The 117,930-nt window shown below is 46.2% G+C and overlaps 3 protein-coding genes and 3 long non-coding RNA genes across 10 annotated transcripts; 2 read left to right on the forward strand and 4 right to left on the reverse strand.

Moving 5' to 3' along the window:
• Window positions 1-5,174: 5,174 nt before the first annotated feature.
• Window positions 5,175-23,014, forward strand: VAMP5 (vesicle associated membrane protein 5). Of its 3 annotated transcripts, XM_083629775.1 has the most exons (4): window positions 14,206-14,310; window positions 14,385-14,431; window positions 18,234-18,371; window positions 21,325-23,014. In XM_083629775.1, the coding sequence occupies exons 2-4, from the start codon at window positions 14,420-14,422 to the stop codon at window positions 21,511-21,513; spliced, it is 339 nt and encodes a 112-aa protein (XP_083485901.1). In that variant the 5' UTR covers window positions 14,206-14,310; window positions 14,385-14,419; the 3' UTR covers window positions 21,514-23,014. The 3 variants fall into 3 exon arrangements, with proteins under 3 accessions (XP_083485902.1, XP_083485901.1, XP_083485903.1); XM_083629776.1 differs by lacking the exons at window positions 14,206-14,310; window positions 14,385-14,431 and adding an exon at window positions 5,175-5,520; XM_083629777.1 differs by lacking the exons at window positions 14,206-14,310; window positions 14,385-14,431 and adding an exon at window positions 16,459-17,355 and having other exon boundaries at window positions 18,198-18,371.
• A 653-nt stretch (window positions 23,015-23,667) lies between these two features.
• On the reverse strand, window positions 23,668-32,666 carry LOC310769945. 2 transcript variants are annotated; one of them, XR_014551877.1, is made up of 4 exons: window positions 32,425-32,666; window positions 31,720-32,026; window positions 30,894-31,393; window positions 23,668-25,267 (listed from the first exon to the last, which is right to left on the reverse strand). It is a non-coding gene; the product is annotated as an uncharacterized lncRNA (long non-coding RNA). The 2 variants fall into 2 exon arrangements; XR_014551878.1 differs by lacking the exons at window positions 31,720-32,026; window positions 32,425-32,666 and having other exon boundaries at window positions 30,894-31,709.
• A 129-nt stretch (window positions 32,667-32,795) lies between these two features.
• On the forward strand, window positions 32,796-41,815 carry RNF181 (ring finger protein 181). The gene is made up of 5 exons (XM_083629750.1): window positions 32,796-32,931; window positions 39,688-39,821; window positions 41,134-41,249; window positions 41,359-41,433; window positions 41,583-41,815. Exons 1-5 carry the CDS (start codon window positions 32,840-32,842, stop codon window positions 41,640-41,642), a joined length of 477 nt encoding a protein of 158 aa, XP_083485876.1. The 5' UTR covers window positions 32,796-32,839; the 3' UTR covers window positions 41,643-41,815.
• On the reverse strand, window positions 35,936-39,126 carry LOC310769948. Its single transcript, XR_014551882.1, has 2 exons — window positions 36,611-39,126; window positions 35,936-36,534 (listed from the first exon to the last, which is right to left on the reverse strand). It is a non-coding gene; the product is annotated as an uncharacterized lncRNA (long non-coding RNA).
• Window positions 41,816-44,569: 2,754 nt separating the features above from the next.
• On the reverse strand, window positions 44,570-62,706 carry TMEM150A (transmembrane protein 150A). Of its 2 annotated transcripts, none has more exons than XM_083629670.1 (7): window positions 62,591-62,706; window positions 50,920-50,967; window positions 50,500-50,586; window positions 49,763-49,830; window positions 48,583-48,710; window positions 47,782-47,959; window positions 44,570-45,931 (listed from the first exon to the last, which is right to left on the reverse strand). In XM_083629670.1, exons 1-7 carry the CDS (start codon window positions 62,689-62,691, stop codon window positions 45,690-45,692), a joined length of 852 nt encoding a protein of 283 aa, XP_083485796.1. In that variant the 5' UTR covers window positions 62,692-62,706; the 3' UTR covers window positions 44,570-45,689. The 2 variants fall into 2 exon arrangements, with proteins under 2 accessions (XP_083485796.1, XP_083485795.1); XM_083629669.1 differs by lacking the exon at window positions 62,591-62,706 and adding an exon at window positions 55,919-56,134.
• Window positions 62,707-63,824: 1,118 nt separating this feature from the next.
• LOC310769964 lies at window positions 63,825-65,518 on the reverse strand. Its single transcript, XR_014551896.1, has 2 exons — window positions 65,332-65,518; window positions 63,825-64,082 (listed from the first exon to the last, which is right to left on the reverse strand). It is a non-coding gene; the product is annotated as an uncharacterized lncRNA (long non-coding RNA).
• Window positions 65,519-117,930: the final 52,412 nt, after the last annotated feature.

Consider the following 117,930-nt stretch of genomic DNA (forward strand, 5'->3'; position numbering starts at 1 on the left):
AGCAGTCTGATTGGTCCTAGAACAATAGGATTCAGAATGCAGCAGTCTGATTGGTCCTAGAACAATGCAGCAGTATGATTGGTTGGCAGGAACCACCCAATCATGCTCCAGATAGAAGTGAATCCATAACCTGATTGGCTTACAGTAGAATTCTGGAATTAGCCAATCATGTGCAGCCCATTGTGTAAATAATGTATATAAAGCAGATGCTTTGAGGGGACATTCATTCATTCCTCCTCACCACTATGAGCTGAATAAAGAGCATGAAATCACTTTGCGACTCTGAGTATATTTCACCCTTAGTCTTCAAAGTGTTGCAAAGTTCCTGGTTGTTTTTGGTGGGAAACACAAAGGCTTTTTCCACACCAGAACAAACTGTGCCTATCCCAATGTTGGCTAGGACATTTCCCACTTTTTCCAACAAGGAGAGGAGTGGGGAAGCCATGATGTGGAGGAGAACATCATATGGACAACAGAGAATTAATGGAAACACAGGAAGCTTATTATTTACATTAAACAACAGATGAGCCCTTTAAATGCAGGGTTTTTCTGATTCAGACTTTCCAAGAATCCATGCCTCCAGAAGCCCCATAGTTTTCCCAGGGAAAGGTCTGGGACAACACTGGGATGGACCTAGCGTGACAAAATGTACATTAAAGGGAAGACAGGCCAGGATGAATCCACTTTTAGCTCCAGGGCTGGCAAGCCCTTACACGAAAGGGGAAAACAATGGAAACTGAATTGACCAATTGACTGTGTGTGTGGAATTTTCCAGCTACCAAGGAAGTTGTGTGTTTCACCAAAAAGTGAAGACAGACCCTAGCAACAGCCTGATTTCGTATTTCAAAGGTCAACAATTCAGGTTTCTTAGCAGCGCCAGATGCAATCTGAAACCTGCATAGCACCTAGCAGAGCCTAATCAAAATAAGTCTGCTCCTTTCTCCTGCATTCCATCTTAAGACTGCGACTCCATCCATGGCTTCACCATCAGTCAACTTCCGCCGTCTCTGCTTTGTTTAACATCCAGCCTGATGAAGTGTCCTAGGGAACTTGAGAGCTTGGCTTGCTACTCTGAGGCATTTTGGTTAGCCTAATGAAAATACTGTGCCCCCAACATGCTGTGCCACTATATAGCTGCCTGCACTGTGGGAGGCTCTGCATGGGGGGGGGGGGTTGAAAGTGAGACTGGGGGTGTGATAGAAGGCTGGCAGGGGAAACAACCCTGGAAGCCTTATCCACAAGGACTGTGGCAGTGATACCTTCTTCATCTTCTTCTTCTTTGGCGATCACTCGTAGCCGAGTAAGATTGTCTTCCATAAACACGGTTTTAACAATGAGCCTGTAAGCGACTGCGGAGGCCAGTTCTGGATTCACACATCCTTCCACAGTGGGGACATTGGTTTCCGGGCAGAAGTTGATCACAGTGCCTTCCTCTTAGCACATTTCTCCCTTGCGTTCTGAGTTTGAGTGTCTTCAAAGTCCATGACACCTTTGCTAAAGGCTGTTCTCCAATTGGAGCGCTTGCAGGCAAGTGTTTCCCAATTGTTGGTGTTTATTCTACTTTTTTTTTAAGATTTGCCTTGAGACAGTCTTTAAACCTCTTTTGTTGACCACCAGCATTACGCTTTCCATTTTTAAATGTTTCGTTGCTTTTCAGTCCATGACAAGTACTGCAGTGGCTTCTATTGTTGATTTGAATAAGCAATAAAATTTCATTGAAACTAGCTTATATTTAAAGCACATTCCCCACCCAAAAAAGAATCCCAAGGACTGTAGTTTTACCCTCACAGAGCTACAGGCCCCAGCATGCTTAACAAACTGGGATTCTTTTTTTATGGGGGTGGAGGGAAATGTGCTTTAAATGTATGGTGTATATGCAGCTCAAAGCATGTCAGGCAAGCTTCTGTTGGGAGAGGGTTCTTTCCCCCCACAGAGAGAAAACTCTCTCCATAGCTGTCAACCTAATTTCCACTGGCTGTGCCACTTGGGAGTACAATGTCGTAAGTCAAGATGACCGCAAAGCTTCCTCGGGAAAGGGTGTGCTTTGAGTTGCCTGGCTGGCCTCATGCCATTTAGGGAAGTCGGGGGGGGGGGGGAGACAAACGATGCTGAATACCACAACTGAAACAGACCACAGATTAGCTTGCTCCCATGCAGAATCAGTCCCTTGCAGGTGACCAGAGAAGGTCCTCTGGGTGTCTGCCATCTCAGGAGACTGGGCAACTTTAAAGAGTAAACAATGGGAGAACAAAGGCAAGATAAGGCTGTACTCTATGTAAAATCAAAGAAATCCCTAAAAGCAGGATCACCTGCTTGCTCTCACATAACCACAGGGATGGGTGGGACGCTGGAGGTCATCTACCCCAACCCTTTGCTCAGTACAAGATCTACAATGCAGGATACAACCACAGCATCTCTAACAGATAGCTCTCTTACCCAGGGATAGGCAACCTAAGGCCCATGGGCCACAAGCGGCCCACAGGGGCCATTTAACCGGCCCACAAGCTGCCCCCGAACCGAGCCGCCCGCTTGGCAAGCCCCTGCGGTGTGGGGACTCACTTCCTCGGTGCTGGAAATCGCGTCTGCGCATGCGCAGATGCTGAAAATCACGTCTGCGCAAAAGCCAGAAACTGCATCTGCGCAGATGCTGGAAATCGCAGGTGTGAGTGCTCGTGTGCATGCGCAATCTGGCCCACAGAGGTAAACCTTGCTGACCCCTGTCAGATCGCCTCTGCTTGAGTATCTCCAGCAAAGGAAAGCTCACCACCTGCCAAGGAAATCTGTCCCATCATCCTGCTATCCAGGAGCGTCTCCAAAATACCATGGCTTGGCAATAATTGCTTGTGCTTAAACAACGTAGACAGGAGGCGAGGCAGCATTTATTAGTGTCTGTCCATGTGCGAGTGTGCGCACATGTATATGTCTGCACATTTACTCCTAGTTATCAATGACAGTGGGACTCTTACCCAAAGACCTTCTACCCAAAGGCACCCTCTAAAACAGCAACTGACTTTCTGAGTCTGGGTGCCAATCTAAGTGTTTGTTGCCTCAGTATTTGCATGGAGCCACCAAGCTGCACCACTGTTCCCTTCCATGTCCCCAGGTCTTTTCTTGGTGACAGTACTCACTGGATGCCTTCATCTGCCCCAGCTGCAATAAAACATGTGTCTGCAATATTGGTCTCCACAGCAGGCGCTGCAATCCTCCAGAGTTCACCCCCAAGGGCGCACTCCTCCGTTGTCTCTCAAGACAGACGGATGCCAACAACAGCAACTCATGCTGGAGCAGAGTACTAACACCTCTTTCTTTTGCTGCTCGCAGCAGCCATTTTGTGCTGGCACCTTCTATGCTTGCATCAAGTAAGAGTACTGGTACTTCAATTTTCACCTTAAAAAAGTAATGTCTGTTTCACACACACCCCAACTCCACCAGGCTTTCCGATCTCAATGTGTCATAAAAGAGAGGGGAGACAGAGCCCCTTTTTCAAGCCAATACAAGCTACTTACATTTTCAAAAATGGGGTTCTCCAATGAGTTGTATTGGGGCTGGTGATTTTTTACTGGTTCCTAAGTGGCTTGAAGGGACACGGGTGGCACTGTGGGTTAAACCACAGAGCCTAGGGCTTGCCGATCAGAAGGTCGGTGGTTCGAATCCCCGCGAAGGGGTGAGCTCCCGTTGCTCGGTCCCTGCTCCTGCCAACCTAGCAGTTCGAAAGCACGCCAAAGTGCAAGTAGATAAATAGGTACCGCTCTGGTGGGAAGTTAAATGGCGTTTCCATGCGCTGCTCTGGTTCGCCAGGAGCGGCTTAGTCATGCTGGCCACATGACCTGGAAGCTGTATGCCGGCTCCCTCGGCCAGTAAAGCGAGATGAGCGACGCAACCCCAGAGTCATCCGCGACTGGACCTAACGGTCAGGGGTCCCTTTACCTTTTTAGTGACTTTGAGTTAGGGGTGATATGGGCATAGCCAGGATTTATGTTGGGGGGGGTAGGCTTTATGTTAGTGAGGGCAGAACCGAGCAATCTGCAATGTGATTGGTCAGTTACTGGTCAGCAGCTGCCCCCCCCCGCTATGCCCACGAGGAATGAGCAGTGAAGTAGCCACGTTTGGTGTTGCTACCAAATTGTTTAGGGTGGTCAAAGCAAAACAGGTTTGCAAGTTGCTCCAAAAGGATCTCTCCAGACCAGATTATTGGATACTACCATAGCAAATGTGATTCAATGTAAGCAAGCAATAAAGCGACTCTTAACTTCCCATACACACTTGATGGGATCTGATACTGGTATTGTGGTTGAAGGCTGCATTAAAATGTTGACTCAGAGGGTGACAGCTGTGAAAAGTAAACTCCATGCTAGGGATCTTTATGATTAAAGTAACACTGGCATGATCAGAATGCTTTTATACAAATCTATGATGCAACCACACTTGGAATACTGTGTCCACTTCTGGTCATTGCAGAGCTGGAAAATGGTTCAGAAAAAGGCAACCCAAATGATCAAGGGGATGGAGCAACTCCCTCATTTGAAAGGCTTGTGGCATTTGGGGCTTCAGAGACAAGGCAAGGGAGAGGGGACATGACAGAGGTACAGTGGTACCTCGGTTTAAGAACAGCCCTGTTTTAGAACTATTCAGTTTACGAACTCCGCAAAACTGGAAGCAGTGTCCTGGTTTGCGAACTTTACCTCGGTCTATGAACGGGATCTGAACAGTGGAAGGGCAGCGGCGGTGGGAGGCCTCATTAGGGAAAGTGCACCTTGGTTTAAGAACGGCTTTGGTTTAAGAACGGACTTCCAGAATGGATTAAGTTCGTAAACTGAGGTACCACTGTATATACAATTATGCACGGTGTACAGAAAACAGACAAATGACTTTTTCTTCCTCTCTCATAACACTGGGAACCCAATGTAGTTAGTTGAATGTTGGAAAACACAGGACAGCGAGAGGAAATCCAGGTGGCCTATCCTTAAATGATGGAACAAGGAGCAGGTTGTAGCCATGGCCACTAGCTTTAAAAATCCATGGAGGAGGAGAAGGGCTACTAGCCAGTGGCTACTGGCCGGGTTGGTTATATTCTGCCTCCGGCATACCTGGGGAGCACAGGTGATGCTGTCGCGCTCAGGTCCAGCTTCCCCGGGGCACCTGACTGGCCACTCCGGGCGGCGGGGCGATGGAGGCGGGCAGTGACCTTGGGCTGCTCCCTCGCCTCCCTCCGAGGACTCAGGCGCCTCTTTGGGCCAGGGGACGCCCACCAAGGGGCCGGCCCGGCGCGGAACTGGCTCGGGCTGCGAAGCGACGCCCCTCCGGGGGCCGTTTTCCCCGCTCCCCGGGGGCCGCCCAGGAAAGCGAAAGCGGCGCGCCGAGTAAGCGAGCTCCTTCCACGTGCCGCGACCCGAAGCGCCGCCCCGTCGCCGGCCGAGGGGGCAGGAAGGCGGCGCGGGCGGCCGCCAGTCCGACGAGAAGCGGGCGCCCGTCCTGCCGCCGCAGCTCAGCCGAGTTCTCCGACGCGCGGGGCCAGCCATGGTAGGAAGCGAGGGGGCGGGCGGGCGGCACAGCCGTCGGGTCAGTCTCGGCTGCGGCTCCGAGGGGGAAAGGCGGCGGAGGGCAGCGCGGCGGCGAGCCCTCCCTCCCGGCTTCTGGGCGGCCCACGCGGGGGGCACCGAGGGAGCCACGGCTGCCGTGGGGCGCTTCGGGGCGGAGGCTCCAGTCCGAAGAGACCCGTGGGAAGGGGCCGGGCAGCGTCTCTTTCGGGAGCTGCTTTCGTAATCTGCGCGCAGCCGGGAGTTTGCGCGGCTCTCCGCGGCCCCGGAATGGGCTTTCGCCGGACCCAAGACCGCCTGTTGCTGCCTCCAGAAGAATCTGTTTGCCCCCTCTAGACAGAGTCGTTTGGAGGTACAGTGGTACCTCGGTCAAAACAAAATTTTTTTTTCCTTCCAGTAGCACCTTAAAGACCAACTAAGTTAGTTCTTGGTATGAGCTTTCGTGTGCATGCACACTTCTTCAGATACACACAGATAAATTTCTTCAGATACACACAGATAAATTCAGATAATTTTTTTTATTATTATTATTTTTTACTATGGCAGACCAACACGGCTACCTCGGGTTACAGACTCTTCAGGTCACAGACTCCGCTAACCCAGAAATAGCACCTCGGGTTAAGAACTTTGCTTCAGGATGAGAACAGAAATCGCGTGGCAGCAGCAGCGGGAGCCCCCATTAGCTAAAGTGGTGCTTCAGGTTAAGAACAGTTTCAGGTTAAGAACGGACCTCCGGAACGAATTAAGTACTTAACCCGAGGTACCGCTGTAGTTGCGCCCTGGCGCCAGTAGGGGGCAGAGGTTGCGGGTTGGACGTCTGCCTTACAGCGCAATTCTAACCATCTCTACTCAGAAGGAAGCCCTGTTGAATTCAAGGGGGCTTACTCCGAAGTAAGGGCGGTGGTTAAGATTGCAGCTCGCTTGCCTCACCTCAGGAAGGATATTTCAAGGTTGGAAAAGGCTCAGAAAAGGACAGCCGAAGTTATGGGGTTTGGGGGTTGTGGAGCGACACCCCTGTGAGAAAAAATTGAAGCGTTTGAGACGTTTTAGTCTGGAGGGAAGGCGAGTAAGAGGCGAGATGGTAGAAGTTTGTAAAATTATGCAGGACGTGGAGAAAGTGGGAAAAGAAAAGTTTTTCTCTTCCCAAGAACGCCAGAACTCGTAAACATCCAAGGAAGCTAAATGTTGGAAGATTCAGGACAGATAAAAGGAGGCAGTGGGGCCACCAGCCTAGATGGCTTTAAAATTAGACATATTCGTGGAGAAGAAGGTGATGGCCGCTGGCCACATTTGGAGGCGGAGATGCTTCTGAATCCCAGTTGCTGGAAACCACAGGAGGGGAGAGCATTCTTGGGCTCAAATCCTTTTTTTTTTTTTTTTTTTTTTAAAATATTTTTATTTTTCCATATAAACACAATACAACAAACATAAACATACAAAAACAAAAACAAAACAAAAAACATGTATCATTTCATATCCTAATTTCATATCCTATCTTCCCCGACTTCCTCATGCTTCCCCTTTCTGTATTCCAAATTCTTATCGATTGTTCAGCAAATCTTCCCTTATTTTAATTTAAATTTAGACTATTCTTCCTTATTTTCCTTGTCTTAACCATTGCTAATAGTAACCATTTACTTTCCAGTCCAACATCATTCTAACTTTCATTAACTTTATGATATTTCTTTAAATAGTCCTTGAATTTTTTCCATTCTTCTTGCGCTGTTTCTCTTCCCTGGTTTCGGATTCTGCTCGTCATTTCTGCCAAGCCCATATAGTCTATCACCTTCATCTGCCATTCTTCCAGTGTGGGTAGTTCTTGCGTCTTCCAGTACTTCGCAATGAGTATTCTAGCTGCTGTTGTAGCATACATAAAGAAAGTTATATCCGTCTTTAACACCCCTTGGCCGACAATACCCAAGAGAAAGGCCTCTGGTTTCTTGGGGAAAGTATATTTAAATACCTTTTTAAGTTCATTATAGATCATTTCCCAGAATGCCTTAATCTTTGGGCAGGTCCACCAAAGATGAAAAAATGTACCTTCAGTTTCTTTACATTTCCAACATTTGTTGTCAGGCACATGGTAAATCTTTGCAAGCTTGACTGGGGTTATGTACCACCTATATATCATTTTCATAATGTTTTCTCTTAAGGCATTACATGCCGTAAATTTTATCCCGGTGGTCCACAACTTTTCCCAATCAGCAAACAAAATATTATGACCAATGTCCTGAGCCCATTTAATCATGACCGATTTAACCGTTTCATCTTGTGTATTCCATTTCAGCAGCAAATTGTACATTTTGGACAAATTCTTAGTACTGGGTTCTAACAGTTCTGTCTCCAATTTTGATTTTTCCACCTGGAAGCCAATTTTACTGTCCAGTTTAAACGCTTCATTAATTTGATGGTAGTGGAACCAATCTCTCACCTTCCCTTTTAATTTCTCAAAACTCTGCAATCTCAATTTGTCCCCTTCCTTTTCCAAAATTTCCCAGTATCTTGGCCACTTGGGCTCCATATTTAACTTTTTAACTGCCTTAGCTTCCATTGGCGACAGCCACCTTGGAGTTTTATTTTCCAGCAAGTCTTTATATCTGTCCCAGACATTTAGTAGTGCTTTTCTGACAATATGATTTTTAAAACTTTTATGTGCTTTAACCTTGTCGTACCACAAATATGCATGCCACCCAAAAATGTTATTAAAACCTTCCAAATCCAAAATGTCTGTGTTTTCAAGAAGTAGCCATTCTTTCAGCCAGCAGAAAGCTGCCGCTTCATAGTAAAGTTTAAAGTCTGGCAGGGCAAACCCCCCTCTTTCCTTTGAATCCGTTAGTATCTTAAATTTAATTCTGGGCTTTTTGCCCTGCCAGACAAATTTAGATATGTCTTTTTGCCACCTCTTGAAACAATCCATTTTATCAATTATTTGCAATGCTTGGAACAAAAACAACATTCTTGGCAATACATTCATCTTTATAGCTGCAATACGGCCTAACAAGGAAAGCTTCAAGTTGGACCAAATCTCCAAATCTTTTTTCACTTCTCTCCAAGTTTTTTCATAATTATCTTTAAACAAATTCACATTTTTAGCTGTCATATTTATACCCAAATATTTCACTTTTTTAACCACAGTCAACCCTGTCTCATTCTGGAACCTTTCCTTTTCTATCTGTGTCAAATTTTTCTCCAAAACCTTTGTCTTAGACTTATTCAATTTGAATCCTGCCATTTGACCAAACTCTTGGATTATTTCCAAAACTCTTTTCGTGCTAGCTTCTGGCTCTTGCAATGTAAGTACTAAGTCATCTGCAAATGCTCTCAGTTTATATTGTTTGGCTCCGACCTGAATCCCTTTAACCAACTGGTCCCTCCTAATCATATTAAGCAAAACCTCCAGGACCGATATAAAAAGTAATGGGGAGATAGGGCACCCCTGACGTGTCCCTTTTTCAATCTTGAACTCTTCTGTAACCACATTATTTACAATTAGTTTGGCTTTCTGTTCAGAGTATATTGCACCTATACCATTTTCAAACCCTTGGCCTACCCCCAGCCCCCGGAGGTTCTTCAACATAAAACTCCAAGAAATGTTGTCAAAGGCTTTCTCGGCATCCACAAATATCAAAACAGCTTTAGTGTTTATGTTCACTTCCAGCTTTTCCAAAATGTCAATTATATTCCTTACATTGTTCGACAAGTGCCTTTTTGGGAGAAAGCCCGCTTGGTCCCCGTGAATCTCCTCCATCAAAACTCTCTTCAGTCTTTTTGCCAAAATATCAGCAAAGATTTTGTAATCCACATTCAATAACGAGATGGGTCGGTAGTTTTTAAGTTGGGTCTTTTCAGTCTCTGTCTTTGGTATAAGTGTAATGTAGGCCTCTCTCCACGTATCGGGTGCCCTTTTCCCTTCCATAATCTCATTGCAGACTTCCTTCAAAGGTTGTATCAACCCTTCCTTCAAAACTTTGTAGTATTTGGAAGTCAGTCCATCCGGTCCAGGGGATTTGCCCAGCGTCATGCCTTGAATGGCATCTTCTATTTCTTGTGCTGATATCTCCTGGTTCAATATTATCTTACTTTCATGCGAAACCTTTTTCAGCCCATTTTCCTCGAGGAACTGTTGTATGTCCATTTCTTTTTGCGGCCCTTGTGTGTAAAGTTGTCTAAAGTAGTTCTGAAAACAACTTGGGCTCAAATCCTCTGGTGGGTTTTCCATGATGGGGGTCATTCCATATCAAGTGATCCAACTTTTTTACCTCATGTCATCCAGTTTTCTTAATATTCTGTACACTTGTTGAATGATCAAAACTAAGTTTAAATCTCAAATTTTAATTTTTTTATCTCATCCCGTTTTTTAGCTATGAGGGTTTGAAATTTTTTAAAAACGACAATTTGGCCTCGCCAAAACCTAAAAAAACCTTAAATGCTCAGCCCAGAATGTCAAAACTAAAAACACCAATCTATTCAAAACTTCATGGGCTTTAATATGATATGTCACATGATGGCCTTACTTTAAATTTTAAATTTCAGTTACAAGATTTAAAATTTTAAAAATTAATATGATTTATAATTTCCAAAAAATATTGATTATTTAATATTTCTAAGAGCTACCTGCAGAATTTTATCATGGGATCACATTTTAAAAATATTTTGTGCATTATTGGGTTCTATTTAGGATAAATTGGTCTTCTTGGAGTAAAATATAACAGAATAAACAAGACTTCACACTATAATATCAATAACTTCAGGCATTCCTTTAGAAAGTTATTCAGTTAAAAGGTATCTGAACAGCTAGGATTTTCTTTTTAAAATGTGTTCCAAATCTGAATGATAGCTTGCTATTGCATTATAGAATTAACACTTTGACAGAATTCTTCTTAGTAATTCACTTCATGAACATTACAACAAAATGCATATCAAACAAAATTATGAAAAAAACCTTACACATGAGAAATGAGTCTGAAAACATTGATCCTTCCATTATTTATACTTTACACCAAACACTTTTCAGGAGCATTTGTTGCATATGTTTCATTTTTTGTCAAAGTGTGCTCATTAAGTACTACCTTAAGTACATGGGAAAGTAGATGGGAAAGCAAATGATGATACTGGGCCTGGCAGGTGTAAGACAGTCGCGGTTGCTTCTTCACTTTCATAGTCCACCAACAGCACGTAGGTCAACCGCAATTCTTTAATATATTCACAGGTCATATAGCCAGTTATCTCAGCCATATTCAGAGATTTTGTACCTCCTTCAGTGTCAAAATTCTCTCTCATTGCTAAAGCAGTACACCTTAGTCGCAATTTCTGTTGGACTGGGTGTAGATGGAACAAAGCAATGAAATCCTCGTGTTCCCTTCATCACTTTCACTCTTTCAAAGTGTCATTTTAGGAATATTCTTCTTTTTTGTACTCCTCATTTGTTAGCCATACGCCCAGAATTTCCCAGACGTACCCATAATACTGCAGTCGGAAGCAGTGCGGTCAAAAATGTCCAGACATATGGCAATCCATGTCAGCAGTGTCGTTTTCCTTAAAAATAGTTCCAAAATGTGGGGTGGGGCATTTTTTGGTGTGGGGTTTTTGAGCTGGATTTTTACTTCTTGAAATATGGCAGCCCTTCATTTGTTGAAAGAAAGAACTGGATAGAACACTGGTGGAGGAAAGGGGGGATGGGAGGAGCAGCCCACCCCAGGTGCCCTGGGGCTGCACAGTGAGATGGGCGCAGCCGTGCCGCACTGCTCTTCCTTTCCCCTCTCCCTCGCCTTCTCCCTCCCTCGTGCCTGTGCCTGCCCCCTGAACCCATTCAGGCTCAGGCCCTTACAGCCACACTGGGAGGCAAAGGCATCCTTTGCCACACTGGAGGCAGAAGGCCACATTAAGACTTCAGGACAGACAGAGTGATGTATATAGCTGCGCCTGCTCCCCCACCCCAGGCACCTGCCACCTGGCAGTTGTCTCCCTCTGCCTCTCCCTCTGCGCCAGGAGGGCCTGCTGCACAACAGACTGTTCTGCAGACTTCAGAGGACAGGCAGCTGATGTTATTTTCCCAGGGTGGCCAGTGAGCCACATCCTTATCTTCTCTACCCCTCACAGGCTAGATTTGAAAGGCGAGTGGAGCTGCCCACCCGCCAGTCTCCTGACATCAGGTGATGGAGCACTTTGAAGTCCTGCTGATTATTGGGACTTTACAGCACCAAGCTGGGGTTGCAGAGAGCCCTGCACTTTGAGGCACCACCGATCAGCTGAGCAGGGCTTTTTGCAAAGGGCTCTTTGCCAGTCTCTTCAAGGCCTGCCTGGTTTGAAGTGAGTGCCTGTCGGCTGGTGGGCACTGACTGCCTGCTTCAGGTGGCCTTGCTGGGCAAGAAACATTAAATCACTTTGAGAGCCTCACTGGGTGGATATTGAAAACATGCTGCAGATGTTTGCCTTCCTCTAATGCTTCATGAAGGTTTTCAGTTTTCACATACAAGATTTACCCACTTGACAGGAAGGATGTGGGTTTTAGTTCCCTCTTCTACCGAGAGGTGCAAACGTAGTATTTTTCTGTCTAAAATTGACTCCACCTTGGAGTGGGTTAGACTTCCCCCAGCTAAGTGCCATCCAGTTGCTTTCGACCACAGATCTGATCAGTCTCAGCTGATGGGAGCATGGCCATAGGGTGCTATGGTTAACAGGAAAGGTAGTCCAGCACATCTGGAGGGCACCAGCCTTGAGCTGTTGCTATTGCAGTTCAGACAGGGAGGTGAGAGAGAGGGGCTTCTCCAAAGCTGCCAGGGCTGTGGGCTCACATGACTGCGTTGGCCTGCTTTTCCTCTGTTGACTTCAAGAGATCAGAACTTTTTTCAGCTGCCTTCCTCCCCAGGAAAGACTGCTTGAGGTTGCTTGAGTATTCTCAGTCTTGGTCTGCTGTGACTCTGCTGTTAAGAGATGAGATATGTGCTCTGTCAGCTGGTCATTCCTTCACAGAGTTCTGACACTGTGGCCTTCCTCAATCAATTAGTCTCACAGTAAACAATAGGAGCTTGGCAGGAGGGAATAAACATCCCCGGCTGCTCACAGGAAGCCCAACACTTGGAAGGAGGAGGTAGCTTCCTTTCCCAGCATGTAGGGTGGCTCTTCTTGATGGCTTTCCTCTCCTGCCAGCAAAGTGCCTGGTTTGTGGAATCACAATGGGAGAGCCACCTTCAGAGCAAGGGCTCTGGGTGCCTTTTTTGCCGCCAGCAGAAAGAAAGATTCCTGCAGCAATTATTGTGCATATTTTAATGTGTGTGCTTATTTCTAAGTATGAGATGCACACCTAAGAATCTGTAGCATTAAACAAATAAAAACCAGATGAGGCCTAAAACCACTGGGTTAACATGCAGCATTGATAAGGCCACCCCAAAACATGATGAGCAGAAGAGCTGCTGCAAGTGTTGGCAGTACTGAGGTAGACGAAGTTGGTATAATGCAGCACCATGTGTTCCCCAACCTTGTGCCCTCCAGATGTTTTGGACTACAACTCTCATCGGGCCCAACGCGTGGCTGGAGGGCACTAGGCCTGGAGGACGTTGCTGCTAGATTTCTCTCCTCATTAGGCCTGGGCATAGAAGTGCCAGGTGTGAGAGGAGAGGCAACAGTGAGGAAGGGGAGCAGCTGGCAGCCAGTCTGAAAGAATAATGCTCAGATGGAGGAGTGTGTGTGTGTGCACGCATGCGGTGCATCGGTGTATTTCCACACAGCCTCTCAGCAGATGGTCCCAGTAAGCAAAGTGTGGGGCGGAGCTGTGGGGAGGCAAGGTTCAATAACTTTTTGGAACACGTTCCTAGTAAGAGAGCCAGCAAACCTCTCCTTCCGTGAGATGGTGGAGCTCCTCAGGGTTTGCTCCAGTTTGCTCTCATGCTTGTAGTGGAACAGCTAATCCTGCCCTTCTGCTTTGGGATCTCAGCTGTCAAAAGGCCACAACCTTCTGTGATGAAGGCACAGGAGGCACTTGATAGTGGACCAAGCCTCTGAGAAAGCATCCCCTCCTCAAATGCAAAGGATCTTGGGGAAAAGGCTCTCTTTCCTGAGCTCTCCTCCCAGTGACCTTCAATTTCCTTGGGAGTTCTCCCCAGCGTGACACAAGTCTGGTGTAGCAGAGGCTGGTTTGGGCCAGGATCATTGCCTCAGGCTCCTTGTCTGCCAGCTCCAGCTTTCCAAAGGAAACAGCATTTGAAAAAGACCTTTATGTTTCCTGTGGCTTTTGGCTTGGTTCCCTGAGTGGGTTCAGCCTTCCTCCACCCATTGCAGCAGCAGGAAACAAGCTATTTCAGGCAATGGGTTGGTGTTTGCTTCTCATTTCCTGTGGGGAATTCTAATTCCAACACGAGATAGGGAGACACACTCCAGGAATGACCAAGGCCAGGTCAACTGCCACTTCTTCTGAACCTTTATACTTTCGTATTGCTGTCTTCAGCCTCCAGCCGTAGTTTGTGGGCCCAAGAGACTTCAGAATGTATTGCCTTCAGGGTGAACTCAGCTGCCAGGGAGCTCCAGTGCTGGCCAAAGTACTGCGGCCATTTTTTAGAGCACCCCACTTGGTTTATATGGAGCCCTTGTGAGCCTGAGAATCTTGTTGGTGCACATCTCACGCAAACCCTTATCTGACCTATTTCAGCTGCACACGCATTTCAGCTGGTATCTGTGAATACAAGATTGGCTGTATTAATCAAAAGTGAAAGGCAGATCTGAGTGTAAAGACACCACAGAGGTTTATTCCCAGTCTGCCTTTTTCTGCCTGAACATAGAATTAGAATCATAGAATGATAGAGTTGGAAGAGACCACAAGGGCCATCGAGTCCAACCCCCTGCCAAGCACCTGAATTCAACACCTGAGGCCCTTTTCTGAGACCCAGATGGCTACTCAGGTGAGTTGGGGGGTGAGGACCAGAGGTGGGGAGCAGGCAGAGAGGCCCCTCTCTGCTGTGGTCCCTGCAGGCAGACTGGTTTTTCCAAGGAGGCTCATCTGGTACTAAATCTGATGACCTTATGCCGCCAGGCAGAGCAGACTTTCCGGCTCATCAACCAGCTGGTTTTAAAATGCTGTTTTCATTTTATGATTTTTTAAATATTTGCTTTTCATGTGTTTGTACAGCTCTGCTGCAATTATTTATTTAATACCATAATTGTATTTTTATTATGCTTATTTTGTTTTATCATTTGGTCAGGTGTTGAAGAGCACATACATTTCAAAATAAACAAAGCAAAAATATGCACTAATGGGTTTATTTCACTGGGTTTTGACCTCACATGGGAGACAAGTCAGGGATGCCATTTATTAGCACATTTGTTTGTTCCTTTGTAAAGGGGGGGGGGAAAGGTAAAAGAGGTGAAACTGAAGGAAAGGGAGGGGAAATAAAATAATGTGTGGGTGATGTAGCTCTTTTGCTAACAATCCAGTGGAACCTGTAGCTGAAGTAGAATTGTTAATAAAGAAATGGGGCTTACTCACTGGTTAGAAAGTTAATGGGTGATAACCAGAGTTAGTCATACTCAGAACAAACTGAAATTAATGGGCTTAAATTGACTCATTAATTTATATGGGTTTACTGTGAGTAAGACTTTGTAGGATATCACCCAATAATATTGGACTAGATGATCCATTGGGTCCCTTCCAGCTCTACATTTCTATGATTCTTAGGGGAAGTCAGAAATTTTAGGAATTAATAGGACAACAACAACAATTTTTTATTTATGCCCCAGGCATTCTGGGTGGCTTCCAACACATATAAAAACAGAATAAAACATCAAACATTAATAGTAACAATCTGATCCAATATAAAAAGTCACAATAACTTTAAAATAAACAACTTATATCAAATAAAGCAATATTCAATAATCCATTAAAATTTAATAGTAAACAGTAAAATTAAACATCAGCAAATAATAATTAAACAGTTTACACTTATCAGTTACAATAAAGCATTACTAATCTATAATCACTAAAAATAAGTGCAAATCACAGTGCATAAAATACCACAAAACCTACAAAACCATATAAAAGGGTTAAACTGAGAAACAAGGACACACAACTTATAAAATTATTTCTATGAAATGCTCCCAGGGCCGGAGGATGAGGCGAGGCAGGTGGAAAAGCCATTGCCTGATGACCAGCAGAAAGTCTCTCTCTCCCCTCGCAGTTCTGGGCTGGTTGGCATCATTTGCATTTGCATTGCCAATCATTCTTAGTGGCCCAGTATTCCGCTCTCTTTCTTCCTTGCTAATAATGACCCATCTTCTTCTGAGCATGGGAAACTGGGCGGCCTGCCTGCTGCTGCTGCTGCTACTGGATTCAGCGTCTGGTAGCTTCCATTAATACGCCAAACAATCATTTTTTCCTAACATTTACTAAATCTAAGAATTTAGGGGGATCTGGCCCCCCACAAACTCATAACACATTTAGGGGGGATCTAGCCGCCCCCGCTCCGCAAACTCAACACATCATATAACAAAGAGAGCACAGAAATTTCCAGCTCCTGGCAGACAGTTTCACACACCTGAGCTGAGCTGCTTAAATAGAGTCGCCATATTTTAAGAGGAAGAATCCAGACACAAAAAGTTGTTGAGGTTTTTTAGGGCAGTTGTCTGATAGCCCCGCCCCTGCCATAGAGCCCAAGCAGCCCATGCCAGAGGACAGGAGAACCTTTACCAAAAAAATAATAAAATAAAATAATAATAATTGAAGTACAATTGTACATTTCATCATAAATGCAAACATAAATGCAAACAAAAACAACCATCACATTGCCTTCTCTCACTCCAAGAGGAGCCCATCTTCCTCCTGGCTTCGAAATGCAATTACCGGTAATCTGCCAGCATTTAGGAGGCTGAATCCATTGTCCACCTTACCATTCCTTTATGTTGATGAAAGCAAGTCTTTTGAAAAAGTGGGGAAACAGGTTTGGGGATGGCTCTGGCTGTAGGCATCCAGGTTTACAAATATGTGGAACTAGAGTTTGATCTTGGACAGAAGATGGTATTGTATCCCAGAACAACCCCCTCCCACCCATCTCCATGGCTTAAAGCAGCCTCTGCCAACCTAGTGCCCTCCAGATGCTGTTGGACTACATCTCTCATCCGTCCCAGCCAGCATGTTGTTGTTGTTGTTTAGTCCTGTCCGACGCTTCGTGACCCCATGGATCAGAGCACACCAGGCACTCCTGTCTTCCACTGCTTCCCGCAGTTTGGTCAAACTCATGCTGGTAGCTTCGAGAACACTGTCCAACCATCTCGTCCTCTGTCGTCCCCTTCTCCTTGGGCCCTCCATCTTTCCCAACATCAGGGTCTTTTCCAGGGAGTCTTCTCTTCTCATGAGGTGGCCAAAGTATTGGAGTCTCAGCTTCAGGATCTGTCCTTCCAGTGAGCACTCAGGGCTGATTTCCTTCAGAATGGATAGGTTTGATCTTCTTGCAGTCCATGGGACTCTCAAGAGTCTCCTCCAGCACCATAATTCAAAAGCATCAATTCTTCGGCGATCAGCCTTCTTTATGGTCCAGCTCTCACTTCCATACATCACTACTGGAAAAACCATAGCTTTAACTATACGGACCTGTGTTGGCAAGGTGACACCTCCAGAGGCCTTTGTCTGCACCTGGAGCCTCCCTGGCAAGTTCCTAGTTTCATGGGAGCAAAAGGTCCCCGACTTCCCTGTGACCTGAAAGGGCAACCAGGTATTCTGACCTAGTCCTCTCCTCCTGCCCTGGTTTCTCCAAGACCTTGTTATCTCTGTACGCACATACACTCCTCTCACTCAGCTGCTGTGTTTCAGCCTCAAGCCGCGTGAGGGACCAGAGTTCATAGAATCATAGAGTTGGAAGAGACCACAAGGGCCATCGAGTCCAACCCCCTGCCAAGCAGGAAACACCATCAGAGCACTCCTGACATATGGTTGTCAAGCCTCTGCTTAAAGACCTCCAAAGAAGCAGACTCCACCACACTCCTTGGCAGCAAATTCCACTGTCGAACAGCTCTTACTGTCAGGAAGTTCTTCCTAATGTTTAGGTGGAATAATCTTTCTTGTAGTTTGGATCCATTGCTCCGTGTCCGCTTCTCTGGAGCAGCAGAAAACAACCTTTCTCCCTCCTCTATGTGACATCCTTTTATATATTTGAACATGGCTATCATATCACCCCTTAACCTCCTCTTCTCCAGGCTAAACATTCCCAGCTCCCTTAGCCGTTCCTCATAAGGCATCGTTTCCAGGCCTTTGACCATTTTGGTTGCCCTCCTCTGGACACGTTCCAGTTTGTCAGTGTCCTTCTTGAACTGTGGTGCCCAGAACTGGACACAGTACTCCAGGTGAGGTCTGACCAGAGCAGAATACAGTGGCACTATTACTTCCCTTGATCTAGATGCTATACTCCTATTGATGCAGCCCAGAATTGCATTGGCTTTTTTAGCTGCCGCGTCACACTGTTGGCTCATGTCAAGTTTGTGGTCAACCAAGACTCCTAGATCCTTTTCACATGTACTGCTCTCAAGCCAGGTGTCACCCATCTTGTATTTGTGCCTCTCATTTTTTTGCCCAAGTGCAATACTTTACATTTCTCCCTGTTAAAATTCATCTTGTTTGTTTTGGCCCAGTTCTCTAATCTGTCAAGGTCGTTTTGAAGTGTGATCCTGTCCTATGGGCAGTTCCTTCTGCTATGATCCTCCTTTCTCTTTCTGCAGGGGGAAAACAATTTGAAGCGGTGTCAGGGGGAGGCTGAGCAGGTGACAGAGATCATGCTGGAGAACTACAGCAAAGTGCTGGACCGTGAGGGCAAGCTCAGCGAGCTGGATAAAAGGGCAGATGAACTTCGCAACCAGGTACAGCAAGGGGGAGGGAGGGAGGGAGGGAGCAGCCCCTCTGCAAAAGGCACTTCTGGGGGTGGTAGGCTTTTGCATACCCCACAAGTGATGGGTGGACCCTTGTTTGCAGTAGATTGCCGTCAGCATTTCATCCAGAGTCCTTGAGACAGCAGGAGAAACATGTGGTCTTCCCCTCCAAAATGGTTCCCTTCTTCCAGTTTTCTTTTTTATTAAATATCCCAGCCTAACCCAGAAGCTGGTGTTGAGGTAATACATGCAAAATATCAGCCAAATAAGCTAATGAGTTCTAATCCCAGACTACTACTTGTAAAGAAGCCATGTTAACAAAAAGGTGAGGGGAGTCCTCTGTTTTTGTTTTTAGCTGCGTACGTAATAAAAATGTGTCTTTCAATTACATAGGAGTCCTTGTGCATCAGGCTTTGTGCCAATTTTATTTCATTATTTACTTATTCTGCAAGAGCTATTTGCCATACTTTGTTGTACCAACTTGTCAGAGACTCACCCTCAAAATCCTTCCAGGATCTTGTTATTATGAGCTTTGCTGCTAGTAGAAGAGCACCTATTAAACTAAAGTTCAAGCTGTAAGTTAATATTATCTCCCATGAAAAGGAGGAGGAGCACCAGCTCCAGCATTTTACAGACATTTTGTCTAGTAATTGCTGTTATTAGGACAAAATAGTTCATTTCTGCTGCCCCTCGGAGTCACAGTCCAAGAGGCCCAGGTTGATTTGGGCTTCCCCCTCCCTGGCAGAGCTTAAAGCAGGGGTCAGCAAACTTTTTCAGCAGGGGGCCGGTCCACTGTGCCTCAGGGCCAGACTATATTTTTTGGGGGGGGCGGGGAATGAACGAATTCCTATGCCCCACAAATAACCCAGAGATGCATTTTAAATAAAAGGGCACATTCTACTCATGTAAAAACACACTGATTCCTCGACCGTCCGCAGGCTGGCTTTAGAAGGCGATTGGGCTGGATCCAGCCCCCGGGTCTTAGTTTGCCTACCCATGGCTTAAAGTAAGATGTGGGGCGCTAGCAGGATCCTGTGGATTGCTGTGATGTCCGGGGCTGTTTTCTTAAAGTAAAGAATGGGAAAGGAATGACGGGACAGCAGTACTGGACAGGGCTGGTAGGAGTTGTAATCCAAAACACTGTTGGGTACCTGGCTCGCGAAGGCTAAGAATGTCAGAAGAACAGGCTGGATTGGTCCAGCTGCCTATCCAGTCTAGCATCCTGTTCTCATAGTGGCCAAACAGACACCTGTTCTGGGAAACAAGCAAACAGGACCTGCGCACAAGAGCGCTTTCCCCTCCTGCTGTTTCCAGCAATTGGGATTCAGAAGCATCTCGGCCAGGTATTCGCCTTCTCCTCCAAGAATTGGTTTAATCCTCTTTTAAAGTCAGTCAAGTTGGTGACCATCAGTTCAGTGGTTTACCTGTGCACTTCAGGAAGAAGTGCTTTATTTTATCTGTCCTGAATCTCCCAACCTTCAGGATGTCTGTGAGTTCTAGCATTATGAAAGAGGAAGCAAAACTTTTCTCTGCTCACTTTCTCCAGGCCGCGCATAATTTTATACACTTCTATCATGTCACCTTTTCCTCACCTTTTCTCTAAACCAGGGGTGGTCAACCTGGTCCCTACCACCCCCTGGTGGGCGTTTCAGGATTCTAGGTGGGCGGTAGCGGGTTCTATTGCTCCTTCCCTCGAGCACTGGTGGGCGGTAAGGAAATTTTACTGTCAAGAAAGATGCATTAGTGGGCAGTAGGTATAAAAAGGTTGACCACTCCTGCTCTAAACTATAAAGTCCCAAATGTTGCAACCTTTCCTCAGGATCGTAGAGAACATGGACATTCTGCCCACTGAGCTGCTGATAGCAAATCCAGATCAATCTTTTCTTCTGGTTTATGACATTTCAACAGAAACAGCAGGGAGCATGTGGATTCCATGCTTTAAAAAAATAAAATATTGTACCAGGCAATCTAAACTCTGCCTAGTAATTGTACATTGTGTAAATTTAGTCCATTTCCATCTTACTGCCTGCCTTCCTTCCTACCTGCCTACCTAGCTACCTACCTACTTAACACTTGCATCCTGCTTCTCCAAATCTCGGCAGCTTCCCCCAAAATTACTTATAAAATACAATTTAATAAGACAGTGTCAATAAGGCAGTATAATCAGAGCACTGGGCTTTTGTACGATGAAGGTTTTGCATCCTTTCAAAAAAGCTGTTCCAAGAGATGTGCTCTGAAATTAAATAGTTTTCCCTCCCCTTCTTTTAAACAACTTTTTCATGACTTATTCTGGGACATTGGTGGAGACTTTAATTCTTCCTTGTGGCAAATGTCTCTTGTCTCTTACAAATGCCTCATTTTATATTTTCCCAGCCAGGATTTGCAAATGAAAGTGATTCCAGGAGGAGTTGGGTGTTGGGTTGGGGAGCCAGTGGGAGAAAGCATCTACAGGGGAAAGGTGGGGGGATGCTTCTCCCAAAACTGCCTCCTGCCCTTCCTGTGACCTCAGCACATGTGAAGGCAGGGCCATTTGTTTGCTGAGATGACATCTTGTTACGCCCTCTAGAAGCTAAACTCTATGCCCTATCCCTCTCTGTCCTGCACCTTTACTGTCTTCAGTTCCTTTAGTTCCTCTCAACCAAAGCTGAAATGCTCCAAGCCCTGCACCCCTCGCCCAGTGCCAGATCCAAATCCCGTGTCTGCAGCAGTTTCAGAACTACATAACCTTTCCTTGGCCTCAGCTTTCCCTGGACAGTGTCACTCCCTACAGTGGGAACCATCTGTGAGCACCAGATACTGCAGCATGGCTAAGCCTAAACTGATTGTGGGGTGTGTGGCTCTAATTAATAGTTTGGGTTGGAGAGCCTCCAAAAAGGGTGGGATATTAACAATCCTGTATGCCTATGAATAAGAGAGGCTGCATCCCTTCTCTGTTTCCTCCTAGAGTGTTGCCTTCTCCAAGACAACAGGCACAGTGGCTCGGCAGATGCGCTGGAAGAACATGAAATGGAAGGTCATCCTTGTGGGCGTGGTCACAGGAGTCCTCATCATCATCCTGGCTATAGTTCTTTACTTCACCCTCCCCAGTTCTGCAAACATGGACACCCCAGCAAAGGCTGATGGTGGACCCTGAGTGGCTTAGTGGGGCAACTCCCAGATCATCTGCAGCAGGCCAGGTTGTCTCTTCCTGCCCCTTGCATTGGTGTGCTCTGGATGGACTTGAGCAGGACTTGGTCACAGATTGTTGCAGCAGAAACAGTGTGCAAGAGAAAAATCTGCTGCCACCATTCTCTAGCGCCCAGCAACAGTGCTCAGATAATATTTGTGCTCGTTCCTAAATGGCAAAGCATTGTATGTTTGCAACCCCATTCAACTGTGAGCTGTGTCACATGCTATTCAGAGCTTCTTTGCATATTGCATATCTAGAAGAGAATCTATGAGAAGTTAAATGATGTGGTCCTATGCTGCTACTGTGCCTATATCCAGGCAAAATCTGGAGGTGTGTCTCTGTGCTGGCAGAGCAGGTCCTATCATTTTCTGCATCCTGCAAATTCCACTCCTGAAATTAGCCATTGTATACAGAATCTAGGTTTTGTGTTTTTATCATGGTGCAGACAAAGGCAGTTGCCTCAGGCAGCTAAGTTTGGATGCCCTGAAATGTGGCAGAGAAGGTGATGAGATGATTTTGAGACCTGGGGCACAGCAGTGTTTGGATGATGGTCCTGTTCATTTAAGAGCATAAGACGAGCCTGCTGGATCAGGCCAATGGCCACCTAGTCCAGCATCCTGATCTTGTAGTGGCCAACCAGATACCTGTGGGAAATCCACATGAAGCACCTAAGCACAACAGCCCACCCCTCTCCTGTTTTTGGAGGCCTGGGGATATTTTAAATGTGTGTGTGGCAGGACGCTGGAAGGTTCGCAGCAAGAGCGAGGTCTGCAAGGGCCAAATTCATGCAGGTTCTCTTCCTCCCAGGTGCCACAAGCCTTTGCATGCTTCTCATATTGAATACATGCTCTGTTGCAATTTGTGCCTTACTTCAGGATCTTTTTACTGTGAAATCTGGTACAGAGGTACCAGCTTTACTGCTATGCCCATAGAACGCTAGCCCTTCTTTGCTAGCTGTTTCCCTCTCTGAAATGAGCATGGCCTGATGTTTGTCCATTTTCGCTAATACATTATTGCTTTTCATTATTTTATTTTATTTTTGCACATGGCTGCTTATTTAGTGATCTAGTTAGCCCCACCTTTCCTCCTCGTTTTGATCTTGTGTTTAGCAGCATATGAAGGGGGTCTCTATATATCCCTATGTACAAACCAATTCAAGAACTGCCCCATATTATGAGATGGCCCAAAGTGAAGAGGGAGAAGCCTAGATAACATGTGCGGCACAGGATAATAAGGAAGATAATTTTAAGGATTACTGGCGTGGAAGAAGCCAAAACCACTCCTAGCCTCCACCTAGCACTGGTCTCCTCCAATTTCAGCTTAGCAAGTGACTATAGGTTGATTTCTTCAATGCTAGCTTGTAAAAACATGTTTCCTATTTTAAACAGGGATGTGGGGGGGGGGGACGACTCTTGTTTCTGCTGTGTTCGGTGGCAAGAACAGTAAAAGGTGGATTGTTTTATAATAATGAGTTGCTGTGCATGAATTGCTACATCTTCTGACAAAGCAATAGAGGAAGGGCAAAGAAAATAAGAAGGAAGGGTTGTGATGATGACCTAGAGATGGTTCTCAGGTCCCAAGGCTGAGAGGAGCCAGAAGCCTGTCTCTGAATTCAGAATTGTGATTTCCCAAAGGGTGTGGGGGCAATGCCTGCCAGTAGGCCATAGATGCCATGCAGGTGGCTCTTCACACTGCCAGCTGGCTGGCTAACTTGGTTCGTTTAAATATTAATAGGCTGCAATTCACGGATTAATTGGCATGCCAGCTTGTAGGCTTTGCAACCATTGGGTTTCCCATTTGTTGTGATGGATATGCTGCTCTCACAAAACTAAAGCACTGGCAAATCTTCAAAACTGGGATCTAGGACAAAAGCAAAGCAATAATGGAGCGATTGTCTTCCCCCTCACTTCATGTGGAGGACAGTGTCCTGGGACAGACTTCACCAGCCAGCTGCCTCCCAGAGGTTTTGGGCTACAGCCTGAAGATGATGGGAGTTGTTGTCCAAAACCCCTGGAAGACAGCTGGCTGGTGAAGGCTCTCCTAGAAAGTGGTGGCAGGCATCCTAGGACAGTTTCTGAGGGAAACCAAGAGACTTATTCTGAGTTTTCTTTTTTTAACAAAAAATGTGTCCCTAATTTTGGAACAGCCTGGGGTAAATGTTAGGGGAACAGGATTCAGAGTCAGCAGGTACCTAGGTGGTGCATGCCTGACAAAACAAACACCTGTGACTGCCCACCTGAAATACACCTGCAGTGTTTCAGGTGCGGATGGAATTGGGGATCAAGAGCAGGAGTTGCTGGGAGTTTAGCTGGGAGTCTGGTCATGTCCTGCAGGGCAGTGCCTCTCAGGCTATCTGATGTAGTGGACCAGCATTCTGTTTTCCTCGGTGTGCCAGGAACCAGAGCCATATTTGGTTTCTGAAGCATTCACACCTTGGGTCACTTTCAATAGCACTGCTATGGGGACAGTGTTCTCATTTTGGAGCCTCTGGGTCAGAGAATTGCAGAGTTGGGAGAATTGCAGAGATGAGGGCCAAGGGCCGTCCAGCCCAACCCCTTGCAATGCAGGAACCACAGTTAGAGAATCCCTGACACATGGCCATCCACCGTGTTTAAAAATCTCCAGTGAAGGAGAGTCCACCATCTGCCGAGGGAGTCCATTCCACTGTCAAAGAGCTCTTACCATCAGAAAGTTCTTCCTCATGTTTGACTGGAATCTCCTTTCTTGAGATTTGAATCCATTGGTTCTGGCCTCACCCTCTCAAGCAGCAGGAAACAACCTTGCTTGTTCCATGAGGATGGAAGCTCTTCAGATATTTCAAGGTGGCTTTCATGTTTCCTCTCAAAGTCTTCTCTTCCCCAGGTTAAACATACCCAGTTCCTTCAAGCTTTCATCCAGCTGATTCAGCAGTTGATCAGATCAAGATCAGAGCCAGGCCAGCCACCAGGCCCAGGGAAGTAGCCAAGTGACAACGCTTTGAGAAGCACCCTGATTCTCACTGAGTTTGGTGAGAGCTGGGGTGCAATGGTAGTGGAAGTGGTGATGGAACACGGCAGGGGGTGGGGGTGGGGAGGCGGCAATTCCTATTTTGCCTCAGGTGGTGAAACAGGATGGGTCACCCCTGGATCAGATGCAGCTTCTGCTGATGTGTCAGAGCATTCCCCCTCTTTGTCAGCTCTCCAGGGACCTCCAGCCCAGAGTCAGAATCTCAGGAGCATTCAGGTATCAGTTGTGCAACTTAAGGTTTCTGGAGTCACAGAAGGCTCCACAGACAAAATAGCAGCTCTGGTGGGGGGGTGGAGACACCTGGAATGGACAGCCTTTAGCAGCTTTAGAGATGGGTTAACCATCCTGCTGATAGTGGTGCAGCAAGGATGGCACCTCAGACCTGAATATCAAGTCCCTGCCACCTGGCGGACCATCTGGAGAAGAGCAGATGATGGCAAACAGGTCTGACATCTGTACCTGAACCCACCAGGGCTTTGTATTTATTTCTTTTTTAAAAAGCTTTTTATAGATGGGAGGCGGGTGATCTGTACACGTTTACAGATGTTCATTTTCAGCTTTTTACTTCAAAGGTGTGTTACCCTGCAAAGTGGTGCTTGTTATTCCCCAGTAAATGTATTTAGTATCAGACTGCCCATTTTATACCTGTAGTTGTAATGGTGCTGTGTTTTTTTTAAAAAAATGTATCATATTGGTTTTTAATATCCTCTCACTCAAGTTTTTATTGCGGCAAAAGCCAGTGACACTAAACACCACAAGATCAAACAAAAAGAAATCAACAACAACATCAAAAAAGAAAAGAAAAGAAAAGAAAAAAAGATTACACAAGGGAACTTCGCAGTGTGCCATTCAACAGAGGAGATTTACGCTTCCTGATTACTAAAGTGCAAAATTTGGCCACCTCATATGATATTGAGCTTGAGGAATCTTCCAGAAGGTATTTTCGTAGAATTTCGGGGGAGGATTCCAAATAATGTTGTAGGGGTATAAATTTTGATAAAAGTGGCAAAATAAGTTGAACTCGTTCTTCACTATAAAATTCGCAAAATAGAAGGATGTGTGTGACGGATTCTACCTTACAGGGGCAGAGACGCGCATGCATTGGTACCCGCGTGAATTTGCCGTACAGCACTGCTGAGGGCATTGTCTCAAAGCAGGCTCTAGAGAAAGCCCATCTATAAGCTTCGTTAGTGATGTTAGTTAAGTAAGGGGCAGCTGCAAAATTAGGCCAAGCTTTTAAGCATCTATACGTCTCCGGGAGTAGGGCGTCTTCTTGTTGTAATTCGACATCGTAAAGTCTCTGAGTGATAATTGCTTTTGCCTTGTTCGGAGTTTCAATAAAAAGATTTTCAGGGTTTAGGCCAATTTGTTTGATCTTATTAGTTATTTGCATAAGCCAAGGAGGATAGGGAGCTGCGGCCAGGAAGCAAGGTAACAGTCCCTTAGGATTGTAATGGATTTTCAGCCAGAGGGATATTGCTTGCTCCCAGACTTTTAATTCCACTCTGGGCAGTCCTGCCCCTTGCCTTAAGACTGCATTAGGTGTACACTTTGGGGTAGCAAATAATGATCTTAAGAATTTTGATTGTACTGTTTCAGGGGTCTTAAGGTTGGCAGAGGGGCTAATTTGAGAGCCATACAGGAGTTGGGCTAGGACTTCCGGTCAGCGCCAGCAACTGTAATGGCGGATTTCCTCCGATCTCCGGAGGAAATCTGCTTCGTGGAGTTAGGGTTCTACCGCTACGGCGAAGCGGGGACCCGAAAAAAATCACAGGCGGGGAAGCCTGTGAACTGAAGGCTCGGCGGGCTCCATTTGCGCCCCCCCCCCGCTGCAAAGGAGCCTTTTTAAAGGCTCCGGAACAGACCGGGGGTGAGCGGCGCGGAGCTGAGAGCTGTCTACCCGTCTCCGCGAAGCGAAGCCGCATGCCATGGTTGGAGAGCGCTGACTTCTTCCTTTGAAAATTTGGACTAAAAGTAACAACCCGTGAGTAATACGGAAATTGGATATTAAAAATCTCCTTTGTGATTCGGCACGAGCGGGGAAGGCGCAAAGAGGAAGTCCGTCTCCCCCTTTTGTAAACATTTTAAAGCAAGGACTAGATAACTAAGGTTGAAAAGAACATCTTCTTTGTGAGAAGTTAAAAGTAATTAATTTCACGTTTTGGCAGTATAAGTGAATGTGCTGGAGGATAAGAGTTAATTTTGAGAGTGGAATTGCCACCCCCCCCCCAGGACCCGGGAGCGATCCGTGAGGGAACCTGTTGAAGAGATATAGAAGACTTTGACAGCTGTCAAACTAGCTGTCAAAGCTGGGAGGAAAAAAAAAAGAGAGAACTTTGTTACTAATGCCTCGGCTGGTTATATTTGTTACATTTAGGTAACAAATTGTCGAAAACAAAGGAAAATAAAGGACTTTTGGATTAGAACTGGAAGGAATACTAAGTAACCAGTACTCCCCTAGAGGGGGCTCTGGGACATTACAGAATGGCTGTAAGTGGAAAAATACAGATTGAACTGGAGAAGATCTTTCTTCGTCTGGGAAAATTTCAAGAACAAAGCATTGTTTTGGCTAGAAATGTTGCAACATTGAATGAAAAAGCAAATAAACTTGCGGAAATTGGAAGGGACTTGACTCAAGCCTCTGTACCAGAACAAAAAGACTTTGCATCTGAGCTAAAAACTCTTGCAGCTGAACAAGAAAAGAAACTTGAGAAAGTGGGAGAAGATACACATGACAATTTAGAGGGAAAGGAAGGAGGAGCTATAATGCTGCAGAGGATTAAAGAGAGCCAAAGGCCTGTAAAGATGGATATAAAGGAAAAGACAAACCTGATTAAAGTGGAAGTTGGAGTTTCTGGGACACTTGGACTTAAAAGAAGTAAAAAACAAGATTTGGATTACAATTTTAAATATGGAGGCCTGGCAGGAAGAAATATGGACCTTATTGGGACAGAGCTTCTCCGAGATTTGGTGTTTATTATAAAGGACTATCAAAAAAACCGGCAGAGAGGAAAGGAGAGAGATTTAAGGGCCTCGGATGTGAGGTCACCAGGCTGACACCAGATAGATTGATGGACATCGGTTGGAGATTGAAACCGGGAAAGGCGGGGAGTGGGGTTTTGGGTATCCAAAGGCGGTACAAATATACTTTGTTTTTTCTTGTAAATATTTTGTTTTGCTACTTAGACTAAAATGGGGAATTCGTGAAATGGAATTGGGGTCGACTTTAGAAAAAGGTATTAAGAATAAGTTTTGATGCATAAAGATTGAGGTTTATGTTAAAATTGGTTAATTAAAAGGATTTAAATATAATAAGGTAAAATTTGGGGATAGGAACTTGTTGAATTAAAAACTGAATTGGAATACAAGAAGGGGAGATGTGGGGAAGTCAAGGAAATATGATACTGAAAGAAAGGATTGCAACTATATGTGTGTTTTTTGTTGTTTTTTTCTTCTTGTTTTTTGTTTTTCTTTTAATTTTTTGAAAATTTCAATAAACATTCTATACAGGAGTTGGGCTAAAGATTTTGCCTGAAAAACTTTTAGGGCCATCGGGAGGAAGCCAGCTCCTTTCCTTCTGAATAATCTAAGGATGGCATTTGCACTTCTTCCTGCTGATATAGCTGATGTGGTCAGGTGTGTTGACAATTTGGCATTATAAGAGAAAGTAATGCCTAAGTATTGGAAGGTCTTAGTCTGTTCAATGGCGTTTCCCTTTACGCTCCAATTATCTTTCCTGAAGGGGCGGTTAAAATGTACAATTTTTGTTTTGGCAAAGTTAATTGTTAACAGTTCAGTGTTACATTGGTCACTAAACTTTCCTAAGGCACGTTTCAGGCCCACTTTGGTTTGAGAGAGAAGAACAGCATCATCCGCATACATTAAAACTGGTACTTTTCTGCCGTTAGAGAACACGGGGGGGGGGGTTCGATTTCACGACAACATGTGACCAGGGAGTTAACATAGATGTTAAATAAAAATGGGGCTAATAGGCATCCTTGTCTAACTCCCCTTTGGACTGGGATTTCTCTAGAGAGTCTGCCGTCCTGTGCGAGTCTTATCTGGAGGGTATTGTTCTCATGAAGCTTAATCATCAGAAGTAATAACCTTCTGTTATTGGCCAATTTGGCCCAATTTGGCCCAGAGCCTACCCCTGGATACAGAATCAAATGCTGCCTTTAGGTCCACAAAGGCCGCATACAATGACTTTTTCCAATGTTTCACAAACTTATAGACAAAATAATCTAACACTAAGCAGTGATCTATGGTAGAACGTCCAGATGTAAACCCTGCTTGTTCAATTTCTAGCAAGTCATTATGATCTAACCATTCACATAATTTTAGACATAGATGTTTTGTATAAAGTTTGCAGATCACATTCAGAAGACTAATTGGTCTATAATTAGATGGGTCAGAGGGGTGATATGTAGTTTAGAACTGTGATATGTAGTTTAGAACGTCTTTGTCCATTGTTTTCGATTGCCATCCAGCAACGTTCCAGGATAGTAGAAGAGGCGAGAGTCATTTTGTCTCTTCAATAGCATCTAGGGCTTTCCCGGGGTCGTGGAAGATGCATCCATTGGATGGTGAAGTCTCCGGTAATGTGATTAGGGGCGCCACAGAGATTTCGGCGTGGATTTCAGTTGGGCAGAGTAGGGGTGTGTATTCTGACGTGACTTGAGGAGATTCATATCCCATTTTTCGCTCCAAGTTAGGTGGAGTATTTGCCCCTTTTGTGGGCGCTAGGTCTTCAGAGTTGCGGAGATAGAGTAATAACTCATCTAGTCTGTCCGTTATCTCTGTTTGTTCGGCTTTTGGCAGATGGGAGAAGGAAACAAGTAACTCCTGCTCCATCGAATTCTCTAGATGAGTAGCCTTTGATAGGAGGGGCATGGGGGTCTCTGTCCAACTAATTAAGTCTGAGGGTGGAGAGGTAGAGCTCGTAGTAAGTGGGGTGCCCTCATTTTCAATTGCTTTCCTTTTAGCTGGAGAGTAGGGTATAAGAGGGCAAATCTTAGTGTTGATAAAAACTCTTGCAATAAAAATTCCATAATTAGTCAGGTAGCTTCGTAGGGACATCATATAAGTTGGAAACTTTTTAGATTCGAAGGTGAGAAGTATCCCCTGCATGTGTGGCTTGCTGTAAATGTGGACAGTGGATTTCAGATCGATGGAAAGGGGATTTATGCCCAAAAGCTCAGCTAGATGCCTTCTTGCGACATATATAGACGACCAGTTAACAACCTGACCTTTGAAGGGGAGGATAATTAAACAAAGTCTAGTGGCTTGTAGTGAGAGATTGTAGGAAGATATGGTGTGTAAATCTTCCATAGTTTGTTCATTTTCAAATTTGCAGCCAGTCTGCGAAGTTGAGCGCAGTAGGACAGGTACTCTAGGTGTTGGTTCGGCCCTATCCTCCGGTGAAGCATCTACGGGGCTGACATTAACTTTTGGGGATACAAAGGATATAATCTTCTCTAGGGAGCCTTTGATGTCTCTTATGTATTTAAAGATATCGTCCACGGTTTTAGCCACTAGGTCTAACGTGGTAGAGTGTTCCAGTAGTAATTCAGAGAGATGGTTTTCTTGTTCTCTGATGCAGTCTTCCGCCTGAATGGGCATAGTTGGAACTTTTTTGGGACCTTTTGGTCTCGTGATGGTGTTGTTTAAGGGGTTAGTGGGTTGTTTAGCGGATAGTTCCTTCGGTGTAGTTTCCTTATCTATTATCTCTGCTAATGGAGATAAGCTATTCGAGGTCGGAATATTAAAAGTATCCTTTGTTTTTCCATTAAAGAATTCGCTGATTTTGGTTTGCTTGGTGAGGGGCAAACATGCCATTTCCTCTAAGTCTTCAGATTCTCTGCAGCGTTTTCCAAGCCCCCTCCTCGCATCAGCAGGGCTGTCTAATTGCTGAGTCATCTCTCCCTTTACCTCGCTCTTCTATCTTCCCTAGGTTTTTCAAAGAGTCGAGGGAGTATTTTCCTTGAAAGTATCCTATTCAAGGAGGAGTAGTGTGCCAAAGGTTATTGGCATAACACTAAATTATGCTCCGTCTGTGCCTCCAAACTTGTGGTGGGAACAGCCCATAAGTCTTCCTGCAAACTCTTCGCAATGTGATAAGATAGTCAATTCAGCTTTAAACTTCCAAGAAGAGTCAGGAATACAAAGTGTGGGATAGAATGCGGTGAGGTGCTTAAATTTATCTGAGCTCAGTGTTCATTGAAATAGTCTTTAAAAGGAGTAAGAGAAAATAAAAAGATAAAATCAACGGGCTCACATTAGTAAAGTGCTGGTCGCCATCATACCGGAAGTCAAGATTGTTCTTTAATATCATAAACCCAACTGAGAAAGCAAAACTTGGAATACTATACGTAGGGTGAAATTAAGATACACATATATTATAAATTCACTAAGCAAAGGTAAAGGGACCCCTGACCGTTAGGTCCAGTCGTGGATGACTCTGGGGTTGTGTGCTCATCTCGCTCTATAGGCCGAGGGAGCCGGCATTTGTCCGCAGACAGCTTCCGGGTCATGTGGCCAGCATGACTAAGCCGCTTCTGGTGAACCAGAGGAGCGCACAGAAATGCCGTTTAGCTTCCCGCCAGAGTGGTACCTATTTATCTACTTGCACAAAAAATTCACTAGGTAGACCTTTGTATAAAGATACATGTGACGCAATAAATGAAGACCATAGACCGAGAAGTTTATTCCTCTTGGGCTGTCTGTCAATCACTCAGCTGTGCTGGGTCACACATTCAGAAAGTGCTATTTCCCACATATGAGCATATGTGAGTCCTTTTTGTTTCCCACCTCACAGCTATCTCCATCCTGGTAGCTGCTAGCAGAGAGAAGACCAGAGTTTGATGAGGAATCTCAGGGAGGAATCTCTAGAAGCAGCAGCAATGGGTATGACACCAAATCATGATTAATTATTACAGAGATTTCCAACAAAACATTTTGCCAGAATAAGTCCTACCACATGCTGCCAACCTGTCAGTGGCCAAGGCTGCTATAATTTTTTCAACATATGCATCAGTCTATTGCTTCCCCTACAAGGTTTGTGGCCTTCACTCCTTCTGCTGCCTCTCCCACACATAAAGAACTACCTCCAGATTCCTCATCAGCACAAAGCCTAGGAACTTTAGCACAGCTCCAGAAGTGTGCCTTAGCAATTGCTGGGGTGGAAGAGGATCTTGTGATTCACTCAGTTAATGCTCCTATGGGTGGCAGAGCTTCAGCCCTAGGCCACCATTATGCTATCAGACAAGCCACAATGTCCCTGATGGTGCTGTGATTTAAGAAAATATGAAGAGCCCGGCTGGGCCAGCGTCCCGTTCTCAAAGTGGCCAGCCAGATGCTTCTCTGGATGGCACTGAGTTTTATTATTTTTTTAGTGACATTAACATGCACATGTTCAGTGTTTGTGTGTGTATTCCTCCTTTCAAAGTAAGGTTGGCAAACTATACTTTTGCTCTAAGGTGTCAGGAATGCAGAAGCAGTTACAAAGCACAGAATGGTGGAAAGAGAAATGTTAATTGTCTGCCTCACAATTGGCTAATGACTCCCACTTCCCCAAGCCAATGACGTCCAGTGTTTGAAAGACCCTTTCAAACGTAGCCGCAGGGAGGCAACTGCCCCCCATCAAGTAAATCAATGAAAATACTTAACTGAGGTTCTGCCCGCCCCCCATCATAAATCCTGTCCACGCCCACGTTACCAGGTGCTTTCCAGACGTTTTGGCCTTGCACAGCTGTATGGGAGTCGTAGTCCAAATCGTCTAGAGGCGGCAGGCGCGTGAGGAAGGCTGACCCCCCGCTTCCTGAACCGAAACGCATCTTTAAGCTGCCCGGAGCTTCGGAGGGGATTCACCTTTTAAAAAGCAGCCTGTCCCCCCCTGAGCAAAAAACTTCAGCTTTGCTTGCGAGAAAGGAATGCAAGAACTCAGAGCCGCGGCTCCGCACGTGCTTGGCCCGCAAGAGCAAAGCAAAGCTGGGAAATGCCCCAGGAACGAAGAGCCTTCCCGGCCGCCCGCTCGCTTCCTTCTTCCTCAACCTCCCTTCGGCGTCACCCCGCGCCGCCTGCGGCCAAGTCCCGTCGGGCGCCTTCCCACGACCCGAATCCCCGCGTCTCGGCGCCCGCCCTGATTGGCCGCTGCCGGCGGGCTCGGGCCAATGAGCGCGCGGCGGCGGCGGGGCGCCGGCCGTCCCGGCTGTGGTTGGCTTGGCAAGGGGCCGAGTCACGGGCGGAGGCGGAGCGGGAGGCGACTGGCTCGGGCGCTGCCGCCATGGCTTCCTACTTCGAGGAGCACGACTGCGAGCCGGGCGCCGGGCCCCGCCAGGAGGAGCCGCATCGCCAGGCGCTGCTGGAACTGGCCAGGTGGGCGGCAGGGGAGCCGGGCGGGGGGCGGGGGGGGGGCGCCCTCCCGGGGCAGAGCCGAAAGGCAGCCTCGGGACACGGAGCTGTCAACAGAAGGGATCAGCAGCCTCCCCTGGCCCGGGACAGGCTGCGGGAGAGCAGCGGGAAACGGTGCTGGAGTAAGAGTAAAAGGTAAAGGGAGCCCTGACCATTAGGTCCAGTCGTGGCGGACTCTGGGGTTGGGGCGCTCATCTCGCTTTACTGGCTGAGGGAGCCGGAGTACAGCTTCCGGGTCATGTGGCCAGCATGATTAAGCCGCTTCTGGCGAACCAGAGCAGCGCACGGAAACGTCGTTTACCTTCCCACCGGAGTGGTACCTATTTATCTACTTGCACTTTGATGTGCTTTCGGACTGCTAGGTTGGCAGGAGCAGGGACCGAACAACGGAGATCACCCCATTGCGGGGGTTCAAACCACCAACCTTCTGATCAGCAAGTCCTAGGCTCTGTGGTTTAACCCACAGCGCCACCCGCGCCCCACATGAATAAGGGGATTTCCTGCAAAAAATGGAAGGTTGACAGCTATGTCTGGACATGCCTAGGCAGGTCCCCCCCCCCACTTTCAGATAGACTGCTCCTGAACCTGAAGCTCCCTCTCGCCATCATGACTAGTAGACCCATTCTCCCATCTTCCCTGCTGTTCTGCTTCTTGGCCGTGGCAAGGTTTTCAGAATCTGTTGTGTTGTTGTTTCTATATTACAGTGGTACCTCGGGTTACATACGCTTCAGGTTACATACGCTTCAGGTTACAGAAATAATACCTTGGGTTAAGAACTTTGCTTCAGGACGAGAACAGAAATCATGCTCTGGCGGCGCGGCAGCAGCAGTGGGAAGCCCCATTAGCTAAAGTGGTGCTTCAGGTTAAGAACAGTTTCAGGTTAAGAACAGACCTCTGGAACGAATTAAGTACATAAACAGAGGTACCGCTGTACATTGTGTGGTTAGCGTTCAGGGTCCTCGCCCCCAAGGAACCTACAGTCTAAAACTCCACACAGGAGAAAGGGGACGGGAAGGGCCTGAGCCGGGCGGTGGAGCATCTGCTTTGCATGCTCAGGCCTCACGCTTCATCCCCAGCATCTCAAGGTGGGCTTGGGAGGGGCAACTGTCTGCAGTCTTGGGAAGCTACTGCCAGTCAGTGAAGGCAGCAGTGAAATAGCTGGGCCAATGATCTGGCCTGGAATAAGGCAGCTTCCTGTGTCGAAAACGTGTTAAACATGGAAACAATAAGGTCTTGTTTCAGTTTCATGTGCTTAGGCTTAGTTCACAGGGCAACTAAGGAGCCACAGCAAAGAAATCTCACAAAAAGGGGGATTGGAAGGAGGAACGAGCAGGATAAAAATCACGCTGTATTTTCTTACCTTCCAGGATCTTTTTGGCCAATGCAACACCAATTAAAAAGTGATCCCAGGGAGGATCCTGGAATTTACAGGCTGGTTAGCTTAATGCAGTGGTTCTCAAAGGGTGTGGGAGGAGAGGATGGCAAGCGTGTCGGGAAGTGTGTCTAGGGCAATCAAAGAAACATTTAAACATTTTGGTATAGTACAGTATTATATGGTGTAGCATATATAATTTTTTTAGCAGAATATTGATAGATATGTGTCAGAGCTACCCTAGGTCCCAGCTCACAAAGGACCAACGCTGCTTCGTTGTTAAGTATAAAAGTCTTTATTGAAGTTCAGTTTCACTTCCAGAGCCGCAGCGCGCAGCCCCACGTCTAAAGTGTCAGACCACTGATGCTCCGTCTGAGTCTCCTCCCCCTTGACACCAATTTAAGATTCTAGCCTTGCTCCACCTTCTCCGCTGCTCCTTCCTCCTCTGGGTCCGCCTGCCCGCCGGGGTTCCGCCCTTTCTAGCCTCTTCTCCCGCTGATTCCCCTGAGCCTTCTCCCTCCCTCCGGCGGGCTTTAGAAGCTGGTTCCCCATCCGGGTCTCCTGCTGTTCCGCGCGCCTGCACATTTGAACTTGGCGCGCGCGCCCAGCCAGCAGCTTTCCTCCTGACCGTTCCACTGCTGCTGTCACTGCTTCCCCCTTCGGGGGGGCTAGCTGCAACTGACCTCCCTTCCGTTGGAGGCGTGGTCAGCCCTGACTCCCTCTCTGGAGGAGACACTGCTCCTGACACATGTGACTCTTCCCCCCCACTACGCTCTGGTGGGGAAACTGGTCCCGATCCTCCACTGCTGCTTTGGGGTTCCCCTCTGGCTCCTTGTTTCTGGTGCGTCCCCCCCTGGGACCCCCCTTGCCCTGACCATCGGAGCCCCCTTCTGGGAATCTTCTGATTCACTGGAGAAGCTCATGGAATCTCTCGGGCCACTGTCATACTCCCCTACGCTGCCCTCTGATTCTTCCCCTTCGCTCTCCCAATTCTCTCTCCCCAGTGCTCCTGCTCCTGATTCCCTGACAATATGTTTTCAGACTGCGAGCAAGTGCATCAAGTGATTCTGTGGACAATCCTAGTTGTGGTTTCCAATGTATTTTATCAATTTTTAAAAATGGTGTTGTGCAAGCACATTTTTATTCTGAAAGTGTGGCCCCGAGAAAAAAGTTTTGAGAACCACTGGCTTACTGTCTCTTCTAGGAAAACCGGTGGGGCGCATTGCTAAAGCGAGTTCACAGGCATGTAGAAGTACCAGTTTTGCTGAAGTAGAACTAGGATGACTTGTGCAAGGGTAAATCCTGCCTCACTATTCGGCGGTGTACGCACACCTGTTTACTCTGCATCCATTGTGCACCCTCCTGGTTTGGGAAGCAAAGTACGATGTGTGCTTAGATTTCTAAATGCTGTTGACAACCCTTGAGTAAGCTTAACGGCCATTGAACAAGGGGAGAATTGTGAAGAGTTCTAAAAGGATTTCTCCAAACTGAATGAATGGGCAGCAAAATGGCAAATGCAATTTAGTGTAAGCAAGTGTAAAGGGATGCACACACAAAAATCTTGAAATGTCACATATTTCCTCATGGGCTGTGAACTTTTGTAAAAAAATGTTTTATTTAGAATTTTCAAGCAGACATTACATTTTTAATTTCCACTGTTTTTTCTAATAAATGTGAACTTCCCCTCCATAGTTTCCTTATTTCCCCTTAGTTTGCTGCATATTGTAACTAGCCTCTTTCCTCATTATCTAAACTACTTTTCACGGCTGTTTACAATTCATATCCTACTTGCATATTAATATGGTTATTATAGTTCTTAAGATATTCTATGAAAGGCTTCCATTCTTCCCTAAACACTGACTCCTCCTGGTCTTTGATTTTCATTGTTAAACTTTTTAACTCCGCATACTTGTGAATTTATTCTACCAGTCTACTTCGGTTGGTATCTCATCATCCTTCAACTTTTGCACATATATTATTCTTGCTGCCATTGTTGGGTATAAAAATAAGCTGACCAACTTTTTGGGGACGTCCAATTCCCTTATTCCAAGGGGTTTTTTTGTGGGTTTTTTTAAACGTCAACTTGAATATCTTATTCAAAATCGTTTAGCCTTTTTGCATGCTTGCCAAATGTAGAAGACTGTACCTTCCATCTCTTGGCACTTCCAGCGTATATTAGAACCTTTTTTGCACATCTTAGCAAGTTTGTTGTTGTTGTTGTTTAGTCGTTTAGTCGTGTCCGACTCTTCGTGACCCCATGGACCAGAGCACGCCAGGCAAGTTTACTTGGGATCAAGTACCATCTATAGATGATCTTTAGATAGTTCTCCCTCAGGGTGTAACAGGCTGCAAATTTCATATTAATCACCCATAGTTTTTCCCATGATGCCATCTTGATGTTGTGTCCTACATCCCTTGCCCAGTGTATCATGGCAGCTTTGACCAGTTCATCTTTCGTTTCCTATCCCAGCAGGATTTTGTACATTTTTAAAATGAGTTTTTCATTATTCTCCATTAAACCCCTTTCAAAGTCAGAACTTTCTTCAGCAGATCCCTCCAGTTTATCTTTTTTGTACATCTCAGATTGGAACCACTCTGTTATCCATTCCTTAATGTCCTCTCTTTTTTTGAGCATTACTTCTGCTTCACCGATCTCTAATATGTCTCTGTAGGTGCCCCATTTCTTTTTCATATTCATTTTCTTCATAGAACTTGCTTCAGTGGGCTAGAGCAGGGGTCACCAACCTAAGGCCCATGGGCCAGAAGCGGCCCGCGGAGGTTGTTTGACTGGCCCATGAGCCGCCCCCAAGCTGAGCTGCTCACTCGCGTGCTGCGCTAAACCGGCGCAGGGTGGCACGGGGACTCGCTTCCGCAGCGCTGGAAATCATGTCTGCACAGACGCCGAAAATCGCAGGGGCGCACGCTCACACGCACGTGTGATCCTGCTCATGGAGGGATCTCTGTGGGACTGATCCGGCCCAGGCAAGATAAACCTTTCCGACCCCTGGGCTAGAGCCATAGTGGGGTATTCCTTTCAAACAGGTTTTTATACCTCATCCATACTATACAGAGGCTTCTTATGTGGTTTTAAGAATCCTTTACGTACTCTTACTTTATCATCCCATAGGTATGCATGCCAACCATATTGTCTATCAAATCCTTCTAAATCCAATAATCCAACATCTTCCAGAGCTATCCATTCTGTTAACCAGCATAGACATGCTACTTCATAATACAATCCAAGATCTGATAGTAAGAATCCGCCTCTGTCTTTTATATCTGTTAAAATTTTGTACTTAACTCTTGGCTTCTTCCCCTGCCAAATGAATCTTGATATGTCTCTCTGCCACTGTTTAAAACAACTTAAATTGCTTATTACTGGTATTGTTTTAAAAAGAAATAGCATCATAGGCAGGACTTGTTGACCTTTTTTAAGGGGGAGAGCCCAAAGTTGTTGAAGGGAGGGGGACTTCTCTTCTTTGCCCACTCACCCCACCGCTGGGGCCAAAAATTATAAACTGCCACCAGGGAATGGCACCGCTACACTGCAGAGGTGCTGAAACACACTAAAGAGGTGAGTTCCGGCTGGAAAAAAGCCCTGGTCTTAGGTAATATTTTCATTTTGATGGCTGATATTCTTCCTGATAAGGAAAGTTGCATCTTCCTCCACTTTTCCAAGTCTTTTTTTTTACTTCTTTCCACACTCTCATACAATTACCCATGCAGCTCTCAACCACTTCTGGAATGGACTCCCTTTTTGTACTCCAGAAATTCAGGTCGTAAACTTAGTCCAATTAAAGTCCATCCAAAACACACTGTTTATGATCCTCACTTGGTTTTTTGGGAAGCTGCTGCTACTGGATCAGCTTACGAGGCTTCTTTCTGCGAAGAAAGCATGGCTTCCTGTGCTCGGCGTCTAGCCAGGTCAACCTCAAAAAGTGCTCTCCAGCTCTGCAAAGGTTGGGGGGAGCTGTAATTCATGCCGTGGGGGTGCAAGACAATCCGGACCTTTATTAGGAGGTTTAGTGCCCACGCTTTTCTCCCTATGCTCTGCGACAGCCCAGTCTCCCAACAAGCAGCCGAGGTCCTTCATGGCAACTCAGAAGTCTGAGGAAAACATGTTCCCCCTTCCAGAATAAAATAATAATCCCACCTCTTCTTTCTCTGCTGCTCCCAGTGAGTGAAGCAGAAAAGATCCCCCTGGGTTCAAATGAGCACCTTATTTTGGAAATTGGGTCACAATTAATATTTGAAAAATAACCAAACAAGTATTAGAAACCACCCCAGAATTGGCCTTTCTAAACATCTTTCAAGACAATAATGCCCACTTACACCACAAAGAACTCATAACCCACCTACTTTCAGCAGCCAGAAGCATCATAGCCAGACACTGGAGAGACCTGTCAGGAGTAAACATGGACCAATGGTACAAAATAGTATGGGAAACAGCCTTACTAGGAAAATTAACCAATAAACTGAAACTGACACGGGGACAAATAAAAGAAGACACCTTCAGCCCGGTATGGCTCCCCTTTATCACATACACAGCCCAACAAGACAACGACAAAAATCCACCAAAGGCATACAAATCAATATGGCTAATCTGATCCAAAACACCCACCCACCTCACTCACACATGAAAACAAAGACCAGCACAGCCAACCACAAATGAACAACCACACCCTAGGCCAACCCCAACCTCTCTCACCACCAAAGGAACACAAGTGAACAGCAGAGAACCTGCACAAGCAACGCTGACACCAAACCCTACATATAGTAAGTAAAATAGAAACACCGTTGCCCGACCCCACCCCCACCCATCTTTCCACCCCCTCCCCCTATTTCCCCCTTTTCTTCCCAATGTCTCAACAAATGAAACTGATTTGTAAAAATGTTACATGGGGAAAATAAATATACGAGAGAGAGAGAGAGACATTGCACACACTTTTGTAAATCAAGAAAATCTTTAATAAAAAAATTGACAATTAAAATGTGAAAGAACGTATGCAAAGGTTAATATCAAATATCTTTTTATCAAAGATAAACTAATCTAAATAAAAGCACAAACCAAAAGGAAAACTTCCATTTTTTGTGTCAGCTGTATATAGAAAATTATTCAAAACATCCATTCCAAAATAGCACCCAACAATTCTGCTTTCTATAAACAAATGTTTTCTCCAGTCCTCAAACCCAGATATTATGAGTTCATTTTCTTTTTTCACTCAGAAAGTATATAAGGAGTTTCCAATCTTTAGGAATTTGGGTCACGAGCTCTCTGGTGGCTCAGAGCTCTCTGACAAGGAAGCCCGGTGGTGGCTGCTCACACTCTTTTTCTCCAACATATGCAGGTCCCTCTTCAATGGCCTGGAGATTGATGTGGGCTTCTTGGAGAGTGAAGACTGGGACCACCGGCTCCCCCCGCCAGCTGCCAAGCAAGCTGTAGAGAGCCTTCCTTCAGTGTCTGTTACCCCGCAGCAAGCAGGTAATAGTTTAGATTTCAGTCTGGGCCTTGTATATCACAGCACTTCAAGAGCTGTGGTTAGAAGACAGTCTATGTCAGCCTTCTCTAGGTGTTTTGGACTACAACTCCCATCAGCCCCAGCCGGCACAGTCATTTAAGAAAGTAACAAGAATTTGAGTGTCTATGTCTCCAAGACCTCTCAGTCTTGGAAAGCGTCCAACCCAATTTCTGTGGAAGAGATGGTCCAGAGGAGTCACAAAAGCTGCCTGGGGAACTGAGGGAAAGTTGCAAGATGTAGCTTTATCTCCACCTGCAATGGCAGCAGCTGTGCCCCCGTTTCCAAGCTCAGTAGCAATAAGGTGCATCTCTCACCTTGCCTGCCTGCTGGTTTTCCTGCCTCTGCTGAGCACCTACTGCTCTTCCTTCCTTGCTTGCCTTCCTGTTTGTATACTCAAGGTTTGCTTTTTGGTCATGACAAAGTTCAAAAGGTCACCTTTAAAAAGTTTTATTTATTACATCTACAGTCATACCTCGGGTTGAATGTGCTTTGGGTTGAGCGCTTTCGGGTTGCGTGTTACTTCTGGGTTTCGCCGCTCGCGCATGCGCAGACACTCAAAATGACGTCACGCGCGGAAGCGGCAAAACGCGACCTGCACACGCGCAGACACGCCATCGCATCTTATGTTCTGTTCAGGATGAGAACGGGGCTCTGGAACGGATCCCTTTTGTATCCCGAGGTACCACTGTATACTGTATCCCACCTTTCCTCTAAGGAGCTGAAGGTGGGGTATACGGTACTCTTCCCCTCTCCATATTATCTTCACAACAACCCTGTGAGGTACATTGGGTGAGTGGCAATTTGAACCTTGGTCTCCCTGGTCCTAGTCTAGCATTCTAACCGCTACATCACAAGGGCTCTCTGCAGTGTTTTCCACCAGCTCTGGTTCAGGATTTTTATTACTAGCAGGGTCTTTTCTGATTGATACTTCCAGGAAGAATCTGGCACAAAATGTCATGACTCCCAGGTGTGAGGACTTTTGATGTTCTGGCAGCATCTGTCAAAGGCTTTGGCATCCAGAGGGTGGAGTATTTGTGCTTGGCTTACCCAGCTTTTCCATCATGTATGCTCCACCCCTTGCTCTTGTAGTAGCAATAATCCACTAGTAATCTTATAGTAGAAAAATCCAATTAGAATAAAATGCTTGTAAATATGGGATTGGCAGGATTTCTGAGCTTTGCAAAGGTGTAGCCGTGCTGTGTTTCGGTAGAGTGGAGCCAACTTGATGGAACTGTTTTCTGCCTTTTCTTTTCTCCAACCACTTGTGGGGGTTAGACAAAGGGCTGAAGTGTCCGGTGTGCCTGCTGGAGTTTGAGGAGGAAGAGGTGGTCAGGAAGATGCCCTGCGAGCACATCTTCCACAAAGGCTGTATTCTTCCCTGGCTTGGAAAGGTGAAGTATTGCAACAGGGACATTCCCTCTCTGGTACCTGGGATGGCTCCCTCCACCCTTTCCCTTTTCTCAAGAGGCTGCTGCTGCTAACTCCTTTCTCCTTGCCCAGACCAACTCCTGCCCTCTCTGCCGTCATGAGCTGCCCACTGACGACGAACAATATGAAGAGTACAAGAAGGACAAGGTGAGTCCTGATCCCTGTGGGCAGGTGCAGGGGTTAGATGTACGCCTTTTGGCCTGTGGTGCTGCATTATCTTGTGGAGAACCACCTGGGGGCCACATGTCAGTCGTGAATAGAGCCGGAGGCATTCATATTTACCTTTATTTTCCAAGGTGCGGCGGCAACAGCAGGCGCATCGGCTGGAGTATCTGCATGGTGCCATGTACACGTGAGGAAGGCGTGCCCTCTGCCTCTCCTTCCAGCTCAAGGCTGACAACCACAATCTCTCCCACATCGCCAGGAAGCAGGGCGCCCCCAGGGCCAAGAAAGGCAGCAGCCCTCCTTCCTTCCCCACTTCCAAAAGTTTGTTGCACATCCATAATAAATGTCGAGCTTCATTAAGTAACTTCTCTTGCTGTAGTTTCCCTCACCGCACAAGTATGTAATCATGTGGAGGGCAGAGTAGGCAGAGGGTGTGTTCTCTCGGGGGGAAAGCATTGCGGCCCCAGAACCTGCAGCATTTGTGGGGAGGTGGCCAGGAGCTGAAGGCAGCTCAAAATGCAAGGCAGCCAGTAAATCAAGAAAACTCTCCTTACCCGTTTTCGTCTCCCGCCCCCCCGCCCCCCGTTTTATTTACATGCCTCTTCTCCTGATTTGGTTCTTGCCATTTCCTCTGGCAAGACTTGGGCTGACTCTTACAATACCTGGGAAGAGACATGCCTTCACCTTATGGGCCAATTTTGGCCTTCCAGGTTGTTTTGCGGGTATTTGCAGGCAACTCAAGTTCTTTCAGAGTGTGAAGCAGTATATAGATATGTGATCTAGTTGACACTGTGTACTTTGATTTTCAGAAAGCTTTCAACAAGGTACCTCATTAAAGATGTCCGTGTTAAGCTTTGCAGTAATGGAATAAGAGGTTGTCTTGTACATCAGGATTTGGTTAAGTTGCGGGAAGTAGAGAGTAGGAATAAATGGGCAGTTCTTTGAATGGAAGGATGTAGAAAGTGGAGTGCCTCTCCCAACAATGATTGGTATCTGACCTTGCACTTTTTAACTTGTTCATGAAAGATGTAGAGTTAGGGGTGAGCAGTTGAGCAGTGAGGTGGCCAAGTTTGCTAGCAATACAAAATTGTTCAGTGTGGTGTTTGTTTTTAAGTGTGAAAAACTCCAAAAGGACCTCTCCTCATTGAGCAAATGGCCCCCCCAAAATGGCAAGCGCAGTTCAATCTAAACAAGTGCAGAAGCGATGCATGTCAAGAAGAAAAATCTCAGTTTCATATATATAGACTCATGGGGTCTGAACTTGCGGTGACTGGCCATGAATGAGACCTTGGCATAGTGAAGATTGTAACCCGGTGTGCGGGAGCCATGAAAAATTCAAATCCCATGCTGGGTTTCATTAGGAAAGGAGTTGAAAATAAAACTGCTGGGATCATAATGCCGTTATACAAATCTCTTCTGCGACATTTGGAATACTTTATACAGTTAGTCACCTCACCTAGGATATTGCAGAGCTGGAAATATCAGAAAAGGGTAACCGAAATGATCAAGGGGATGGAGCAACTCCCCTGTGAGGAAAGGTTGTGGCATTAGGGACCCTTTAGTTTATAGAGAAAAGGTGAGCAAGAGGTGACATGAAAGAAGTTTATAAAATTATGCATGGCAGGGAGAAAGTGGATAAAGTTTTTCTTCTTCATAACATGATTTGTGCGGTCAGTAAAGCTGAACGTTGGAAGATTCAGGACTTCACACAGAACAGTTAAACTACCAGCTAGGATGGCTTAACAAGGGTATTCGACAAATTCATGGAAGCTACTAGCTACAATGGCTATACTTTGCCTCCACAGTTGGGAGGCAGTAGCAGTTCCAAATACCAGTTGCTGGAATCCTCAAGAGAGTGATCTTGTGCCCAGGTCCTTGGGGGTTTCCTATAGGCATCAAGGGTGCCCACTGCGAGAACAGAATGCTGGACTAGATTATTCCTGACCCAGCAAGCTCCTCTTAAGCACGTGACAGGCACTTCATTGCTGGTTGTTTGGCAAGCACTGTCTTGACAAGTGTCAGTCTGGTGCCATTAATACAGATGATTGACAAGTGAGTAGTGTCAAAGTGAGAGGGAGGGGGTTGAGATGGAGATCTGGTCTGCCAGAGCAAAAAAGTTACCCAACCCTTCATTATATCGTGCAAAATCCCCACAGCTTGCATGAGTCTTGTGCGTAGCTTGCTAGATGAAAGGCTAGCATCTTCAGCCATGGCCATGTTGGAAAACCACTAGGAACTACTCACAAGCGGTGCCTCTGCTTCAGAACATCCTTGGCCAATGGTAAAGGATGATGGGCGTTCTAGTCCAGCAATATCTGGAGGGTCGCTGGTCCTCTGCCCCTCTTCCTGCACTTTAGAGGGCTCTGTGGCCAAGAAAGGCAGGTGTGTACTCTCATCTTCTGTGAAGCAGCCCTCGGGTGCTATGTTTGTACAAATGCTGGCTGCTATTACCAAATCTCTGTTTTTGTGTGAAGAGAGACAGCAGACTGGACCTTCATTTTGGCGAGCAAACTCTGGAAAAACACACAACCAATAAACCCAGCTAAAGAAAAGGCCATTCCCTTGGCATGTGTGATTTTGGTCTCTCTAAGTTGGGGGTGGCAAATATGCAGGAGGGGCTTAAAGTATGCAGCACAGCCTTTTTTTGGCCCAAGGTCTGCAACGGCAAGGGGACAAATCGGGCCAACAAATAGGCAGGGTAATGGCTGCTGCTGGCTTAGAGGGTCCATGAGTAGTAGTGCAGAGTGGAGACTAATTCCAGGGACAGCAGAGGGAGCGGAAAACTGCAACAGAAACCAAATAACACCAAACTCTGGCACCCTCCCCTTCTGCCTGGAGAGAGTGATTTCAGAGCAGTTAGAAGCTGCAGTCCCCTATTGTTGCCTTCCAGACAAAATTGCATTTATCAGAGTGGAGCCTCCTCTAGGTCCCACTTCCTAAGCGACAAAGCAGGGGAGGGGGTGCCTCAGGTGTACCCCCTTCCCTTTTCTGTAAGCACTCTTCCTTTTGCAATTCCTGGATGTGCACAGGGTGTGGAAGTGGCACCTTGCTTGTGATGCTCTTCTGCTGCTGCTGTACACGTAGACAGACACACACCCATCAGACAAGGCAGCGCTGCTCTGATACAACTCTCTTTATACACATTTTATATAGAGATATATAAAAAAAACTTCTAAAAAATACCAAAACAGTTTTACCCAAACATACCAGCTCAGACATGGGGGGCTGAGGAACAGAATCCTCCTCCTCCCTGTTCAGCCCAGATACTTATGGGGCAGATCGTGGAAATCTGCCTTAGGTAGTGTGCCAAGTCCTGGGGTGGGGACATTCGTCTTTTCCCTAAGACAGAGTCTCCTTTTGTTGCTTCTCCACCCTGTTTTCCCCAGGTGCATCCATATTCTTGTTGCGTCGAGACCACATTACTTCTTACAGGCCAAAGTATGGAGGTGGTGGTCACCTCCCAGAGAGTAGTGAGGGGTATCCTTCATTCACTAAACCCACCTGCCCCCTGCCTCTTTGCTCAAGCAGCTCACGTAGGTCCCTATATCACCCCAAAAGGAAAGTAGGTGGGGAGCGGCAGTGAGATGCAGTCATATTTTCCAAGAGCAGCCATTGTCTGCAGGCACCCAAACTGTATTCCAAGCACCTTTGGGAAACGAGTCTGGCTCTGCTTGGAAATGAATCTGGAAACAGCTGTTTCCTTTGGCACCAGTTTGCAGGCCCTGGGGGGGGGGCAGCAAGAGGGCCAGGCTCTGCAGCAACCTCCCCCAACCTCCCGCTGCCCTCCAGGTGCTTTGGACTACAACTCCCATCAGCCTGCGCATCACCTGGCCATGCTGGTGGGAACTGTAGTCCAAACCCCCAGAGTGTGTGTGCAGTAGGGTTGGGTGAGAAAGCTTAGCTGCCAGCAAGGACAGGTTTTCAGGTAAGGTTGTCATGATCCAAGCTATATAGGTGGGGGCTTATTTGAGAGTTCTGCCTCCTGCCATTCCAGTGCTCTTAAGACAAATAGGCACTGTCTTTCCTCCCTTAAGAGTGCAGCACTGAGCAACGACAGAGGGGAATTAGAGGGGAGTGTTGGCAGCAATAATTTTCTTTTCAAAAAAAATCTTTTGGTACAAAATTAAAATCCCCAGGAGGGAAAGGAGCCCCTCTTCCCCCATTGGGGGAAAAAAAGGCAGCTCACCAAAGCTGCCGGATGCGGGATGGAAAAGCAAAACCATCCCCACCCGTTTCCCTCAGATCATAGCGATGCTCTCAGGGTTACAGTTAAGGTGAGTTGAGGTGCTGCTGCTGCCTGGTGATTTGCACCCCCTGCTGTTCGAATGCTGCAGCGCAGCCACCATGGTGTCATTGGAGACGGCACCAAACTCGTAGGTGAAAGTGCCGTAGAAGATGAGGATGTCAATGACGAAGACCCATTCGCAGATGGCAGCCAGGTGCTGCAGGAGGAAGCTCTCATGGATGAAGAAGATTCCACCTGTGGGAGAGTCAAGGAAAAGTAGGCATGCCTGCGGAAGGTGGGTTGGCTTGGCTGGCTTTGTGATGGTGGCAGAAGATGCCCTCTTTGAGCAAGAGTGGGCAGAACTGGGACCTACTATTCATTTGTTTAAGCTATTGCATTTATACCCCACTTTTCCTCCAAGGAGCTCAAGGTGGCATACCCAGTTCTCCCCTCATTTAATCCCCACAACAATCCAGTGAAGTAGGTTAAGCGGAGAGGAAATGGCTTGTCCCCAAGGTGAGCTTCATGGCCACGTGGAAATTGGAACCCTGGTCTCCCAGGTCCTTGTCCAACTCTCTAATCACTACACCACACTGGCTCTCTAGTACACCTCTGGATGTTTGCCAATTGATTAGAATGGCTTTCCAACTCCTATCTAGCCTCAAAGTAACGTTTGTCTCCTCAGTTATACTGCTAAAATTAAGAAAGCTACCAGCAGATTTTCTTGTGTGAGAAGGACAGCTACATTAAAATTCTTAAAACAAATTCTATACACAGTCTATATACAGAAGCAACCTGTTTTTAATTTGGAGTGTGTCTTTCACACCTGGCTGGTATATCCTGGATTTATAGTTTAAAACAAAAACAAGTAGACCTGGCAAGCCTGAAGTCCGTCCACTCCTGAGACATGACAGAAAGAACTGATACAGCCACCTATTGGGCTCTGGTGGTGCTTTAGGACTCCGCTCCATAGGCCCAGGCTGTGGACCCCACCTTCCTAAAACTACTAAACAGGATGGGTCTGGTCAGCACCTGGATGGGAGATCACTTCGGAACCACCTGGACACCTCCTAAGGTTCCATTTATAGGAAAGGATGTAAATACAGCAAACTCGCATCTGGCATGGGGTTACACTCCAGAGATGGAGCTGGTGCACCAAACAGGTATTAGCCCCTAAGCAAGGTTTGCTTTACTGGGCTCTGGGAGGCTCCTGCAGGATCTTGCAGAGCCACCCAAGTTCCCGCAAGATCTTGCCAGACCCTCCCAGAGTCTGGTGAGCAAAACGGAGCTTAAAAGCTCTTTCCATGACAGGAAACTCCTGTGCAAAAGGAGCTTTTAAGCTCTCTGCCTGCCAGGCATTTAATTTGTGTAATTTCAACTGGCTGCCAGTCAACTGCATAAAGTTACCTGCGTAAAAAAAAGTTTTGGTTTGAGAAGTCGTGACCTCCTTAAGGATCTATACATTTGGCCAAATGTGACGGAACTGAGACACCTGTGGCAAATGGAATGTGTGCAGAGGATGGGGGACTGGCTAGCTGGCTGCAACCCCTTCCCAGCGCGTGAACAAACAAGATCTTGAGCCCAGTTTGAAGCAGTGGATCAGAGCACCTTCCTGAAACTACGCCCAGGCAATTAATTGTGTGTGTAAACTGCAAATGCCTAAAAAGTGTGGAAAACTTTGGCTCTCCAAGTGTTTGTGAACTACATCTATTGGCACCAGTGGCATGTGGAGGGCCAAAGATTCCCCATGCCTGCCCAAAAGCTTAGATAGCAAACTTGTGGCTCTCCATGTTGCTGGATGCAGACTTTCCCCAGCCCTTGCAGCCAGCATGGTCAGGGGACAGGAGTTAGCTGGGAGGCTGCAGGTCCTCTTGTCTCTGGCCAGAAGAGAAGCACAGGGCCAGGGTTGGGAGCACAGGTATCAAGAGGGCAAGCTGAAGAACCACAGGATAACGCAGCCATGGTGAAGCCCTTCAAGTGATCACCTATCCCAGGAGAAAGGAAATCCTGTGTGAGAAAGGAGGGAATTCTCTAGAGGAATGGGTGTCCCCCTGTAGCGCACACTGCCACCAAGTGGCCCGGCCCCTGCCACCAGAAAAGGATACTCAGGACAAGGGAAATTAAGGCCACAGTGGTAAGGAAGACACGTAGATGTGCCATCCAGAAGTCCAGGACAGAGATGGCAACATGGTAGGAGAGGACACACTGAAGGCAGACAAAAAGCAGGCCTGCCGGGAAGGCCACACCGGCTCCGATGTAGTGAAGGGATTTGGCATAGTCCACCTAAAGCACAAGGAGAGCCCAAACACAGGTACTGGAGCAATCATGTTCCATTGTGGAAGCCTGACCTTTCCCATTATTATTTTTAAGAAGGCAGGTCTCCTCGTTCCATTTTTAGGCAGTTAAGAAAAGTCTTCCATCCCGCCAAAGTGTCATAGGTTCACCAAGTCAAATGGCATCTTCCCCTACACCTGCTGACAAGCAGGGGCCACAGTCTACAAAGGAAATTCTCCCGCACAGCCTCACTACAATGAAAATGGCTGTGCCAAGAGAATTTTGCTTTGGGGGAAGGCTCCCGCCCCAGTCGCTTCAAGCCACCCCCTCCCTCATTCCATCCCTCAGCCAGTAGCTCTCCAAAGTGCATCTCCTCCATGTGTGCATTAGGTTGTTCCAACGCAGAGTACGTGGGGTGGGGCTGCCTTTGCAGATGGTACATATTGCCTAGGGTGACTGGATAAATAAAATCCTCTGTCCTCTGCTTCTTGCCCTGTCCACCCCCGCTATGGGCCATAATCCAGCCTTGCCAGAGGCAAGAGGTCACTCCAGGTGAAAAGGAACTCAACTATGTCACTCCCAAATGGGAGCTGCTTTGAGACCCAGTGCTGCCTCCCCAAATTTCTGCCAACCTGGAAATTGCCGACCACAACCAGGCCAGCAGCGTTGGTACAGCCTGTGATCAGCGCAGTTGTGTTCACCCAGGAACTGTGGCTCTGTTCTATCAGCTGCCCATAGCGCAGGAAACAGATCACCAGCACTGTTGGGGGAAGCAAGAGAGGTTAAGGAGAGGGCACCATGGATTCTGCTCCAAGTTGTGAGACAAACACTCACTGGACATACCATGCAGCACAGGGCACAGGGGGTCCCCTCATGCCCCCACAAATTAGCAGCAACACTCTTATGTATGCACTGCAATTCTGTGGAAGTACAGGATATGGCCCTGGGTACAGAGCCCAACTTCTTGAAAAGGTCAACCTTTTTATTTTTATAAAATAAAGCGTGCTTCTCACTCCTGCCACTGCAAAGATGTGGGCAATACCTGCTGGAATCCCAGCAGCCAGGGGCAAGAGTGAACACAGGCTTCGGTGGGTGGAAGATTTGGTTCCCTTGTGTCTTCCGTGACTCAGAGTCACAATAAGTTAAATCAGGCATAGGCAAACTTGGCCCTCCAGATCTTTTGGGACTACAACTCTCATCATTCCTGACCACTGGACCTGTTAGCTAGGGATGATGGGAGTTGTAGTCCCAAAATATCTGGAGGGCCGAGTTTGCCTATGCCTGAGTTAAATGGATTCTTTCCAATTACACAGGTCAAAGAATTCAGTTTTACTTGGTGTAGACCACTTTTGATTGCCTGGTCACAGAAGTTAAAAATTTCTCCATATTCCCCCACATTTTTGATAGCAGAATGCTTTGAGAAAGGAAAAGGAAAGAAAGCCCCTGGACTCAAGAGTCTATCAGTATAAAAATGTGGAGAAAGACTAAGCAGATGTGGATGTTTCCAGGAAGTTATCTGTCAACCTTCAGGATGCCCCTGGATGCAACACAGACCCTCGAGCAGTGGGTTGGGGTTTCCCTCAGTCCCTGGCTCTTCACAAGACAACCTTTAGCCACATTTGGCAGGCAGAAGGCGTTTCCTCTACAACCAGGCCGGCTTCCTGTATGCCCCTTGAAGGTCAGGCACTCGCTCTGGAAAAGCCTCTCTCTCAGGGGCTTGTATCCTGGGAAGATTATGCTTCAGGCAGGAATGGATGCTGTCTACTGATGCTTGCTGGCCAGATGTGAAGAAAGGGGAGAAGCAGCACTTACCCATGAAAGCCCCAACATTCCCAATAAGACTGAAGAGACAACTTTCAGGAGGATACGTGCCACATTTACTGCAGGGGGAAAAGAATGAGAATGTTAGCATGGCTGAGAGAAACCAGCAAAGATGCCTTTGTTCTACACATTTGCCTGGATGTTGCCAAACTGATGGACTTGTGAAGTTATTGTAAGATGGCACAACTGGGAAAACAGCTATTTCTGACCAAGCCAAGCACAATACGAGAAAAGGCAAGTAAGAGGTGACGTGACAGAAGTTTATAAGATTATGCATGGCATAGAGAAAAGGTTTTCTCTGTCTCATAACATTATATCTCATGGGTATCCTATGAAGCTGAATGTTGGAAGATTCAGGGCAGATAAAAAAGAGGACTTCTTCATGCAGTTCAAAGTTGAACTATGGAACTCACAGCTACAGGAGGCAGTGATGGTCACCAATTTAAAAGAGAATTGGACAATTTAAAAGGATTAGACAGATTCACAGAGAGTGGTCTTGCGCTTGAATTCTGCTTGCAGGTTTCCTCCAGGCATGTGACTGGCCACTGTGAGAACAGGATGCTGGACTAGACCTGTTATTGGCTTGATGCAACAGGCTCTTCTTATGTTTATAGGCAATGCCCAATTTGAACTCCAGCCAGGAGTGGTTCACCCACAAGGGATGCAGGGGTAGCCTCTGTGCCCAGAACAGCTCCATTGCAATCCATTACAATTCTTTCCCCGCTCACCTGATCAAAGGGACATCCTCCAAGGTGCAGCAGCTTTTGGGGTATCCATGCTTGGCAGAATCAGCGGAGCAGGACTCATTATATGACCTGCAACAGTTTGGACAGGTTAGCTGGCAATGTAACGTGCTTCAAGAAGGGATACAAACAAGAAACAGGGCCAGTTTTGCAGGACAAGGAATGTTAAGAAGCTAACAAGACTAGGAACGTATGAAGTTGTCTTATATTGGGTCAGCCCACTAGTCTACTTAGCTCAGTTCTGTCTACACTCTATCAGCAATTCTCTAGGATTTTTTTTCAACAGGGGACATTCCCAACCCTACCAGGAGATTCTATGGTGCAAATCGGGGACTTTCTGCATGCAGAGCAGCTGCTCTCCCCCAGAGCTAGGACTCTGTCCTCTTGCTTTATGGAAGGACTTACCAGTTCTCAACAGGACACACATGGTGGTTCATTACTGCCATGGCATACCTGTGAGAGGCAGAACAGAAAAATACAGTTAAGGGTGGACTGGACATGAAATGCTATGTGTGAGCATAGCAGCCAAATGGGGCCAGATCAACAAATAAAAATTATATTACAATTGTTCAAAGATTATATCACCTATACCACCTGAAGCCGGCTTTCCAAAAGCAAAGCACATCCAATTAGCTTTGTATAACTCAAAGCAGACAAACAAATAAGCTTTAAAAGCCTACAACAGGATGCACAAGAATGGCAACAGAGTTCTGGAAGGTGTTCAAATCATTCTTTTTATGCCAAGAACAATTCAGGCTTACAGGCAGCAAACATCTTTTAAGCTGTTCTAAGTAAAAAGAAAAACCTGCTCGGGTTGCCCCTAAGAGGAACTAAGATGAAGACAAATGTCTCCCTTTCCCCTGACCTATCAGAGGGCCAGTGTAGGTCTTTAAGGCAGCCAAGGAGGCTTCAAAGGACTCTGCCTCTCCCTTCCCTATATGCCAGTAAAGGCTAAGGGCACTGGGAAGGAGCTGGTGTGGCTCCTTAAACTGCTTAAACCTGCTGCTCTGGAATCCCTTGTATCCCAGCCTGAGAGCGTTTGCCCAAAGCCCTGCTCACACACTCTCTGGGTGCATTTCAAGCTCCCATCTGTTCAGAGTGGACCAGAGGTGACACTGGAAAGCATCAACTGCCCCAGGCAAAGAATTGCAATTCCTGCTCCACTGCTTTTCCCCAGGGTAAGCAATAAAGCAGCAGTAAAATGTGTCACCCCCAAGACTGGAAATTTTCCATCACCAAGACAAAGGACTTTGGAAAATTTCCACAATCCAGTGAGCTTTGGGAACTCTCAACCTGCTCTCTGCTTTTGTGTTGTTTACCCAGGAAACTGGCCCTGCTGAGAAGAGATCCAAGCTAGGAGGGCTGTTCCAAAGAAGCATCTGGGAGACAAAGATAAAAATGCAACTGTTGCTCTCCAATTTGCCTGCATGTTCAGCTTCAGCAGCCACCTCCAATTTTAGGCTGACAAATTACTACTGAGTTCCAGCCAGTTGCAGTCTGTGTCCAGCGAGCCTCTCAGCAGGAGAGGATTCCTATGTTTGCACCTAAGTATGTCTAAGGAGGGAAGCTGCTTCCCTTGAGAGAGCTTCCTTGGGGACACGAAGCCATTGCAGCAAGGCTAACCCAGAACAGATCCGAGGGCTGATGGGTCATAATAGCAGGAGAGACTTGTAGGCAGCCTTATCTTCCCTGCCACAGCTGCCTGTCCAAAATGCTACAAGAGAACCACGCAAAACCAGCCTTTCACTCGCAGGCCTATAGGCTCCTGTGTAATGTTGTTCCACATCAATGCCAAAAACACTAACTTCTCAGCAAATACACAAATCACAGGTTGCAGTGGCCAGCTGATTTGCTGTGGCTTGAAACCCGCCCCCCGCCAAGCAAATTCCTGCTCCCAGGTTGTTTATACAGGGCTGCAGTTGCCACAGAAGATGGTTTGTGTTTGGGTTAGGACATTTCCACCCCGTCTGTCTGCCTCTGTGCTTCTGTCATAGAATCAGAATTGTAAAGCTGGAAGGCATCCCAAGTTCATCTGGAACAACCCCAGTGATGAAGGAATCTCATCTAAAGCATTCATGACAGACAGCCATCCAACCTCTGCTTAAAGACCTCCAATGAAGGAGCGCCCATAATCCTCCCAAGGGAGACCATTCCACTATCAAACAGCTCTTGCTTTTTTCTGCCGGACCCACATGGAACAGGTGGCTCTAGATCAGACCCTGTCTGGAGTCTTGTGTCCTGTTCTGGGCACCACAGATTAAGAAGGATATTTACAAGCTAGAAGGTGTGCAGAGGAGGGCAACCACGATGATCAAGGGTCTGGAAATCAAGCCTTATGAGAAAAGAGAAGACTGACACAGTGTCTAATTTGGATCAAAGACTGGATTCTGTTAGAAAAAACAGACATACTGGATTTAGAGAGCTTTGATAACAGATATGGGTGGCATGCCTACCTTTGTTAAAGGTAAAGGTACCCCTGACCGTTAGGTCCAGTCACGGACAACTCTGGGGTTGTGGCACTCATCTCGCTCTATAGGCCAAGGGAGCTGGCGTTTGTCCACAGATAGCTTCTGGGTCATGTGGCCAGCATGAACCAGAGCAGCGCATGGAAACGCCGTTTACCTTCGCGCCGGAGCGGTACCTATTTATCTACTTGCACTTAATGTGCTTTTGAACTGCTAGGTGGGCAGGAGCTGGGACCAAACAGCGGGAGCTTACTCCGTCACGGGGATTCGAACCACTGACCTTCTGATCAGCAAGCCCTAGGCTCTGTGGTTTAGACCACAGCGCCACCCGCGTCCCACCTACCTTGGTTACAATAAAGTAAAAGTCCACAAGGGTTCACCAACCATATTGTTAGAAGTGCTTTGTATAAGGTGTGGACTAGATACCAACCATTACTGGAACCATATACACCATGGTGGCTGTCCCCGCTCAAGGCGTTCGTAGTCAAAAAACTAAATATGGAAAGTAACTGGGCAACTTACAGTCATTTGAGGAGATAAGGTACCATCTTACTGATTGGCTCCAATACCACCAATTAAATAATGTTTTCAATTCCGATAAAAAAAATAGGCTTTGGAAAGGAAGAATCTAAATTACAAAAAGTATTATTAAAAAACAATAAGAAACTATTATCCAAAGTGTAATATCTGATACTGGAATGGGACCTAAAAGACGAAGAAATAAAGGAAGTAATGGTTGAATGAGCCCAAGACATCGGCCATGCAATTCAAATAGATCAGTGGGAAAGGCTCTTGACAATCGATATAAGATTTACCGCCTGCTACTCCATCAAAGAGAACTTAATGAAAATGTTCTATAGGTGGTACATGACACCTTCAAAACTCGCCAAAATAAGTAAGTTAAAATCCAATCTCTGCTGAAAACGTAAGGAGGTGGAGGGGACTATGATGCATGTATGGTGGGGCTGCGAAAATGTTAAAGAATTTTGGGAATGTATCCATGAGGAAGTTAAAAAGATGTTCAAATTTTCTACAGAAAAAAACCCAGAGGCGTATCTATTGGGCTTAGTAGGAAAGGATATTCCACAAGGTAAGAAAAGATTATTTTTATATGCAACAGCCGCAGCCAGGCTTTTACTTGCAAAGAATTGGAAAGGAAATATTATACCCACAACAGAAGATTGGATATGCAAACTATCTGATTTTATACAAATGGCGAAGTTAACAGCAGCCATAAGATACCAGACAAATCAGAAACTAGGGTTAGAATGGCAATGTTTTGAAGATTGTATGATTAAACACTGTTCTAAGGACAACATGTCGATATGTATAAATTGCTTGTAAAGTAGAACTATAAAAAATTACTATATTAAGAATATTAAGGATGAGATGCATAAGATGCAATGTAAACAATAATTTAAAGATTAAGGGATGATGAGTATTGGGGGAGGGAAGCCACATGGATGTATTTTTATTTCCTTTTTATGGTTATTATTTTGTATTTCCGTATTTGTGAATGATTAGTGTGTATGTTTTTGAAAAATAAAAATAAAAGAGAGAGAGAAGAGAAGAGTGAGAGGTGATATGATAGCCTTGAATAGCTAAAGGGCTGCTATATGGAAGGCAACACATGCTTGTTTTCTGCTGCTCCAGAGGGGGGACCTGAATTAATGGATTCAAGTTACAAGAAAGGAGATTCTGACTAAAAATTAGGAAGAAGTTTCTGACTTTAAGTGGTACAGACTCCCAAAGAAGGCGGACTCTCCTTCATTGGAGGTTTTAAAACAGATGATTGGATGGCCACCTATCAGGGATCCTTTAGCTGTGATTCCTACACTGCAGGGGGTTGGACTAGAATGATCCTTTGGGTTCCTTCCAGCCCTGCAATTCTATGATTCTGCAATGTTTCCTCAGCTGCATGTAGTCCTCATCACAAGCAATCATTAGTGGCAGCCGCTGTGTAACTGGGACCAAAAACAAGGGCACTTTCCCAAAGTGCTGTTAACTGAGCTGGCTATCCAGAGCCGGGGCCCAAAGAGTTGGGAAACATTAAAGCCCTTTCCATAAAAGCAACGTACACCACCACCTTCCATTCTGTCCCCACTGGAATGGAGGCATGCTAAAGGTGTATTACAGGCTTCTCCGACCCAGCCACCCTCCAAGAGTTTGGGCTGATGGGAGCTGGTGTCTAACACACCTGTGAGTCTCCACTTTGGGGGAGACTGGCCTGCCTACACAACAGCACACCACAGGGTCCCTGCCACAGTTTTCAGCAAACATTCTCTAGTAAAGTTGTGGTGCGCACACCACCTTTTATGAGGCTGGAGAGAACTTCCTCTCAGTGGCTGCAGGTGGGAACTGCAGGGTAAGCCAAGGACACAGCCTATTTCTGAGTCCTTGCAGAGCTGAAGACAAGATGTTATCGTGGAACTTATGCCTGTCCCTCCAGCACCAGGGCTCTTACCCCCCACAGCTGCTGACATTTCTCAAAGGGGGAGCTTTCCCACCTTGGTGCTGTGAGGAAGAGCAGCCAAAAGCTCTTAATAATACTACAGAAGGGAAGATTGCCCTTACAGTGATCAGTGTGCCTTTTTGTCAGGCAATCAGGCCCTATATGATAAAGACAGGGTCCACCCTGGCCAGAATACCCTGATCTACTGTAAAGAATAATCAAAAGTGTCGCCCAAGTGCTGTTTAAACTGTATTGGGGCAAAACCTCCAGTCAGCAAGATCTATCACAAAAAGCTAGAACTTTTATTCAGAGCACAGCTTTGGGACAGATTTGCTGAGTTGCCTTTGGCAATCTCCTAAATAGAACAACAGTTCAGGGAGAGAAAGAACCTGCTGCTTATTTGCTGGAAGCCACAAGCCAGCGACACACACACTTTCCAGGCTAGTCATTCATGCAGAACACAGGCAGAAATCAAGACAGCTCTTACACAATCCATATTCCAGTGATCGAGAAGGCAGAGAGGCTAATGGGGAGGATGATCCACGCTGTCATTAGTGAGTGCAAGTACACAACAACATGTGTGGTGGGGAGGGGAGGGGAGATTCAGATGAGGGAGGGAGGGGAGGGGGGAAGGAAAAGAGGAAAAGGGAGGGGTGGGTGGGCACTCGCTACAACTGTAGGCCTCCAACTGGAACCATCAGAAGGCACCTGCTGCAATAAAAGAAAAAAAAGTGTGGGATTAATCTCAGCTGAACCAAAATTTAAAAGAAAAGATAGGGTCAATCTGGCAGCATACCCAACCCACTTTCTACCCCCATCTCCAATCAGAAGCATGCATGCACAAAGGCCTTCCCAGTTTCCTCATTGATTCATCCTTGACCGTAATGCCAAGGTAGAAGAAACACAGGATATTAAAATGTAAGAAAATAAGTACATCTGCATCCTTAGTGGACCCTGCCTCAATCCATGCGGTTCTGAGACTCTAGAGCAGGAGTAGGGAACCTTTGGCCTTGCAGATGTTGCTGAACCACATCTCCCATCAGCCCCAGCAAGCATGACTGGCACACCTGGAAGGCAAAGGTTCTCCACTCTTGCTCTAGAGCAGCCTTCTCCAACTTGGTGCCTTCCAGGTATTTGGGGCTACAACTGCCATAACCCCCAGCATCATATATATGGCTGGGCTAACAGGAAGCTGCAGCGTGAAACATCTGGAGGGCAGCAGCTTGGGAAGAGGAAGTTGCTCACTGGCCAGCTGCAATTCTCAGCTAAGCATCAGTCTTCTCCTCCTCCCCCCGCTGTGCTGCATGAAGCAAGGTCTTTGCATTCAAGGGGTGCTCGTGAATTGGAAATGCCTCTTTCAGATGGCATGAAGTCCAGGCTTGCTAAAGGTGACAGCAAGTCTGGATTATACAAACTCAGCCCACAGATGGACAAGCCCCTCTGCCGCTCCCACAAGCCGACCTTGGAAGACTGTCCTTTATTGACAACTGTTTTGTCTCTCTCAGCCATTGCAAGGTGTTTTTTGGGGGGGGGGGTCTCTTTCCATGCATGACAAAAGATTCCAAGATTGCTATCAAGCTGATCACAACACTCCTTCCATACACACAAAGGAAGCATCATTTAAGGCTTAATGCAACAAGTTATTGTTGTGAACTAAAAAGTGGATTAGCCATGCTCAAATACATAATATAAGCCTCCAGGCTCAATTTAGTCACACTCCATGTCCTCATTAAGACACATCTAGTGGATTAAGCCCAAGGAGACTGGCTGAAGATTTAGAGAAAAGTAAAACATGTCGATGTGCATAAGAAGTCCTCAGGAACAGAATCCCTGTAGTTCCAAGAATATCACAACACAGCCAGCCAGTTGAAATTGCACAAATTAAATGCATGGAAGGTAAAAAATGACAAAATAACTCATCTAATTACAGAAGAATATAAAATTACTATCACACACCATCACTAATATGGAAAGTCTTATAAAATGTACCCGTCTCTGTGTGCATATTTCCTGTTCTTCCTGTAATTAGATAAGTTAGTTTGTCATTTTTTCCCTTCATAGATTTACCCTTGGTTCTAAGCTAATAATTGTGTATTGTCTACATTTTACTATACAGGTAATGTTGCATATTTGCATTCTCTTCACATTTTATTGAAAGATTTGCTTCGTATTTTGAACAGTAATCAACCAGAAGATTATGACACTTCCTTTAAAAATAAAAATCCAATGAATTCATTCCCAGCGTCTGTTTCATGAGACACAGCAGGGATTCTTTTCGTCTTGTTTTCCATGAAATATTTCAATCTGGGATATGAGTCCACAGAGACTTCAAGGAACAGCCTCTCAAGTTTATAGCTCAGTTGTAGGTGACTGATGCAGTGCTGTGGGTTTCACAGAAATATTTCCTATGCAAGTTAGGGTAATTCGCACAGAGTCTTTTACATCAGAAAATGTTGATCCTCCTAGAGACAGAACTTAATTTTGATTTATATTACTTAGTAAACAAAGCTAAGACTTTGAAACTGACAACCTTGCCTAATATTTGCAAGTGGCATCCATTCATTATTAACTATTAATGAACATTTCTGAGGGGAAAAATCAAGCACTGGAAACTGTCCCCGCACACCCTTGCTTTAATATATGGTGTTCAGACGTCTTGTGGTACTATTATTCTAAAGTAAGCCCATCATTTGTAGTGGCTATTAGATATTCCTTTAGCTTCAGACCTGGTTCGCATGACACCCTAAGCTTACCAAGACTATGTGAACAAGCTACAGGGGTACCTTGGGTTAAATATGCTTCAGGAGTTACATACGCTTCAGGTTACACACTCCGCTAACCCAGAAATAGTGCTTCAGGTTAAGAACTTTGCTTCAGGATACGAACAGAAATCATGCTCTGGCGGCGCAGCAGCAGCAGCAGCAGGAGGCCCCATTAGCTAAAGTGGTGCTTCAGGTTAAGAACAGTTTCAGGTTAAGAACGGACCTCCAGAACGAATTAAGTACTTAACCCGAGGTACCACTGTATTTATTCATAGACAACTTGGCTCCTTCCAAGTCCTTTTTGTTGCTGCACCAAGGTTTGCCTTACTGCAGGGGTCAGCAAACTTTTTCAGCGGGGGGCCAGTCCACTGTCCCTCAGACCTTGTGGGGGGCTGGACTATATTTTGAAAAAAAATAATGAACAAATTCCTATGCCCCACAAATATCCCAAAGATGCATTTTAAATAAAAGGACACATTCTACTCATGTAAAAACACACTAATTCCTGGACCGTCTGTGGGCCGGATTTAGAAGGCGATTGGGCCAGAAGGCGATTGAGCAGGTTTGTTAGTAAGCAACTTTTAACTGCTTGAATACTGCTTCAAGGATTGACCTCCAGTTAAAATCCAGCACCTTGAGTCAATAATTGTCTTAAAGATGTCAACGCTGTTGTCATATTTGGAATAAGCTTTTCTAAATAAGCAACCATTCCTAGACCTCTTTATTGACCCGCGTTCTCTGGACTAGGTGTTTCAGCTAAAACCTCTTGCATCAAGTTTTAACACATCTGTGGTTAAGATATGACATAGATTTTTTTCCTGAAATCAAATTTGAGTCACACACTTCACCCTCCCATCATAACCATGCCTAGTCTTCTTAGAACACTATAACATTTTCATTTCTTTTAATATTTGAAAGGCATTAATGTATTTCCAAAAGGAAGCCCAAGAAAGACAAGATATCAAAGCAAATACAGTATGAAAAATGACATTAAACCATAAAAAGTAACAACTGTTGCATAATACCACGGAGAGTGTACACAATCTAGAACTTGTTGTCATCTAGCTGAATTCACCAAAACTTCTATGGTGGATAGGTCAATGATTTTAAAAGTAAATAACAATTTAAAACCAAGTTCAATTACAAGTTCCTCTTTTAAAATGACAGGGTTTAGAATTAAATATGAACACAAAAGGTCAATTCATGACCTCTTATGAAAGATATATTTTCTTTGCAAAGAACAACCTGGGTAAAAGGAGATCCTTCTTGGTCATCAAAATAATTCCATGTCCGTATACTAGGGTACAAGGTGCAGGTACTGGAAAGCCACCACAAGTGTAATCTACTGATCCATCTGGCTAACCTTTCATTCCTATTTTATGCCTAGTAACTAAGTAATCTCTGCAACTGGCTCAAAGTACCTGTCAAACATTTACTTTAAACAGAAGTGGGAAAACTGGGCTGCCCAGTGATTACTGCCACCCCTTGTTTGCTCCTGAAGGAATTCATTTTTTGTGCGATAGGAATGGTCTGGGCAGTTATATAATGGGAAGTTGCTTTTAAAAATTACAATTACTGTGCTGTATGGGTAATATAAATAAGTATTTTTTCTAAAATATTGAGAAATATCTGAGAAACATGTGGTGTTCCCTCCAAGGCTCCATGCAGTTTTAAAACAATGTGTTTAATTAAGATTTACAGCAAGCAATTGCTTTGCAGTTTTATTTCAGCAGGATGTAAAGAAATGGACAGTTCTGACTTAGAGCACTGTTTTTAAATTGATTTTTTTCCTCTGTAATTTAACTAATGATTTCCCCCCATATGATTCAATTCCATTTTATCTTTATCCTTTACCGTATAAGGCCACTGGCACCTTCCAAAGTGCATGAACTGCTGGTGGTGCTTATGTATTTTATTTTTCGTAAGCAATCTAGGCCTTTCAACATATCCTGGTAATGTTACTAGCATTTCATTGATCTTCTGGGACCCTTGCTATCAACTTCTTACACCAAATCTAAAGGAACTATAGATAATGTGTTCATCAAAATCTGCTACTCAGAAGTCCAGTGGCCCTGCCATGACTATATACATACCTGCAGTTCTGACTGCATTTACCTAGAGCCTCTTTAAATTTTCCAGAAAATATGACTAATCTGGTATTGATGTGTTTCAGCTTGCAAGGCTTTGTAAGTTAAACATGTCAAAGATGCGCACACCTTCCAAAGCAGAAGAACTCAGTGCACCCATGAGTGGTTCTCTCATTTGTTTCTGTTAGTGTACTTCACCTTGGGAATCTATCTAGTTCAACCATCCCCAACCTGGTGCCCTCCCAATGATTCCAGCTACAACTCCTATTAGCCCCAATCAGCACATTTAAGGAACTAAAAAGAATTTGCCTGTGAAGTTAACTAGGAGTAGGGGAAGAATGCACACATGTTGAAAAGTTGTTGAATAATACGAAGTAAATAATAAACAAATACTGCTCCCAGACTTGACAACTTTGCAGCCACTTCTGCCTTAGATTTTATGCCACGCACAGTACAATACAAGGAGCTCCCCAAACACAGCTTTGTGCCAACAGCTTTCAACCACATATGAATCTATGTTGTCTCCTTCACTTGGATTTCTAGTAAAGAATGCAGCATTTATTCTGGGAGCTTAGCATGCTTCTAATGTAGCAATCAAAACTGGTTTCTTACTTTTCCATGAGAAACAATACAGATAAGGATTAAATACTTGTTACTTCTTCACCTGCTGCATCAAGAAACAGCTGCCGCCTGAAGTCTCATCTTTTTTTATCTGCCCCATAAGACAATTCAGTTCAACTCCCCTTCCACTCCTTCTCCATTTCCTGACTGCGCTTTCTTCAAACATTGTAGGGTGGGGTGGGGTGGGGATAGCTTTGCTTAGCTGCTTTTCTTTCAGATTATGGTCTGCTACAGTGCAGTTAAACTCAGTAGATTGACACCAGGAGGAGACAGAGTAAAGAAACATTTACTGATGCTGCGCAACTCTTACACCAAGTGGTCTCAGTGCACTGGGTTCAAATTTCTGCTGATAAAACCCAGAAACCATCAACTCCCCGCTCCCGCTGACCCAGTCTGGTTTCTCCTATCAACAACAGGGTTAAATGCTACAGAAAAAGTTAGCGTAACCCAGGCATGTCTGAAGTCTGTTTCGGGAGCCTAATTTGGCCCCTGTAGAAGTATATGTCAACAAATTTGGGGTTAAATCCTTAAAAAAGCTCAACAATTCTTTAAAAAGCTCAACAACTTTGGTCGGCCCTCACACATGTTCACTTCATCAAATCTGGCCCTCTTTGAAAAAAGTTTGGGCACCCCTGGTGTAACCCAATCCACTCTGACCTTCCACATTACACACCAGGCTGCCGCTTGCCATAGCTTGGGCTACCTGTAGCCACCCCAACCAGATGAAAGCCAGCCTGGACCAGATGGAGTCACAGCTTGCAAGCTGAGTGCCCGTGCCATGTTTGCAAAGGCCCAGTAGGGATACACAGCACCCTCCTCAGCCACCCACCAGCTGAGCAAAACAAAGTGGACAATAGGGTGAAACATGCAAATGCATTTCACAGCTGTGCTTCTTTAAGCATCCGATGGGATGGGCAACCAGCGATTCCACACACATACACACACAATGTGCCAGGGACGCCTGAAGCGTCCTACCAACCTGGTCCACCACATCTGTGTAGCCTTACTTATTTATTTACTTCTTTGTTGCATTTATGTCCCACCATTTTCTCCATGGAGCTTAAGGTGGCTTACATAGTTCTCCAGCTCCCAACAACAACCTTGCAAAGTAGGCTTGGGCTGAGAGGCAGTGACTGGCCCAAGGTCACCAAGCAAGCTTCATGGGCGAGTGGGGAAAGGAACCCTGGTCTCCCAGGTCCAGGTCTGTCGCTCGAACCACAGCACCATCAACTGATTCCCTGACAGCCCTGACCGCTGTGGCGGGTTGGGGAAAGAGGGCTCAACCCTGGGAAGCGGTGCCTGGCCCGGGGGCCCCGAGGGAGGATTTGGATCCTGGGCCCCAGTCCAGACTCCCGAACCACTTCACGCTGGGGCGAGATAGAGGGGAAAGGAAGGCGGGCGAGCGAGCGAGCGGGGCGGACCCCGAACCTGACTGGGCCCCGGAGCCCAGCCTTACGGCAGCAGCCGCCCGAGCGAGGCGCGGAGGAAGGTCGCCCGGAGGGGAGCCCACGGGCAGCTCAGCCGGCGCGGGGGAGGGAGGAGCGAGCAAAGGAGGTCTCGGCGGGACCGCGCTGAGGGGAAAGCGGCAGGCAGTCATTCAACAGGGCCAGCTCTCCTCAGCGGAGGCCCCCAGGGCGCGCGAAGGAAGGGAGGGGAAGGCGGCGAAAGGCCCCTGCGCCCCCCGCTTACCTGGTCCCCGCCGCAGCCTGACGAGGAGCACCGCCGCCCTCGCCCCCTCGCAGGCCTTTAAAAGGGCCAGGTCGGCCCCGCCTCGGACCCCTCCCTCGCATAGCTAACCCTCATATATAAGCACGCCGGGCGCAAAGGGCGCTGGGAAGTGTAGTTCCCCACGCCCCCCACCCACTCCCGCCTTTTTTAGCGGAAGTAACTTCCTCCTCCTCCTCCTGAAGTCGTCACCTTTTCCCTCGGCGGCAGAGATACGAAGGATAGAGTGGCGCATCTTACTGCCTCGCCAGGGAGTTTCCGAGTTCGCGGCGCCCCTCCCGCTTTTCCTTTTTCGAAACTCCCTCTCGGGGCGGAAGGGGCAGAGAGCAGCAGCAGCAGCGTGTTCATCCGAGGGAAGCAGCAAGGGAAAGAGGCAGCGTGGTGCCGCGGTTCGAGTGTCGGAGCAGGAGCTGGGAGATACCGGGGTTCAAATCCCCAGTCGCTTGGTCGTGAAGCTGTCCCTGAGCGGCGTTGGGCCAGTCCCTCGCCCCCGGCCTAGCCTACCTCACAGGACTGTTGGGAGGTCAAAATGCAGAGGAGGAGAACGATGTATTCCACCTTCAGCTCCCTGGAGGAAGGGCGGGATATAAATGTAAAAATAAAAATAGACGTTCTGCTCTTTCCCATTCCAGTCGCATTCTGAGGGCTGTGGGAATGGTTTTTCAAAAGTCCCCTCTAAACCTTTTAAAAACAGCTTTGCGCCTTCAAATTCCAATGGGAAAGACAGCTGATTCCTCCTCACTCTTTTAAAACTGGTGGAAGCATATGATACTCTCCTTTTAAGAAAATGAAAATGCGGCGAGCCAGCTGGATGTCTTTGGGCATGATGGTGACCCGCTTGGCGTGGATGGCGCACAGGTTGGTATCTTCGAAAAGCCCCACCAGGTAAGCCTCGCTTGCCTCCTGAAGGGCCATCACCGCAGAGCTCTGGAAGCGCAGGTCCTGCGCTTCCAGAGCTCTGCGGTGATGGCCCTTCAGGAGGCAAGCGAGGCTTACCTGGTGGGGCTTTTCGAAGATACTCTCCTTTTAAGAGTTTCCGAGGTCCACCGACTCCTCACTCCATGCAGAACACTTGGGAGGTTGCAGCAGACGTGGCTCACTTTAAATTGTGCTCGCCTCGAGATTCTCCCAACCCAAATCCAGTGCTCGGTTGCCCCCGAAAGACGCCTTGATTTCCACGGAGCAGCATTTTAGAAAGTTCTAGCTCACAATTTATTTCCTCGCGTGAAATAACACCTATTAGAAAGAGCACGAACTCCAGGAGTTGCCTTTTGCTTCTGGCTGGGCATGCGTGGAGCCACAGCAGCGACTTTAAAATCTTGTGATTTCGCTTCTCCTACGGACAGTTCTCGCTTCCAAGAAATCGGAAACTGGACGTGCGGACGTCAGTCTATCAATAAAGCAATGCGACGCCTCCAGTTCCGCCGTGCCGTTCGCGGCAGCTGCGACGGAAGCCCTAGGGAGCCAAAAATAAACAAATGCCCACCCTGTTAGCTCTGTCACCCGTGACGTGGACGTAAAAATCCTCTTCGAGTATAAGGAAGCTTACTCTCGCGTAAACAAAACAAAAAAAATCCTTCCAGTAGCACCTTAGAGACCAACTATGTTTGTTATTGGTATGAGCTTTCGTATGCATGCACGCTTCTTCAAATACTTCTTCGTGTAAACAAGTAGATCGACGCTGGAAGTCCCCCTCCCGGGCATCCACGCGCTACACCCGCCGAGCGAGTGCCCTTCAGATTTCTAACTCCTATCAGCTCCAGCCAAAATTGCCAATTATCAAAGGATGATGGGAGTTGTAGTCCAAAGAACAAAATGCTCCCGAGCAAAGCTGACTTTCCTCTCCCTCCCCTAACTGCCACCACGGGGTCATCTGAGGATCGCCTTGCCCTCTGGAGATGGAGGGAGAGCACAGAAAAGTCTGGAATGTTGCCCACCATTCAGCTCAGCCGTCTGCCCCAACCCTTCAGATGTTTTGGACTACAACTCCCAATCAGACCCACCTGGCACAGTGTTACCAGACTTAAGGGGTGTATCTTTAATGGCCTAACTTCCCTCTTAAGGGACTCCAAGTTCGTTATTGGTCAGAGATGAATGAGCTGAAGGCAGATCTTTATTCTGTTGCAACGAAGTCCCCCCACCTTTCTTAGCAGACCAAGAACAAAGTATGTCACATATTTTAAAGCAGGCATCCCCAAACTCTGCCTTCTAGCTGTTTTGGAACTACAACTCCCATCATCCCTGACCACTGGTCCTGTTAGCTAGGGATCATAGGAGTTGTAGTCCCAAAACATATGGATGGCCAGGATGCCTATGCCTGTCCTAGATCAAATGGGAAATTCTGCCTTAAAAGCCTGGATGTTAGATTAGAAATATCCCAGGGGCAAAAGAGAAGATCACATGTACACTTTGGAGAAGGCATGCGTTTAAAAAAGAAGAGAAAGGGAAAGTAGCAGATATTTTTCCTCCAAACAAAGGTAACTAATTTTTTTTTGGGGGGGGGGCAAGTGTGCTGAAGGTCAGGTCCAAAAGATGGGAGGCTCCAGGCAGGATTTTCTGCCATAGCAAAGTCGAAGGAGAGGCAGTGTGGTGCAGTGGCTAGAGTGTTGGACTGTGACCTGGGAGACCAGGGTTCAAATCCCCCCTCGGCCATTAAGGGTGACGTCGGGTGTGTGTGTCAATCAGTGCCTGCCAGAGTAACCTACCTCGGTGTTGTTGTGGGGATTAAAGGAGGAGGGAGAGAACCATCTGTGCCACCTTGGGCTCCTCGGAGAAAAGGGCGGGATACAAATGCAGTAAAATAAGCAGCCTTGGAGCATTTTCCGTGCTTCTCCTTCTGGCTGACCTCCCAGGGCTGTTGTGCGAATAAAAAAAGGAAGAGGTGGGGGGGCTGGCAGTCGCTGCCTCTCAGCCTGGCCTCCCTCCCGGGGCTGTTGTGAGTTGTGTTGGGAGGAAGCGCCATGGAATGAACAAGGGAGGGAAGAAAGGCTCTGGGCAGCTTCCATGCCAACCAGGGATGCCAGGGGAGCTTCTCCAGGCAGGGCTAGGTGTGGCTGGAGCTGCTGAGGCTGCGCAGGGCCTTCTCCTCCCTCTTCTTCCTCCTCCCTCCCACCTGCACCTGCACACCTGGGAGGGAAAACAGCGCCAGGTGGGGGCCTTTTGCCTCTTCTCGCGACCCGTAGCTCAGAAGCCGCGCCACCGTGCCTTTTGGGAAACGCAGTCCTCTCTGTCATTCATTTCCGTTCTCTGGGGGGAAGAATAGAGGGCAGGCACTACGACTCCCAGAAGGCAGTGGGAGAGCCGGCTCCAACCCCTCTTTCCTTTCTCCCCCCGCGCGCCCTCTCCGAGGCCTCCCCATTGGCCGGCTCTTCCGACTCTGTATCTGGGCGAAGCCCGGGTCCTGCCAGCCAATGGGAGGCGAGGGTCGGGCGCGGGGGGCGTGGCAGGGCGGGAGGCCGTTGGCAGTTGCTGTTGCCCCCGAGCCCGGGACCCGAGAAACAGAGCCAGAGCCTCTTCGCCGCTCCCTCCTCGCCTCCTGGGGGTGAAGACAGGGCTGGGGGGGGGGGGGAGACGTCTATTGCATGGCCCTCGAGGTGTCCTCTGTATGATATTGTGTGTCTCCATAGCCTTTCGCCCAGGGACCCCCGAGCCCGTCACCCCGCGAAACAGACCCGGAGCCTCTTTGGGCCCCAGAATGAGGCGTCCCACTCGCAACAGGAAAGATGGTCCTACTTCTCTATGGAGCTAGAAAGGGAGGCTCCGACCTCCAGGCTCCCAGAGGCAAAGTTGGGAGGCCTCGCATTGCAGTTCTACAAAAGAAGGCCACCCTGCACTAGTTAGCTCGGTTGCAGGTTTGATCTTCGTAACGGCCACCTGCATTTTCCTGCATTTCAGGGGGTTGGACTAGAGGACCCTTAGGATTCCTTCTCATTCTGCAGGTCTGTGATTCTAACATCTCTAAGGGGGGGACACATCTTGCATCTCCAGCTAAAAAGAGCTAGATGAGCAGCTTACGATTAACTCCATGTGGTCATATTCCGGGTGCACGTAACTGTTGCTGCACCTCCTCCCCCCAACGGGTCTTTAGCAGTGAGTGACTACTGACCTGCATTTACTACTGACCCTGTGCCTTGGATTTCAACCTCTTTATGTGGCTAAGTACTGGGGCAGTGGTTGATCAGCTTGCAGTCTCTTTGTGTTGTGCTAATTGTTGCCACCCACCCACTCCTTGGGTCCTGGCTGGGCCCTTCAAATCCAGAGAGAAGCTGGGGTTATGCCAAAGCAGCCAGCCCACATTGATAGGTAGTGAATTACATACGATAGGATGTTCCAGCCCTGAATGACAGAAGTGTGGAAACTTGCTCTGATTGCCTTCTGAAGAGTTTAGGAACAAGGCAGCAAAAATTACGCTTGTCCTCCTCTCTGGTCCTCTCCCTGGTCTTTGCTTCTGTGTTGTGATTGATCCTGTTCTAGCCACTGAAACATGACTTGGAATAAGACTTGTCGACTTCATGATTGTCTAAGAAATGGTAGGGAGGAGCATGGGCTAATTGCTTATGGAATTATAAAGCTTTATCAAGTACCTCCAAAGCCATTAAAAATCTGTTTGGTATACAAATAATTGAGCTTCTTATAAAAGTGTTGAGTATAGTCAGGCAGCTGATGTGATAACAGGGGTCTATAAAAAGACTATTAATCTTTGGTCTGTGGTGTAACCCTGCAGGACTCTTCAACCAAGCGTTCGGCCCCTGTCTCCAGATGGGAAGAGTAAGTCCAAGGTGCAGGGTTATCCTTGGGCCTTCCTAAGTCTGGGCTGGTTTGTTTTTCTTCATTAAGAGTTTTTTCCTGGGCTGCTTAAGCTTTTCTTTCTTTGGTGCTGCTTTCATTTCCTCTTTCGGGAGGGGAAACTTCAGTTTGGGAAGTGCTTTGTAAGAACAACTTGGACGTTTTTCTGATCTTGTCTGCTCAATCTCTAGGAATTTCCAAAGAGAGGAATTTTTGAGCAAGACGCCTGCTGGAAGGTCAGAATGCGGAAGTGAAGGCAAAGGTGCCTGCAGCTGCTGCTCCTGCCCCAGTGGATGCCTGGAAAAGTACAGGACAAGTGCCTGGGCAGCAGGTCGGTACAAAGATAAGAAGAAGTTTATTAGCTTTTGAAGACTTCTTTGAAAGGAGTAGCTGAACCCAGAAGGGCATGTTTTCTTGGTAATGTCTAGCCACAACTCCCAGTCATGCTCTTCAAGAGGCATCACATAGAAGGGGTACAAACCCTTTGTTAATTCTTTGTGATCTGTGCCACAGGCCTCTGTTGGCAAGACATGGCAAGCTCTCAGAGGGGAAAAAGTATTGTATTGTTAGCCTTCGCCAATTCAAAGTGGCACCTAAGGGGATGGAGAAATCCATGTTTGAAAACTCAAAAAGTGAAAGGGATTGGTTCTAAAATCACTGAAGAATGCCTAGTATTTGACGACTTGCCTAGTAGCCCCAGGCAACCAGGAATTTCATGCAGGTGACTGAGCAGCCAGCTCACTTGATTTCTTGGCTAGCTGTAAAGGAAGAGTAGTCTTGTCTCATCCGCAGTCATCACAGAAACACAGTGGACTATCAGAGTGTCTCTCCTCCACCATCCTTCATGGAAGAAGGCACTTTTTTCCTCCGTTTCCATCCTGACTTTGGAGGAGGGAGTAAAACAAATATTGCAGGCTAGTAACTTTTTGACATTTGTAAGGCTGGCTGAAGAAGTACCCTTCTTCAAGGCCAAGTCTCCCCTTTGTGTACAAAATGGATGCAGCAGGTGGAAGGAGAACTGTTGCTGCATCCTTGTTGAGCTCCTCTTGTCCTGGCAGGAGTACAGCTATGGGGCTGGGGCCCTGTGCTGTAGGATCACCCTATACGAGTTATTAGAGGGTTGAGTTGTTATGTCACCAGAGAAATGGATGGTTGTTTTCAACCCTTGCACAAAGCAGACACAAATGTCTAGACAAGGGCTGGGATCTAAGAAATACCCATGCTTAGATGTATGTCTATAATGTGTTTGTGTTGAAAAAGGTTCTAAATTTATATAGATATATAATAATTTTATTAAATTTTCAATAACAAAACTAAAAAGCAAACACAACAACAACCGCAAACAATACTTGAAGCCTTTCCATCTCACTAGCTTCCTGATCTGGTTAGCCTTGGTCCAGGAGTCAGCTTGACACCTTACTCACATCTAGGTTCAATGTGGAGAGACGTACTTCAATGGGAAGCTGGTACAGCTCTTTTCTGCTCACAGGTCTTTGAGGAGTCAATCCAGCCATGGCTACGGGAGAGAAATAATAATCATCGTATGGAAGAACCACCATCAATCCAGGTTTGCAAATTCATAAAGCTTGGGCTACTAGTTTGATGAATCATGCTGGGACCATAGAGGGGACAAATTGCAAAAAGGGGTTGTTTTGTAAAGGAGAAAGTTTGCTGCTATTTGTTTTACAATTATTATTATTATTATTATTATTATTATTATTATTATTTTATACCCTACCTTTTTCCCTGAAAGGGACTGAAGGCAGCTTATAAACAAAATAAGAAATAAAGATATAGAAAAAAGAAGCCATTAAATTTTTTTTAAACATTAGTAGAATTAGATATTAATTGGCTCTTGAGTTGTTTTTGTTTTATTAAGCATTTTGTGTTTTGATTTTGTATTTTTATGTTGTGGTCTGTCATTTGTGTTTTTATATGATAAATATAATAATACAACCTACACCACAGCCATAGCAATGGAATGCAGGGAGCATCCTTAGACCAAGCCCGGCCATTGATCCTCCAACCTTGGTGTCGTCTACAGATGATAATTGGCAGTTGGCCCTTTGGGGTTTCAGACAGAGAGTCTTTCCCAAGCCCCACCTGGAGATGCTGAGGATTGAACCTGGGACCTTGTGGATCCAAAACAGATGCTCTGTTGTTCTACTTCTGGAGCACCTTGGGGTCCCCATGCCTGGTTACTGGACTCCAACTACTCCTGACTGTTGGCCATGCTGACTGGGGCCAAGGCAGCACACCTGGAGAAGGACACATTCTTCAACTCTATTTCTTTTCAAAGAATGAAAACCATTTTGCAGCCTGTAGACAGAATGAAGGCAAGATATCCTTTGAAGTCGGGGAAAGAGCCACAGGGGTGGTGGTTGTGGTGAGACTTTATTTCTATACCACCTGTCCATTACCCAGGTGAGGGAACACCTTTTAAATGACACACATACCAAGAGAATCAAGAATATACACCCAGGGTCTCTGGTTGTTACATCCTTGTGATGGGCCAAGTATCTCTGGCAGCATTATTCGTAGCTTACACAGCTCAGCCTTTTTGCCCTCAAATTTTTTTATCTGGCCACAGTTCCAGGCTGTACCGACAAGCCATTTCCCTCCGTTCAGATCCCTAGAAGCAGAAGGTCCAGTTACCTGCATCTCTGCTGGTTGCCTGGGGCTCCCGTCTCTCAGCTTCGTCAGCTTCTGGGAGGGCAGAGAGAAGACCTTCCTGATGCTTTTCTCCACCAGCTCCAATCTAACCTGTGCGTTCAGAGGTGGCTGCAAGGCACTGAAGGGGAATGAGAAAGAAGGGGAGGGGAAATGATCCAAAGCTCACAGAAAAAGTGCTAATTCAGCTGCTGTGGAGCATAATTATGGAACCAGGTGGTAGGAAAGCAGGGCTGAGAATTTCACCAGAAAACAAAATGCAAAGATCAGTCACCAAAGTGACCTCTACAAAGGGTCACTGACAAGGAGGCCACCCGTGTATGTGCCTTCAGACAATTTGGGCAACTCTGTCAATAGGTTAAGAGGGCACTTTAATATGTCAGGGAGCTGAGACAGTGTCAGGACTGCTGTGATTTAGAGATGCCTCGTTACAGGGAGGAGTGAGGGTGGAGAATGTATTGGGCTGGTCCTGGGAGACGCCTGCAAGGAATTCAGAGGTGGTCTCAAGGCACTGACGAGGAAAGAGTTGTGGGGAAGCACACAGCATGTCAGAGAACTGGAGACACCATCGCTGCCACCACCATACCAAGCCCTGAATTGTGCTCTCTCTCCAGCCCAGCCCACTTGACACCCTCTTTGCAATTGGCAAGTGGGTCCTCCTAGGGGAGAAGAGTGGGCACTGAAAAGGAAAGAGAATGAACCATAAACCTGGTGAGGAAATGTGCACTGTGTCTGGCCAAGGGGTACAATTTCAGGGTATGGCAAGGGAGGTGCCAGGAATAGGTGGGGCAGTGACAAGCTGTAGGAAAACTAGAAGTACCTCCCCATACTTACGTCAGGTGGGTGATGGTCTCCATGGCTTTTTGGAGCATGGCAATGGAGAATGAGCCCAGCGGCTCCTCTTCAATAACTTCCTGTTGTGGGGAAGTACAGGGTACAATTTCAGGGTATGGCAGGGGAAGTACAGGGTACAATTTCAGGGTATGGCAAGGGAGGTGCCAGGAATACGTGGGGCAGTGACCGTACTTACGTCAGATGGATTACAGCCTCCATTGCTTGCCTCAGGGCGGTGACTGAGAAGCCCCCCTGGGGCTCCTCTTCAATAATATCCTGTTGTGGGGAAGCACACAGCATGTCAGAACTGGAGACCCCATCCCTGCCACCAACACACCAAGCCCTGAATTGTGCTCTCTCTCCAGCCCAGCCCACTTGACACCTTCTTTGCAACTGGCAAGTGGGTCCTCCTAGGGGAGAAGAGGGGGCACTGAAGAGGAAAGAGAAAGAAGGGGGGAGGAAATGATCAGCACCCAGCAGTCCATAAACCTGGTGAGGAAATGTGCACTGTGTCTGGCCAAGAGGTACAATTTCAGGGTATGGCAAGGGAGGTGCCATGAATAGGTGGGGCAGTGACAAGCTGTAGGGAGACTAGAAGTACCTCGCCGTACTTATGTCATGCGGATTATGGTTTCCGTTGCTTGGTGTAAGACTGAGAACGATGCCAGCGGCTCCTCTTCAATAACTTCCTGTTGTGGGGAAGCACCCAGCATGTCAGAGAACTGGAGACACCATCCCTGGTGACAGCCTCCATTCCTTGTTGCAGGATGGCGACGGAGAATGAGCCCAGGGGCTCCTCTTCAATAACTTTCTGTTGTGGGGAAGTACGGGGTACAATTTCAGGGTATGGCAAGGGAGGTGCCAGGAATAGGTGGGGCAGTGACAAGCTGTAGGGAGACTAGAAGTACCTCGCCGTACTTATGTCATGCGGATTATGGTTTCCGTTGCTTGGTGTAAGACTGAGAACGATGCCAGCGGCTCCTCTTCAATAACTTCCTGTTGTGGGGAAGCACACAGCATGTCAGAACTGGAGACACCATCCCTGCCTCCACCACACCAAGCCCTGAATTGTGCTCTCTCCAGCCCAGCCCACTTGACACCTTCTTTGCAACTGGCAAGTGGGTCCTCCTAGGGGAGAAGAGTGTACTAGAAGTACCTCCCCGTACTTATGTCAGGTGGGTGACTGCGTCCATGGCTTGCCGGAGCAGAGAAACTGCAAAGCTCCCCAGGGGCTCCTCTTCAATAACTTCCTGTTGTGGGGAAGTACAGGGTACAATTTCAGGGTATGGCAAGGGAGGTGCCAGGAATACGTGGGGCAGTGACCGTACTTACGTCAGGTGAGTGATGGTCTCCATGGCTTGCTTTAGGGCGGTGACTGAGAAGCCCCCCTGGGGCTCCTCTTCGATAATATCCTGTTGTGGGGAAGCACACAGCATGTCAGAACTGGAGACACCATCGCTGCCACCACCACACCAAGCCCTGAATTGTGCTCTCTCTCCAGCCCAGCCCTCTTGACAACTGGGAGAAGAGTGGGCCTCCTGGATCTGGGAATAAGATCCATCTTTCACCTGCACAGAGCTCTCCCTCTCCCTCTTCCTGCCTGTGGCTTCCAGCAACTGATCTTCAGAAACACTGCATTTTATTTTAATAAAACAGGGTAGAACAGGGTCCTGAGGCACCCTGGACTGAAGATGGTCAGGGCTTTGTAAAAAATAAAATAAAAATTACTTACTATGAGGCAGGTACTCGGCTCCACTTTATGGGGGAAGATGACATCTTCTCCCTGAAGCGCTTTGCTTATTAGAATTGTCGCCTTCATAAAAGTGCTCTTCACTGCCTCATCCTAAAAGGAGAAGGGAATTTAAAATTGAGGCACCCAATCATAGAGCAGAGAGGCAGGTAATTTCACTCTCATGAATAATGGGTTTTCCATGATCAACATTTGTTGTTTGGAATCCATTATTATTGGAAACTGAACTTGGTTATCACTGGTTCCTCATTCATATAAAAGACCATGATTTATTTATTTATAATCAAAAAATCTGATTTTTTTTATTTAAATCAGATTTTTAAAATAAAATGCTTTTGGAGGAAAAATCTTTCTAAAGATAGTTTTCTATTTAAGTTGCATTATAGTCCAAAGGCTATTCATCAGGAAATAAGGATTTGTTTTAAGTTTTTCATATGTGCTAAAACTCAGTCTAAGTTTTTATTTTTTGTGTAACCCCATCAATTAACAAACATGGATAGATATGCTAAAATCTTATTGTTCTACTTAAATAAATTGTTTAAATTGTTATTCTCCTGCCAACAAATTACAGCAGAAAAGTTGTCCAAATATAAACAGTTAACTTATTAAACCACACAATATTTTCATAATTATCTGTCTATGTACTTCTAACAGTATAACCAATTTTGATTTAACTGTAAAAACTACTCTGAAAATGTATTATTCCCAAAATGAAACCTTCATCTGGTTGTAAATATTCAGATTATACCAGCAAGAATGTAAAAATATGATTTAAATCAAGTCTTACAGACTAGTGATTTGAATCGTTATTTAAATCAATTTGATTTAAATCAAATCCGCCCTGCATCTCACACACCTGGCACACTGGCTGCAGTTCTAGAAAAATGCTGTTTAAAATTTCCAATAGTTCTTGAGAAAGAGAGAGAGAGAGAGGTGAGTAAATGAGGCAGGCAAGGGGGAAAGGTCAGTTCTTTGTCAGGGGGCTTCCAGTTCCTCCTTCCAGGTGGGATTCAATGGCACGGCGGCAGAGTCAGTTCCGCTCCCCAACCGACTCTAAATTGGACATTTTTGGAGGTAGGAAAAGTGACAGGGAAACTAGAATGGAACGGGGGAGCTAGCATTTGCTTGATGCGACATTGTCTCATCTCCCTGCGAGCGAATCGGAACGAGCGCTCAATCGCTGACCTCAGTCAACATCCCCACAAACTTTTGCCTACAGAGCAGGACGAAGGTTCAGGAAGCAGGTCATCGGGAAGGGGCCACAGAACTGCCGCATCCGCTCAGTTCCTCGGACCGGCAATGACAGCCCCAAACGGTGGCTGCACCATGTCATCTTTGCATGCTTCCAACGGCACCAACTGGTGTCTATCATACTGGGGTAAACTTTCAGGGGAGGGGTCTTTCTGGGGTGGCTGAGGGTCATTTCCAGCCATCATCAGGGACCTCCTAATGAGAGAGCTCCCCACGGCTCCTAGTACGGCAAGGGAGGTGCCAGGAATAGGTGGGGCAGTGACAAGCTGTAGGGAGACTAGAAGTACCTCCCCATACTTACGTCAGGTGGGTGACTGTGTCCATTGCTTGCTTTAGGGCGGTGACTGAGAAGCCCCCCTGGGGCTCCTCTTCGATAATATCCTGTTGTGGGGAAGCACACAGCATGTCAGAACTGGAGACACCATCGCTGCCACCACCACACCAAGCCCTGAATTGTGCTCTCTCTCCAGCCCAGCCCACTTGACAACTATGGGAGAAGAGTGGGCCTCCTGGATCTGGGAATAAGATCCATCTTTCACCTGCACAGAGCTCTCCCTCTCCCTCTTCCTGCCTGTGGCTTCCAGCAACTGATCTTCAGAAACACTGCTGCCTTCCGCTGTGGAGGTAGAACAGGGTCCTGAGGCACCCTGGACTGAAGATGGTCAGGGCTTTGTAAAAAAAATTATTTACTTACTATGAGGCAGGTACTCGGCTCCACTTTATGGGGGAAGATGACATCTTCTCCCTGAAGCGCTTTGCTTATTAGAATTGTCGCCTTCATAAAAGTGCTCTTCACTGCCTCATCCTAAAAGGAGAAGGGAATTTAAAATTGAGGCACCCAATCATAGAGCAGAGAGGCAGGTAATTTCACTCTCATGAATAATGGGTTTTCCATGATCAACATTTGTTGTTTGGAATCCATTATTATTGGAAACTGAACTTGGTTATCACTGGTTCCTCATTCATATAAAAGTGGGTTCTTTTGGGAGGGTGTTGTATGTTAACTAGGCATTTAGACACCTCTTTAGCTATTGTCAGCAAATTTTTCATGGTGGTTTCTGAGACCAAGGAGCGGTTTTTGTCCATGCATGGATACAATGGGATGCCATTTGGAATCAGGACTCATAAATACACTGACTTAAACCACTGATTTTTTAAAACTGAACTGTTTTTTCCAGTGTCTTAGAACTCTCAAGTGACTCTAGGTACTAGGATAGTTTAACATACAGTGGTACCTCGGTTTTTGAACAGCTTAGTTCACAAACTACTTGAAATTTGAACGCTGCAAACCCAGAAGTAGGTGTTCCGGTTTGCGAACTTTTTTCGGAATCTGAACTGTTCGTTTTGAGTGTTACACTTCCTTTTTCCGTGCCACACTTCCGTTTTGAGTGCCCCCACTCCTGCTTGCACGGAGTAGGAGCTGAATGGGGCTGCTCACCTGGTGAGGTGCAGGCTCCGTCAGACTTTTCCATTGAGGGGTGCGTGGCTGCATTCACCTCAACAGAGAAGTTGAAAGGAGCATCGGTGGCCATGCAGAGACAGCCCGACAGCTGCCTCAGCAGCAGTTTAGGGGCTCTCAGACGCAGCTGCCTGGCTGCCTCCACCTTTGCCACCCCAGCAACTATTCTGCTTGGCTGCCTTCAGGTGGTGCAGGGGCTCTGATACTGACATGGGGCCTCCTTTGAGGGGAGAAGTTTAAAGGAGCCCCCAGCCGTGAACCCCTCAATGGAAAGTGTGACAGAGCCTGCACCTCCCCAGCTGAGCAGCCCCTCCAGCTCCTACTCGCGTGCAGGAACAAGAAACAAAAGATTTTCTCCTGACCAGCCAGAACATGGGAAGTCTTTTTAAATAATATAATTTGGAATGTATAATTGGTTTTATTATTTGTATTATGATGTCGCAAGATTTGATGTTATTAATTTGAGTGTTATTAAAAAGGAATGCTGCTATATAATGACAAATCTGGATAACAATACATGTTATCCCCAACTGACTCCAGCTTCAAGGCCTCAGGAGAACTGGTGCATGTTGAGCTTAAACTAGGAAAACGATGAATGGTGCATAACTGAAGTAGGCAGTGGGCTTGGCTGAGGAGCAGGGAGCTAGAAAAGCAGGGGCAAGGCTTATTAGCGCTGCTTCCGGATGCTAGACAGCCAACATACAGCCCACTTTGTTTAATCCTTCAATCGATTGCAGCAGCACATCTTCCAGCCTTTTACCATAGCTCAGAGGGCAGAAAGCAGAGACTATCTAGAGTGCACCTGCAAAGCCCGTACTAGGCAGCTGGATTATTAAAGGGGCAGTGCAAGTCACAGCCACACACAGCAGCAGCAACAACGAGGCTTCTGCTGTTGCCCCAATTTGTGTTCAGGAATGAACCAGACAGGTTTGGCTGAAGTGGATGGCCGTAGGAAACGACCCTCCTGCCGTCTTGTAAGCTTACATTCAGCGTTGTAACTGTTGTCTCTGTCCCTGACCTTCTTGCCAGCTAGGTCAGGAGGATACATAACAATTCACTCCTCCTCAGGAAGCTGGGTTGCAACAATGGCATTGGGATAATTAGTAAGCAAAAAGGCACCAGGAGCAGGTTTTGAAATCCTGAAACCTCTGCTTTAAGATTCTGGTGCCCGGTTCCTTCAACCAACTGGGAATCCTGTAGAACTGAAAATACAAACTAGACAGAGCACTGGCACTTCCAGGATGAGTCAGGCAACCTCAGGTCAGATCACCTGCACACTCACAGGTTCAGCAGCACTCCAGCAGGTGCCAAGAGAACTAACTTGTGACTATCTTTCTAATTAACTTCCCCCTGTTTACTTTGGGCCCTTATTGAGAACGCTTATTTAGAAAGTTAGAATATTGCTTTTTTATGTGCCTAGAATTGTGAGTGTATGCTGCTGCACTTTGTTGTTAAAACTACCTTTATAATAAATTCCTTATTTTTTATATTATTTCCATGTGGACCCACTTTTGTCGTTTGAGAGGGTTCAGATACACACATTAAGGACAGCGTGTGACTCCCGCTAAAGATCCTTTGGGAGGGAGTGTGCTGTCAGGATCACATGGGTGCTGGTTTCACAGTGTCTCCAAACACACATGTCTATCAGGCCCCATGTTAGCATGTCACAGTCCAAAGCAAGAACTTGTAGGTGCTTGGGGGGAAGCAGCAAAGTGAGATAGGGCACAATTTTCCAGGCCATCCCTGACACAAGGGGGACAAATTTTGTAGGAAACCCTTTGAAGGCCTTCCTTCAGCAGCAGCAGTCTCTTGCAACAGAGAGAGGTAGTCAACTGCTCCATGTCCTGAGAGCCAGTGTGGTGTAGTGGTTAAGAGCGGTAGACTCGTAATCTGGTGAACCAGGTTCACGTCTCCGCTCCTCCACCTGCAGCTGCTGGGTGACCTTGGGCTAGTCATACTTCTCTGAAGTCTCTCAGCCCCACTCACCTCACAGAGTGTTTGTTGTGGGGGAGGAAGGAAAAGGAGAATGTTAGCCGCTTTGAGAATCCTTCGGGTAGTGATAAAGCGGGATATCAAATCCAAACTCTTCTTCTTAAAAAAACCAACAAAAAAAAACCTGCTCCATGTTCTACTTGATCATACCTGTGACAGCAAGGAGTGGTAGTATGCTTTTAATAAATATGAATGCTTCAATTTCATAACAGTAATTGGAAAGAGAGTCTCATCCTAAACCCGATGCATTATCAGACAGTTTATCCTCACCTTTCAAGCTCCTTAATTAAGTTTGCTATGTGCCTCTTGTCTTCAGGACATAAATCTTTCAGAGAAGCACTCTTCATTCCTCCTTTGCCAGGGACCTGAAAATTAAAACCAGCTTTTAAAAAAGCAATCATGCCCTTCCTGATTGGCGGAGGGGGCATGAAGAGGCAGCTGCAAGGGATTTGTTAAAAGGAAACATGTCTTCCTGCCATAGCTGTCAACTTTCAGATTTGAAAATAAGGGATCAGCAGCCTCTCCTGTCCCGGGAACAGTCTACAGGATATCTAACAATCCGGGATAGCAGCAGGAGGCAGCGGGAAACGGTGCTGAAATAAGGGAATTTCCCGGGGGGGAAAGGGAAGGTTGACAGCTATGCTTCCTGCTCCTCCTATTTGAGGCTGAAAGGCAGCTCATCTGTCACAACACTATACACAGCTGCAAGAACAGGCAATAATGGAGGTGTATCCAGAGTTTTGACTCCCTAAAAGAAGCTTTTAATCCTTAGGCACTGTGACAGAAACTGGTCTTGCTTGCTCCATTTTGGCCCCAGGCTTGCAAATATTAATCTAGCCAGTTACAAATGCTAAAGAAGATTTTTAGACGCCTGGACAAGGAGGATTTTTCAAGGCCTACACAATTACTTTAACCTTGCCCCCTGAATGCCACAATGATGGCACAAAAAAAGAAAGAAAAAAAGTCTTCTAAGCCAGATACAAACAGCCACTTTTCAGCTGTGGGAGAATAAGAAGAGAGCAAGGGAGGCAGAAAAAGTCTGCATTCAATTGGACTGCCATCGCTGCCACCATCCTAGACCACGTTTATATTATACCTAATTTGTTTCAGTATTTTAACATTGCAAACCGCCCTGGATGCCTTGATAGCCCCAGCTTCTCTCTAGATTTGAAGGGCCCAGCCAGCACCCAAGGAGTGAGTGGGTGGCAACAATTAACACAATACAAAGAGACTGGGCTGATCAACCAGGGCTATTGAATCTATTGAATCATCTGCCTGAAGAAAAGAACTTCTTGTAGAAGAAACATGAAGAAAATTAGTCATAGAAAATTCATCTACCTTCAAGAAACAAATTTCTTGACATGGAACTAACTTCTAAGGGCCAATACAGAGAACACGTTTTCACACAAACAGGAATCATTCCTGGATCTGACAAAAAAATATAGGTATATCACGGGAGCAGAGAGCACAAGTTGGACTCGCTGTCAGATGGGTTAAGCTGTTAAAATTATCCATGAAAATATTTCTTTCTCTTTTCAGTAACGGCAGTCAGAATATAAAAGCAAGTCAAACCAGGCCAACAAAACTCTGTCTCACCTTCTCTGATACCTCTGAGTAAGGAAGAGCCAATTGGGAGTTGGCTAGGCAGGCAAATGAAACTCAAAAGCCTGGATCTAATTTGTCAGGAAGTCAGCACGTACAATGACATTATTCACAGCTTGATCTCATATACTCCCAGGGTAGGGAGACTGCCTGAGAACCGCATGTACATGTACACTACCTTGGGCTCCATGATGAAGGAGAAGGCTAACTGTAAGCAAATAAACATGTAAATATGAGCAGCTAGAGATCAAATGTTCCTAAATGGCAGCTTTAAGCCATTTCTCTAGCTCTATAGGGAGTACCTAAAGGCTGCCTGCCAGCCTGTGAAAATGAGATGATGGTGCCTAAAAACACACCAAGACTTTTCCAGCCCTCCTAAAGGACCTGAAAAGGTTGTATCCCTAAGTTATCATTTGAGCTCTTCTACTTCTAGCCCTCTCCCCAAAGATACAAACAGACCCCCAATCTCATTTTAACCTGTTGCTCCAAAGTCGCTGAGACAAGGGTGCATGTGCCGTATGCACAGAGTGAATCCGAATCAGGTCCTGGCCCAATTCACTACCCAACAATTCAAGCTAAATTTGGCAACCATTCAAAGATCATACCTGAGACATAGACAGGTGGCTGCTCTTCATCAGAAACTGAATACAATTTCATTCAAGGAAAGCAAGGGCAAAAGGTTTGTTCCATTCTACATTTTACAGTCTGGAAATATTATCTCCGTGACTGAGCTAGTCTGAAAATTCTTCTGCATCAAAATTGAAGTTGAGACGCAGCACAACACTGACTGGGAGACTACAGACATTTCTGTAAATCCACTTTGCTATTACTCTTAAACAGACCTGAATGAAAAGGTTGTCTTTTATTAAAGACCCTGTAACTAGCTCAATCACGGAGGTAATGAGCCACATTTATTTGTATTAGCCTTTATTATAATAGCAACTCCTGGAGGCTATACACTCAATGAATGCTCCTCAGACTCTTATTTTGGACACAGACTAAGCTTTAAAGTTACACATTTTTGAAAAAGCTATCTGGGGTTCTTACAAGCAGGTACTGGTATCTGGGGGATCAGGAGAGAAATCTGGGTAAACTGCACCCATCAAGACCATACCATGGGACCCTTCCCTGTTGGACCATCCAGACTGCCATCAGACTGCATATCTTTAGCAGTCATTTATCAACTCATAGTAGATTCAATTAAGTTGGCCATCAGCCCATTGCCAAGTAGTGGCAGCAAGTTACATCCAAGAAGTTGTTCTCCACACATCATCTCTTCTAGATGCTGAAAGGAAGCTTCTTACTCTGCCCCCCCCCGGGGGGGGGCGCAACCAAACAGACTAAAATCCATATGGAAAGATTAAGTTTAAATACATCAGCTGAAGACCTATGTATGCAAATTAGTTCAAAAAGGATGTGAACATATTAATACCAAACAGGTATCTTGGGAAAGAAGAAAGTGTATGTGGATAATGACAGTAAGCATCAGTAAATGCAAATAATGATTACAGTACATGAAAAACAAAATAGCACGTTTATGCAATTACTTGCATATACTGCTCCTTATACACTGTTCCCTATTCAGGTACTATTTATTTTTCCTCCTCTCTCCCCATTTCTATCTACTGACTGTAAGCCTTTGTTAACATTTTAGTCTTGTGCACTGCACTAGTACTTAGCCAAATAAAAAGGTTGAAATCCAAGGCACAGGGTCCAGGTCAGTAGTAAATGCAGGTCAGTAGTCACTGCTAAAGACCCCGTTGGGAGAAGGTGGTGCAGCAACAGTTACGTGCACCCGGAATATGACCATATGGAGTTCTCGTAAGCTGATCATTTAGCACTTTTAAGCGGGAGATGCAAGCTGTGTCCCCCCCCCCCCGAGATGTTAGAATCACAGACCTGCAGAATTAGAATAAATCCTAAGGGTCCTCTAGTCCAACCCCCTGAAATGCAGGAAAATGCAGGTGGCCGTTATGAAGATCAAACCTGCAACCTTGGCATTATCAGACCATGCTCTAACCAACCGAGCTAACTAGTGCAGGGTGGCCTTTTGTAGAACTGCAGTGCGAGGCCTCCCAACTTTGCCTCTGGGAGCCTGGAGGTCGGAGCCTCCCTTTCTAGCTCCATAGAGAAGCAGGACCATTTGGGGGCAGGGACCGTCAGCCTTTCCTGTGGCGAGTGGGACGCCTCATTCTGGGGCCCAAAGAGGCTCCGGCTCTGTTTCGCGGGGTCCCGGGCTCGGGGGTCCCTGGGTGAAAGGGAGAGGCTATGGAGACACACAATATCATACAGAGGACACCTCCAGGGCCATGCAATAGACGTCTCCCCCCCCCACCAGCCCTGTCTTCAGCCCAAGGGCAGCCACCAAAGTTAGCAAAACTTCCACCACAGGGAACTACTGTACAAACAAAACTTGAAATCAGCTGCAGAAGCTCAGAGAGTTGACGGGAAAGGCGGGAAGCCCCGAGTTCAAGTCTCAGTTCTGCGCGACTATCAGGGTGGCCACGGTGTGCACTGGATGGACACTTAGAAGGAGCTCTGGGGAATTTCACGTGTTAGCCGCACCATTTGCGCTAGAATCTGAAGCAGCAATATTTCCAACCCGCTCTTTGCCGAGGAGGGCGAGGGGCAAGAGAGAGCCGGACCAGGGTCAGCCCGCCCTGGGAGTGGGGGCTTCAGCCGTAGCCCCTGGGCCTGGCTCTGCACTCGGGGACAAAGCCCACGGAGCGGGCGGGGCTCGCTTTCTGAGGCAACGGGGCGGCTCTCTGCACATGCTCAGGAACCACGTCAGCCTTTGCCATCGTTTATCACCGCCCCGCCGTCCAAACAGCCCCGCCCCCACGCCTCTTCTTCTCCTCCCGCCGCCTCCCTCCTGAGGGAAGGATACGGTCCTTGCTCCAGCGAGCGGCTCCTTCCGGTCCCGCAGCCAGATCCGCCATCTTGAAACAACTGCCCCTGCCACTCCAAACATCGCCCCGCCCCCAAGCCCGACTCTCGCCTCCCATTGGCGAGAAAGGGAGGAGTGGGAACTGGCTCTCCCATTGCCTTCTGGGACTCGTAGTGCCTGCTCTCTATTCCTCCCCACCTATAGAACGGAAATGAATGACAGGGAGGACTGCGTTTCCCAAAAGCCAACGCGGCTTGGCTTCTGAGCTACGGGTCGCGAGAAGAGGCAAAAGGCCCCCACCTGGTGCTGTTTCCCCTCCCAGGTGTGCAGGTGCAGGTGGGAGGGAGGAGGAAGAAGAGGGAGGAGAAGGCCCTGCGCAGCCTCAGCAGCTCCAGCCACACCAAGCCCTACCTGGAGACGCTCCCCTGGCATCCCTGGTTGGCATGGAAGCTGCCCAGAGCCTTTCTTCCCTCCCTTGTTCATTCCATGGCGCTTCCTCCCAACACAACTCACAACAGCCCTACAAACACCTCATACGAACACCCCATAATACTCACTCTGCATATGTAATAAATCAGTGTTTTAGTGCAGCAGCGCCCCACTTTGGAACTCCCTGCTTATTGACAACAGGCAGGCGACTTCGCTGGACTCTTTTCCAGTGCCTGCTAAAAACATTATTGTTCAGGCAAGCCTACCCAGATGCTAATGAAGGAGGTGAGGACAGGTAACCCCACCTAGGCCCGAAGTCACCCCCCCCCAAAGCAGGCTCAAAGCTACTCAAAGCTTTTCAAAATCATTTTCTCAGCAGCTAAGCATCTGCTCATTTGCTCTGCTGTTGCAAGGCAAAACCGTTACTTTTATCAGCACAAGAAGGCTTCAAAAAGCTAATGAATAGACTCTGTCAGAGCAGGCCTGAGAACTGAATCTTATCTCATTCGGTTGCAACATCTTGGACATGCTGAACCACCAGGGCTCCTCGACCCCTTGGCTCTCACCCCCCTTTCCTGGGAAGGGCGCCAAGAGTCCAAAAGAGTCCCAAGACAGGGGAGCTTTCTGTTCATGCTCAGAGGAACTCATGGGCAGGACTCCTGAGGGAGGAGAAAGAGGAGGGAAGAGGAAGGGGAATATATACTCTGTGCAAATGACTGTGAACCCATGCATGTTTTTGTGAGTTATCGCACTTGCTCCTTCTACCAGTTCATGGATGGTAGAAATAAAGCTTTTTCTCTGAATGTGTTTGAATCCAGTTTTTAGCTTATCATTGATTTTAATTAATGGAGAGGGTGTTATTGGTTTGGTTTGTTTTTGTTCCTGTTTCTACTGAGTATTTTGCGTTTGCCCCTTGTGTTTTTGTGCTGTGAACCAGCCAGGGATCTTCAGATGATGGGCAGTATACAAATAAATAACTTCTGAATGATTTTAAATAGCTCTTTTTAACTTTTTGTTGATCATTTTTATTGATAAAAGGGTTTTTCTCATAGTTGAACAGTATATAAATGCTATGAAATGCACAAGAAATAAATACATTCTTATCTGATCACAATTGCACCCACACACCCATTTCCTCTGCTTAAATTGTGTTCTGTCTTTAATTTGGGAAGTGGGGCAATGAAACGGGAGCTGTTCAGCAGCAGAAAGATTCCTATTTCAGCAGCAGCACTCTGCATGCTGCCAATCCCATCATTGCGGCCTTGACAGTTTAGGTGCTTGCTTTTTGCAAAAAGCATGTAAGCAAGCAAGCTGAGATTCTTCTCCAGAAGGCACCATGTTCTGTGAGCCTTCGGTGCTTCTACAGAATTGTGGCATCCATGCCAGCAACCTAGTAATGGCTGCCTTTTCCCCAGACAACCCGATGCCCCTTGGCTCCATGACCATCAAGAGCATCTCCAAGCTAAACTGAGTCAGAGCGTCGCCCGTCTATGCCTTGCCCAATGCTGATTTGGAGGATACCGACGATGAAGGAGATACTGCCCCACCTCATCCCTTTGTCCATGGGAGACCTCGGTCCCCCTCTCCACCCCCACTTGCTGCCCCACCAAAAGTTTCCGTGACCTTATACACGAGTCCAGTGGCGTAGCGTGGGGGGTGCAGGGGGGGCCGGCCGCACCGGGCGCAACATCTGGGGGTTAGGGTTAGGGGGCACAAATCCACGGGTTAGGGGGCGCAAATCCACGGGTTAGGGGGTGCAAATTACTTGCCTTGCCCCGGGTGCTGACAACCCACGCTACGCCACTGCACAAGTCCCATCGACACCCAGCTTCCCAGACTGCATGGTTTGAGTTTTCCTTGCCCTTCATCCAAAGCTCAGCCTCGCTCAGTCTTTTCTTTCTCCCCAAAGGTAACGGGGCAGCTGGAGAAACCTCACTTGGACTCGCGGAGCCTGGTGATTGAGCTGGACCCATGCGGAGGGAATGGGAAGGTCTGCCTTGTGTACAGGAACACCAAGTCAGGTATGTTGTGTGATACCAGCAGCCCAAGAGTTGCCTGCACTAATCGACCCTGTCTGCAAACCCGTTAGCTTTTGCCTTTGTGGGAGATGTTTTGGACTACTGTTCCTAGCACCATACAGTTGTGCTGGCTGAGACTGATGGGCTTTGTAGTCCAAAACATCTGGAGGGCACCAGGTTGACAAAGGCTGTTATCTATCATGGCCTTTGATGAAGTCTTCCTGAAGCAAGCTATGCCTGGCTTTCATCATTTCCCATTATTATTATTAAAATTTGCATACCGTCCTTCATCCACAAATCTCAGGGCGGTTTACCACATAAAACTGCAATATAAAAAACACAAAATGCATAATAAAAATAAGAAGAAAAACAAACATTCCCCCACCCAACACATTTAGAAAGCTGTCATATGTCATTCAGCCAAAGGCTGAGTTGAAGAGGAACATTTTCACCTGGCACCTACAGATAGGTAGCGAAAGTGCCAGGTGAGCCTCCCTGGAGAGAGCCTTCCACAAACAGGGAGCCACTGCAGAAAAGGCCCGTGCTCGTGTGGCCACCCTCCGGACCTCTCGTGGAGGAGGCACCCAAAGAAGGGCCTCAGAGGATTAATTTCCCTTGGAAACACCTTCATCCTTTGCAGAAAGCACCGAGGCCCAGTTCATCATCCCTAGGCCTCAGAGTTCCTTATTAAACCCCCTTGAAAGGTTGGGTGGTCCGTTCTTCTCATCCTGCAGTCTAATAGTCTCTCTTCTCTCTTCCAGTTGTCACCCCGCATTCTGAGATCTGGTTTCTGGACTGAGCTCTCTACTGGCATTTCCTCACCAAAACCTTCACCGCTTACTGCCGGCTCCTGATCACCCACCTGGGGCTGCCGCATTGGCAGGATGCCTTCACCAGCTACGGCATCAGCCCCCAGGCTAAAGTGAGAGAACGACAGACGGCTCGTCCCTTTTCCTAGGCTCTGCCGCTTCTGCCCATTCTGTCTTCACAAAAGCCCTGCGAGGGAGGGTCAGGCTGAGAGTGAGTGACTGGTCCGAGGTCACCCAGTGAGCTTCTGTAGCACCCTGCTCGTGGTTAACGCTTAGCTGGAATGAAATATTCAACGCAGCAATAGAGAAATTAAAATAATAATTTATTTGTCAGACAAATAAATTATAGACACAGTGGTATATGGTTACCAAAGCTCTGCCCACTCCAGTCCTGATGGCCAGCACTTATATTTCCTCAGCCCAGCCCCCTTGCTCCTCCTTTGGCTGCCTCTGTCCAATCAGCCTGGTTGAAATTCCTATTCCCCCCTTTCAAGCTCAAGGACCTTCATCCCAAGTGTCCTTTATAGCTTGACCTTCATCATATTCCTGAGGTAAAGCTCTGTATAGGGCCATGATATGAGGTTGAGTTTCATTTGAAATCATCTTGCTAATTGTACTTCTAAAACATGAAATGATACATGGCACTATACATAAAACCATTACTACTACCGTCAAGAAAAACAAGCAAGACAATAGTATCCCTTTGAGTCCCGCAACATTAGGTAACCAAATGGTGAGCCATCCCATATCCCATCCTTCCCATGTTTGTACTGGGACATGTGCTATACTCTCCATCTTTGTGGCCAACACACGGATGGCCTCACCATTATCAGAAATGTTAAAGCAACAGGCATTCCCTGTCAAGATCAAGACTCCACATAGGCCTCCCTGCCTGGCAAGTACATAATCCATTCCCATTTTCAGCTGCAAAATGGCGGCTCTACTTTCATCCAACTGTTGTGCAATAAGTCTCAAACTCTGGGCCGTTGCATTGGTTACAAGTTCCACTACTGCTTGCAATCGAATTATTCTGTTTAGATTATAAATAGGATCCCGTGCCCCTTGTATGAGCCCATCAGGATTCCAGGAGGCAGGATCATAATAGGCTATAATGCGCTCTGGTGGCCAATAATCAGTATCGCTCCAACTTTGGGTACTTCCTCCTGCTATATGAGAAATATCAGCGTTTCTTCGTGTACGCTTGGCCGAACTAGTGGGCATAATCCACATTGGTGGTAATACCCATCCCAGGAAACAAGTCCCACTCCATTTGGAAGGGAGTTGCTTGTATGCCCATTCTCCACATATTCACCACAACCATCGGGTCTGAGGTTTTTGGTACGTGGAGTGCATAAGGCGAAATATCAAAAGGGGCAAAGAGTTCACAGTGCAGTATGTTAGATTGCCTTTTGCTGTCACAGTTATGTTCCACACCATTTTCCATGCATGAATAAAAGGAGGTGCACAGGGCAAGGTATTCCGAGTTCGATAGGTAGTACCGTTTGCCCAGGTTTGACTATTCTTAATATAATCCCAAGTATAGTGGCAATGAGAAGAGCCTACCATGGTAGAATCAGCTGCATCTAATGATTTACGTACACAGAATTCCCCTCGTACAGGTATAACTCGTATTGGTTTAGTTGAGTTCCATCCGGGGAAATTCTGTACTTCTGTTTGGTGTGGCATTTCGCTTACCACTCCTGCTCATTCTGTCTTCACAAAAGCCCTGTGAGGGAGGTCAGGCTGAGAGTGAGTGACTGGCCTGAGGTCACCCAGTGAGCTTCATGGCCAGACAGGAATCTGAACCCCAGCCTCCCAGGCCCTAGACCGACATTCTGATCCACTGTTTCTCCCCAGCTGTTGTCTGGACCCAAGTCTGAGAAACATTGCTCTTACCACTATGCCACACCACCTCTACACTGACTGGCTGCTGCTCTCCAGGGCTTCAGGTGGCATGGTGGGGGTCTCTTCCAGCCCTCCTTGGAGATACCAGTGAGGATTCGCCTACAACTTAAATGCTCTCGCCTCTGAACTGATCCTTTTGACCCAGGGCTGAAGTTCTTCCATTCCCTTGCTCTGTTCTGCATCATTCCCACTTTCCCAGAGAGGCATTTGAACACTGACTCTCCAGGATGTGGGCAGCAGCCGATGTTCTCAGTCCCACTTGGAGACCCCAACATAATTCAATGAGTTCTTGGATGCCGTCTGCCGAAATTGTCTAACAATGGATGGTTACCATTTTATAACTTCAAGCTGAGCATTTGCAAGCTGCCAGATCCCATTAAGGAATCACATTAGCTTATGATTAACCCATAAATCAGAACTGCTGTCAGTTGACTCTTGGTAGATGTTACTGATAGGAAATTCCCATTAAAAGCCGGAGAGGAAAAGCTTTTAATGGGAATGAGTCTTGAGCAGATTTGTTTGTTTGTTTGTTTAATTTTATTAAAGATTTTCTTGGTTTTCAAAAGTATGTGCATGGTCTCTTTTTCAGGTTGTGGAGTCCTTTTACATTTCATGTGAGACATCAGTGTTGTATACAGAATGAGGTTGGGGAAGAAGCAGCAGGGAGAGAGAGGGCGTGGTAATACTTTGTGTATATGTGGGGTTTTCATGTCAGTGTCATTTGGGTAGGTTCTCTTTCTATTCCTTTATTACAGTGTGGCGTTTGCCCTCCTAGGTGTGTGACATCATACTGGGTTCATAAGGAAAGGGTTAACTAATTGTAAAATGACTAACCAATGGGAACCCAAGGGGAGGAGTTAAGAGTTAGAGTTAGGGTGGGGTTGAGAAGTCAGTCTGGAGTTAGAAGAGACAGAGAGGATAAGTCTGTGGGTCGGGCTAGTCTGATGTGAGAGATGGATCAAACAGTTGAGATAATCAGTCAGACGGTATTAGGAAGGTATAGGCCGGTAAAGAAACTAAAGTTAAGAAACTGACAGGAATATTATCTGAGAAACCATAAACTTGTTAATGCTTGTAAAATAAACTTAGTTTTTTGGTTCACTTTTAACAGCTGACTGGACTCAGTGTTTTACCCGAGAGTAACGGGTTGGTGGCAGCGGGGAAGCGAGCACAGTGGTGGCACAGGGATCAATAGACCGTTAAACGTCCGGGGACCCTGTGTGATCGCCAACCAGAGGTTTTCAACCTTTTTGGATCCATGGCTCCCTTAACCAACTGCCTTCTTTCTGCGGCACCCCTATGGGGCTCAGGAGCCCAGTTAGGTCACCCCTTGCCTGTGGAGCTGGCAGCCCCTCACCCCTTTTTGAACACCCTCCCTTGGGGGAGTGTTCCCTCAGCCTCCTCTCCCCTTTCTTTGGGAGTCCTGCTGCCACCCTTCATCTCTGAGCTGCTCTCCCTGCCCCAAAGAGAGGTGGCTCCTCACACTGCCCCACAGGGGCCTGGGAGGCACCCCCTGACCAGCCCCAGAGGCACCATTCGCCTGCTGCCCACCCGCTGCACCCCTGGCAATCATTCATGGCTCCCCAGGTTGCCACAGCACACTGGTTGAAAACCACTGCTTTACTATACAGTGGCACCTCGGGTTACATACGCTTCAGGTTACAGACTCCGCTAACCCAGAAATAGCACCTCGGGTTAAGAACTTTGCTTCAGGATGAGAACAGAAATCGTGCTCCAGTGGCGGGCCAGCAGCAGGAGGCCCCATTAGCTAAAGTGGTGCTTCAGGTTAAGAACAGTTTCAGGTTAAGTACGGACCTCCGGAATGAATTAAGTACTTAACCCGAGGTACCACTGTATTTCCTTGGTAGCGAGAGAGGCTGGGGGACAGGGTGTGGTTGGTTGTCTTTAGTTGGCTGCAGTGAGATTTGTTTGGGGGGGGGTGGTCCTGGGCAGATTTCTGAAACCAGAATGATTTTATCTGCAGGCTAAGCCTGTTGGCTTATCAGCTGGCTCAAAGTGAACCATCAATTGATTCTGAACATGAAATTCATTGCAAAAAGTTGTTAGTTTTTCTCTCGTTGCAGCTATGCAAAGGAAAGCATTTGGTGGAGATGGCTCCTAATGGGATTCTCCCAGGGATGAATTTTGCCTCCCTTATTTGATGTGGTAAGGCCTGTTGTTAACTCCTGCGATTTCCGCTTTTTAGAAATGCCTGGAGCAGTTCTGTTAGCTGTTCTTATGGGAGTCTCCTCAGAGATGCTGAAACAAGGAAGAGGTTTGTGGCACCAGCTTTCACCGATGGTCGTCTGATGCATCTGATGAAGGTTTGGTGATTATGGAGAGAGGGCAGAGTCGAAGCACAACGCACTGGGGCTTCCAGCTCTCAGGGTGGCAGTTCAGCTTTCAGTGCTAGGAGTCAATGTATGTGTCCCAGGGGCCAGATTCACAGCAAGGTTGAGTGGTCTGATACATAAAAAAAAATAACACACATGCCCAAGAAGTGCATTGATTGTTCCGCCCTTTTCTCAACCTCCATAACAGGTTTCCTCAACCTCGGCCCTCCAGATGTTTTTGGCCTATAACTCCCATGATCCCTAGCTAGCAGGACCATGTTTCTCCCATCAATCAGGCACATACTCCTCATATCAATTACAGGTGGCCTTGGTGAGTCACTGGGTCGCATTTTCAGCATCGGGATCAGAACTGGTGATGGAAAGAATCCATTTCAATCAGCTTTAAATGATTGCAGTGTCCCTGGAACTCAGTTTTCAAACTCGAAGGAACCAAACATCAAGAAAAAGTGCTTTTCATGGCAAAACTCTGCTTTACTTTGTGGACTTCAACAGTACTCTGTTTTAGATCAATTTTGTGAATGAAAACCATTCTTGTTTCTTTTGCTTGCAGCTTTGACTGTAGCGGACGTGGGTGGCGCTGTGGGTTAAAACACAGAGCCTAGGACTTGCCAATCAGAAGGTCGGCGGTTCAAATCCTTCCACGGGGTGAGCTCCCGTTGTTCGGTCCCTGCTCCTGCCAACCTAGGAGTTCGAAAGCACGTCAAAGTGCAAGTAGATCAGTAGGTATTGCTCCGGCAGGAAGGTAAACGGCATTTCCGTGAGCTGCTCTGGTTCTCCAGAAGCGGCTTAGTCATGCTGGCCACATGACCCGGAAGCTGTACACCGGCTCCCTCTGCCAATAAAGCGAGATGAGCGCCACAACCCCAGAGTCGGTCACGACTGGACCTAATGGTTAGGGGTCCCTTTACTTTTTACTTGACTGTAGCAGGCAATGTTCGCATGCTACATTAACAGGAATACACATGGCAGCCAGAAGAGGGCAGCCTAATCCCATAGTCTGCTTGGCTAGAAGTTTTCTAAGCTAGAGAGCGAACTTTATATCTTTTACTGGTGAGCTATAGACAGGCATTGCTGCATGTAGGCAGTGGCGTAGCGTGGGTTGTCAGCACCCGGGGCAAGGCAAGTAATTTGCGCCCCCTAACCCATGGATTTGCGCCCCCTAGCCCATGGATTTGCGCCCCCTAACCCTAACCCCCAGATGTTGCGCCCGGTGCGGCCGGCCCCCCCTGCACCCCCCACGCTACGCCACTGCATGTAGGTGACTGGACACTCCAGATTTAATAGATCTGATGGGGAAGAAAGCTTATTTCAATGGTAAGGTGTCTTTATTTCAACTTGTGGCAATAAGCCAGCTCTGCTGTGTTTGGGGGCCCTTCTGTGCTTTCTGCTGAGGGGCCCCTGACGGCTGCCACATAGCTGCCTTCTTTCCCCCAGGAAGCTCTCAAGTTGTGCAAAATTGTGGCCTTTGAAAGCTCAACAGGCCATTTAAAATTATTTTCTTTTATTATTTGTCCTGCTGGCATTTCCTAAGCAAAGACCTGAAATGAATGTTTGCAAAGATTCAAAGATTCACCCAAGTTTCAAAGCTCACCAGCGATTCCAATTCCTCCATTCCGGTAGCAAGTGTAACATTTCCATTTAAAAGATTGAATCCACATTTTGAATGTGAATGTTTGCCTCAGAATTTCTGCACCCTCTTGGAATACTTTCAATAGAACAAAAGAAGATCCTTGCTTAATTCCAGGCCCATCCAGGAAGGATTCCATTGATACACTAGAAACATCTGAAGAGCTCACAAGCAGGACAGAGTGCCCCAATCCCTCTCTTGCTCCTGATCTGGCATTCAGAGGCCTCCTATCTGCAGAGCAGGTAGGAGGAGATTGGCTCTCAATCCTCACAGCGATCATATTGTTACGTGCAACCTCTGTCTCCGAGCAGGGTGAGACTTCAGGGGTTCCTGCTACTTACCCAGGTTTGTGTTTCTTTCAGAAATCAGGCACAATGGAGACTGCAGTGTCTTTATGAAGTATGGTTTATTTACACATATTTACAAGCTGCGTCTAGACAGAGAAAGTTCAGAGCATTCACATCCCAAGTGGGTCTGGCTTCCCCCTTTAAGGGGGACTCCAAGGACAGCAAATAGCCATCCTCTGTCACTCTTTGTTTTCAGCCTGTCATCCGCAGCTCACATGGAGTCCTGTCCCTGCTTCTCTTCCTTGCTGCTAACAGACTCCAAGCCTAAATTGAAATCCTAAACCTGCCCTTTGTCTGCTACCTTTGGGCCTTTGCCTCTGCTACTCACTGGGGAGAGGGGGCTCCAACCTCTCTGCCAACTGGCCATATTTGCCTTGCCAATCATTCTTAACGGCCCAGAACTCTGGTCTCTTTGTTGATTGCTAATGGTCTTCAAAACTGGTTTGGCCTGTCTTTTTTGACACTACTAGAATCAGCGTCTGGAAGCTTCCCTTAATACTCCAAGCATTTCTGACATTTACCGAATCTAAGAATTTAGGGAGGTCTACCTTCGTGGTAGTGAGTTATTGGACTACAACTCCCATCATCCCGACTAACTGCTGGTCCTGGGAGCCTCTGGGGCTGCTGGGAGTTGGAGTCCAGCAACATTCGGAAGGCACCATATTGAAGAACCCCTGAGCCACATAATAGGTGTGCTCAAAGAAAAGCCTTTTTTATACACAAACATCTGTGAAACAAACTACTGGGTTGCTATATACAGAAGAAGAGAAGGCATATGGGTGGGGGAATAAGGAGGTACTGTGTCTCCTCGCTTCCTTTTCTGACCAAGGGTTCAATCCTGTGGGGTGCAGGCTGCAGCCAGCACAGCATGATGGGAGTTGTTCTTCAGAGTTGGCCCTCTGTGCAAGGAGGGTGGTGACATCTGAGGGATCTCGCCTTTGACTGAGAAGGACCCAGTGGAGCCTTGCTCCTTACTCTACCCATCCCTTTGCTAACATGCATGAGAGGCTTGTTCTCCAAGCCAAAACAAAGTGTGCAGTAAATCCTCCAGCGTGTTAGTCATCGCTTGACACTCACCCATTTGAGGTCTCCTGCTCTCCCCCCCCCCCCGTGACTTTGAGCACCATCTCAGAACTTACCGTAACGATTGCTAATCCCTATCTGTGGATTAATTGGGCAACCCACGGTCTGGGGAATGTGCTGTTATCGGCAGAGAACATCTTTCTGAGTTGTAGCAGATGGTGATTAATGTCTGGGGGCGGTATGGGGTTGTGTGAACTCTGGAAATGTGAGGGGAGTCTCCGTCACGCCAAGGATATTCCATCAGGAACATCTGCAGTGCTGGATGGAGGAGGAGGAGGTGGCCACGAAAACAGAGAAGCTGGGAGCCTCCATGACCAAACCACTTCAAAATATTTTTCTAAAAACTGGGTTAGAATTAGGGATGCTTCCCTGGTTGAAATATGGCGTTATACTGCTATAACATTTTGTTCTGAAACAAAATGTGGGAAGAACCCTTTTCAGTCACCTCTACAATGTAAAGAAAGGCTGTGTTAGGTTTTCTTTCTTTTAAAAAAATAGTATTACAGTGTCACAGCACAACATTTTAAAAGTCTTATTAACAGGGGGGAAAGACAGCTAGACAAGCATGTTAGTGGTAATTAAAATATTGTTTGAAAAATAAACAAGTGATAACATGGAATTCACTGCAAAGGTTATAGTAAATGTGTGCTTAGTTTAGCTACCTTCCTGTTCCCCACCCAGATCACCTGTGTCTGTACAGTTAGAAGGTTTGGGTCCCATTTTTGTCATGTTCCGTCCACACCAGGTAGATAGGTGTACCTGGTGTGGACGGAACATGACAAAAATGGGACCCAAACCTTCTACAGTGTGGGAAATCAAGTGCAATTCTGCCTGCAGCTTACAATGGACTGGGTGTTCCTAGGAGCCATTGTTCTGGTGTAGCACCCTGCTTGTGGTTAACGCTTAGCTGGAATGAAATATTCAACGCAGCAATAGAGAAATTAAAATAATAATTTATTTGTCAGACAAATAAATGAGAGACACAGTGGTATATGGTTACCAAAGCTCTGCCCACTCCAGCCCTGATGGTCAGCACTTATATTTCCTCAGCCCAGCCCCCTTGCTCCTCCTTTGGCTGCCTCTGTCCAATCAGCCTGGTTGAAATTCCTATTGGCTGTTTGCTCGAACCAATCATAAAAGATACACCCATTTCCTATTGCCTTTTATGGGAGACAAAGAGCTATATTTCCTTCTATCTATAAATGGCAAATAAGTAGTCATATATCTTAGATTAACATTATTATACCTTAATTAACATTTCACCTTTTGCCCTATTGCCCTATTCACTGCAAAACAGATGGCTAAAACAGATGGTGCATGGTTTTTTAATTTTTATCTTAAAAGGATCTTGGGTTCTCCTCTCACACATTATCAATGAAAGATCTCCTTCTTTGGAGGTCTTTAAGCAGAGGCTTGACAACCATATTTCAGGAGTGCTCTGATGGTGTTTCCTGCTTGGCAGGGGGTTGGACTCGATGGCCCTTGTGGTCTCTTCCAACTTCATGATTCTATGATTCTATGAAATAAGAATCTAACATAAGAATCTAACATTTCTTACTTTCTAAATCTTTTGCATAATTACATTTAAGCCAATATATTCCATACATTAACATATATAGCTTTTTAGAAGGAAAGGAAAGGCCTTTTCAAAGTAAAAACGGAACTTAATAAAAACAGTTTTGAAAGCAACCCCTTAGATCTACACCCCCCTTTCAAGCCAGCTGCTGTTTCTATTAGCTCTTTCCCTTTTAACCTTAGGAAGATGTGGCTCAAGTTTAATGGGAGGCACAATAATTATTACTATTTACCAATTCTTAATTGTGTTTTTGTAGCTTGATTGTATTCTATAATTTGTATGGTCAGTGTGACCTTTTGCTCCCAGCCTGTAATTTCCTTTTACAACCCTGAAATACTGGGGCCCTTGAACAGGAAGATAAACACCTGCCAGAGTATTCAGCCACCTGCTTTATGCCTGGCATGAGAGATACAAACATTTGCAAATATATTTTTTAAGCTCATTTTAAAATACAGATCTTGATCAGATGCCTCATAATACAGATCTTGATCAGATGCCTCACTGGAAGCAGCCCAGGTGTCTGCAATAAGGATTTGGGCTAATCTCAAATTATTCAGAGTTTTTGGTGAACATTTTGGTAAACTCCTTTCAGCAATTTTTGATACTCCTTTCAAAAAGGCTTTCCTTTTTTCTTTTTTGCTTACATTGCCCTTCATTGTCCTTCACCCAGTTGCCTTCCCTTGCCTTCAGCGGTGTCATCACACAGCCTAAGCTGATTGGCTTTGTAGCACTGTGACATCGTTTCATTGATCCCTGATTGGAAGAGATTCCTCTTGAGACTAAGCCAGGAAGAAGGAGAAGGAGATGCTGCGAAAGGAAATGATGGCACAGCACCAAAGAGGACCAAACCAAACCTCCCCCACCCCAAATATTCACAGAGCCTAAATTACAGGGAGGTGACATGTTTCCAGCAGAGCTTTGTATAGTCTGTGCTTTAGCCTTCACGTTTTAGAGCAAACGAACTCAAACGTGACTCTCAGAACATGGTGGCAGATTATATTTTGCAGCTGCTAAGTGTGCTTTGCCTCCAGTCCCGTGGCGCTGAGCCCATCACTAGACAGAAGCCCATTAAACACTCTTTGCTGAAGAGGCCTTTATGCAGTGAGATCTGAAGTGGGCTAAGTATTGACTTTCCGAAGGGCATGAATTGGTGGCTGCTTCGGGGCCACGCTTCACGGTCTCAAGGCAACGGAGCCCATCCAGAGCCCCTTCTGCCTTGTGCACACACAGCTGCTTAAGAAAATTAAGAAGCTCTTTGACGAGGATCTTCTGAAAGGCCTAAACATGCCTAGTTTGGCTAGACGTTCTGGCAGGAGACAGGGGCGCACAGGACAATCTCTCGGGTGGCTGGCAGTGAAGCTGAGGGTTGGCAGGAGCAAAAGGTCAGTGGGCTGGGCTGGCCAGTGGCGGTCCTACATTTGGGGGGGCCCTGAAGCTTGAACTGTTATGGTGGCCCCTTCGCAGCCAGCAACGAGGTCTGGGTACCCACTGTTATCTTCTTAAGTGACAGATCACCGTTCTGTGACAGATGACCACAATTTATTTATTTTTTAATAACTACAACACCTCAGATTTTGATTAAAATTACAGGACTGGATTATCTCACATGTCAAAGTCACTGGTGTGAAAACAAAATTCCTACACCTTATAGTTGTGCGACTCAAATTGAGTCTACTAAACCTAAATTTTTTTAGCAATGTGGACTGAAGTCACTTTGGGGGCCCTCCTGCAATTAGGGGTTCTGAAATTTAAGCTTTATTAGTTTCATAGTAGATCTGCCCCCGGGTCTGTCCAGGCCAAGCCTCTTCCTCTGCAGCGACCAGTCCACTTTTTAATCTCGAACCGATTAATCTATCGCAACTAGGGCCAGGGCCTTTTCAGTACTGGCCCCGACTTGGCGGAGCGCTCTGTCACATGACACTAGGGCCCTGCAGGACTTGACATCTTTCCGCAGGGCCTGCAAGACAGAGCTGTTCCGCCTGGCCTTTGGTCTGGACTTAGTCTGACCCTTATGTTTTCCCTCCCCTTATGGTTTTGATCTATGGGCTACTTTTAAAATGAGGCTGCATTTTAAATAGCATTTTAACCTGTATTTTAAATTGCCCCCCCCATTATGATTTTACTGTAATTTTACTGGTGTTAGTTGCCTTGAGCCCGGCTCTTGCCAGGGAGGGTGGGGTATAAATAAAATTTATTATTATTATTATTATTATTATTATTATTATTATTATAAATTATTATTATCTCAGTCTCACTTTTAGGGGAAAGGAGTAATGCAGCGTCCCTGGCATCTCAAATTTCGCGATATTCTCGCTTGCTTATGTGATCGGGTACAGAGACTCTGTCAGCAGAATATGAGATTTTTAATCTTGGGGTCATGGGGTGAAGCAAAAAGATTCCTGGACTAGGTGAGCCTCACAGTCCCAGCATTACAATTCGAGGATTCTATGAATAGCAAAAGAGTGCCGGGGAGGAGGTTATAGACACATTTTCCACACTGGTTCCCAGTGTAAAACAGGAAATATGCATGTAAGTGAATGACCTGGTCCCTTGCACACCATTAATTGTACTACCAATTTGTCAGTCCTGTTGTAATTAGTATTAGCATTATATTAGTCATAGTATTGTTATGAGGCGGCGGTGGATTGGGTTGTATGCCAGGCAGGGTTGCCATACGTCTGGAATTTCCCAGACATTGATGGGAACCCTGTATCGGAAACAGCTTCCGGGTGGAATTTCCTTAAAAATAACAGTGGAACCTCGTTTGTCGAATGCTCAGGAAGTTGAACGTTTCGGCTTTCGAACGGCAAAAACCCAGAAGTGAATGCTTCCGTTTTTGAACGCGCCTCGGAAGTTGAACAGCTTTTGAGGCGTGTTTCTCCATTTTCTCAATAGAATTTGCCGACTGCCTATTGCATCTCGGTTGTGGAACGTTTCGGAAGTCGAATGGTCTTCCAGAACAGATTATGCCCGACAACCAAGGTACCACTGTAGCTCAAAAATTTCTTCCTCTTCTTCTTCTTCTTCCTCTTCTTCTTCTTCTTCTTCTTCTTCTTCTTCTTCTTCTTCTTCTTCTTCTTCTTCTTCTTCTTCTTCTTCTTATCTTCCAAAAAAAAAAGTTCAAAAAGCTCAAAAACTTTTGTGGCCGGATTTTCACTTTTTGAAATATGGCGTCCCTAATACAAGACCCTTCTACCCTCTGAACCCTGCAAGTGTTAAAATATAAGCCAGGCCAGTTTCCTGTGCTGAGGTGATAGCCTGGGTGATGGGCCATGAAGGGAAAGGAGATGGCAAAGCCAGAGTCTAGAGTTCAGCTGCGGTGAGGTGACCTGGAAGGAAAGCAGCAAGCTGGAGAGAGAGTCAGCAATGCGTGAGAGCAGTGTTTGGTTTCTGCTTGAATCCTAGGCTGCGGCTATGGGAGAAACAATACTCTTTGGGGCTGTTACTGATGTGTACCCATCCATTGTAGGCTAAGGTTGTGTGTGTGAATCATATACAGTGGTACCTCGGGTTACCTTTGTGAGCTGGGACCTTGGGCAGCCCTGACACATACGCTTCAGGTTACAGACTCCGCTAACCCAGAAATATTACCTCGAGTTAAGAACTTTGCTTCAGGATGAGAACAGAAATTGCGCAGTGAGTGCTTCAGGTTAAGAACAGTTTCAGGTTAAGAACGGACCTCTGGAACGAATTAAGTACTTAACCTGAGGTACCACTGTATCCTAAAGACACCACCCTCTTCACTATGCCTCATTTCCAAAGCAATGCTGGGTTAGGCGCCTGGAACCCCCAGAATCTTGCACTGCTCATAGATTGGGGTGCAGTGCAACAGTATTTGTTTTCTTTTGTGCAGTGGTACCTTGGTTCTCAAACTTAATCCGCTCCGGAAGTCCGTTCCAAAACCAAAGCGTTCCCAAACCAAGGCTTGCTTTCCCATAGAAAGTAATGCAAAACGGATTAATCCATTCCAGACTTTTAAAAACAACCCCTAAAACAGCAATTTAACATGAATTTTACTACCCTAATGAGACCATTGATCCATAAAATGAAAGCAATAATCAATGTACTGTACTATAAAATAAATAAGACGGTATTGTAGATGATAAAAATTAAAATTAATTTTTTTTCTTACCTGCACTGATGATAGTCATTGTTTGGATGGGGGGCTTTTATCCATTTCCACACAGTCACATAGTCAATCAATCAGTAGCTGAACTGGGTTCCACACAGTCAAAAAAAATTAACCGAAAAACACTCAAAACTAGAAATGCAAAATAAATAGCAAAAACAAAAGGGCCAAACTTAATCTGTTCCGGAAGTCCGTTTGCTTTCCGAAATGTTCAAAAACCAAGGCGCAGCTTCTGATTGGTGCAGGCACCCCGGAAACAATAGCCGACAGCCGCGTCGGACGTTCGGTTTCCGAAAAACGTTCGAAAACCGGAACACTTACATACGGTCTTCGGTGTTTGAGTACCAAGGCATTTGAGAACCAAGGTACCGCTGTACTGAGCAGGCTGCACAAAAGTACTGCTTCTGAATACCAGTTGCTGGAAAACCCAAGAGGAGAGGAGAGGAGAGGAGAGGAGAGGAGAGGAGAGGAGAGGAGAGGAGAGGAGAGGAGAGGGCTCTTGTGTCACTGGATCGACCCAGCAGGCACTTTTTCTGTTGCTCCTTCGCTGTATTCCATGCCAAGGCGGCTGGGGAAGGCAGGAAAGCTGTGTGTGGAAGGCTCAGAAGCACAGCTGCACTGATGTTGCTAAGGATGCTCAGAGCGGTCCCCGCGTTGCAGGTGTGCACAAAATATACAGGATGTGTACAGACCGACTCTGTTACGGATGCGGAGAGAATTGGTTGGTAACATTTGCTGAAAAGTGGCTGAACAAGGTTCTCAGTGATTTGGGTAAGGGTGGGTTGGTTGTCCTTGACCCGTGTGTGACCACCAGAACCAGAACCAGTAGTAAAAACCAGAATGTGAAATGACAAGGCAACAAAAGTTCCAGAAGAACTTGCACATATTTATTCAGGTTGCAGAATAAATGCCGGTTGGAGAATTCTACTTTTCTTAGTGTGGAATTTGGAGCAAGTGGTGCAGAATATTTTTTTAAACACACACAGAATATAAACTGCTCTGGTGATATGCCTACCCACAGCTGCAGGGTGAAGCCAAGTTAGCTATGTGTGCTGCTCCATGAGGTCACCCCCTTGAGAAATCCAGCAGCTTTTAGGATGTGTTTGTGCTTGGCAATTGAGCATGCTCATGGTTTTTCCGCTGGGCTGCTGCTGCTGCTGCTGCCTGTCTCCTACTTGCTGGCAGCCTGCTGGGTCGTTTACATAGCCATTCAAAGGCTTTTCTTGTTCTGCCCTCTTGGCTCCTGGAAACCCCCAAAAGAAGGCCTCCTTTCAGGAGCCGGCTTTTCCTAGACAGAAAATTGTCATTTTCCAAACACAGGAAAATCTGCTCCTGCAGATTGATGCTGGGGCAGGCGGGGAGCTCCTCTGTGGTGCTCTCTGTCTCTTGGTACATTGCAGTGACTGCTTGGGAGAGCAGCTGGACAGCATTTCTGGAAGGGCAAAGGAGCACAGCCATCATCTGCTGTCATCCCATGATTGTCAAGCGCTGGGAAAGGAAGCTCAGACGCTTAGTCGGGCCCTCACAACAGGAATGAATGGGTCTCTCCAATCTGATTAATCTCAGTTTCTCCTCCTAATCTTAAATTCAGTTCATCCCATTTCCACATCACTTTGCATTTTTTTTTTAAAAAAAGAACACACACAGGATCCCCCGTGCATTACTTTGTGCATTTCTCCTAATATATGTATGCATTTTTGCCTAATGTACACATTTTTGCAGCAATTCCCCCAAATATAATGCAGAATCATATTTGGCTTTTGTGGGGGGTTTTTTTGGTTTTTAAAAGAGCTTTAAGTTGCTTTGATAATTTTTCTCTGAGGATTGCCCTGTGCAAAGTAGGGTGCATGGCCACCCTTTTTCTGTGTTGTTAGGAGCTTCAACAGCTGAAGGTGGCAAGGACATTCGGGACCTCCGAGAGGGCCTGGTCTGCTGGTCAGATGTCGAAGTTTACTAAATTCTAGCACATTTAGCACACTCAGAGCAGTGGTTCACAATGGGCAATAAAGGAGATGCAATGGGCAGTCTCCTCTGTGCCTGGCTTCTGGCCTTCCTGAGGATGGGCTGTGGGAACACCTGGTCTAAGGAAAACCATCAATGGATGTTCATTGATCCCCTCAAAGGAGGGGTGCTGTGTACTTGACTGTATATCCCAAGGATTATGGGGGAGGGTGGTATATAAGTTGAGTATGTGACCTGTCCCTTAGGATTATGGAGGAAGATGATGCATAAGTCCACCTTTCCTTTTGAAGCAAATTGTCATTGAAATGGGGGAGAAATGCCCTCACACGAAGTCTTGGGTTTGCAATTTTGGGAGAGGGGAGACTGCAGTGCTGGGGAGCGGGCAGGCTGGCGAGGCCTCCTAGAATTAGAGGCCCAAGTTGCCCTGCCCTCATATGAAGTCTTTGGTTTGCAATTTTGGGAGAGGGAAGACTGTCTGCGACGCTGGGGAGCAGGCAGGCTGGCGAGGCCCCCTAGATCTAGAGGCCCTAGGCTTCAGCCTGCTTAGCCTATACATAAATCTGGCCCTGCCTTGGGCTCAGCCTTTTCTTTCCAGAGCCACACGGACAGTTCTATTAGGGGGCACTAATGTGCTCCAGTCCACTAGGAATTCATGCTGCAGGCAGAATGTGGGGCCCATGTAGATTGGCATCTTGGACCCTGAGCTTCTGCTCCAAGAGCGCCCATGGGCTGTTCGTGTTGGTCATCTCCCACCGTGACCACCTCTTTTGCTGGCTGGATTTGACTTCAAAACTTTGATCCTGAACTCAGAAGTGTGGAAAGAAACATCCGCTTCAACCCCTGAGGCAGCCTACTCAGCCAACGCCTTTCAGGCCAGAGGGCTCCTCTGTTAGATGAAGTGATCTGAGAGTGAAGATTTCCATGGGCAACTGCAGTCCCTAAAGAAAAATTGTTGGGCTGCCCTTGAGCTGAATTGCTGCAGAGTGCTGGGTCTACCTGTCAACTTGCAAATACGCAGCAACATTGCTTTTCCGGCCATGGGTGTCCCCCGCTCCCCTTGCCTGGGTCACATTTCTTGATCAGGAGAGGATCTGAGTGTTTGGTGCAGCCCTGGCTCCACAATTCATTCTGGAGTTTTCCCATCTCCAGGCTAAGCCCTCCCCTGAGGTCTCCACAGCGCATGCCCCATTACTTTGCAAGCCACAACATTCCTTATCCTGTTTGCTTCGAGCTGAGCTAATAAGTGACTAAATATCTTATTATTTAACTGAACAGCAGAACAGCAGTCTTTGGACACTGAACGTTCAGTGATGGAAAATTCAGTGAGCTCTGCTCTGCAGGGAGAGAGAGACATTCAGTTGCCCAGTAGTAGAGAGGGAAGGCACTCAGTGCATGCCCAGAGATGCTCATGTTTATTCCTATTGATTTATTTTGAAACGGAGCATGGTGGGGGTGCTAAAGGAAGAGGGACACTGAGCAACAGTACTCTGGGAGATAATACTTTGTCTGCCACTGGTGGAATTCCTGATTTCATTAATTTCAGTTATGTTGCACCAAATTAAGTAGTTTGATAGCAGGTCCAAATAGCATGCCTTGATTGCTCTCCCTGCAGACTTTTCAGGGGCATCCAGACACTTTCTGCTTGGTGCGTGAAATCTAAAATCAAGTTCTGGAAAAACAAAGAGACTAAAGTCTGCAGTGTTTTTCAAACTTCTTGGAGGCTGCACCCAGACTTTGGAACTCCCTCCCTAGGGAAGCTAGCCGGGCTCCTTCCTTGTTGTCCTTCCACAGGCAGACGAAGATTTTTTTTCGTTTCAACAGGCTTTTGGGGAACTGACTGCTTTTAATGAAAGGGCTGGTCCCGCGCTGCTTTTATTGTAATTATTTGTATGACTTTAATAGATTTTATATATGTATGTAGTTTTAATTCTATCCATGTTTAATTGTTTTCTGATTATTGTTCTTCTATGTTTTTAGCAGTTCTTATTTTTATCTGTAAGCCACCTAGAGTCTCATCAGGGGAAAAGGTGGGTTATAAATAACTTTAATAATAATAATAATAATAATAATAATAATAATAATAATAATGGCAGTTTTTCTAGGCTGCAATCCTATCTGCACTTATCTGTGAGCAAACTTCACTGAACATAGAATTTACTTCCCCCCAAAATGCACAGGACAGCACTGCAACAAGATCTCGCTTTCTTATTCTCAAGCACAATTCAAATGCCACAATTAGGTAGGGCAGGAAGCTCTGGATAATCACATTCCGGATAATACACATTTATTGTGTTTTTTTAAAAATGTGTGTCTATTTATATAATTATGGGATGTGGGTGGCACTGTGGGTTAAACCACAGAGCCTAGGACTTGCCAATTAGAACGTTGGTGGTTCGAATCCCCTTGACAGGGTAAGCTCCCGTTGCTCGGTCCCTGCTCCTGCCCACCTAACAGTTCGAAAGCACGTCAAGTGCAAGTAGATAAATAGGTACCGCTCTGGCGGGAAAGTGAACGGCGTTTCCATGCGCTGCTCTGATTCGCCAGAAGCGGCTTAGTCATGCTGGCCACATGACCCGGAAGCTGTACGCCGGCTCCCTCGGCCAAGAAAGCGAGATGAGCGCCACAATCCCAGAGTCAGTCACGACTGGATCTAACGGTCAGGGTTTCCTTTACCTTTATTTATCTAATTTACATTGAACGCTGAGGTGTGTGTGTGCGTGTGTGTGCAGTGCCCAAGTGCAACAGACCAGAGAATGATTATTTATAGCAACAGAAGAACAGAAACAATAAGGCAGCCACAATCTGGCAGTGAAAGCTGGTTGAAGCTGTAATTGATTCATCGCATTGCATTGCATGGCCCTTTGGGTCCCTTCCAGCTCTACAGTTCCACGATTCTGTGAAGTGGAGACCCCTCAACATGTTGGCAGCACTGCACCTTGCGAGCCCTTCTGGTGAAGGAAACCTCCTAGCAGTTCTCTGCTGTCTTTCTCTCTGCAGCACTTGGGGGGGGGACTGTGGCGTCCTTTGTTGCTGAGCCAGTTCTCAGAACAAACCCAGATACCTGGCACAGCGCACCAAGGAACGGGAACACCCTCCCATGCAGGAAGTAGGACACAGGTACAGTTGGCAGGCCAAATGCTTGGCATTCCTGCTGACCTGAGTCACGCCTGATCCTTTTGGGGGGTGGCCCTCGAGGATTTCCCAGGGCTTGCTAATCTGAAGTCCCGGTTTTCAATTTTTTATCCGGAGGCTGGCAGAAGGTGATTCATTCCCTCAGGAAATTGCTAGGTCTTTAACCTTTGAAGGAGGGGAAGGGGAGACCGAGAGGGGAGCCGTTGGTTTGCTTTTCCCATTCAGAGGGACATTATGCACACAACGTGGTGGCAAATCCAGGCAAACCTTTGCCACAGAGCCACAGCCGGCCTCAACGTGTTTGCAAAGGCAATCACACAACTATAAACTCTCATACATATGAAAAGCTCAGTCTTTATTTTGGAAGGGCAATATGTGAAATTATTATCATTATTGTCTTTCTCCAAGGAAATCAGTGTGTTGTGCTCATCCACAATGCATCTCCACAACAACCCTGCAAAGTAGGTCAGGCTGAGATAGAATGACTGGACTGAACAGGGGTCTGAACCTGGATCTTCCTGGGTTGCTGTAGGCCAGGAGAGGGGGGAACCTGTGGCCTCCAGATCTTGGTGGAGTACAATTCCTATCTCCCACCCTAAATCTTTTTTATTAAGTTTTACATTGCAAATTAAAATTCAAACATTAAACATCAACGTCATCATTTAGCATTCCCTGAATCCTTCAACTCCCCCTCTTCCATGGTTACCGTTAACAATCTTTTTTCTACTGCTTCTCTTATTTTCTCTATTATTTCTTTTAAATAGTCCATTTTAACCATAATTTTTAGTACATTACAAGCATTACTCAAATCTTGCCAAAGTTTTTAGTTGTTTACAGTGTTCTCTTAAATACATTATAAATTTTCCCCATTCCTTCTTGAAGTTCTTCTCTCCCTGGTTTCTGATTTTCCCGGTCAGTTTCACCATTTCGGCACGGTCCATCATCTTCATCAGCCATCCGTCTCTGGTCAGTATTTTGTCTTCTTTCCATCTCTGGGCCAGTTGTGCCCATACTGCAGTCGTCGCGTACATAAATAGTTGTTTCTGTTCCTTTGGTTTATCTGCACTGAAAATTCCTAGTAGAAAAGCCTCGGGGTTTTTTTTTACAAACATTATTTTAAACACTTTTTTCAGCTCATTAGAAATCATTTCCCAGAATGCTTTTGTTATCCTGCATGTCCACTGGTCTACAATTCCTATCATCCCCGACCATACAAGTGCCCTATCCCTGATCTACCTAATACACCCGCCTGACAAATATCTACCTAATAAGGAATGCAGCTAACCAAGTGATCAAATTGGCCAACACTATACGCATGTTGTTCACCCCCCCCCCTTGCTTCAAGGTAGGGACACTTCTGCTAGCAAGAGGAATCAACCGAAAAGATCCTGGCAAGTTCCTGTTTATTTTTTGCAAGAGAAACGGAGTAGGGAGGTATGAGATGTCAAAGCCACGTTTTTGCATCTCCTGAATTTCTCATCCAAAGTAAACCTGCGGCTGAACCCTTTTATGCTGGAAACAGACACAGAGTTCCCTTGTCGGAGTACTTTCCTTCAGGATATAAGGTGGACTCTTTTACTGCCGCATTAGAAATTTATACTTATTGGAGATTAAAGTGGGCTGCGTCTTGTGGTGGAGGACTTGCCGACTCTCTTCCAGAGAGGTAACGTTCAGGCCAGCACTTGGCCAATGCTTAAGTCAGGTCTAAGCTAAAGGATGCAATTGGAATCTCTAAGTGCTTTTGGTTCAAATAAATGCTGGATTTTGTCTGCTTACAATATTCACGTGGCCCAGCAAAAAAATGCAATAATTTTTTTTCAGCGTTCTTCTGTACAGGACTATTTAAAGTTCCATCTCCTCCACTTCCGGAGGCGGCGCGACCGGTAATGGCTGCCTTCTCCGAGTAAGGAGAAGGGAGCTCCGCTGTAAACGGGTCGTCCGCTACGGCGAAGCGGAGACCCACTCAGGAAAACCACAGGTGGCAGAAGCCTGTGGTCTCGGGACCCGGCGGGCGCCAGAAGCAGCCCCCAAAACGTTGAAGGGACCCCGTAAGGGGCTCCGGATCGCGGAGGGGGTAGCGGCGCTGTGGGTCGTTGCGCAAACAGCGAAGTGAAGCCGCATTGCTGTTGCCGGTCAGCGCTGTCCTTTCTTCCTGCAACTTTTCTGAACTTTGGAAACTACAACCCGTGAGTAAATTTGGACATTGAAAACTTTCTGAAACTTTTGTCAACTTTCTGAAACTTTTTGAGAACTTTATGAAACTTTTAAAACTTTTTTAAAAAAGTTGAAATCTGGCTGAAAACGGAGTGAGGATAAGCAGGAAGCCCATCTCCCGCTATACTGAACTTTAAGCAAAGAGCAGGAGGAGTGGAGACAAAAAGTTATGCGTTAACTAAATGCTGGCACCCTGTTAAAGCAGTTTTCTGAGTGAAAGACTTTGAGCTATTGACTTTTGCTGGTTATATTCGGGGTGCACTGATATTCTTCTTCTGTGGCACCAGTGGATTATAAAATAAATAAGAATCTCTGATGCTGGAGCTGCCTGGATGAGCACCAGTTTGCAACTTTGGATACATTGAATTCAGATTTTGAAACATTCTGAGTTGGAACTGGATACTTTGAAACTGTTGCAGTCAAGGCACTGTAAGAAACACTGTTTTGCTTTAAGTTTTACTCTGCTAAAAATAATACATGTGGAGGCGATAGACATGGATTTAAATTTATAAGTTTAACTTGGATTTGATCTTTTCCCTGAAGACGTATTAAGCTCCCTCTAGAGGATTTTGGACTTACAGCAGTGACTTTGTTTTACTTTCCCTTTCCCGGCCTCTGATTGACTATTGTATCTGGGACTCTGCTTTCTCATGGGAACAACTTGGATTGACCTTGGATTACAGATAACTTTGGAATGAGTGGCGCAAGGAGAAGAGGAAGGACTAAACAAACAACTCTAACTTTATCTGCAGCCTCACAGCGTAGATCTTCTGTGCCGGCCTTGCCTTCCACTTTGCCTCCAGACATAGAGGCGGCCTCCCTAATACAGGCAGGGGAGGGTGAGACAGAGGAGCTGCACCTGGGAGATATGGCTTCAGGGACAAGTAGCTCTGTCTTGGAGAAAATTTTGGAGAAACTGGAGGCTCTGGACAAGAAGGCTGATTTGCATACAGCTAAAATTGAACAGAACACAGAAAGCTTGAATAAGCTGACTGGACAAGTTGCACAGAATGCCCAGTCTATTGGAGAATTAAAGGAGGCTGTAGGTGAAAATCGTAAACTGGCTGAAGATACTAGTCAAAGATTGGAAGAACTTGAGAAAGAAGTAAGACCACTCAGCAAACAAGTTGGAGAACATCAGATTTACTTTTTGATGACAGAACTGCGAAACAGGGAGACCAACTTGAGGATACGGTCAATACCAGAGGTGGAAGAAGATAATTTTATTGAATTTCTAACTAAGGAATTTGCCAAGTTTTGGAAGTTAGAGGAAAAAGACTTTAAAATTGTATCTGCTTTCAGGCTTGGCAGAGTCAGAAGGACAGAGAAGCCCAGAGATTGTTTGATAACACTGAGATCAAAGGAGGAAAGGGACAAGATTTTGGGCCTGCACTACGAAAAGTCACTAGACATTTTGGGCAAGAGAATTGAAATCTACAAGGACATTCCTAAGCAGTTGCTGGACCTTAGATCTAACTACACGGAATTGGCAAGACTGTTGAGAAGCAACGCAATTATCTTCAGGTGGGAGTTTCCACAAGGATTATCCTTTACTTACAGAGGGAGAAAGATCAAAATCAAAACAGTGGAAGATAGAGACAAGTTTTTGGGAGCACACGGAGAAGACCTCCACAAAGGACTTGGATTGCCAACGCCAGAACTTCCAGGGGAGCCCGCCCCCTCGGATCCTCAAGGACCGGAGAACAAGGTACCACCCCAGAAAGAATAACCAGATCTATCCAGGATGTCTCTGCAGCTTTTGAGTTGGAACATAAATGGCTGTAACAGTCCCGAAAAAAGGTCTAAAATTTTTCATATTCTAAAAAAGGAACAATTGGACATTATATGCTTACAAGAAACACATGTGATTAGGCTCCATAGAAAGGTGTTAATAAATAAAAGGCTTGGTCAAGAATTTATATCATCGGATACAGTTAAAAAGAGAGGTGTAGTGATCTATGCAAAAGAGAGCCTTTCACCAAAATTTCTCTTTAAAGATGGAAGTGGAAGAATCCTCGCAATAGAAGTACAGTATCAAGGAGAAAAAATTTTGATATTAGGAATTTATGCTCCAAATGAAGGAAAATCGGATTTTTATAAGAAGTTGCACGAGATCATGCTGGATTATCTGGATTACAACAACGTCATTATGATGGGGGACATGAACGGGGTCGTATCAACAAATATGGATAAGTCACAGAACCAGAACATTACTAAAGAGGGAAGACTACCTAAGACCTTTTTTGAAATGACTGACAATATGGACTGGGTTGACATCTGGAGAGTTAGAAACCCCCTGGGAAGAGAAGGAACATTCTTTTCTGAAGCTCAACTGACTTGGACACGAATCGACCAAATATGGATAACTAGAAGTCTGGCACCTAAGGTGAGGAAGGTGGAAATCTGCCCCAAAACATGCTCCGACCATAACGCCTTGAGAATGGATATGACATTGATCCCAATCGGCTCCTTTAGATGGAAGATGAATGATGGCCTGTTTAGAGATCAAAGAATTGTAAAGAAGGCCCAAAAAACCTTAAAGGACTATTTTGAGATTAATTTGAACACTACGGTGGAAAAAAGAACTATCTGGGATGCAAGTAAAGCTGTGATGAGAGGGTTCTTGATTCAACAGAATTCCTTAAAGAAAAGACTGCAAAATGAAAAGAAAGATAAAATTCTGGAAAGTATCAAAGAGTTGGAGAAGAAGTTAAGATCTAACCCGAAGTCCCAACCGATTCTGAGAGAAATTAAACTTTATCAGGCGCAATATTCCAAGCTGATAAATCAGGAAATAGAATGGAAGATTAAAATAATGAAACAAAAAACTTTTGAATCGGCAAATAAATGTGGGAAACTGCTAGCTTGGCAGTTGAAAAGGAGACAAAGATTAAACACAGTAACAAACTTAGAGGTTGAAGGAAGGAACATTCAGAACCCGGGAGAGATTAGAAAGTGCTTCCAGAGGTATTTTAAAAAGTTATATACTCAAGGGCCACAAGATGAAATAGAGATTACACAATTTTTGGAGAGAAATGGATTAGCAAAGCTGTCAGAAGAAAATAGAACAATTTTAAATGGCAAAATAACACGACAAGAGATTGAACAGGCCATCCTGAGTCTGAAACAGGGCAAATCACCAGGGCCAGATGGACTGACCTCTAACTACTACAAGACATTGAAGGATTATTTGATACAACCTTTGTTGGAGGTCAGTAATGAAATAATGGAGGGGAAGAAGGCGCCTGAATCGTGGAAAGAAGCATTTATCACATTGATTCCAAAGTCAGAAACTGAAAAGACACAACTCAAGAATTACCGTCCCATCTCCCTTTTAAATGTGGATTACAAAATATTTGCAGATGTTTTGGCACGAAGATTTAAGAAAGTTTTAAGTGAGATAATCCATAAAGACCAGGCAGGCTTTCTCCCGGGCAGACATATGTTTACTAACACAAGGAACATCATAGACATATTGGAACTTTTACAAACAAACATAAACACTAAAGCAGTTTTAATTTTTATAGACGCGGAGAAAGCCTTTGACAACATTTCTTGGAAATTTATGAAGGGGAATTTAAAAGAAATGGGAGTGGGACGGGGGTTTGAGAACGGGATTGAGGCAATATATTCAGAACAAAAGGCTAAACTGATAGTTAACAATGTGGTTACAGAAGAGTTTAAAATTGAAAAAGGTACACGACAAGGCTGCCCGATTTCCCCATTACTGTTTATTTCGGTTCTGGAAGTGCTCCTGAATATGATTAGGGGGGACCGGTTGGTGGAAGGGATTCAGGTCGGAGCGAAACAATATAAAATTAAAGCTTTTGCAGATGACCTAGTTCTGACATTACAGGAGCCGGAGTCTAGTTTGAAAAGAGTACTACAACTGATTCAAAACTTTGGTCGAGTGGCAGGATTTAAGTTAAATAAGCAAAAAACTAAAGTTTTGGGGAAAAACGTGACAGATATTGAGTTGGAACAGCTTCAGAAAGAGACAGAACTAAATGTGGTTAAAAAAGTTAAATACCTAGGGGTAAATATAACAGCAAAAAATCTGAGTTTATTTAAAGATAATTATGAAAAATGTTGGTCAGAGATTAAGAGAGACTTGGATAGTTGGTCAAGACTAAAACTTTCTTTGTTAGGCCGAATAGCTGCCATCAAGATGAATGTATTGCCAAAAATGTTATTTTTGTTTCAGACACTGCAGATTGTAGACAAGACAGAGTGCTTCCGGAAGTGGCAGAAAGATATTTCTAAATTTGTCTGGCAGGGCAAAAAGCCCAGAATCAAATTTAAAATATTAACAGATGCGAAAGAAAGAGGGGGCTTTGCCCTGCCAGATTTAAAGTTGTATTATGAAGCTGCAGCTTTCTGCTGGTTAAAAGATTGGTTACTTCTTGAAGATACGGATGTTTTGGATTTGGAAGGTTTTAATAATGCGTTTGGATGGCATGCATATTTATGGTATGATAAAGCTAAGATAAATAAGGCCTTCAAGAACCATATTGTCAGAAAATCAGTCTTTAATGTCTGGACAAAATATAAAGACTTACTGGAGAATAAAACTCCGAGGTGGCTGTCACCCCTGGAGGCTAAGGCTCGGAAAAGAGCCAATATGGAGGCCAACTGGCCAAAATATTGGGAGATAATAGAAAAGGATGGTGACAACTGGAAATTGCAGAGTTTAGAAAAGATGAGAGACAAAGTGCGAGACTGGTTACACTATGCTCAGATTAAAGAAGTGTTTAAAAATGACAAAAAGCTAGGATTCCAAGTGGAAAAGTCAAAGTTAGAAACTGAACTGTTAGAACCTAAGACTAAGGTACTTTCAAGAATGTATAACTTGCTGCTGAAATGGAACACACATGACGAAATGGTAAAATCAACAATGATAAAATGGGCGCAGGATATTGGGTATAATATTATGTTTGAAGATTGGGAAAGGTTGTGGACCTCTGGGCTGAACTTCACTGCATGTAATGCGTTGAAGGAAAATGTGATGAAAATGATGTATAGATGGTACATGACCCCTGTTAAACTGGCTAAAATATACCATTCGTCTGATAGCAAATGTTGGAAATGTAAGGAAAATGAAGGAACATTTTTTCACCTCTGGTGGACCTGCCCTAGAGTGAAGGCCTTTTGGGAGAAGATATATAATGAATTAAAAAAGGTGTTTAAATACACCTTCACTAAGAAATCAGAGGCCTTTCTCCTGGGTATTGTCGGCCAGAGTGTGTTAAAAGAGGACAGAACATTCTTTTTGTACGCAACAACAGCAGCAAGAATATTAATTGCCAAGAATTGGAAAACTCAGGAGCTACCCACTGTGGAAGAATGGCAGATGCAACTGATGGACTATATGCAATTAGCCGAGATGACCGGCAGAATTCGAGACCAGGGAGAAGAAAGGATGGAAGAAGACTGGAGGAAATTTAAGATTTATTTACAAAAATATTGTAATTTGGCTGAGTGCTGAATTGGATGCCAGTGCAGACAATTGTCTACCATTAAATTAGATTTAAGGTTGAATTATATGTCAAACCAAATTAAGATTACTAATTAAGATGAATTAAATGATAATTTGTTTGAAACTAATTTAATAATGATGTAAGTGTATGCGGGAGGTGTGGGGGAGTCCCATGTAACAATTGAGAGATGTTAAATGGACAATGATAAGTGCTTATCTAATATATGCTTTATTTGAAAACTTTAATAAATATATTATAAAAAAAAAAAAATAAAGTTCCATCTCCGTTAACAACACTGCAAGAAATAAATAGCGAAATGTTCCTAACCAAGTTTTCTTAGAAGTATGGAATAACTTTCCCCAGTAAGGACTTTTTAGGGTTTCTGCCTTGATGTGGCCTGTAAGAACTTCTAGGGCCAATGACTAGAAGCCTGATCTTAGGGATGTTTATGCTGATGTCAGTCTCACGGAGTCCAATGTCTAGGGTTCCCATATGTCTGGAATTTCCTGGACAATGTCGGAAGCAGTGTCCGGGTGGAAATCGCTAAAAAGTCCAGGAAAATCCTGTTGGCAGTGTCATTTTTGGCGATTTTCTTTAAAAACAGTTCAAAAACTCTCTCTCTCTCTCTCTCTCTCTCTCTCTCAAATTTGCCAAAGAACAACTTTGGCCAAAAACAAAAAACTCAACAACTTTGCCCCCCAGATAACTCAACAATTTTTCTGTCCAGATTTTCACTGTTTGAAATATGGCAACCCGGCCAGTGTCTCTCCCAAGGAAGTGTCCCTACGGGAAATTAGTTCTGGTATAGAATCTAGATTAATTCTGAAAAATTTAGGATTTTTAAAAAAGCATTTCTTGTCCATATAGTTGCAGGGCTGAGGTCCCAGAAGTGCAAGTAGTTCAAGACAAAAAGTTGTGGTGGGTGGGAGCTGATCCGCCCAGAATTGTTCCTGCCTATGGGCTGCATCCCATGCTAGTCTTATTGATGTTAATGGGCATGGCTAGTTGGCTACCTTTCAATGGGTCTTCTCTGAGTGGAACTTAGCTGACTACAACCTCAATTCCTGTATGGTCTCATGAGGCTTTTGCGGGAGAACTTCCTCCTGGGTGCATCTCATTTATGTTCTTGGTTATCAAGAGGTTGTAGGCCTGCCCTGGACGCTGTCTTCCAATCTCTTGCAAACAACCATGGAAAGAAAATAAGAGTGACGTTTATGCTGGTTGCATTTTTGCTTTCTTCGCTGTCTCCTCTCCATGAAGCAAGTGGAAACAGATAAACAAGGCACCAATGAGCAGGATCAGCCAAGGTCAGCTGCCCCAGTTTGGCCTAATAAAATAGGAAAGAAAAACACCTCTGGTGGGCCCTTCCCTTACTGCTTAAGGCTGACTGCAACTGAAGGCAGCCCTCTTTGCCCAGGGCCTTGGTAGGACTTAAAATATCTGCAGGGCACGTGTTCTGCTTATTTGTACTTTGTTGTGCTTTAGCTATTGACTGTTGCTTGCCTTTAATGCTTGGCTTTTGTGTGTAGGAGGTTACCTGGATTTTGTCAAATGCTTCATACTTTCCATTAATGTTTTTATTCTGGAACCTGCCCTGGGGCCATCTGGAGAAAGGTGTGACTGCAAATTAAGTTAAATAAAATTAAAATCTAGCACAGCCCAGTGCCCAAGCTGATTCTCCTCCACCCACCCTTATTTGGACTACAACTCCCATCAGCCCCAGCCAACACAGATCTTCTCTGAACACCGTATCACTGTGATGTCTGGGCACATAAACGAAGCTGCCTTATGTGCCATCAGAGCACCGGTCCATCCCTCTAGGTATTGTCAGCACTGCTGGCAGCAGCTCTCCAGGTTTCAAATGGGGACATTCCGAGGCCAGGATTCGAACCTGGAACTTTATGCATGGGAAGCAGATGCTCTGCCACTGAGCTATGGCCCTTGCTGAGGCTGATGAGGAGTTGTGGTCCCAAACATCTGGAGGGCACCAGTTTGGGCAAGGCTGCTTTAAAGGCTGGAGGAGGTCTCATGATCAAGGGGGAGAAGGAAGGCTGCAGCATTTGAGCTCAGTTTAGAGAAAAGGCGAGTAAGAGGTGACATGATATAAGTTAATAAAGTGATGCCTGGCACAGAGGAAGTGGATAGAGAAAAGTTTTGCTTCTTCTCTCATAAATATTTGAACTTGTGGGCTTCTAATGAAGCTGAATGTTGGAAGATTCAGGACAGACAGAAGAAAGCACTTCTTCACGCAACGCAGAGCTGAACTCTGGAACTCGCTCCTGCAGGAGGCAATGGTGCCCTCCAACCTTCTTGTTGTTGTTTAGTTGTTTGTGTCCAACTCTTCGTGACCCCCTGGACCAGAGCACGCCAGGCACTCCTGTCTTCCACTGCCTCCCTCATGCTGGTAGCTTCAAGAACACTATCCAGCCATCTCTTCCTCTGTTGTCCCCTTCTCCTTGTGCCCTCCATCTTTCCCAACATCAGGGTCTTTTCCAGGGAGTCTTCTCTTCTCATGAGGTGGCCAAAGTCTTGGAGCCTCAGCTTCAGGATCTGTCCTTCCAGTGAGCACTCAGGGCTGATTTCCTTCAGAATGGAGAAGTTTGATCTTCTTGCAGTCCATGGGACTCTCAAGAGTCTCCTCCAGCACCAGAATTCTAAAGCATCCATTCTTCGGCGATCAGCCTTCTTTATGGTCCAGCTTTCACTTCCATACATCACTACTGGGAAAACCAGAGCTTTAACTATACAGACCTTTGTTGGCAAGGTGATATCTCTACTTTTTAAGATGCTGTCTAGGTTTGTCATTGCTTTTCTCCCAAGAAGCAGGCGTCTTTTAATTTCGTGACTGCTGTCACCATCTGCAGTGATCTTTAAAAGAGGATTAGACCAATTCATGAAGAAGGAGAGGGCTTTTAAGGGCTACTAGGCATGAATGGCTAAGCTCTACCTCCACAGTAAGAGGCAGCAATGCCTATGAATGGCAGTTGCTGGAAGCCCCCGAAGGGGAGAGGGCTCTTGCGTTTGTGTCCTGCTTGTGGGCCTCTCATTGGGGCACCTGATGGCCAGTCACTGTGAGAACAGGATGCAGGACCCTTGCTCCGGCACGGTCCTCTTGTGAATCGAGGACCCGCCACCTGCATAGGATTAAAATAAGACACAAAGACACATTATTTTAGGTTAATGGGCAAAATTAGGCTGCAACTTTATTGGTTACAGCATGTGAGTAGTATTGGCTTAGGCACTTGATGAAACAGCAATACAAGACTCCACCCCGCACTGCCGGGAAGTCACCTCAGGGTTAACAACCAGGGGGAGGAGCCTGTTGATGCAAATACAACTGGAAGCTCCCCCATGACGTCACCGGGGGTCGTGCCATGGCCCTGGCCACCAGCAGGGCATCGGACAGGATCCACGACCGCCGGATTCCTTTAACGGAATACCCCAAAGAGGAGGGGTAGATGATGGCGCATACCCAATCCTCCGACACAGCACACATATTCCAATGCCTAACCGCCAATACCAGAAAGTTGTGATGAATTGCTACAAGGTAGGCGGAAAAACCAAGAGGCTGGTGCCAATTTGCCAAATGGATAAAAGAGTCCTACCAGGCCCCTTGGGCAACCAAGGCAACCAACCAAAGTCCATAGCAAGGTCAATACGCAAAAGAAGAAGTTGACCTAAGAGGGAGGGAGGGAGGGAGGGAGGGAGATCCGAAGAAAGCAGGAACAGACTGGGAGCTGAGCGCTGCCGCGGCTGTTTAAATGCGGCTACCCCGCCCACCAGCTGGCCCCATTGGTCAGCTGGAAGGCTTGGGCGCGGCAGCAGACGCAATCAGGAGCAGGGAACTGAGCACGCCTCCCTGCCCCTGCGGGAAGCTGCTCCCGCTCACAACCCCTTCCCTCTGGGAGGAGGAGAGGCCTTGTCAGGCATCATGATTTCTTGGTATGGTTCTGCTCCAGTACTGTAGAAAAGCAAAACAAAGCAATGCCCCAGCCCCTACGCATAAGGCAAAATATACACTGCTGTTACATTTGCTGCAATGGAGACAAAGTTGACCCGATGCGACGTGGGAGCAAGGGCTCCAATGGGATTAAATAAGGAAATGCTGTCAGATGCAGCCTGTGATACAAAAGTGGGTGAAAGTAGCACCTGCTGTACGTCTCTTCCTCCCCGGGTCCCCTGCCGCGGCACAAAGGGGCTGATCTGCAAACATGCCTACAGCAGTTTTATTCTCTCAAAAGCTGTTTAACGCTGAATAATCTGGATTAGGATGGGCCTAGTTTTTTTTCTTCACTAAACCCATCCAGCTGTTGAAGAAATCTCTCCCGCTCCCCCGCCCCCTCTGGGGTTCAAACCGCTCTGATAATCACTGAGTTTGCCGTTATTTTTCTTCCTCCAGAGATGTAGCAACTATGCTTATGAATGACTCAAGCAAGGAGTGGGAAGCTGATTACAATGGAACGACCTTCTATTTACATAAATAAATATTGTGGTCTCCAAGCTTGCCCAAAGAGATGAGAAATAACACAGAGGGGAGTTGAGTGGGGTTTTCAGGTGACAGCGAATAAAACGCCCCCCTGCCCCCCTTGTGCCTTTAATGGAGCAGCTTGATCTGCAGAGGTCAAAGCTTCTTGCTGTTTGGACATAGACGCCAGACGTCAGAGGCGCAGGCACAGCAGCCAGTTTGAAAACGTGGCAACCTTCGTTTGGAAAGGAATGAGTCAAATAGGTATATCGGTGCATCCAAATCTGAATTGTCAAATTGTGTTGTTACTGTTATTATGGTTTTTGTTGTATGTGTCTTTTGCGGTTGATGTTTGTATCAATAAATTGATTAAATAAATAAAAAAGAGAGGAATGAGTCAAATTTGCTTTTCTGGGTGTTGCAAAAATTTCTTCAGCTGGCCGTCGGGCAGTGTTCTCCCGGGCAATGGTTCTGCATATGTTCCAGCTATCATCCAAAGCACTCACACTGCCTTTCCCAACGTGGTGCCCTCCAGATGTAATTTAGACCACAGGTTGAAGGGAGTTGTAGTCTGACTCTCCCCCCCCCCCCCCCCGCATCCCAGCAAGGCTCTTTTCTATTCCACTGCCACACCACCAGGGGGCACCATGCCTTGTAGAACTGTTGTTGTAGTACTACTATTTTGCTATCCTGGTGAGTACCACGAAAGATCTCCCCCTCCCCCCCAAAAATAATAATAACTGGTGAGGCTCACTACATATTTCTAAGCAGGAAAGGCCTTTGTGTTAATATCCTATTTCTTTCTGGCTTATAGTCACCCACGAGAAACAAAAAAACACCCTTTGCCCGCCCCCCCCTCCAAGTGTGGTTCCCTATTTATAGCCTCACTAGTGAACATTTTTTTATTACACTTGCTCATTAAAACTGGCCTCAGCTAAAATTTTAGTTTGTGAACATACAGAGAAAATTAATCTAGGCTTTTCAGAAGGGTCGTAGTACAAAGAAGAAAGTGTCTTATGGTACCTTGTTGGCCAACAGATTTATTGTGGCAGAAGCTGTTCTGGTCTGCAGCAACCTGTGAAAGTTAATGTCATAATAATTATTATTATTATTATTATTATTATTATTATTATTTATTTATTTATTTATTTATTTATACCCCGCCCATCTGGCTGGGCTTCCCCAGCTACTCTGGCAGCTTCCAACAAAATATTAAAATACCGTAATACATCAAACATGAAAAGCTTCCCTAAACAGGGCTGCTTCAGATGTCTTCTAAAAGTCTGGTAGTTGTTGTTCTCTCACATTTGGTGGGAGGGCGTTCCACAGGGCGGGTGCCACTACTGAGAAGGCCCTCTGCCTGGTTTCCTGTAACCTGGCTTCTCGCAGGGAGGGAACCGCCAGAAGGCCCTCGGTGCTGGACCTCAGTGTCCGGGCAGAACGATGGGGTCAGCACCAACACTTTGAATTGTGCTTGGAAACGTCCTGGGAGCTAATGCAGATCTCTCAGGACTGGTGTTATGTGGTCTCGGCGGCCGCTCCCAGTCACCAGTCTAGCTGCCACATTCTTGATTAGTTGTAGTTTCTGGGTCACCTTCAAAGGTAGCCCCACATAAGAAATCTGTTAGTCTTTCAAGCTAAAAGAAGATGTTTTAAGCTTGCAGCCCTGCACTTTAACATAGAGTCATAGAATTGGAATGGATCCCTCCCCAGGGTCATCCAGTCCAGCCCCCTGCAATCCTTACCTGTCTCTCCATGTAAGTGGTTGTCTCACCTGTCACTCTCCCACTTGTCCCCATGGCCGCCATCCAGTCTGGATACGATATTGTGCAGATATTTCAGGTCATTCTTAGCCAGTTGCTCATCATAACACACTTTCTGGCTTTTGGTTTCTGCTGCAAAAACTACATTATGTGGCCATCCCCAAGTCAAATAGGTGCAAGTCACCTGAATGACTAAGAGGAAAATATGTTGTCTGTTGGGTTGCCCCAGCTGATGAGTGGCGAGAGGAGAGGTCTGCCTTGTTTCTCATGATGCAATTTGGGAATGGCAAGGTTTTGCAGATACCTGGGACGGATCAGGGCCTCTTGTTTGAGTAATGGCAGCACCTGAAGACGCAGCAGAGCTACAAAATCTTAGGCAACCCCAGAGGCTCCTTCTTGAGTTATTTGTTGAATTTCCATCCCTGTCCATCCAAGCCAAGCAGCCTGGGCAAGGGGGGGGGGCAGTGGCAAACAGACCCGCAATTCAAAAAAAGGGGGGGGGGAGTATAGGAATATTCTGAAACTGTTTCAAACATTCCGAAAGCAATTACAATGAAAATCATTTTAAAGCAGTTTAAAGTTTTTTAAAAAAAATCATTAGGGGAAAATACATTTACTACAGTTAGAGCATCATTCGGGGGCAAGAATTCTAAACCAAACTTTTTTAAAAAAGGATTTTTATTGTGTTGCAAATATAAAAGGCACTTTTTATCACATACAAGAGTGGAAGTACTGTACAAAAAAAAAAGTTGCAATTCGAAACTTTTCCATGAAACTTTCCCCT

The sequence above is a fragment of the Podarcis filfolensis genome, assembly GCF_964270895.1.
Source record: "Podarcis filfolensis genome assembly, chromosome: 8".
NCBI lineage: Eukaryota > Metazoa > Chordata > Lepidosauria > Squamata > Lacertidae > Podarcis > Podarcis filfolensis.

Bases quoted from the DNA above. Each gene is read 5' to 3' on its own strand.
- RNF181 (XM_083629750.1), top strand. From the start codon at position 32,840: ATGGCTTCCTACTTCGAGGAGCACGACTGCGAGCCGGGCGCCGGGCCC. The intron at 39,822-41,133 runs GTAATAGTTTAG...TGTGGGGGTTAG, and splicing joins TGTTACCCCGCAGCAAGCAG to ACAAAGGGCTGAAGTGTCCG. The intron at 41,434-41,582 runs GTGAGTCCTGAT...TTATTTTCCAAG, and splicing joins AAGAGTACAAGAAGGACAAG to GTGCGGCGGCAACAGCAGGC.
- VAMP5 (XM_083629775.1), top strand. The intron at 18,372-21,324 runs GTACAGCAAGGG...GTTTCCTCCTAG, and splicing joins CAGATGAACTTCGCAACCAG to AGTGTTGCCTTCTCCAAGAC.
- TMEM150A (XM_083629670.1), bottom strand. From the start codon at position 62,691: ATGCGAGGGAGGGGTCCGAGGCGGGGCCGACCTGGCCCTTTTAAAGGC. The intron at 49,831-50,499 runs GTGAGCGGGGAA...TTCCCCCTGCAG, and splicing joins GAGGATGTCCCTTTGATCAG to TAAATGTGGCACGTATCCTC. The intron at 48,711-49,762 runs GTAAGTGCTGCT...TTCCCCCAACAG, and splicing joins GAATGTTGGGGCTTTCATGG to TGCTGGTGATCTGTTTCCTG.